Source organism: Pagrus pagrus, assembly GCF_965226575.1.
Source record: "Pagrus pagrus genome assembly, chromosome: 18".
NCBI lineage: Eukaryota > Metazoa > Chordata > Actinopteri > Spariformes > Sparidae > Pagrus > Pagrus pagrus.
The window spans coordinates 16599468-16743226 of NC_140202.1; the positions used below are offsets into that span (position 1 = coordinate 16599468).

A 143759-nucleotide genomic window follows, 5' to 3' on the forward strand; every position below is an offset into this window, starting at 1 on the left:
TTCTCTGGCATCAAGTCATTGAAACATACTGAATCTGAATTTTTTTAATTATTTCACCGCTTCCTCATTGTTCAGCAAGTAAAAAGACAGGACAATTTAAGGGGAAATCAACATATTTGAAAACCATGAGCTAACGTTAGCATTCATTCACATCCTAGCTGACGTTACTGTATGACAGTGTTACATGTTACTATAGGAAAGTTGAAATTGATCCTAAAATATCAATGCACATCTTGGACTCATTCATTTAAACCTGGAAACGAAATGCACCGCATGTAGTCAAAGAGTAACGTTAGCTGGAAAGTGACTGCACCGTAAATATGTAGCTGAAGCCAGCGGCCAGTTAGCTTAGCTAGCCTGGCTCTACCTTTCCAGCTTACTAATTAAAAATGCGATATCTCGTTTAGAAACAGAAGTCTAAAAATGGCGTATCATGGTTTTACGAGGGGTTACGTGCAATACTATTTTCGTTGGCTCATTTTGAGACCAGACACGAGTTATAGTTGTAGGTTGTCACGCCATAGCCCACCACCTGGAGGGTGCACAAGACAATCCCCCCGAGTGAGTCAGTGAGCCAGACAACCACAGCATGAGTCAATGTTGCATTTGTGCATGTATGTCCATCTGTGTGTGTGTGTGTGTGTGTGTGTGGTTACTGTGAATCACGTCAGCAGGAAAAGCCAAATGCATGACCAGAAGCCGGTAAAGAGAGCTAAGTGTGAAGAAAGCGGCAATGAGAGACCATTAGAGAGAGAGCAAGGGAGAACATTATAATTTCCTCTCTCAGCTGCTGCTGGACCATCGCAGTGGAAGGAGGGCGTGAAAAGATGAGAGAGGAAGACGATTGGACAGAAGACTGGAGGGATAGGGGTTAATTATTGCAAATGAAAGGTTTTGTGCGAAGAGCCAAGTTGTGCAATTTCATGGCTCAGAGTCCTCGGTTTCTTTCTTACATATATTCCTGTTTATAAGCAGTGTCAGAGCAGTCCTCTTTAATAAACTGTTATATGACTATTTAAGACAGTAGTGCGACCTCCTCCATTTTGTTCTAACCTTGAAGTCCTTCCCCTTGTTTACCTGCCACCGGATAAGACAGCCTGAGTTATATATTTGAATTGTTTAGCAGATTATATCAGTAAGTACATTCCATCCACGCAGACATTTCCTTTTGGGAGGCTCATGGTCAAACTTCCCAGAAACGATTTTCTGTTTTGTTTTTGTAACCTGTTCTGGTCATTTTCCCTGGTTCCTTTGAGATCTAGTCACTTCCACATGGAATATGATTCAACATGTAAATAACTGCAGATCTGTTTTAAAGTCTGATTGTCGCAGAAACCAAACAGACTTTATTACAACTGGATTTCTCCATCAGCGGCGCGCAGTGCAGACTGTGGGGAAGCTGTACAGTGTATCTATAGATTTTTTTTTTTAAAGCTGAAGTTGTGTTATCTATTTCCTGCAGGATCACACCTGTGTGATTTACGTCATTTACGCGTGTGTGGCAGAGCCGTTGATGAAGGTGTGTATTTTAGGATGTGCTGAAATGTGTTACAGTGGATCACTAGCTGTCTGCAGGTTTCTAACACAGAGTTGTAAATGGTTGTTATACTGTTTGGCCGCGTCACTGCATAAGTAATGAATTCACACGTTCATGTGACGTATTAACACACGTCACTGTAGATTATTGCTGTCGGTGGAAGATTAGCAAGATCTCCAGCTACCTGACCTCTTACTGGATGAATGCATATTATGCATCTATCATCCAAGCAAGGCTAACTTAATCATTACATTTTAAAGGGAACTATTTATATGCACACATACGCAGGACTAAAGCCAGTCTAAGAAATACATTCAGTTTTATGGATAATATACCAATAAATATGGTTATCGTCATAATATCATGAGAATTTTGTTTAATCATTCATGAAATTATAATAGTATTCACCAAAATAAAAAGGTTACACAATTCTTTACGTCACCTAAAATACAAAGGGCCTAACCAGGCTACTGCACTGACTATGAAGCTGTTTTAGTGGTAGTGGTAGTAAGTCAAATCATAATTGTTTCTGAGAATACGATCTGTCCTTTCAAGCCATAATTTCAACAGGTCGACCTATGATTTGTAGTTCATCACCCAAATCTCAACATTTGGGTTAGAAAAGATTACTTCTTCTTGTAAACACTACATAGCCTGAGCAATTTCCACTCATTGTGTCTCGTTTACCAAGAAGTTATGAAATCCCCTCTCGAGCTTTGTCACACTTACATGTGCCAAACTCCACATTTTGCCTCTTTCTGGGAGGTTCTCAGCTACTCTGGCAGACTCAACATGTCAGCCAGTTATTCTTGGAGTGTATTTCCCTGCTCACACACATGGTGTTGGCTTTCTGGTGCCAAGAAGAAGACGTGCTGAATCCTGTCATCGGCGTAATCACATTCAGAGCAGAAGCAAAGCGTTGATTGAGTAGCTAGCGTATGGTTGTAGGTTTGTAACCCCCGCCAAGGAGGTCGTCTGGCGATGTTTTCACCCGTGTCCATTTGTTGGTTGGTTGGGTTGTCAGCAGGATAACACAGAGAATACTGATTGGATTTCCTTGAAACGTGGGTGGAGGACGGTTCCCAGTCAAGAGTAGACCCGAATAACTTTTCCTATTAAAAAGGGTCAGGTAGGGATGGACTTGGCGAGGATATTGATCGTGTTTATAGTGGTCAATATCGTTTGTGCTGAATGTGAATTTAGCCCCCGGCCATGCAGCTACATGTCAAAGCAACTGACTGACGGACCAGCAGCGAACACAGCCAGACTGCTGCCAATATGATGGCAGGGAATATAGTACCAAGGTGGTTTTCATGCTTTTTTGGGAGGATCGGTTATTATTATTATCACTGCATCGATGGAGCTTCTGTGCCATGAATGCTTTCTAATTTAACACTGCAGCAGTTCTATAATTTATGGCTCATCTATCGCATTTCTGTCTGTAAATGAATAACTTCAGAGCAAACATGTGAAGCATTATAATAAAAACTTTGATTTGATCATATTCGCTGTGAATGAATAGAGAGAACAAAATGAAATATGAAATAGTTGAAATGGCCCTTTAGTGACTGTCATCTAATGTGTTAACTGTTCATTTATTCTCTTTGTCCTCAGCTGAAAGCAAAACTGAAAATGTTAGCAATTAGCAATGACCCGGCCTGACATTTTATGCACACACACACACACACACACACACACACACACACACAGACACACAGAGAGAGAGAGACAGACACACATATCCCAGCATGTGTTAGCCTACAGTAATTGGCAAATGGATTCCCTTAGAACCAAGGCTAATTAGCTCACCTTATTATGGGCCATCCTAGGAATAGTCTCTGCTGGGTACATGATAGAGATAGGAGTGTATATATATATGTGTGTGTGTGTGTGTGTTTGATAGAGAGAGAGCAAGGGAGGGAGAGATTTCAAAGTGAAATGTAACTTTCTGAATCAACAGCTGTGCTGATGATGAAAAAGATTTGGCAAAGACAAATTATGCATGAAAATTCAAAGTACTGGGCATCCGGTGGTCCGACAAACCTATTTTGATTCAAACCACGCAGGGCCCTGTGTTGCATGATAAATGTCCCTCTTTCTCCCCACGTTTTGTGTCCTCATTTTTTAAGTTAATAATAATTAATGACTTCGACTTTTCAGTTCAAAATGACAGCAAGTCCTTTAATTAAACCCTTTACAGTGTTGTTGATTTAGTCAGGTATCCACAGCTACATGTACATTGAACTGTTTTACATTTTTGAAGGAATTCCTATTAGATAAGAAGTGCAATACCGCTCTCAAGTTTGCCGAAAGGGCTACACCCAGCAGCCTGTTAGCTTAGCTTAGCTTAGCATACAGACTGCACATAGTGGGAAACACAAGTAAATCATTTTGCATTCGTCTGGTGTTTAAAAAAGGTTTTTCCGACTGGGAAATTCACGTGAACAAAGTCCTTCACGTTCAGGTCGGAAGGACTCCGAAAGTGGTAAAAAATAATGGCACACTGAGTGCCAAGTTGCCTTAGACGTGCTGGTAGGCACTGCCCGGCAATCCCACTATGACCACAAGACTCTCATCAAAGCCTTTGAAGGAATGGGATGTCAAACTATTCCTTTAATCACCATCAACGAAATCTGTTTGTTTTTTGGTGTCTGTGTGTAGACAAGCAGGCATTCATATTTGTTTTTGTGAATATGGCAGGTTGATATTAACGCTCTAAAATGCTGACTTTGTCACAGTGTGTCTATAATGAGTCATGGCGGTTCAGCAGCTCGCAGGATCTCACACGTTTAAGGTGTAAAACTGAGATGTTGAACATTCTGTCCGCTTTCCTCCCTGGACACCGATCGGAGCGAGTGCTGCTTTTCAAATTGAGGCATCATTCTTTCATCACTTTATTTGACCCAGTGATGCACTGCTGACTCCCTCTGACCATGTTACTGGTCTCCAGCTGGTCATTTCCAAGTCTTGGTGTGTGCCAGTTAGAGCAAATGAGCCGGCAGGGGCTAAAAACAGCACAGAGAAGCAGCTGATCCGCTGAGCAACAAGAGCGAGGAGGGGTGACCTACTGTCAGAGATGCATTTTTTTTTTTATGTTCAATTGTTTATGATCCAAACAGATTTTACAAAACAAGCTCAAATTCCTTGAATTCCTCCAGTGATTGTTGCAGGGATCAAGTTTACTGAGTAATCTGAGTTTATAACAGATGCACAGAGGAATATATGCATTATACATAAAGAATACGGGGCCAGAAGCCATCATCTGACTGTTGTGTTTGAACAAACTTTCTCTGACACGTATCAAACATACAACAAATGTAGAATCACCAGTCTTCTATTCGCACAGTTGGCCTGTAGCGAGATGTTTTATTTATACCATGGGCTGGTTCAGCCAAGCAATCTGATTTATTAACGAGCGGTTCCAACCGTGCTGCTAATCCCCATAAAATATGGCTAGCCAGGTTTCATCGGTTGCCATGCCAATTCCTAACAAGGGAGCTAGTTAGCGGTCGCTGTGTTTCTCTTCTGTCTTTGATTCGCATGTATTTCACACTATTCTGAAGATACTTATTATACTCTTGAGGACTTTCCTCACAGTATTTATGAGCACTTCAGCAATGTCAGTTGGATGCAATATGTCTCGCTCTCATTTAATCAGATATTTTTTTGTCTTAACCAAGATTTTACGCAAACCTCCTAATCACATATCAACTGTGGCAGTGAAAGATTTTTGGAAATCCAGTCTGAAGTCAACAACAAAGAAATATATACATATAATATCACCAATGTATGTACAGTAGAGCATATTGGCTTCTGTGTTATCATTTATGAATGACTCCCACATGATACTGGGGGACCATCTGGGACTCACAAACCGGCTCTTATCAATTTCTTATCAGAACGTGACTGAGCTGAGTGAAAAGAGAAGGAGGAGGAAAGAAAACGGGGTTAATTTCTATTACATTTCTGTGACTCTGAGGCTATTCAGGACCTTATTTTGATCTGACCAGTAGAAAAAAAACAAGGCTGACAGTTTCCTGAAGATGCTTCTGAGATATTTTCTTGCTCAGGTAGCTGATGGATGCCAGTTGTCACCCATGAGGAGCCGGCAGACTAAAACAAGGCCACGATGATGACTTGCTCCAATTACCAGTGTAAAATGATGGATCTGAACACACCATGCTGCCTGGTGCTAATACCCATCAGGCTCATCTGTAATCCCTCCTCATTACGCCTTCACCTCATTTTTCCATTCATCACTTCTTCTATCCTACTTGCACTTTTTGCAGGCCAAAGTTAAAGGAATATTTTGACATTTTTGTAAATATTCGTACTTGCTTTCTTGCCGAGAGTTGAATGAGACGATCAACGCCCCTCTGACGGTTAAATACGAAGCTGGAGACAGCAGGCTATTAGCTTAGATTAGCATAAGGACTGAGAACAGTGACAAGACATCCCGGTTTGTCCTCCACTGTCCTGGTTTCAAGCTGGGTGTCCTGAGTACCAACAAATATATGTAAAACATTCAAATGTCCTGGTTCGCACCATAATTAAAATAATAATTATAATATTTAACTTGTTTTCAGTGCTCACACTGACCTTTATCGTGTTCTGTCCCACTCATTATCCCAATATAAAAACATTAACAATGCATGATTTGTCCGTGTCAATCAATTAAGCAGTCCCTGTCAAGACTGTTGCCAGTCTATGAGTCAGAGTGTCATAGGCTATGACGTGTGCGGCTCTTACTGACAGAACCTGTCATTATGCTAACAGTTAGCTGTCATTCTGTAGATAAAGTCGGTCTTTTCGAAAGAGCTCCAGGAGGCAATCTCCTTCCTTTATAAAGATCTTTTGAAAGGTGAGCTCGGCAGGTGTAATCACCTGTGGTGTGTGAATAAGTGCCTGCATAAATGTGTGGTACACTTTTGAAAAAATGGTCGCCTGAGGAACAAGGCAGGAATCTTTGCTCAGGAAACAGTCACATACTAAAATTTAGCCACATTATGTATTTTTGACACTTTGGTTTCTAAACAAGATAAAGCATATTGATTAGTGAGCTTTAAAGGTGTTGGTAGATAGGTTCACACAATAATGAAATTTGCGTCAGTATCTGCTCACCCCAGTGCTGGTGGAAGGTCCAGGTGAAGTTTTGAAGTCCACAAAACATTTCTGGAGCTTCACAGCAAAACAGCTTTCTCCTTATCAACTAAAATAGATGGGGACTAGTTTTTTTGTTTGTTTTAAATGGAAATAAACATAAAATGGACATCATACAGCACTTACTTACAGTCTCAGGTAGCCACAAGAGGCTTTTTAAAGCCAGAATCGTTACTGTAGCTGCTGAGCTGCACGTCAAGGGTGTAAATAACTACTTTTGCTTTTCCTGTGAAGCTCCAGAAATGTTTTGTGGGCTACGAAACTTCACCTGACTTTCCATCAGCACAAGGGTGAGTAGATTATGACTGAATTGTCTTTTTTGGGGGTGAACTAATCCTTTAAGACAGAGACAGGCTAGAATTGTCCGTGTCTAGTCTTCATGCTAGCCTAAACTAACCACCTGCTGGCTGTACTTGTAAGCTTATCAGTGCATTTCCCAAAATGTTAAACTACTGTAATTCCTTAAAGCACTTTGTGGTTCAAGAGGGATTTAGCTCAAAATGAAAGGCAGATTAAGAGATATTTTAGAGTTAATTTCATATCTGATAGATGTTCAATATATTTTAATCTGGCTAACAGGGAACATTTTAGCTTTAACACAACACGGAAAAAGCAGCAACAGGTTCACAGTGAGAGGCAGCGCAACACTTAAGTGCTATCAACAGCTCCACTTATGGACGCAATTTACTTTGCATCACAAAGCAATCATGTTTAGAGGGCAAAGCCACTAATAAGGCAGAAACACTACAAAAGGCCCAAAAATAGAAACAACAGGGTGAATTCAATGGAGCTGCAGCCGCTCTTGTGGAGCTGTTCCTGTTGTGACTCATAAGTGTTAGTTTTGTGTCTTGGTGACGCGGGCGGATGCGTGGGCGACACCGGGGGAGGATGGGTGGGTGGGTGGGAGCAGCAGATGCATCGCTTGTGTTCCCCCAGACCCTTGTCATCCACTCAGTCTCGGCTTCATTCAGCTGGTTGTTGCTACGATACAACATGGGAGATGACACTCGCACTGAACACGCAGGCAAACACAGGAAAGCTGTTACGTTCTTACGCATTCTGGGAAATCTTTTCTATTTCTGAAACAGTTGAAGTGTCTTGCGCACAAGTTTGTATGTCGTTAAATCGGGATCATGGCAGTAGTGGTTAAATTAAACCACATTAACTATGTCTGACATGTTTATTACAGTGGCTTTTCTACGCTAAATGAAGAGGATGGTTAGAGTTTGACAATAACTGGGTGATCTGAGGAGCTCTTGGCACTCAGGTTTACTTCCTCTCATGTGGATATTGAGGAGCTTGGGAGCTGTTTTGTTCATCATAAAACTCAGAGCACTGTGCCTCTGGCATTTCCACAGTTGAGGGCCATTCAGCCCAGAAAACTATGCAGCAACTGCATAACCACACTAAGGACAGTCTTTTGTAAACTCACTTGTGTTAAATGTACTCGAACCCAGAGAGCAAAATGTGTTAATTCAACTTTGAGTGATGGTCAGACAGGCTGCTGTGAGGCTGGAGATGAAAAATCTACTTGGAATATTGGACTATACAGAGATGGATGACAATAAAGTCTCTCTTATCTCATGCCTTAGTTCACGTTTATTCAATTGTCTTTTGCTATCTGGGTAGCTACGAGTGTCATCTGTTCATGTTTGTTTATTTGAGAATCCCCATTAGAAGAACATGGATGTGTCGTCATAGTTTACCATCCATAAGAATACAACACAATTGTGTTTTGTGTAATGTCGTTGCGTTTCCTGCATGTAGTCTTCTGTTTTCTGTAATGTTGTGTTTTGTAAAATGTTGTTTTCTCTAATGTGGTTTGTGATATATTGTCCTGTTTTCTGACATTTTGTTGTGTTTTGTGAAATGTTGTTGTGTTTTTCATCAGCCATGTCAGATGTACATGTACATATAGTTCATTCGTAACGACCAAAAGGAGCTGCTTTATTTTATATCTTGTGTTGCCAACATGACACTTTGTGCAAATCTCTTCTCTTAGATGATAAAACCATTTCCCTGCACTTCCAGCACCAACATCACTTTGAACTTGGGATGCTAGCGCAGCATTTTAACACGTGAACCACAAATGAAGGCATTTCCGTCACTCCCAGGAGGATGCAAATATGGCAATAAATAATACCTACTGTGACATGTTTTCTGTAACACCTGCTGAATGAGAGCGATGGCTCTCTTGGAGTGATATATGGTCCCCTGGTTTCGCTTCAGCTCAGCTGTAGCTCAGAATGCAGCGGCGCTCGACACATTTGTCAAATCAATTTATCAAACCCAAAAACCCGAACAGTGTTTCTGCCCAAAGTAAAACTTCATCTGTTTAGATGACACAGGACAATTTTCCCTCCGTGAAGGGAAACCAAAAAGCAATTTCCTTTGATCATATTGTCCATGAAAGAGACAAATGTGCAGCATTAGAAAATGTGTTGTCCGTGTCCAATGACAGGTCTCCTACTGAAGAGCCTCCAGCAACGTAAGGAGACAATGATAAAAAGCTCTGTGGCTCAGAGATACAGAGGAACCACGCTGACCAGTCAGGATGACAGATACTCTACCTGTTGGCATGTTTCTGCTGCTTCATTGCCACTTATCACAGAGTGGGAACTTAGCTGGAGACACCGCCCCATGTGGTGGGACTGGAGTTGCACAAACTACAGAGACACTGCTGTAGAGACACATCTTCAGTTGGGATAAAGTAATTGACTTAAAATGTTCCAACACAGCAATACTTAAATTTATAAAAAATAATTGACATGTTTTAGCCATGCTCGCAGGATGGCTCTTGGCAAAGATGGTCTGTCAGTCAGTCCGCCGCTTTGGTCCAAACTAAATTTTCCCAACAGCTGTTGCATGAATTTGCCAGATTGTTGTCCCTGGAGGACGAATCCTACAGGCTTGGTGATCCCCTGGCCTTTTTTCAAGGCATCGTCATGAGGATCACATTTTTGGCTTTGAGAAAAATGTCCCAACAACTGTTGGATTGATTGCCATAAAACCTGGGACAAACATTCAACTCTCCCTCAGGATGCACTTAAAACAAGTAGGGGACAACATATCACTGGAGTTACTACTTCCGGCTGCTAACTACAGCTGCTGCTGGCTAGTCAGCTCAGATAGAAGTGCAGGTGTGCATTGGCCCGCCTCAGCTGTAACGTTAGGCTAGGCCTAATTGTGTGCAAACGTTAGCATGCTAATATGTGAAACTAATACGCTAATATCAGTATTTTTATTCTAACCCACTTCAATAGCAAACGCACACCTATTCACATCACACTGCCTCATTAGGACACTAAGTTTTCATTTCATTTTACTACTTTGTTGTGAGAGCCCTTTCAACAGCTCCAGGGAACCTCCAGAAACTGCTTATTCATATGTGCATTAAACAGCGTTGAAATTATTTTCATAAGTCTTGTTGTGATAAAAATGTGCCAATGTCACTTTGAACTGAAGGCCTGTATTTAAAGGCCTGTATAAAAAGCCTAATTTTGACACTGAGCCCTATTAATTGAGCTCTCCACAGACATCTCCCTGTATCTAAAATAGGTAGGAAGTCCATTGTGGAGGTGAAGAGGGACAAAGTAGGCCAAGGACTCTCACAGAAAATAGACTGTGACTCACTGAGGGGCTGGATCATCTTGGGAAAGGACAGGAAATGGGAAAGAATGTGGGTTAACAATAATCCTGAAATTATGCAGGCGTGAGAGTACAGGCCCCCCGTGGTGTAATGAAGTGATGAGGTAATACATGTTATCACTGTAAACTTTATCTAGCTACATATATGAAGGCTAAACGATCAAATGTTGATGGGTAAGTACATTTACTCAAGTACTTTTTCTTTACTAGACTATTTTCATTGTATGCTGCTTCGTCTTGCCCACTACATTTCAAACTATAATGATGTGTTTTTACTAATTAACCCTACTTCATAGGTAAGCCCTTCACATATGAAACATACCCCAGTTTGCCCCATTGGATCTTATTTTAGAAGAACGTACTTGTTTGACTTGTGCCATTAATTACAGATGTTTGTCAATTTAAAAGATAATTTTTCAACCTGAGAAAGTCGCAGCTTGTAAATATAAAACTGTGAAAATACGTAATTATAAACAGTCGCTTTAGTGACATCACCAAAGCCATCAAATATATTTATATAAGAATCTGAATGGTGCCAGTCTGGATAATGAGCAGTTTTTACTTAGGTACTTTAAGTCCATGTTGCTTATATTTGTATTCTTTTACATTAATAACATTTTGATTGCCAGACTTCATACTGTGGTGTTGATATTTTTGTTTAAGTAAAAGATCTTAGGCCTTCTTCCACCACTGGTTGATATTACACTGAAGGTAAAAGTAAGCCTACATCCTTCTTCCTCTAACAGTATAGCTACTTACAGCATACACGTGTTTTGTTTAAATTGTTGAAATAAAACCTGTATGTTTATAGTAATCTGAGAGTTTTTGAGGGGTATGTTGGAATTAAGACGCAGCAAAACTGAATTAAACATGCTTGATTTTGTTTATCTGCGGTGACCCTGTGTGGTGATCATTGGAACTGCATGGGGACGCCAAAAGCAAATTGTTCCCACAGACCAAACATAGTCAGTCTCAAAACATCAGCCAATCTTTATTTACAAGACCTTACATGACAAAAAAAACCCCAAACAATGGTGGTGATGGGCTCAATCCTACACAGAGGTACAAGGGTGAGAAACAACAAATTTAAAACAAACTGAAAATCTTTAACTAAATTCAGTTGGCAGAGTATCTCAAGCACAGACACACAGTTAATATACCTAAATTCACATATAGTAGTTTTGTCAGTTACTGTGTTTGTTCTTCATCTCTTTGTTCAATGAGGAAACTGAGAAGATCAGCAAAGACAAGGTAATGGCCATTTCTAGCAATACAAAACACTCTTTAACTCAACTGCATACAGCGACACACAGGTGGGCACGTTCTTGTTCAATCCAAACAGGTAACTTTTCACACCGCAAAAAACACGCTAAGGATTCCCAGTCGTGTAGCGTAAATACGACATGAAAAACAGAGCAGGAGTGACACGTGGAGGTCAAAGTGAAAAACATTTGAACAAACATTCAGCAACACCACACACAACTAAACATCGTTTTTCACTGTATATTGGTGAGGTGAAAACATGGTAGAGATGAGGATATGAGGGCACATTCAGGAGAGGGCAGGCAGGCAGGCAGGGGTGGGCTGATTAAAAGAAACCCATGGCACTTGAACTAATATTGAGGGGAAAAAATCAGGCATTGGAGCAGGCAAAATATCTGTGGTAAGGCATCAACAAGAATATTGTTATCATGACTCACACTCTCATACAGAAGGATGTAAAAGCACTGTTACACATAGCTTAGTTGTCTTTATCCAAACTGAAATCTCCCCTTTAAAAGGATATGATCACCCAAAAATAAAATGGGGACAATCTACATGCATTCCTGTCTAAACAGACCTGTACACGCTTGTATCCGTTAGTTTTACATGAAAAAACAAACAATGGGTGCATATTTCATTCATCAGTTAGTGCTCATTCCATTTAAACAGCTCAAACTTCAAACTATATCATCAGCATATACTCACTCCTTTCAGTTTCGGTGTCAAAACCAGTGCCCTGTGGTTCAGTGACTATAAATCTACATGTTAATCACAAACAAGAGGACAGGTATTGAGAAGTGGAGCAAGCAATGTATAGTATATGATGCTGTGTGCGCATTTGCAACCTCACTGTACTGTAATGCAAATATTAAAACAGCAAAGATCGGAAGTTATCCCCCCTCCACACACACACACACACACACACACACACACACACACCCTGTGATAAGCTACAGTACATCTCTGCATCTGTTTCATTTGTACATTAAAATATTTTCAAGTATGTTAGAAGACTTCTTTACATAATTGAAAAAGATAAATGTTTGCATCTCTTCTGTGTAAAATCCAAAAGGAAAAAAAGGATTATAGCAGGATGGATAAAAGGCGTTTTAAAGGGACATTCTTCAATTTAACTCCTACAACTCTGTTAGAACTGTTTGGATGGACAATGTGCTATAACACAAACAAAAAAAAACACATCTAAAATCAAAACAGTCTGGAGAAAGTTCCTGTACAGCAGTGGAAACAGTCTACAAGCCTTTTTTTCCAGAGAGAAATAAAGTGGATGAAATATGTGATGCAGTGCCGAAACTGATTATTGTTACCCAGACTTGGCTGTTCCCCCTCACACTGCACCAGCACTGTGAAGTTCCCATTTGGTTTTGAATGTCTGGGACAAAGTGTTTTTTTGTTCTAACTCTGGCAGACAGCTATTGCCTCGGGTCTGAAGAGCAAGGTTGTGGATCCATGGGTACATATTCCACAGGCAAAGGCCTAAAAATAATGAGAAAGAAAAAAACAACAACTATAACACCCTGCAACTATCACCAACGATAACCTGCCACACGCCCTCAAAGGTTCTTTATACAAAAAGTAAAAAAAAAAAAAATCGACTATCTGCTATCCTTGTCCTGACTTACATGGAGCAGCAGGATCGGATATTGACGATAAACATGTGATCGGGCTACTTCCGGTTCAGAGAGGCAGTATCTTCTTCCTTCAGGACAAACTTTTTCCTCAGAGCTTCTGATATCAGAGTGGCAGAGTCCTCCTCTCTGAGAGACGTACAGCCTCTGTTGTACCTGCAATGACACCCACCCAACAGTACAAAACAAATCATGTAACAGCCGTTCAGTGTCGACAGTACTATAATAATCAAAGTGTGTATGAGAGGGAAGAAACTGTCATTTAAAACATGTAGAAAGGTTTTAAGAACTTTTAAAGCATTTTCAAGCTTTTCCAGCACCTTAGGAGATAATACAATCCATTTTGCAATGTAAACCTGCATTATTTATTATAAAATAAAGTATTCTGTATCATAAATAGATATTTGGCATTTGTTGGGCAGGCCGCTAAAACACTAAATCACTAGTGATTTAACTCTAGTTCATTGATCAATTTAACTCCTACAACTCTGTTAGAACTGTTTGGATGGACAATGTGCTATAACACAAACAAAAAAAACACATCTAAAATCAAAACAGTCTGGAGAAAGTTCCTGTACAGCAGTGGAAACAGTCTACAAGCCTTTAAACACTAAATCACTAGTGGTTACAGAAATGAAGGGCAGCGCGAGGCTGTGCCGGTCTGTTGGTTGTTTTTATTTGCATTCTTATTTCTTTATCTAAAAATGTAATTATTCAGTTGGGTAGTGATTTTTCATGAAAGCAATGCAGTTACAACTTCAAGCAGTTTCAAGAACTTTATCAAAAATCTGAGCACCAGTCAGTCACAGCATGGTGGTCACTTTAACTATTAATTCACTGAATTTTACAGAAAATGTGTTGTGACATGTATCATTATATTGATACAAAATTACCTACTCTGGGATCTGAGATTTTGGTCGTATTGCACAGCCTTACATAACAGTATGCAGCAGATTAGCTTAGTTTAGCTCAAAGACTGAAAACAACGGGAAACGGCTAGCTTGGCTCTGTCCATAGGTTAAATGATCGACCCACTAGCACCTATAATTAACACTTAATTAGTAAGTATAACTCTTTCTGTAAGTCTAATACATAACAAACAATGAGCTGTGTGGTGTTTAACTCATTGACAACTCTCACCTGTCTTTACTCATCTTCATGCGGTTCATGTCCTTCAGGATGTCCATGACATCAGCAAAGCTGGTGGACTTTGACAGCGACACTGTGTCCTCCTCTGCCTCCCGGAAATCCATGCTGGGTCTGTCCAGGTCAAAGGTCGCCGACGCTGTCATGGAAACAGGCGGCAGAGGGTCGGGGACGAGCTCTGACACCACAGACACCACGTCCTTCTCATCATCCTCTTCCTCCTCCTCCTCTTCTTCCTCCTCTGTGACATCGCTGATGACAAAAGAAGCGGAAGCCGTCGCAGCTGGCTGGTAGGGCACCGTCTCGAAAGGCGCCATGGAGAAGCTCATACTTGTGTCGTCAGGAGAGAGCAGGTCAGGGGTCAGGGGGTTGGAGCCTGAAAGAAAGAACAGTAGCAGGTTGGAGTTTGAGTTGGTGTTGTGAGAAATGGACAGGGCAACTGAAACTATCAAAAGCAAGCAGAGTCGCAATGCAATTTCAATTTGAATCTATCATCTGAATCTGAAGCTTGCATATCAGTACTATGCTGTTGTTTTCAGTAACTATCCTTCCAGGCACAATTGTACCTTTAAGTGACTACTGGGAACCTTTAAGTGTTTATAAAACAGTCTCATGATTCCTCTGATGATTATAAATGACTGTAACAGCAAACGTGACCATCAACGAAAGACTGCCATTTTCTTTAATAGTTATTATTAATGCCTGTGCTCGGGTCCGATCAAATATATCACATATAAAATCACATATAAATACATTACCTCATCGCAACCCATCCTGTGTCTCTCTGTCACTCGCTTCCAAAACAAAACATGCCGGCATGCGCCAACAAAGATCTTTGCAACAGATCGGACGGCTTTTGTCCAAAGGGGCGCTAGAATCAACAAAAACTGAAAGTTCCTCATAGTCACTTTAAAAGGAGTGCTATGTGAGGGTCTACAAGCTAATCACCCACAGTTATTTTTTTCCCCCCTCAGCAATATGTGATTTCTTCATGATACAAGCGTTAATGTGTCCCTTGAACGCTCAAATGCTTCCAGGATCACATTGTGGACATGTGTCTTCTCAAAGTCCGGACCTCGGTCCACAGCTGGACATCCAGTTCTCTGACCATTCAAGTTGTTTTCTGCTTGTTACTTCAGTAGGAGTGCACTACATGAGAATACTTACTCATGACATCCCTGCTGAAATGTTCAACTAGTGACACCCAATTGCCACTGAACTGTAGAGATTATGTTTTGCCGCTGACCTAGAAACTGATGCCAAGACATCTTAGTACCAAAGAGCTTTACGAGAATCAGGTCAGCTGACTTGGCAACAAAAGGATCACAGTCACATGAGGACAGTAACACAGTAGTGAAACATGGGCTCAATAAAACAACTTTAAATCTACACTGCTTGAAGCATCTTTATGAGTCATAGTGTGACGTATCAGTGAGGAGAGGGTCATGTTAAATGTGTCACCAGGCAATGTTTACACTGCAATTCTTGCTTTTGTTACTTACCAGAGTCAGTTGCCACGATCTTGGCGATCTGTGCGCGGAGTCTGCTGAGCTCGTCCTGCAGGGCAGTGGTGCGGTTCAGCGCCGTCACCCCGGGCTTCCTGAGCCCCTCCATCCTTTTGCCCTCGCGGCGGAAGTTGGGCACAGATGAGTTCCTGTGGAGCACCAGGAGAGGCGTTGGCCGCCATTCATGTTTCAGAGGACGGGTGTCACTCCTGTGAACAAAAGAGTACATCATTAGTATTACTAAACAGCAACATTTATTATTATCAAACTCAAAGGGTTGAGTTCAGCTTTTGAAGTAATGTTACATGTCATCTGATGCCTCTCCTTCCCTCTGCTCTACTTTACCAGCAGTTTGTTACAGGTACAGCACAATCTAATAGCACTGCAATAAATCCTATCTTTGTTAAGCTTATAATGTGCAGTTTTCACCACCGACAGCTGCAAAAATCTGCATAGAACTGAATCAGCATCTCTCAGACGCAGTATCAACAAAAACAGGACATTAAAACCTTGCACTGCATTTCTTTAGGCCGCACATGTGCATCCCACAAGTTGGGATATCAGAGAGTCTGAGATAATGGAGAAGTGAATTGGCACCAGTCCATAACTTTAGTGGTTGTCTCTTCGGGCTTGACTCGACACTTACCGCACTCTGGCATACGTCTCCTCTTCATCTGCGACAATCCAAGCTATGTCTGCCAATGTAGGAACCATAGGTCCATCCATAGGCCGAAGAGGGGACAAGCCTGGTAGTTCCTAATGCACAAGGACAATAATTAATAAAGTATACACAATCTTTTCTATTATAATAATAAGGGAATATAATTAGCAGATAAAATGTACTGTGCTGGACTTTTGGGATCTGATATTTACCTGGAAACATGCCCTTTGTGGAGGCTTGAGTGGAAGAGTGGAACCTATTCTTCTCACAACACTGCGGGTGGATCCATGAGGCTTATTCTGCCAGATAGGAATAACTTCCTGTAAGCAAATGTTTAACAAAAACAGTCTCTACACAATGCGTAATACTTTAATATCGGCACTTACACTGCAATTTGCATTCCTGCACAATCGTGTGTGAGAAAGAGTTTGCGGCAAGTGTCAAGTTAAACAGTGTTAAGACATCATCAGCCAGGAAGCAAAACTTACTGTGTCTGTTTCCATTCTGATGACGGGATATCTCATTCACTGGGAAGTTGCACACCAATTCTTGGTGCTAGCAGCGGCTTAAGATGGGACAGTTCAGAAAACAGATGCCATGTCGGTACGACTGCCAACTCCTGGGGTATAAAGTAGTGAGTAGTTTGAGCATCTGTGAGAGAAACAGGCAGGAGGAAAACACTATCATTTCACTGACATAAAACAAATAATCAAGAAATGACTAGATCAAATAATCATATTTTGAGGCATGTAACTTTATTTCAAGCAAAACACATGTGGTGGAGGTACCTTCTGAATGTAAAAATGTGCTTGGTTTTAGCCATTTAGTCTGATTTTAAACAGATGTTTACATTGCTTTGAATTAATAGGTGGTTACTCATGTAGCATGAGAGCTTTCGGCAATGCTGGCAATTACAATATAACCTACATTTATTATTTGATGTCAATGAAATCACCACATGAAAGAACTGAGTACTGTTGGGAGAAAATGGTTAAGCTAACGTGACAATACAAATATGTCTCTAAACAAGGTCCTTACTGAAATCAATTATCAGCACTCAGCATTGTTGACTTTATAAGTTATACGACCGGAGAATTAAATGATGAATTAATGAATATTAAAACCTGTCGAGCTAGCTAATGTTGGTGCAACTTTATCATCTCACGGTGATTGGCACAAACAGGGTAAAATCATCCGTGCTAAGATAGCTCACCTAGCTAACTATGTCGTACATTTAAAACAGCTAACTGTACGGTACCGCCACAGGCTGCATTAACTAACTTTGTGGTTGATGAAAAACAACATGATGAACGCCAGAAAGATGGCTTTAGTGCAGTGGTTGTGAACAGCTGTGAACAGCTTTGCTCAGCTCATTAGCCGGTAGCCAACCGTCAGCTAGCCTAGCAACACCAACAACGATGCCCCTGATTGACCCTCAACTGTTCTTCAACACCGCTAATTTTCAGTGTGTGTTTCGTTTATCTTCATTGAATGTAATTAAGGCTGAAAAAAGCGCAACTTGCAGTGGATTAGGGGTGTATCTGGGAAAGCTTACCCGTTAAAGTGCTAGCAAGACGCAGCTTCTCCTCTACGTCTTTCAGACTACAGTTGTGTTGTCGTTCATTACGCCGGAAACCCGTTCGTCTTTTTCCTGTGTTCTGATTGGCTGGAGCTCCATGAGCGTCATCTGTCATATTAGAATTTATACAGGAGCGCCCCCTGCAGGTGGAGGCGAACAGTGCTGAATACAGGCTAACGCATGATACATGGAAAACAACTGTGGAGTAAACTGTAACTCTACTTTGGAAAAAATATAATAATAATAATAATAATAATAATAATAATAATAATAAATAAATAAATAATAAAATATGAATGCAAGTTGACTTTCTTTGATAATTTAGTTGAAAAACAAGAGTTGAAAAATAAAATGGAATCAAAATATAGACCTACAACATTTTTCTACTGTTACCAGTATTGCAAAAATATAAAATTTCCGGATCTGGTTAATGCAAACGTTTTGTTTGGCAAAATTGTATATGAAACATATCAAATAGAGTGATTTTGATGAAGTATGAGTATATTCAGCTTAGATTTGGTTATTTTTCCTTACAGAAATGTTGGTCACACATGAATAGCACAAGCTGTATTTGAAAATCCTACAATAATTTCTATTTTTACTGTTTTTGGCAATAATAAATGGTGTATCTTTTGCGGTTTTCTTTCCCTCACATTCTGTTTGGGCTCCGAGTTAATATTTTTTATGGGTATTGGAAAAAAAGTATTTGAAAAATAAAGACATGATTCCAAAATTGAAGGAAACATTTATTACAGCTGGTTCATTAATACAATTTACTACCTCTAGGGCAGTAAAGGGTGTTTTTATTTGCAAAAATGTTTATTTGCAAACATCAAGGCTGTGAAAAAGACAACACTGTTAGTGAACAATACACATTCAATGAGAAATAAATAATATAGGATAAAATAAATTACAATAAACATCTGAAGTAAACCACATAATAAATAGAAAGAAAGAAAGAAAGAAAGAAAGAAAGAAAGAAACTGAGATAAGATGTCTGAAAACACAAGATGCTTCCCTCCCACCTACTTCCGCTTTCGCTGTATCTGCCGGGCGGGGAGGAACTATCTTGACAGTCGTCGCGGCGGCGCGTTAAGCCCTGGGCGGAGCTTGATCACTGAACTTGCTACTGTTGTCTGCAGTGATATCATAACACTGCAATATGAAGACGCGCTCATATGACCGCCGCCCGTCTGCATCCCTGAGTAAGACACGCACAGGTCAGTAAAGCTACCATGCCCACCTTACCTGACGCTCCCTCTTCATCTCTGTTGAGGCGCTGATGTAATATATATTTTTCGCAGCAGTCTCGATCGTTCTCTTGATGTCGTCAAAACTGCTCTCATCCTCCACGGTGATCATTTCACCTCCAGCATTTACAGGAAGCGAAATGTGCTAATTATTTAAACAGCTGACTGAGTTAACGTGGAGGATGCGGAACAAAGCTTGCTGTTGCTGTTAATTCAGAGATGACAGACGAATCACCACCCAACGAGATGTGTCATGAGTTGCCAAATTTAGGCGTCCACAGGATGTAGCCGGATGGATTCCTGTCATGATGTGGACACAGTTTCACAGCATGTTTACATTCAGCTGAAAAACAGAGATCTGTTAATGTGTAATAATATTCTTATTCAGGTTTTTATGGAAATATGAGTGCAAACAATCTCATTTGTCCCCTCAGACCAATTGATTTCAAGCACACTCACACGCACACTAGTTATGCATTGATTGACTGTGTAATTGAATTGTAAACTGGCTCCATTACTCTGCTGAATGTCCCCCACTTCCTGATGGGGTCATGTGGCTGCAGGTAGAACTTTCACCTCGGTGTTTGTAAAATCAGCCCACAAAATGTTATGACTGCGCTGCCTTGTGTAGGTGCTGTAACTGGGGCAAAGGGAAGGCATGAGGAATAAAAGAAAGAGGAAGGATGCCAGCTGAGCCCCTCATCCGCCTGCGCCTGCCACCGCTGCCAGCGTCAAACTAAAGAAACACAGAAAATGGCTCAGTCTGTGAGGAGGCCTGAGACTCTAGGAGCCATGGACCACGAGCCCCAGAGGGACAAGACCAGGACCAGCTACTTTGGCAACGTCAAGACCAGGTCAGGCTCCTTCAACTGCCTGGATTACTGGGGAGAAAAGAAAGGGGGAAAGCTCTAAGCAGACATGTGACCAGTTTGGCTGGTGTTTGCTCCTCAGATTTAAGTATTAGCTCTTTCTTTATTGTATTCCTATTTTAGCACAAAACGCACATTTCCTTCAGCTGTTTTCATCCACTGTCACTGAAGGACTCCATCAAATAGCGTCATGTGGGGAAGATGCTACAGCGTGTTGCCAGGAACTCACTTTCCTGGCCATCGCAGACGACACCCACTCCCCTATAAATAACTCTGATCAGACACTCATTGCTGAGCTATACAGTTATTCACACTTCACATGAGCAATGAATCCTCTAATTCCTGCAACTGAAGGGAAAATCCACCCCAAAGTGTAATTTATTTTTGAGCGTGGATATTTTTTCTTAAATTATATGTGCAGAAATAATCTAAGGCCGTGAGATTTGGTGGAAATTTAGATTGTATGGTTATTACAATTTTGTTACATGTAATAATTCGATAGACAGTAAAGTAACTCAGACTATTTTGATAATAGAAGTCATTTTTCAAGCAGAAATGCCCCCAAAGTCACTGGTTCCAGCTTTTGTAATGTGCTTTTGCTGCTGATGTCTCTGTTTTATGTGATACTAAATTGGATATGTTTGAGATTTTTTACTGTTTGTTAGACAAAACAAGCAATTTGGAGATGTCACCTTGGGTGTCCATGAAATCCTGATGGCCATTTTTCACTATTGTTTGACCAGAGCCCAACCATTACTTGATTTTTCTGGCCGATGTTGATATATGATGGATATATATGAAGGATCTGTTTAACTGTCAGACTGTGAACACCATCAGATCGACACACCCCTGATCACCCCATTCACACGGACGCTGGCTCGCCTCTGCTGCGGGTCTGATACTACCTCCGGAGGCTCATCAGAGCCTCTCTGCATCTGAATCTTTCCATAAGACTATATAAATTAGTTGATCAACAGAAGCTGTCAGTTATGTTAGTATAAAACAAGAAAGATGTCACTGAGGGTTCAGAGGAATTGCAATCATTATTTGACTATTTGATTAATTTATTGATAAAAAAAAGTATTTATAACAGACAGAGTCATCAATGACAAACTTAATATTTTGTAGCAACTAAAATGTCAATTCTGTTTGAGGTTGAATTTTCACCTTTAAACACCTTTTTAACCTTTGCAGTTAATGTCTTTTTTTCAACTTGATGACTAATTGGTAGGTCATTGCAGCTCTAGTGCCGATGTGACTTAAATATAGTGTAAAGATATCGGCATCTTATCTGTTTTTCCCAGGCTGGGCTCCAAGCTCCCTCCAGGTGTCTCTCAGCCTCCACAGTTCGCTAAGGGGCCTTGGGAGACTCAACCTCAGTCCCGAGTGACGTCGGGGCCAAACGCCGGCAGCCAGAGTCAGAACCAGACCGCCGTGGGCCGGCCTCTCAACCACATCCCCCATATCAGAAACCCCAAACTGCGGCAGTACTACCTGCAAGGTACTGCAGCGCTGTTTGTTGTCGTCGGGCAGGGAGCAGGCTGAGCAGCTGGAATTTACATTTTATAATTCTCACACTGAGCCTGCTGTCATTTTCATGTCTTTGCATGAAGTTATTTTCATACTAAGAGAAACGGCAGCCGTATAATAATCCTGTTAGGAAGCGGCGATGCGGCTTGTGCTGCGTTCAGGATGTTGTGACAGAAACAGATATTTTCTATTGCTCACAGGGACTTCATGGGATCTAAACAATGCGGCCGTGAAGCAAGAGCGTATGAGTGGACCGTCAGATGACAGCTCAGGCAGCAGGGTGAGTCACATGTTTTTGTTTTTTTCTTGACTTTTCAGAGTTTATCCAACTTGTTGCGTGCATTGAGGGACTCAGCCGTGGGAACAGGTAAGATAAGAATTGGGAAGTTGGACAGAGAGATATCGCTGCATCTATATGTCATCTGGTTAGACATTCTAGCGCTGGAAATGTTGAGGCTGGTAATTGTTTACATAATTTATGGTCTTGAAAGGGTCTGATAAAGAGCGCCCAAGGTTCAGAGTGTCAGTCAGAGCCGTTCTTGAACAGCATGGGAAAACAGAGTCTGTTTCAGAGCCTCTACGACAAATACAACTGGAGGAATGTTTATTCTAAGGTATTTTCCAGCTGGGTTTTTATTCTTCTATTTGCCTGTGTTTTATGTCGACTCTGAAAAGGGTGTTAGTGCTTATTACTAAGAGCTCTAGTCTGACTTGTTGGACCTTTGCTTAGAAATTTACCACATCATCATCGTTCATCATCATCTTTTCTTCCCTTCTTCCTTTTTTCTGAAGTCATCGGCCTGTTGCAACTTCTATTAGAAATGTATTTAGTAACATGGACTTGAACTTTTTCTGAGCTGAAGAGGATGCACATTTATTCAGATGCCAGTATGTTGGTTACACCCAGCTAAAACAAAAGCACTCGAACACAACAGCCCTGCGATGAAGTGTCGATTTTTGTAGAAATTGTTGTCAAGGGGCACTGTGAAGTTTAGGAGAAGACATTCAAAGTTAGGATTTTAGTATTTACAATATTAATGAGGTAATAATGTAAACTCAGAAACGTTTCTATTTTGAGGGTAGATTTAAGAGTAGAAACACTTAATTCATAAGGCATCTTTCAGACAATTCAAATACAGTTCACAGTGTTATGATATATGATGAAATATGGTTAGCTGAAATGATGGTATATATGTAGTAAAAGATAATATAAGCAATGAAAATAATGATATAAATAAAACCATGATTATAATTGAAAATAAAATGTTAATAAAATAAAAATGTTGAGATCAAAATGAAGGATTTTAGCTGCTCATCCTCCATCGAAGGCTAACCACAGCGCCTATGCTGACTATGACACAGACAAAATGGCTTCACAGTTTTTTTTTGACTGTCCAGCTGAACGCCTTACAGGTAGAACAGCAGTCATGTCCTTATTGAATATGTATTCTTCAAGTGATTAACCAGCTATTTCACCTATGACCCTAAAAATGGAGATACTGCACTCTGATGTTGTAATCCCTTAAACGCATATCTGCGTCTGATTGTTTAAATGTTTGCATGTTTAAAAAGTTGAAATAGATGAGTAATAAAGGCAAAGCAAAGCAATCCTCAAGTGATATTTGGTGAGGTTGAACCTATTAAGATGGCTTGATATATTTAGTGTCAAACCTGTTTTTAGAATTCAATGCTCTCATTCAATATAGTTCCTGTCTGGATATACAGCGGTCACAGACCGCAGTACCTGCAGCCGAAGCTCAGAAAAACCAAGGCAGTAACCACGCTTGCGTGGGGCCTGCCTTGGTTTTTGGTTGGAATTTGTTACTTACTGCGGTTTTACATTGTAGTTACAGTGCTTTGGCTTTGTAGGGCAGCATAGATGTACTATACGTACCAACACACATAGATCGTGCCCAGATAAGTGCACATCCACACGTGTACACCCACACACCAGCACACAGTTTTTCTGTGGCCACATAATCTGTCAGGCGGTGGTAATCTAATTTGGGTCAATGGATCCATCTGTCAGCGGAAGATAGTTGTGGAACCGATGCTATAATATACCTGATTTACAGATGCACATCAGATTTTATCTGGTTCGCACATGGTTGAGCTGATTTGCAGCGGAAGCACGCAGTGAGATCTGCACAGCAGATTGCAGTGGGAACCTGAGCATGTAATTGTAATTGTGAAACCAGTGCTCTTTAATGTCGCATTTAATGAGCTTTAAAAAAAGAACAGCATACTGAAAGATTTCTCTCAATGGAACAAATCACAGTTTTGAAGGATGCAAAACAGACTCGATCATCCTACACAAGAATGAAGGTGATCAGATTTGAGCTTCTACTGAAAATGTTCTTGTGTGTTAGGGTCTCCCTGGGGACACGGTGTTCAGCGTGTCATCTCAGTTCAACAGTGTCGGTGTGTCCTCAGAAGAAGAGGGCAAAATGGGCCACCGTCCCTCCCGTTCCTCCTTGAACTTGCCCTCCACGTCTGCTGCCCTCATCTCCAGAGAGGTAAGAGTCAACTTCGAGCACATGACAGCAGCTGAAACTTGTTTCGTATACTGTGTGTGTTAAAGGATGGAAATGACAGGTTTCTGCACCTGCTGTTGCTTAATTTGAAATGCAAAACAAGGCCTCTCACAAGCCTGTCGGCCTTTAGCTATGGGCAGTAAGCGTGCTGCTGTATCTTAAACCCTTTCAGGCAAACAATACCTCACCCTGAAACCTATCTTCATGGGCAATCTCAGACTGATACTGTACAGTATTTACTCAATGTCATGTTAAAGTCAAATTGAAGCTGTAAAGATATTGTCCACCACCCTCGTGTGTCACATGGAGCAAAGATGTGACTACAAACAAAGAGAGGAGGGGGAATGCAGGCCTGTAGAAAGAGGAAGTAGTCACTCTTGTCACCAGCTTGTATCTATTTCAATGTCAGAGCTATTCTTATAATGGCTTCCACTCTGAAGCAGCTGCTTGTCCCGAAGGGGAAACACCCGTCCGCCGGTCAAGGATCGTCTCAACCAGAACTGGACTCGGACTCTGATCCTAACCTGAAGAGAGAGGTGGAGGCGGATCAGGACACATTGGATACACTTGCTGCTCAGCCTCAGTCTCCCTCACCAGAGGCAGAATATGACAAACTACTGGTGAGTAGAAAAACACATTACATAATAATTTGGGAAGCACTAATTCTGGATTATTTTTTAGAAATGTAGTGTGTTAGTGTAACTGAAGAGAACGGCAATTAATTGGCGTTAAGTATTATTTCCATTGTATGCTACTTTATACTTTGTTTGACAACTGTAGTTACTAGTTACTTTTCATATTAAGATTTCACAGTTAGGATTCTGTAAGATTTTACATAAAAGATGATAAGCTGTTTAGATACATTACACTGACAGCGATTAAATCACTGGTTTTTATCCACTTTCACTTGTGACAGTGTCGCCACAGAGAGTTTTCTGTTCCCCTTGAAACTTCTCAGACGATTTTGTTGAAGTAACTATTTAAACTGTTACACAAGATTAGAGAAAAGTCCACGAAAATGAAGGCAAAAAAATGAAAAAAATCATTTTTTTGAGCATTTTAATGTTAAATGTAAATTATTTGCCCTGTGATGTGTAATAAAAACATTGCCATTGCCAGGAAAATTAATTACAGGAGGTGCGGTACCAATCCACGGCCCGTTGGTCTGGAACTCCTGCTCTAATACACACTTGTTTTATGATTTCATTAAAGACCAGAGTGAAGTTGTGTGAGACATGTGAAGTGTTGTCATGTATGCACATGTGCATGCTTACTGACTAGTATATTAATCTTCATTTTAAAATTGCCCCTTTTTTACTAAATGTATCTGTAAGCTAATTACATCTTTTCCTGTAATTTTAATGGAATACAGTTACCTTTTTTTTGTATCCTTTTCCTATCCTTTTTTGAAAATGAATTAAGTAATGTGACATTCAGAGGTGGGTAGGAGTGATGCAGATGCTCCACAGCCAGTACAATATTTTAGTTTATAAAAAACAAAGAAATCAACAGCAAAGAAACCGAATCCTCTTTGTAGTTAACCCGATTGTATCACATCAGTGTCTGTTCATCTCAATGAGCTCATCGCGCATTTCTTCCAGTTATTAGACAGTGATTAGCTGTGGTGAAGACAAATGGGGTTTTATAATGGATCCAATAAACAGAGTGTGTTGCTGTGGAAACAAGCACCAAAACAAGACGCAGTCATCAAAATATTACAGCGCAGAGAGCAGGCTGAACTCAGGAGCAGACTATAACATGATTACATGGTTTAGGGGTGCAGAAATCTTTTGGTTTCCAACATTATGTCAGCGGGGAGGAATTAAACTGTGACAGTTCAAAACTGAATGTGAAGGACTCAGACAAGCCGTGTTTTAATCTTACAGAAAACATAGACACAAAAAATGTGGCCACAGTTGCACAACAGTTATTATTGGTGATTAATCTGCCAGTTATTATGATGCTGGGGATTTTATTACCTTGTATTTTTAATCGTCTGATTTTATTTGCCTCATTGCAGTCCTGAAATGTTTTAACCCTGGTTCAACACTGGGAGCACTTTGTAGCTTTATTTGAAAAAAGTTTGATTAATCAGTTTGGTCTATGTAGAGATTCACTGATTCAAAATTGTTTGGCCAATTCCAATTTCTCTTTTTTCTTAAAGTTGCAGCCCTCGGCTACAGTGTTTTACTTTCCCAAAAGGAAACAGGTGCAACAGATCACAACGCATCCTGTTGTCAACTCGATAACGCCCCTGTCTCTGCTCCGCTGCGGCTCTGTATAGAATGAAAACCAGCAGATTACGGCCCCTGGCCAATCGACTGGTGCATCTCTAGGTCTAAGAATTGTCGGAAAATAGTAAAAGAAAACAATAACCTTACAATTTCCCAAAGCCCAAGCAAACTTATTTGAATTACTTGTTTCGCTAGACTAACAGTCGAAACCCCAATATATACTTAGTTTACAAAAGTAGAAAAAAAAAAGAAAATCTGCAAACATTTACATTTGTAAAGCAAGAACCAGTAACTTGTTGGAATATTTTCTTCAAAGAATGACTGTAATGGTTATCATTATTTGTGGACTTCTCAGATCAGCTCTCATTCTATCACGAGGCACAAGTTGTTGTTAACTCTGATATAAATGTGATGCTGACAGGATGTGGAGGCGGTGCCAATGCCTGACGGACAGCTCTGCTTATTGGCTCTGCCACCAGAGTGCTGTCAGGGGGAGGGACCCGAGGCCATGCAGTACCTCAAGCTGTTCTGTCGCTACATCACAGACCGTAAGGTGGGTGTGAACGCCACTTACATCTGATCTGTTTTCTTTAGCTGTAGACATTAGTAGATTGTCATCAACATTCCCTGTCTCTCTCTGTCAGGGTGTGGTTTCAGGTATCCTGCTGGTGACTTCTAATAAGATCTTCTTTGACCCTTGTAAGACGCACCCTCTGGTGAAGGAACACGGCTGCGAGGAATACCTCCTGTCATGCTCTGTTGACAATCTGGCATCTGTCTCCTTCTTCTCCGACATCTCACATGTTCACTTCACCAAGTCGCAGCAGAGGTCCGCAATGATTCACGTTCTCCTCAGCAACACACAGACTACAGATTACATGAAAAGTACACAAGTGTTTATTCTTGCTCTTCTCTTTTTAGGAAAAAAGGAAAGAACATTTTCCAGAAGTTGAAAAGCGCCAAAAGGCGAACAGACGGCGTCCCGAACCCAAAGGGGGAGTCTGCGGCTCCATCAGAGCTATCCCTGGCTCTGAGCCTGACCAAAGAGGCTTCTGTGGAGGAAGAGGAGGCTGAGAGCAGAGACATGGCGGAGGCTGAGGAGGAGCTGAACAGCGGCCCGCTGGAGGTGCTGTCAGAGGCGTCTGTAGGCGTCCTGGGTGTGGCTGTCCTGAGCAGCGCTGCGACCTTCTGCTGTGGAGGTCAAGAGGCAGCGAGTAAGCTGCGGCACTCTGATGAAAAAGAGAAGTCCACTGTGAGGAGAAATACTGCAGGTACGAGTGTGAACTACGACCTGTCTGAGAGATTCTCTTGTGCTCGTTTTCTTTACCATTGCTCCACGTTTACTTTCAGGGCCTCGGAGGTCGTCAGCAGGCAGTCCAGGGAGTCTGATGTTTGTGCGGCTGCGGGTTCAGCCGTCTGCAGGGAAGAAGAAGGGTGTAGGAAGCCTTCAGCTGGGGTCGGCCAAAACATTACCCAGAAGGGATGCCTGGCTCGCCCTTTCACAAGACAGGTGCAGCAGCTACTAAAGCATTGACAACTGCAACAATGTTTGTATGATAATATCACTCACAGGGGCCATTTTTACTTCTGATACCTTATGTACATTTTGCTGGTAATACTTCTGTGTGATATTGAATGCAGGATTGTTGGCATTAGCGGTCAAATTTGATGCAAAGGTGTACATAATTGTTGTTGTGAGAGAATGTAAATGTGGAGTTGTTTAGTCTGTGACACTCCAGGCTGGTGGTAGCCTGTTGGCCATTGTCGTAGGCCATCGGTGAGCGTCAGTGGCCTTGCTTGATGCGGTGTTCTGCGCCATCGGCCCTGGTCTGCCCTTGTCAGCAGCTTTTTGACCGTTTGAGCGTGTAAAATCAATGGTGGTGAGAGAAATCATTCTGATTGGCCCTTTAATCACTGTAGTGTTTTCACCCAACTTTTAATCAGACATATTCTTGATTAGAAGCTGCAACATTAGCGAGACAGGTGTGAAAAACAGCTGTTTTATTATGGCAGCAGTTGGTATATCTGCACTCCAAAGTCTACCAGTTTCCTTTTTTAATCGTGAATACAAGATTACTGCCACCTGGTGGTATGGGGAGGTATTTTCTTTCACAGAGGATGAACTGATGTTCTCTCAGTCACTCGGCTTTTGAAAAACGCTGTGAACAAACCGGTTATCACTGTGTTGTTGTCAAAACAAAAGGGGAATGCTGGGCCTTGGCGGAGGTATATGCTCTGCTGAGTCCCATTCTAGTTTTAATTTGTAGCTGTTTCTTATCTTTACATAAAACAATTGTGAATAATTGGTTAATTTATATATTTGTACTTGTTTTTTAGGGATCCATCTACTTCTTATGCCGTTTCTTGGTTTCCACAACAACTGAGAAACGTGGGGATGCACCGTTTTCTCCCTACAATGCTTTAGTTGGCAGGTTTTATTTTATTTTATTTTATTTTATTTTATTTTATTATTTTGAAATGTTAAAATTGAGTTAAACAAAACAAGAATAACCAATGAAATAAAAAATAAATAATTTATGTCCAAAAGGAGTCGTGTAGTCCATGTATAATGAGCTAAGCCTCTTTCAATTTGCTATAAAATCTATTTATATAGTATAGAAATCCAATGTCCATGCAACTTGAGGCAGTTAGTGAGAAGTCATCTGCTCTCTTTAGTTTGAGAGAGATGTAGTGCACATTTTTACTCACAGACATGATTTATTATTCAAATCCAGCAGAATCTTCTGTGCCTTTTTTTTCTTTCTGTTTTTACCTGCCAGACTGTTAAATATTACACATTCAGTCTGAGTTTCAAGCTCCTCTCTTGGAATAATATAGTGACCGACCAAAATCATACTGACACTGACAGCCAGTGATGGAATGTAACCAAGTACTTTTGCTCAAGTGCTGTACTTGAGTTAAATTTTGAGGTATTTCCATTTATATTTGGCTCGACTGACATTAAAGTGCAGTAGCGTAGGCCCACTCTATTCAGCTTACTGTTTTGCGCTGTTTGCAGCTAGCGTTAGCAAAGTGCTGTGGTATGCTGTCGCGCCGCTTATTAAGTAGCCACTAGCATGTGTGCTCTGTTCGCTGTGGTCAACTTCAGTTCCAACAGTTCGAAATATTCTCCTCCTGCTCCTCACTTTTCATCCTGATGTTCCCATTTGGAACGACAATTGTGGTGTTTTTGCACCTTTAATTTACCTCTGCTTGCTATCTTGCCATCACAGTTTGAGTTTAGCTTTTCACTAATCATGGATGACGTATGACATGTATGATCGTGACTACGTAACAGGCTGAAACTACAATGTTACTAGTATTCTATTCAAAATTCTGCAGTATCCTAATAGTATTTTACTGAATGTTTTTAAAAAGCATTTCTGGGGTTCCTCCACATACCACTAGAGGGAGCTTGCATACCACCAGTGGTACCACAGTTTGAGAATCGTGGATTTAGAGATATTATTTTACATCTAAATCTGTAAAGTTGTGTATTTGGCATGTCTTACACTGAACAATTAATATTATCTTTAGTTTATTTCCTCGAGGCAGAGCTTTAAATTGCGTGTTGACTGAGTGTAACATCTTTTTACTCTTTTTCTTATTGTCATACTGGATCCTACAGTTCCCATAATGCAGCTCAGTTGTATCTTCCATTCAAGTGCCACACATCCAGTTTGTAAATCTGGTTTTATGTTAAAACCTCAAGCCCAAGCACACGTTTTGGAAAGACAGCATACATCAGTTTTGATAGGCTGTGTGGTCCTCAGCTGAGCTAACTGTCTCCACTTGAGCCTAATGTGAATATTTTCCATCCACTTGTGATGCTGAAACTGGTCGTTCCAGTTAAAGTTTTACTTCCTCTGTTTACTAATCTCTCGTTACTCAGTGCACATTATAAAAACATCAACATTACCTTCACCGAAGAGTACAGTACGAAGGTCACTTTTAGCAATAACAGTTTTCTCTGTGAAAGTTTCAAACAGTGCCATGTGTCGTATTTTATGCTACCGTATACTTATATTCTCCTACGTTTCACAGGAGATTTTGAACTCCACCACATTCAATTCACAGCTTTAGCTGCTCTTTAGATTTTAACCCCAAAACATGTGATGAGTTTAAAAAAAAAACACCTGCACTATTATGAAAGCTGCTAATTTAGCTCCTCAATAAACTGCAACAATAAAGGACAAGTTCACCCAAAAATGAAAATGGTGGACTACGAAACTTGAAAGTAAGAAGATAATGACTGACCACTTATCCCTTACATTACTGCTTACATGATCCAATAATATAATAATAATAATATAACACTGACAGGGTCCATCCTGCATAATGAGTACTTCTACTTTTGATACTTTGATAAGTAAGCTTTAGTTGCAAATACTTCTAATAGTCCTAGTAACTTCCTTTACAAAAGCTGCTGAGTGCAACACTTAATCAAAAACTCCACCTCAGTGAAAGGAGAGTTACTGATTTGAGAATGTGTACATAAAAGTACTTTAAAAGCATTGAAAAGTCTCCTCCTGGTAATGTTGACGTAGCTGCTGGGGTTGTTTGTCTGAGAGACTGCTTTTTCTTTTGCCCCCCCCCCGCAGCTCCGAGGAGTTGTATGCCTACCTTAGACACTGTCGACCAGACTTGTGTATCCTCGAGGGAGTGGAGGAAGAGGGGGAGGCCAACCGCAACGAAGAGGAGTTTGTGCTCATTGAGGACAAAGAGGAGGAGGACGAAGAGGACGAGGAGGACGAGGAGGACGAGGTGATCCAGATGCAGCGCAGCACAGGGGACGACTGGGAGGTGAGAAGACAAAAATGAGCTATCATGCACCAAGATCTTCTGGAACAAACTGGCTCATTGTGTTTGGTTTTGTTCCGAATGCATCAATGTTCCTGTGCAGATGGTGTTGATGGAGGAGAGCGGGGACAAGCTGACCCACGCCATCGACCGGGACCCTGAAGGACTGAATAATATCGTAGAGAGCAGCCACATTTTAGAAGCTTCAGATGTCAGAGAGGTGAGTGACACTCAGGCAGAGTAACTAGTCTAGATTTGATTGTGTTTTTATTTGAACAGTCATATTCAAAACATTTTTACGTAGACAAATCATTTATTTGTAATAATTTAAATAAAATAAACTCAGTATTAACAAGACTAAAACTGAACAAGCTCAATAATAAGACCAGGAAACAAAAAAAAATACATATAAAACAACAATAACAATAGAAACAAAGAGAGACAAAGTCAATAGCACACAGCTCCGGAAAAAGATGTGTACGTTCTCTCCATTACAGTATTTTGAGGGAATCTTTCCTTTCATGGAAATTTGTGATTTGTGACTTTATAAATACTCTTGACTCTCCACAGCTCATATATAAGCAAATCCAGTTTTGTCAGTCAGTCATTCAAGAGTTAGGAGGTGTAAATATTTAACAGCTAATCTCAATGCAAGAACTGCGTGCGGTGCAGCCTGTTTTAATTTAGAGATAACTAAATCTCTCAAGTGCAACCAGCTAATTCAGTATTGCTCAGAGCTTTAAAATACCCTTCTCTTAACGTACATACAGATGTGACCTGTGTGCCTACTGATGACAGCATCTGGCTCTGTTCATATTCATGCTTCTTCCTTAAATGTTTCTCCCCTGCTCTAATCTTTTCTCAGCTCTGTAAGGAGCTTCCCCCCAGGACAGTTGGCCACACCTGGCAGCTGGCTTACAGTACGTCCCGCCATGGCGCCAGCCTCAAGTCCCTCTACAGAAAACTCAGTACCACAGAGTCCCCTGTGCTTATTGTCATCAAGGATGCACTTGACGAGGTAAAACATACTGTAGTGAGTGAATGACAGGGATGATGTATCTTTGAAGGCTGACAAAGAAGTTGACAAAAAGTCTTTGGGATTTATTTTTTTCAATTGGATTTTGGATTATTGCAGAAAATAAGCTCTTTGGCAAACACAAGTTTATGATACGTTTTGTTCAGAAAGATAGATGAACACCACTTTCATGATTTTTGAAGCTTAAATGTGATCACCAGGAGTAAAAAGCTAACGTAAGGCTATGAAAAACGTAAAGCTTCCTACTACACTATCCTATACACACTTCACTATAAATTGGTCTACTAGTTGTAAAGTTAGAGTTGTTAGCAACCTCCCCTGTAAAGACACGTAGATGCTTTAAAATTCACAGAAAGGGGATTTACTGTTGTGTTTAATGCCGTAGAACACAACGTGAAAATCTCTTTAGCTTGTCTTAACCACAGACCTTTTTTCAGGCATCTCACCAAAAACACGTTGAATTTGAGACGAGGGAAGTGCAAAATCAGGGTCTTGGACTCTCCAATGTCTGATAATGCGTATCCACATTCCAAAATAATTTTGGGTTATGTGTTTCAGTGTGAAAATATGCATGATGTGAAGTGTGTTCAGGTATATCATATCCTAGTGGTACAACTGCTCTCAGAATTTTTATAAAGGACATTGTAGAAATAGTGATAAAACTCAAACTGTCCTAGGCTTGTAATGTGATTATTTCAATGAGCTTATTCAGCTGGAGGGGTTTACAAAGTATTTACCGGAGCAAGTAGGTTTGTATTTAAACGAACAAAAGATTGAAACTTTCACCAAAATGACTGTTCAGACTCCCTAAATGTATTGTCAGTGACAGGGTTTCACAGTACAGATTGTGTGTAAAGAGCACCTGACCTCACCATGCATAATAGCACACCAGCAGTGACCATCTTTTTTACTGCTATGAACCAGGCCACTTGATTGCGGTCTGTTGGGCTCTGAGAAGGAAATCTCATGTGAAAAACATTAATTTTCCATTAACCCGGTTGCAATTAACTTGTGTAAAATTTAAGAAGACATTGAACCTGAAATCCAAATCTTGGAATGGAAAATGTAATCTCAACAAAAAAAGTGTTGGTTTGTGAAGGTAATGTGGGGCTCACATAGCTGAAACACAAAGACATCAGGCAATCCCGTATAAAACTTCATCTTCACTGTTCTGAAAGGCCTCTTTGATAAATTGTGTGTCCAGGTTCTGTGCTTGCCAAGATTTAAAGTCTAACGTTTGGAAATATGACATTAAAAAGATATTTCCTAGTTTATATCTTTCACAGTGTACAGCTTTTGCACACCTCAAGACCGACAGGTGCGTAGGAGAAGGCCGAAGGCCGACAAAATCAGGAAAACGACTCCTGCACACTGTCCATTTCACTTGCAATTAATCAGAATCAGAATCAGAATCAGAATCAGAATTCCTTTATTTGTCCCGCAAATGGGGAAATTTCTTTGTCAAGTCTTTCTTTGTTAAGTTTATATTTATATCTTTAAATTGGTGGTATATTCTAAAAATTGATCAGGAAGTCTTAAAATGTAATAATTTACTCATACCATTCTCTTTCACTAAAAAGAACTTGTTTGAAGTAACTGCATGATCACACTCCACAGGTAATAAGTAAGCAACATTTATTTAGCATTAACATGTTTAATATTTATAGCTGAATCAACATCTGACAGCATAGGAAAACACAACCAAAATTAAATTTAGTTTTTGCCTTTTATTTTTAATTTTTTCATTTCTGTATTGTTGTTATTATGTTATTTTGAATAAGATGGCGTTGGTAATTTAGTTATCACTGCTGCTAGAGTTTTTTTTATATTCCAAATTAAGGTCGGGAAAACCGAAGCAACTCGGAGGAAACCCGTTCTAGCCAGGGGTTCAAGAAACTGCAACAGCTGTTGCAGTATCGGTGACCTAGAGAACTTCTTTCTGTCAAGATTCTTGACAGAAAGAAGTTCTCTAGGTCACCGCTATTCTCCACCTTTATTGTTATGTCATTTTGAAAAAGATGGAGTTGGTAATTTAGTTATCACTGCTGCCCATGATGCTAGTGGTTTTTTTTTTATATTACGAATGTAATATCGGGGAAACCGAAGCGACTCGGAGGAAACCCGATCTAGCCAGGGGTTTAAGAAACTGCAACAGCAAAGATGGAAGGGATCACCTTGACAGAGAGAAGTTCTCTAGGTCACCGCTACTCTCCACCTTTATTGTTATTATGTCATTTTGAAAAAGATGGAGTTGGTAATTTAGTTATCACTGCTGCCCATGATGCTAGCGTTTTTTTTTATATTACAAATGTAATTTCGGGGAAACCGAAGCAACTCGGAGGAAACCCGATCTAGCCAGGGGTTTAAGAAACTGCAACAGCAAAGATGGAAGGAATCATCTTGAAAGAAAGAAGTTCTCTAGGTCTTGACCACCGCTACTCTTCAACTCAAGTCAGTTGAGCTGCGGGAAGTGGGCCTGGTTTCTGAACTTGTTTCTGAAGATGAATTCTGCACGCTTTGAATTATTACAAAGGGGCTTGGGGGAGTGGAAATTGAGGTGTCAGTGTGAGTGTCAGTGTGAGTGTCAGTGCAGGTGTCGCTGTCGCTGTCGCTGTCACAACTCTTGCGGTCATTGGTGCAACAGCTGAAGGCTTTGGATATAGCTTTTCCTACCCTTGAAAAGAACCTGCCAATTGCACACTTCTTTGGAGTTGGATTGTTGAGGGCATCCAGATGGAACTTGAAAGACTTAAAAACAGCATCATCAAACGATGGATGGTTTGATGCCAGTGCAGCCTCCAGTAGCAGTTCAGAAGAGCCAAACTCCTTTTCAAGGTCTTTAATCACAGCTTTGATGACTTTCATCATGCTGACCCTGTCCTTTTTAGGTGCACTGTCCATGAATTTGAGCCCAACCTGTGCCTTGTCCGAAAGACGCTCAGTGAGGAGGTGGATGTCTGCCTCCTGAACGGAGCCTATGGTTTTCCGAGAGGCCCTTGACAAAATCCTCAGGACCAGAGGACCAATGATGTTGTCGGTTGACCTCTCTGAAGAAGAGGATGCTGAGGAACCAGTGTTTTGAATCACTGAAGTCGCATCGACAATGGTGCTTTGTTTTACATCATCACTATCAGCATCATCGTTGAAAGGTAGTACCGGAGTTAAACAGTAGGGTGTTGTAGCCTGCTTGTCGCTGGCTTTGGGGGACTCTGGTGCGATGACTATGTTTTCTTCTAGTGAGTCCACTGTTTTTATGATTAGGTCTTCGATGTTGCTTAGTGCACCATACACTTCCTCACTGTAACTTCTCTGCTTTGATTGCTCCTTCTCCATCCAGAGCACTATCTGCTGCAAGAACCTTCCCACTAAATCCTCTGTAATGGCATAAATAACGTCAGGAGAGAGGCTGCACTGATTGGCATTCACCTGCGTGCTGACATTAGATATGACACATTCAGAGACATGTCTTCCAAATGGTGGCAAGGGAATTTGGTATGTTTGGGTATCGTTTAAATGATCATATAATGTGTTAGTCAATTCTTTTGAAAAGTGCCTGATCATGTTTTCTAGTTTGTCTTCTATGTCTTTTTCATGTGTTGCAGGATTCTTTGGTAGCATTAATATTTTATACAAGAGCGTAACAACGTTCTTGATTGTCTCAAATTCTATTGAAGAATGCAGCTTCTTTTTCACACTGATTAATGTCGTCTTCCCGGTTGGACTGCTGGCCTCAGATTTGGGACTTGGAGTCTCTGGAACTCCTGGTAAATTCAAATGGTCTTCAGAGGCATCCTCTTTTTGGAGTTTAGTCTGAGAGGACCCTGGCTTGCAACTGAGAGGCACAATAAAGTCCTGTTCACATTTCTGAATTGATGTTTCCAGCTCTGACTTCATTTTCTCAAATTGCTTCTTGGCAAACTTGAAATATTTGCATGTGCGCTCTTTTTGGTTTTGTTCATTGACCCGTGAGGCCAAAAGGCCTTTCACAACTTTAACTACTGACCCCATACTGAAGTGAGGTTTGGATCTTCTACTGCTCTCACTGCATTCATCATGTCCGTGGTCAAAATAATGGATGTCATCACTTATAATGTTGACAATGTCAATCGCTGCATCATAAGCATGACCAGAGGGGCTGAAAGCCCTGTCATCATCTTCTTTGATTTCTGCTGTCTCACTGGACCATTTGTCAAGGATGCTAGCCACTTCCTGAGTCACTGAGAGGTCAGAGACCTTGGATTTCAAGCTCTCAGACAATTCACATCTCACTGAGGGTTCCAGGAACTGTGCTGTAGATTCAGAGCTTTTTGGCTGCGAACAACATCTTAGGTGCCTAAGTTTCAGTTTACTTGCGCATCTTTTCAGATATATGATAGCAAGTTTCAGCATTTGACAAAGAGATGTGCTGGACACGGAGCCAGAGACATAAACTGCAGGCTTTTCCGGCAAAGTAGGGCTGTTGATGGCCAGACTTACAACAGATTTGACCTTTAGTGAAACTTCCTTCTCGATCAGTTGTGTCAGCTTTTCTACAGACCTACTTTTGTCTTGTGTGACGTGAAGAGATTCAGCAACAGCACCGCTGATGGAGTCTCCCAGGTGCGTGTTTAGTTTTTCCAAAGCCGTAGCTGTATCAGTCTGTGAATCCTTCTTCGTTAACATTGGTAAGACAACGCTGATGACTGATTTAGAGAGCTGCTGTGTCATTTCACAAAGCATGTCAGTCAGTGTTGTGTCGACTCCTGGTTCACAGAATCCATCAGCTAACAGGTTCCACTGTGCTGTGGAGATTCTGTCGAAATGTTTTTTCACAATGAGCTTAACAGCATCTGGATTGATGATAACAGTGTTATCTGTTAACACCATAGGCTTTAAAAAACCGGATAAAGACATCTCTCTTCCTTTTTCTTTGAGTTGGTTTGAAACTTGCGGAAAATCGTCCACTGATGTGTAATTCCTCACTCTGGTTTCTGTGTGTGGTCTGCTATGGTCACTGATCACAAGTGAACAACTAACAACAACTCTAGAGCTCTTATAAAAATTTTAGATGTGATTGCTTTGATCCATTGCTTTGATCCAAAGCTTTGGATCAAAGCGTTCTAGAACGCTCGCTTTGGATCAAAGCGCGCGTTCGAGATATGGAACGCACATCCAAGGACGCGCCGAACACGCCCGCGCCTGCCGCACGCGCGCACGCACACAAATATTTTGGTAGAAAACAAATTAATTAATTTAATAAAATGGCCAAATACAAATGCTAATACTTCCCGCTCACAGAGATGAGGACAAAAGCTACAGGATTATTATTTTTTTTTAGCACATCACAATATATTTAATAGATTATCAATTTCAGTTAATATAATGAGGGAAAGATTTACAAAAAAACGGACTCATCGTCAAAATTCGGCTACGCTGCCTCTTTCTGTTCGTCATTATCGATCGCTGGGGCGTTTCCGCACCTTTTATCCAGGGTGGATAATTCAGTAATACGCCACCAGCACCAGGCTCTTGCTAAAGTGCAAAGACTTTCTCGGTTTTTACACACAACTGATCGGCTACAAGTTGAAGTTTTTTTTGTTTGTTTTCTGAACTCGATCTTCCGCTTTTCTCTCTGGAAATCTGAATAATTTCGCCTATAAATGACGAGTTTTCAGTTAAAACCGACATGTAGCTAAACGTCTGAAAATACTGATGCTTAATTGTTGCTGTTGTGATTGTAATTACAACAAATGAAACTGAAATTAAATAAAATTATTCTAAAGAAATGAATTGGCCTACAGGTAACTGTTGTGTTGGGCAAGTTACTTTCAAAATGCAATATATTACATATTAGTTACCTTCATTATATATTACATTACAATAGAATCATGTATAACTTATTACACTACTTTTTCAGTTATTTTCAGCAAAATGCCCAAATAACCTCTATAGAACAATGAAATAACCTAGATTTTTTCACAGGGATGAGCAGGCAGACAGAGGATCACAGTCTGATACATTATGAGATAGGTATAAATATTTTTAATTGGAGGCTCAGCCATATGAAACACAACAGACCTATAGATTCTCTAATGTAGCCTATAATGACATGACATTCAGGAATGTAAATTAAAGTGCACTCAGAGGATCAGGCTTCATCATTAGGCTAATTTTAGTCACACAGAGACTGGACAAAGAACTTATAGGCTCGGCTATATTAAACACAAGCATAGCCGTATTAATATGGTAATGTGTTTTAAGGTCAGTCAATAAACGCTTCACTTGGTCTGGAAGTTTGTTCTAACTTCACTGTTACTGTATGAGTGATTGTCCAGAAAAAGAAAAAAAAAACGTTAATTCAAACCAGAGAGGAACATTCCCTGTCCACATGTTATTAACATGGACAGATGGATAATAATACGGGTAATATAATGTTGTTGCTGGTATTTTGGTCCAGGTCTACACATTTCATTTGTATTTAAATAATGAGAAACGTGAGTTACCTGCTGAGGGACCTCCGGCTCCCCAAAATGTGCGTATTCGTCTTTTACAAATGCTGCTCTCTTGTGACTTTCCATCGTCAGATATTCGGGGCCTTCCTCTCCCACCCACTGAGGCTCAGTGAGACGTTCTACGGCACTGGAGAAACTTTCCTCTTCATGCTGCGTCCTCGCTTCAAGGTGCCGCACGCCACAGCCATCTCCAGGAGTGTGACTGTTGTACTGTTAGCTCAGCCAGTCTGTAAAATATCTGCTGAACATCACAAATCCATCGTGCATTTGATGTTTGTTGTTGTCAAAGCGTTGTGATTGTTTCTGCCTTTTCTCCACAGTGCTTCAGATGGACTGGAGAGAACTCATTTTTTATTAAAGGAGACTTAGACTCCTTTGCCATTGGTGGAGGCAGGTAATGTGTTTTTATGTCTTTTCTACTTTCTCTCTTGCATTCAATGTTATGTACTTTATTCTGGAATCTTGTCAGCCTTTATTACAAAGAAAAGGGACAAAAAACCCCAAAACATTTCTCTTTCTTTACCACTTGTGTCTTTTTCCTGCAGTGGTCACTTTGGGCTGTGGGTGGATGAGAATTTGTACCTAGGTCGCAGCAGCCCCTGCTACACCTTCAACAACTGTTGCCTCTCCGAAACCGATGACTTCCGGGTCATGGAGCTGGAAGTGTGGACGTTCAGCTGAAGAGTGGCCTCAGAGTTTCTCCTTGACTCACCTCGTCCCCGCTGACCGGCTTAATCAAGACAGCATTTATCACTGGCAGAAACAAATACAGCCGCTCATTCAATTCATGGAAACATCTGTGTAAAAAACAAACATAAAATCAACCACAAACGGCTGGATTAAGTGGTGTGGATTCTAGTGAACTGAACTGAACCGAGCAAGGCTGATCTTGAGTAGATCTGTGTCCCAGGCCGGACTGTTTCATTCCTGTGGGTTTGGCAAGCAGACTGAGTTCTGCTGAACCGAGTGGAGCTGAATTGTTAAGAAACTGGATTCTTGAGTCCTCATTTTTGAATGGAGTGGGTTACAACTCTCAGAGACTGCACTTTGCTCTTAATGTGAATCAGCAACTTCATGATATCTCGTCATTTATTTATCACGTGACCACAACGGTAAACCTGTATTCATAGGTAATGCATGCCCCTACTTTTATATCACGTTCAGTTAATCCTGGAAGTTTGAAACGCACATTAGTCTTCTTCTGAATGGATTTCTCTGCTTGTACACAGCCCACAAATACAAACTCCCGTTATCACCAATTGCTTTTATGGATTTCATTGAATAGTGGCGCAGACTGCAGAAGTTAACACTGGACACGATCATGCAAGAACACTTGAAACTGTCAAAGCCTAAACTGAAGAGCACTTGTACTTGCAACGGATCTTAAGAGTCTCATTCATGACTATTCTGAACTCCTTTCACTTCAAGTGCTGACTCATTCGTCCACTGTGGTTTCTGATCGTGAAAGGAAAAGCTCAAGAAGTTCTTCTAATTAATGCAGTTTTGTCATTCAGCTGTGTCAGCAACATACTCTCGCGCAGAGAGTCCGATCTACTGTGCTTACATCGTGCAGTAATGTAGATTAGTTAATAAAAATCAGTGCAAAGTGAAAATATAATTTTGTGTGGTTGATTGTTTATATGAACAGTGTGGGCTAATCACTCCAAAAAACGAGTCAAGTCAAAAGTAAATCTGTAAAAAAACAAAAACAAAACATTTTTATTTCACCTTTTTGAAAAAATGGCACTCATAGGCAACAGAATAACAGTGTTTTCCCCATAATGGCTCCCCACAACCCAATAACATGGGGTGAACCATGTATGACTCTGAAACAAAATGTTATTGTAATTTATTGGATTTCAACGTAATTTTTTTAATTTTCTTGGTCCCTGTGTTCTTCCATTTCACTATAAAAAAAACAAACAAGGACCTGAAGAGGAAACTTGTCTTTTTGTATGATTGGAAAAGGGTGAAAATGAGATGTTTGTAGGTCCAGTTTGTCATCTTTCTTCTTTCAAGGTCCCATATTGTAAAAAGGGAGATTTCAATTTTCTTTTTTGACGATAAAGCAGGTCTAGTTGCTACATAAATAAATATCAAAAGGCTCAATCCACAGAGAAATGCACATAGCCTGTATACAGAAACTGTGCATTCAAACGAGCCGTCAGGACTTGTGACGTTACAATTTTACACAATTTAAAGACATTTTCAAGGCATTCTTGAGATATCGCGTTCACGGGAATGGGATGGACAACACGAAAACATCAGCACCGGCAAAAAAAAAAAATCGGGATAATATGAGACCATTAAAATGTCAAGGAGTTCCTCTCATCTACCTAAAGACAAAAGCAAACGCATTTTTTAACTGCAGCCTAAAAGAGGAGAATAACAGTACATGGTATCATGTGCCTCTCAGTTCAACAATCAAACAATTTTGCAAACATATGACCATTTGCTTACATATTAATATGTTATATATAAATATTAAACAAGTCGCAAGGAACCTATTGGATTTATTTCTGCTCTACATATTAAAAACAGTTCTTTGGTGTGGTCACATCGTCCTCAAAACAGAGTATCTGGAAAATATTCAACATTTGGCTTTAAATCAAAATAGAAGAAAACAACTGATTAAATCCTTTTATGTTCCACGGTCCACTTTTTTCCTGCTGCTGTTGTCCCCAGAGTCGGAGGAGGGTGTTCCCTCCAGCAGCCTCAGCAATGACATCAGGCGTCACCCAGCCCAGAGGGGGCTTTCAGGCGAAGTCGTCACAAACTGCTGAAACACAGCTGAAAAGGCAACAACTGCACCAACTCCGTCTCTGGGTACACTCAGCGGCATGAAAACTCACTCAGTCGTTAAATATTGCACATGCAACATAGTATAAAAGATGAACTATAGCGAGCAACAGTGCTATGATTGATTTTAGGATTCGTTTTAGTAGTGGTCCGTGTCTACATGTGGTGTCAACAGCAGCTGCAAGCAGAGGGAGCAGGTCTGAATTTTACTGTTACTGCTCAGTGTGCAAAGCATTTGTAGCTCATTAAAATATACTATACTGACAGTAACAGTAGGTTTTAGAGGCAATACCTCCTTGTACTTCATCTGTATGGATGGTTTGTAACCATACAAATACTGTGTATAAAACTTTCTGACCAAGAGAGACGCCCAAAGAACCAGTTACAAAGAGGATAGAAGGCAAAGACGTTTTTTCAGCTGCCAACACTGACAAGAAAGCGCCTCTCTCTAATTGTCAGAGGATTTTCCTTATCTTGGATACCAGAGGAAATTCCTCTCGTTTCCTCCACACGCAAATTACTGTGCCAGGTACTCCTTGGCTTTCTCGAGCCCCTCCCTCAGGAAGCTGATGTAAGTGGATGTGGATGGGTCCTCAAAGCCACTAGAGAAGCTAAAAGTTGCTCCTTCCTCCTCTGGTTTCATGGCCGTCTGGTCCAAGAAGAAGTTGGCATTGATGTGGTGGACCTGAAGCCAAAAACAGAAGGTAAATAAAAGACTTTCCATGAAAAGGAAATACATGGAACATCAATAACCATGACATGTCATCACAGTGGGAGTACAATGACATGAAATACTGTAAGTCGACTGGGATGTAACATTTTCCGCTCAGACGTTGCACAAGCCGGGGATAGAAGGTGATTCTAACAAATCCAGTTTTAGTCTTGTACTTGCTCAAATTAATTGACTTAAAACATCGACAGGAGTGCTTCTACACATGATTTGTGAATGTTTGATAAAAGAGTAAAATACTTACAATAGTTCCATTGGGCAGTGCCACCATCATCTCCACAGGGAAGTTGTAGTTCTCCAGGTGTAATCGGGCCTTTTCACTCAACTCATGATTGTGCTCATCAGCCTGTTTTAGGGAAGAAACATTAAGTATGACATAGTTAAGATCTGAAAATAAGGAAGGTAAGTGTAGTACAAAGCATTTTTTTTCTGTCACTGCTCACCTGCATGTTCTCCAGCTCTCTAACCAGAGACCAGCTGCTTATGAAGCTCTGGTTGAGCAGCGCCAGGACGGGCGAACTTTCCAGGACTGTCTCCCGGAGAGTCCGCCCCGAACCTACAGAGATGTAACAGACAGAGATGTTGAATATTGACAATACACCTAAATGTACAATTCAAAAAGGTTTATTTCAAGGTAGGGTGACCAGGTGTCCCGCTTTATGTGGGACTACACAGCAATTTTATCCGTAGTTGTAATTACAATGCATCAGCTTAAATGGTGCAATGATACTTCAAAATCTATTAATAATTAATTTCATTGAAAAGTAATAGTTTCATATCAAACCATACATTGCGTTTGATTCCCACAGAATTATCCATTTGCGGCTGGAAGATCACTGAGTGTACTGAACTACACAAGGCTGCATTTTACTGCTTTTAAAGTATCTATGCTCCTGTATGAAGCCAGTGGCCTGAAACGTGACATCACTGATGGTGACATTGGAAGGAGTGCAGTCTTTCTTACACAATTTCCAGAATTCAGCACATCTTCACTCATAACAAATATATACAGTAGTGATTTAAGTTGTATTTAAGTAACAGTCAGATGTATCTACTGACTGAAGACTAAAGTAACACTATTTTTCCCCAGAGACTCTCAGACTGTGGAAAACCCTGCCTGCAGAATTTCTTATATAAACTTGTTTTTATCTGGATGAAGCCCATTTTATCCGTGTGATTTCAATATTTTCTCAGCTCTCAGTAACAGAGTGTAATGCTGTGGCGTGATCTCACCTCAGCAGGACTGGTCGTCTAATGCTCCCCAAAGCAGAATGGAATGCACCAGTTTGTTCTCTGCTTCAGCGCGCTTGAAGGCCTCTGAAAAAGGCAGGTAGGACACCTGGGAGGGAGCACAATGAGGACAATGAAACTGTTGACTTTAAGCCAACAGCGTGTTGACGAAACACTTGATGAATTGTTACCTTCTTGAAGGGGTAAAAGGTGACATCGAGGCGTCGAGCGGCTTCTTGCCGACTGAGTTCTGATGTCCAGTGGATGTCCTCAAAGACAAACTGGATCGGCTCGCTGCTGCCGTCTCGACTGTCGATGATGTTGCCCTCCTCATCCATAATGATGGAGGGAGTGGATGGGCCTGTGGACTGCAGCTCCAGCTGTGGACACATTAATAACTTTTACTAAAAGGCAACTTCTCATTAAAAAACATGACAGACTTTAAGCTGTAACCTTAACTTTTATGAGAAAAGAAACTTAAAGGGAAATATTTTATGATCTTTAACGTATTTCTGGGAAAAAAGGCTGAAATGAAATGAACACTAGTCACATTCCAACATTAGGACACACTGCGAGGAGGACAGTAAATCAAAACAGTGACAGGACAAAAATCCTTGAAACCACTTGGAGAGTAATTGCACTGAATGAGTTTAATTTGGCTTAATGAGCTGGAACAACATTAATGAAAAAAATTAATACCCTGGGCACTCCATCATGCTGCTACACTAAGATAAGAACAGGGAGTCACATGAATATAGTAATAGAGACACTCTGCAGCTGTACCTGTGGCAGATAGCCGATGTCGACCTCCATGTTGCTGCTCTCGCTGGCCCCGTACAGCCACTCCATGTCCACATTCAGAGACCTGGAACACAACGGGACATTTCACACTAGAACTACAGCAGCTGACACGCTGAGTGGGGAGTGATCTCGAGGCAGTCACCTGTCATTGGGGACGTAGAGGTGAAAGTGGCGGACGTGAGATGCATCTTTAGACAGAATAATGTTGCCGGTGAACTGTCCCGGGGTGAACCAGAAGGGAAAGTCTGGAACGTCGTTGAGCTGGAATTCAGCATGAATCCTGCAGAAGGTGAACACAATGAGTTTTTTTGTTCAGCAAGATGTGTTCACATTTTTTTCCCCCACTGTGACAGAATGAAAAGAAAGGACTGTTGTAGCCTATTAAAAGTGCGTTTCTAGCCGCTTTATCACATATAGTGTCTATTTAACATTTTGTGTTGAAAAAGGTATTCCCAGATGTCAGAGCAAGCTGCCTGAAAGTCAAAGCTGAGGGCGAAAAATATGAAATGTTTGGTGGTTTAAAACCGCTTCTGTTCAGAAGCTGACTCATACAGTACTTGCAGCTGCATTAGCACACAATGATAATGTATCTTTGACAAAAAGTGGACTCAGTAGGTTGGATCAATCTCTGCATGCTGATTTTAAATCCGAATCAATGGCTGCCTGCCAGGGAGGACATTACCATTAAAATTCATAGTTTGTTCTAGATAAAAGTCAGCAGTAATGTAAAGTACACAGAATTAATGGCCTAAAAGAAGAAAAAGCACCACTCTGGCTTTTCACGCCTCTTTCTGAGTCGCTCCTCACCTGAAGACGATGTCATAATAAAAGTCGTTGCTGGCACGAATGCAGGCGACTGCGCCCTGAGGAGCGAAACGTGATTTGATGAAGGGCCGAGGGTGAAACATACTCAGCAAGGAGTGGATGAGAACCTGTAACGGGTTAAGAACAACTATTAATATACAGTAAGATCCTCACAACCAACTCTGATGTCACACAGTGACAGGTCTTTTACCTCTTTGCCTTTCGGTGAGGGAGGGTGGTAACGATTGTTGGGCAGGTACCCAGTGAAGATGTTGAGCTCGCTGGGAATCACCCACCACGTGTCTCCCACCTCGACCTTGTTCTTGGGGGGCAAGAAGACTCTGAACTGACTGGCGGAGAAGGTAGAAGAAGGCACCGCTGGGCTCTTCCAGGAGCGCAGCCCGCCCAGAGAGCTGTGAGACACCTGACGAATTCAAGAAAATAAGAAGAAATGCTTTTGCAAAAAAAAAAAATCTGTTACAATTTAACCTACAAGGTAAATTGTAGGTTAATGTGATGACTTTAAGTTAATTCTCAGCTATTTTATAGTTGATTAAAGGCTTGGCTGGTTGCTTACACATCTTAATATAAGAAATATAGTTAGAAACTTCATAAGTAATCATTTTTTAAGCCCCCAGTTTCTCTGGACCTGAGGTATTCAGGACGCTTGAGTCACAGGTGGGGAGCATGAAAACTAAAATCTGCTCCGCCTCTCTTGGTGGCATCTGTCCCAGATGACTTTATGTGTCTGGGTGCTACATAACGTAAAAAGTAAATCAGAAAAGTATTTAAGCCCGATACCATTTAGTGCTTTATGGACGCGTAATACGAGTTTTATATCTATCCTTAGACACAGTGGGAGCCAGAACAGTGATTTAAGGACTGGTGTAATGTGCTCCACCTTCTTTGTGTTGGAAGAGCTGCAGCTGTCTGATTGATTTTTTTTTTACTAAGACCTGAGAGCACACCATTACACTGCTGAAAATGAAAAAATCCTTAAATTCTTGCTATGTTTTTAAGGTGGCAGTAGGTTGATTCTGTAATTGTTCTTATGTGGCTGTTGGAATTCAGGTCCGAGTGTATAACTACACCAAGATCTCTGGCTAGATTTGGAGATTTCTGCGTTATGGATTCCAGGTGGAAGAGCTGGCTCAGACTGAGAAAATGTATTGTATTATTTATAAAATCCTGTTAACAGTCAGCGATCCACCCACAGATGATTGATGCAGCCAATGAGATCTTAAATCCAGTTATAGTTTATTACAGTTTTAAAAGCCATAAACTTGGAAATTATGCAAGTTTAGGTGCTTTTATGCATTTTGCTCCTTGAACAGGCTGTTTTTCCACCTAAGCACTTGTGTTTGACTATTTCATATGCACAAAGTTAATGTAAATAAGGAAATAAAAAACTATAATAAGTTTTTGCCCCTGTTACTCTCAGGCAGGGTTATTTTGAGGTCATAAAATTGCATTTTTATGCCAGGCACCTGGATGTTTCCTCAGAAAAACAAGTGTTAAGCATCCAGTGTCAGTTATATTGCAATTAAATTCAAACTTGGACCATGTGAGACTATATGATGTGGAACCATTGTGTTTTCCAGCTAACGGGCAGTTACAGGTCATTTTTGCATTAAAAATGAAGTGAGAAAAATAAATAAATAATTCAGTGTGTTCAAACTCCTATAGGCTAAAGTCACAATGCAAGCTTCTGGCAGCTTGGGGAAGAAATTCAGCTTATAACCTTTCAAAAGAGCCTGAAAGCATGCCTGTATTCCACATGGTTCAACAACAGCTTTGCATTTACTTTGGGCTGGACTGGGAGAGGTGTTTCAGGATCATTTTACATACATTTTCAGGAATACGGACAGGTTAATACTAACAGAATTAAGTCATCTGCTGAGCCTAAACAACGATCAATAGAAAGAGAACAATAAACCTTCTCTTACCCCGAGGAAACCATCCTTGCTTTTTGTCATAGAGTCCAGCAGCAGAGGCTGCATTTTGGCCTCCAAGGTTAAAGTCTCTCCATTGGGGTCATGGGCCACTTCCTCCTCATAGTCTACTGGGGGTGTTATTCCTGCGAGGAAGTCACAGGGATCCCAGTCAGTAAGTGGGGTACAAATGACCAGTGAGGGTAGGAGAAGGCATTGATTTAATGGGACATTTGGCAAGAAAGATAGAGTGATGTACCTGTGAGTTTCTCAGCAATAGGTTTAAACTCCTCCGGACTGAGATAGAGATCGTGATCGGTGTCTAAGGAGGAGAAGAGAAAAAGCCCCTCGGCACCCAGAGTACGAACGCTCTCTTCCTATCGGAGGGGACACAGACCGATCCTGTCATTTACTCACGCTTCAAGGATTTTCAATGCAGCATCAAAAGTAGGACAGTGGGTCTCGTCACATGAAAACATTTTTGAAAATATACTAAATGACAAAAATACTATTGTAGATGCATGATCACATTGCTGCAATGCTTTGTCCCTGGTGTCAGAGCACTTATTCATCCTCAGCAGTCCAGTCTGGATAAAGATCAGCCCAGAGGCCACAGATTCTTAACATGTGTTTGTTTCAGTCAGACCACCCTCTCTCCCAGGCAGATGCGTGCCTACTAGCGCTTGTACAATGGAGGGAGAAGGGGGGAGGGAAGGTGGGAGGCAGCAAGAACAACTCAGGGACCCACTGGAGCCAAACAAGCATTAGATTAAAACAAGAGGTTGAGTTTAACCAGCTGTGGCACAGATCCAGCTCCCTAATAAAACACCCAGGCGTGGAAAAAATGCAGATGTGGTGTTTAGTGGCGACTGATGTCTGACAAATAAATGAGTCTAACACACATTTCATGTAATATGACAAGAAAATGTCCTTACAGCAATGTTAAAGTAATCAAAGGTTATAAAATGTACCAGAAGGTCAATGGAAACTTTCTTTTAAAACAGGCATGCATCTTACAGTAAACTGGCATTTTCTGACATCATCATTCTTCAAGTTTCTTTTCAGACACAAAGTTAAGATCAACGCACATGTATGAGACGTGTGTAACGTGTAACTACAGATGTGGCTCTCACATGACGTTTGATGAGCTTGGCATCTTGGTAATACTTGATCCCAAAGGCGAGAAGAGGGACAGCACCGACTAGGAGCAGAGTCCACAGCCCCTTGGAGATCCAGGATCCAGAGCCCGGACTCTGGTGTCCACGCTGCGGCGAAATTTTGCTCCCATCCTCGGGGGATGTTTTATCCACGTCTGCGGCCATCCTCGACCTCCACGACAGCTATTTAGACGAGGGCATTGTCGTCGGATAGCGGGCAAAAGGGCTACCAGCGGTGGTCGTTCAGTGTAAACTTTGTCCTTAAAGTGGCGAGAATCTTCCGACAGTTCTGTTATCTTGTAAGCCGGGGACCGCGCGTCTTTCCCGGCTGTTACACTCGCTGGCAGCAGCTGTGAAATGCTAGCTAGCAGCGCAGATTTCTTATTCCCCCCATCTAATCTACAACCATTTGGATGTGGTCAATGTGAGTCAAGATAGGAGAAACCCGGATATTGGTTGATGAGGGTGTCAAAATAAAGGTGCAGGTGTCTACTTTCTGTGCGGATTGATACAAACTTGCTTCCGGGGCAAAAATCGATGGTTAAAATTCAGAACCCCGGCACAGTGTGTCCCTCCGCTCGGCTCTTCTTCCTCGACAGGTTACATTAGACACCTTAAAATACCTTTAAAGATACAACACGCTTCTGTACATCAGGCTACAATAACATTTTTACATTTCTCTTCACTTTACGACCGAGTCATTGGAGCTAACCAGCCAGTTGGCCGTCGAGAGCATTATTTTGAAAGCGGTGACCGGAAGTGCGTGTACATCCTGTCTGACTTGCCTGAAGTCGGCTCCTGGCACAGTAGTCACATTTTAAAGGGGCCGGGTTGCCTCGTCCCCACCAGGAATGTCTGCTAACAAGCTTCAATTATATGTTTCTCTGCCAAGGGAAGGCCGTCATTACAGTTTTTGCAACTCATGTCTGCCAAAAGAAGTGAAGGCTTTGTCTTTTGTTGGGCCATTCTTCATAATTTCAACATATCTCTGTCACAATAACTTAATTTCATATACACTTTTTTTGTGTTTTCATTCTGCATACAGGAGAAATATGGACAGAAACTAATTGGATGATAACCCCCATCTAGAGTCATTATCTGGTATGTGTGTTAGTCCATTGTGTTGCCAGAGAAATCACTAAATCAATAATCACTGTATATTTGATATTGCCTACAGCAGCACATGGAGCTCCAGCTAAAGGTTAGTCTGGCAGATGCTGTAGTTCCCAATGTTCCCGGCTTGTGACCCCGAAAATGAATGATCTTGTGGCCAGTCCATCCAAAGAGGGTTACTGGATAGATGCAAAACATTGGCCTGGATATGAACCTCATTGTCAGCATGTCCATTTTCCTCAATTAAAAGAAAAATTGAGTGACGGGACTTTTTTCAGGAATGAAACAGCTAAAATTCAAGCACTTTCAAGTTACTCAAACAAAAAATATTCACTCTCAATGCCTTCGTCATCACAAATAAATACTATAAATGTAATACTTATAGAATTCCATTATATCCACAGCAATCATCACTTTGTTTCTTTTACCAGCTCTGATGCAACAGGGCTGTTTTTATTTCAAAGATTAAAAGATTTTTGCTTTTCATGACTGATTGTGTAGAAACACCAGATTATGTTGAAGGTCAGCGATTCTGAAGTATTCTATTCAAAAGCCAAGCATATTACTAACCTTGAAAACGAAACAGTTCAAATTTAGCATTTCTCGAACTTTCAAGACTTTGTACGAACTCTGCTTTAAACACGTGGTCCCCAGATTTGTTTTTGGACTCCTTGTACCAACAACCCTCAGATCAGGAAATGCTGCTACTGTTGCAACACAGTGTGGTCCTATATTGATGCAATCTGGCTGAATCCATGGTATGTTATAGTTTATTTGCATTCCACACAGTCCTACACATACTCAATATTTACATAGGTACATTTTGCATTACATTACCCAGTATAGATTAAGGCTTCCTGAATCTGGTGACAGCCAGACATCTAATGACCAGGCTTGAAGTGTGTCACATAAAAGCATTTCACAATGCATTCAACATTTGTGACTGCAAGGGATAATAAAAGCATTATCCATTTTTGTTAACGCTTCTGTTCTGTTATTGAAGGAATAGTCCAACGGATAAGGTGTGCAGCTCTCAGGCCATGTCCTCTTCCACAGGCTGCGTCTTTACTTCCACTATTTTCGGAGGGATGTAGGAGCCCATACCTGCTGCTCTCTCTGCCTCTGCCTGGGTGTACGGCTCCTCTCTAAGCTGTTTCAACCTGGACGGAGAGAAAGAGGGAGAGAAGATGTAAGCTCTGAAGCGAGCAGGGACTCTTGGCTGCAGTACATCTATAGGTGACAGATAGGTCATTTAAGGTTTAACTTCCAGACAAGAAACGTAGGAATATAATAGGGATGGGACGATAAAAGATTTTAATCGTGGACTGTGATGAAAAAACAATAAGCTGACTGTGGTGAATTTTCATTATCAGGCTAATCAAGAATAGAGATAATTGTGATTATCCTCACATGAGGGACTTGTAAAAGCTGTCTAGCTCTCTGATGATACAGTCCTTGATTGGTTTCCTGATTTATTCTGAATTGCGTAAACTTGTCACCATGGCTGAAGACATGGCTTGCACACTGTATTTCCTTACAAAAACAAGTTAAATCATTCCAAACTAAAAAGAAATGAGGGAAAAATGAGGATACTACCATTTATTAATGATGATTTATTTAAGATTCTTAGTTTTTCACAAAAAGAAATATATGTCCGTTATATGATGCAATAAAATTATTGGTCTCCTAACAAAATGTAAGGCTAAACTGACTCCAGTGTGTGTTAGTGCAACTGGAAGAGTTTTAAGAATAGTTTGATGATTATCTGGATAATATCGTGAATCGCAATCATGTTGGATGGGTAATCGTGACATGAGACACAGAATACGTGGGTGGGATGTGGTGACTTACCTTCTTTTGTGCACTTTAGTTTTGAAGTGCTCTTTCAAGGATCTCATATCCACAAAATATCTCCTGCAAGACATCAAAAGTCAAGGTGTAAACATTCAAATTCAAGATCAAGACACAACAAAACACAGCCAGTCACACACTATTTTATCTTTATTAGTGCAATTGTTGGATCTGCATATAACCAGTGGGTAGCCTAATTCTCAGCTAGGTCCATTAGACCAACAGGTAAACTCACGCGCAGTGTAAGCAGTAGTGTTGTGCACATCCTGTCACATCGTAGTCCACCTCCTGATGTAGGAGCTTGGCTGCGGTCCCAGGCTTCATGTCTGCGTGGATCTGGTCCAGGTCTTTGGTCCTGCGCTTTGTCTTCCATGTCTTTGCGATGTTCTTCTTCTTATCACTCTTGTGATTCCCTGTTTGTTTGGACTTTCCCATGGTGGATGCTACAGGACAGGATGAAAACAAACCCTGTCAGACAGCACGGAGCAACACAGATAAAGTTGTTTGTATGATAAATATCAGTTAAAAACTCAAGTCTTAATCGTCGGGTTAGTCATTACACCACAATTTGGGGATATGCCCCTTTAAAATCAGCTGGATACGGTCTTATTTAACTGTCGAGTGTGTAGAAAACAGACGATCCAGCCTGCGTAGACGTTTTTAAACCGAATTTGCAATTTTTTGGCACCAAATCACGACTTGTGGAGTAAAAAGTGTTCCTAATCGAAACTCTCAGCTCAAGACAATCAGTCATATAACAGATTTACTCCTAAAAATCACTTTGCGTGTCATTTTTAGCTCTGCTTACCTTTCACACGTGTGGCCGAGAGATATTTTTCTTTTACTTCCGGGTCAACAAAAGTTAACATTATACCTCCTCACCAGTAGAGGGCGCCAAACACCACTACTTAGCAAAAAGGGCTAAGAAAAAAAGAAAAGAGAATAATGTAATATTACGGTGATATTAATGTCAGTAGTATACAAAGTTAATAATGAAAAGAAACCACGAAATACAGAACATTTACATGAGTTTATAGTTTTTATGTTTATTTGCCGAAACAAAAATGTTTTAAAAAGCGAAAAAATATTAAAAGCTCAGTATGAATTCAAAACGGAACCGTGTTTTATTAAAAGGGAACCGCACTAGTTCAGTGTAATGTTATTTTTTTCCATATTCCTCCTCTCAGGTGAATTATGCTCAAACACCTTGACATGTTACCTTCCCTCGCGCTCCGTAACTTTCGATTGCTTTGGTTTTGATCCTAATAATTATAGGCTGTATAGAAATAACAGCAGTAACAGTAGTGTACTTGTGTATGTAGAAACAGTGGCACAGGAAGAAGGGGTAGTCAAGAAAAAAACAGACAATTTATTAAAGGCTATTATATTGACGTTAACGCTAATTTACGGACAAAGGACTACGTAAAATATAAAAAAAAAAACTAATTTATTAACATAGTGACAACAATAACTACAACACACAATGAATAATAACACCAACAAACGTAAAAAACAATTTCTACAAGACGCCCCTTTCGCATTCTCGGGTGAAGTTTAAGTGACATCTTTAAATATTCCGAAAGTACATGAAGGCGGCGTCAGACTGCACTGCATACGCGCCGTGGCGGAGAGCGAAGATGGCGGAGAATAATGTTGAACCAGAGCACGAATGGAGCGACCGGGCCCTGGACGCGGCCGAGGACACTCTGGTTGCAATGGAAACCCTGCTGGCCACACTTAGAGCCTTTGAAGACGTACTCAGGCAACAAGAAATATCCATTGCATCCTCCACGGAGTATTGCGACAACTTCTGTCAGGTAATGTGTACATGCAACATCGAAGCTATCGTCAGGCTAACCAGCGTTAGCTCATCCAGGGTTGTTTTTCTCGCAGCCCGCAAGCTAGTAGCTTAATCTGCGACGGCTGCTGGCCCGCTAGCTAGCTAGCTAGCTGCCTGGCTAAGTGTAGGATTGGTGTACAACCAGGGAGCAGTTGCACAGCTGTGTGTTTATGTTCGCATACTTTTATGTAACACATAAACAATAACATGCATACATTACGTACGCATGTGATTCCACGTCAAAACATTTTCGGCTAATTATAATGTACAGTGGCAGATGCAGTTTGCTGGTTCAAGTTGATACAGTAAGCCCTCTTCACTTCCATTGATATAACTCTATTTAAGACAGCTGTTTCTTATTTCAAACCATACTTGCACAACAGGAAGCCTTACAGATGCTTCAACGCACATGACATGGCCAGAATGTGCACATCATGCATTATTGCATGTGTGCGGGGCGGGGCGGTGTCGCGGTGTGTTTATCCAAATGTCCTCTCTAGTTGGGGCGTGAAACCACTCTGAAATGGCATTTTGGTCATTTTAAGGAGTTGGGCCAATGTTTACCTATCACATTTAGCATTCTTCAGCTTTTGTGAAGGAGCCAAATCCTGTGCAGCCAAGCACTTTTGTTGTTTGTGTGTTGAAATGGGCTGCCAGTGCTGTGGACCCACCATGTTGTAATTATTCTCTCATCAACAACGCAGGTGCACTCTTGTTTGAATTGCCCTCATTCCCTGTATCAGGATTTGTACTTTGGAAACCAAATTTGGGGAACTATCTCGTTTCCCCACCTGCATCCCTGATTGGAAAAACCCCTAACCAGTTGACACTTTCCTTTTTAATGCTCAAGCCAAAGTACATGTCGTTCAATTAGAGAGGAGCCTCCAGTGAAAGTTGGTTACCTGCCAAACTTGAATGTAGAGAAGAGTAATTCATTAGCCAGCTCACTCTGACAGCACTTCTGTGTTTGGATAGCAGCTGCTGTTGAAGGATACGCTTTTAAAAACTTTTGTGTAAAACGAATACTCTCACTGGGGGAAAAAATGAGTCCATCCTTTCATATCTGCTTTGGGTAAATGTTATGCTTTTTAGGCTCACAATAATCAACCTTAAAATGTTTTTCCTTATGAATTGGAAGTAGTCTGGATGTAATTAGCACACTGATATATGTCTCCAGGGCTGAGACCTTATTCTTGGCTTCCTTTGAGATGGGACCGTATATTTAGACTGAGGGGAATTAATCTGGTGTCTCTGTAGACCTGAGCACCAACCAGCAAGTTTCCTGCTGTCTGGTAAATGAAACTCCTGGGATGTTGATAGTGATGACGATTTAATGTGTGCAGCTACACACAGGTGACACGCTGGTTGAGTCATCATGAGTGTGTCACTCATGATGACTCCTCTGTGCCTGGAGACAGTTGATAGCAATGACAATATTTACCACAAAAAAAACACCTTGCTCTCTGTAAAAAGCAAAGAATGAAAAAGAGACAGGTTGTCTGCATCTGTAACACTTGTTTGAATTTCATAGTGTAATTTAGAGAAATTCATTTTTATATTAAAAATGTCTTTGTATGAAGGAAGGGAATTTAGTGTGCATTCATTACAAGAACATTTTTTGCCCAAACACCCTCTTAGCAGTAAAATATTAAAAGAGAAATTATAGAAAGGTTAAAAAAAAACAAAAGACATCACAGTGCATGTGTTCCTCCTTGAATCAGGTTTTTCACTAGTGAAGGTTCAGGGTTTGTCATATGCTGTACAGTCAAATCCCCTCTGACCCAATCAGGAGCATCTCACACCTGACAGTGTCAGCTGGGATCAGACTGCTGTCTTCCCAGGTGGAAACCCCCTGTTCATTCACAGCTGTCATCTGATCCCCTCTTCTGATCAAGTATCAACAGCGTTTTTCCATAACTTTTTACTTTATTGTTTACATTTTGCAATATCTGTGTGCGTGTGTGTTTATAGGCGCTGATGCACTATGCTGGGAGCAGGAACTCCATGGAGCATGGTCTGCCTCTTCTCGAGGTCTACTGTCTGTCCATAAACTGTTTCGCTGCAGCTCGATCTCACCTCACTGCAGAGTCTGACAGAGTGGCCCTTGTTTTGAAGAGACTAGCGTTGTAAGTACTGAGTTTGGTGTGCACATTTACCTTGTGATGGATTTGAGGTGAAAAGGTCAGCTTCTTCATTTTGTTTATGAAGTCCTTATTAACCTGGAAACACAAGCCTACAATTTCTAGTCTGCTCAATGTAGTTTTAATTTTCTTTGTACGAAAGATGACTGACAGTTCTGTTATTCATTTATACATAAGTATGTACCCTTCATATCCATAACCAGATGAATGCACAGCTAGCTGGGTTTTTGTACCTGATTATCAAATTTCCAGAACAGGGTGGCTGTTCTGAAAATGTCAGATATCTCCCATACTAATAACCAAATTGAGTTTCTCCATAAATTTAACGGACAAACATGCAATGCCCTTGCAAAATCACGCCTCATCATTTATATTTTTAGCTTTGTTTTTTTTTAGAAGGTTTAAGAGGCTCAACAGACAGCAAATGACATTCAGTTTGCTGGTAGTTTGTTCGACAGCTATCCAGTCTTGCTCAATTACTTCACTGTGGATTTTTTCCCAGGCTTGAATCTTCTCAAATTGTGCATAGTAGTCTGACTTAGTGAGAAAGTTCCCATAAAGGTATCCAATTGCATTTCATATTAAAAGATACTGTATATTTGTCTTTCTTTTAATTTCAGTTTTATTTCTTGGTTATAAAGTCCACACAAGGGCTGCAAGATATCAGCTGAAATCAGCATCTTGCTTAATTGCTTACTTAAGCTCTAACAATAACTGAGAGTGTCATTATAAATGGACTTGCATGCACACGGGACTCTCGGTTTTCTAAATGAGCTGCATATTAATTATTTGTAACATCCTGGGTTAACGTTTAGGTTATTGCTAAAATAGAAGTTAGTTAGTTTATAGCACAATCAGAGATAGCTCGAGAAAAGGAGATTTTCCCAAAACAATATCCAGCTGACCTGACAATCTTGGATGTACCCACAACACCTGACATGCATCTGGGGAGAACAGATTGCTACTGTGCACAAACAATTTCAAACAATCAGCAAGGTCACTGTATAAAAGTAAGTCAAACAGTTCATACTTAGGTCAGGTCATAATTCACAGTGCTAAAAAGTGTAGTAAACCATAAGGTTATAGGTCAATACGTGAAATAAAACCGTGCAAGGTAATGCAAAGTAACAATATGTGGTTAAATGTAAATGATACATTTTGCTATTACACTTAAAGGTTTCATGCTGCAAATGACAGCCTGTCTGAAGGAATTTACTGAACACTACTTAAATTAGGTCAATTAGGTATTCATAATGTCTTGCGATTAATTGTCAGGGCCACAAACCACGGCTCCACTGACACTCCTTCCATTTGCAGATGTTCTCATATGAGGGAAAGAGGTTGTTTCAATCTATTCGGCTGAATAAAACAGATCTTTTAATAGATTCCCTTATAATAGTTAAATTTAACTATCAGCAGATGAGAAAAACATGTCACCACTGCCCACTGTATTTTCAAACGAGTATTTTTGACATGTTTAATGTATGAATATGTAAAGCTCACTTCTCTTGAACATTAAAACTGAGCTAGAGCTTTGTGGTACTTTGTTATACCACCAGAAGTATAAGTTGTCACAGGCTGGGGAAAAAAATGTGTTTAGTTGAGATTAATGTCTCCAGACTTTATATTTACACTGCTTCTGTTTTGTAGTTTTGTTTTTTATTGTCAAGAATAGAACTGTCCAGAATTATCATGATTCACAGAGATCATTCTAATCTTATTTGTTTTTCTTTTTTGTAGGAGCTGTTTTGAATTGTTGCTGTCAGTGCCTGAGAATGAAATCCCATATGAAGCCTGGGTTCAATTTCACCACTCGGTTCAGGTAGAGAGCATCGAGTTTCTCAACATTCTTTGCTGATGAGTTGCAGATTTAAATCCTATCCTGATGACTTGAACAAAAAAAAGTATTTTTGTTGTGTTGGTGTGTGTGTTAGAAAGAATTTAGGAACTTGATTATATGTGCCTCAGTGGGCCCCAAGCTGGTGTAGATGGCAGTTTTGTCTTTTTCTGCCCTTGTTGAGTCTAAACCACCACTGTTTATAACTACTAACTCATCATTGGTTGTCAGTTGTGTGCCTCGATATGACACAAATGTATGCTTGAAATAGTCTTTTTTTAATTTTTCCCCAAAGGATTTAAGGTTCTAAAATTAGCAAAGTAGTCTTCAAATTACTTTAATCCATTTTGCAATTTGTTTCTAGGTAAAGAGCCTTTCAATCTCATGGGACAGCAGGTGTAGATATACAGCAGACTTCAAGTCTTGTCCTTCCAAATTTGCTCTGAAGGTTTGCAGTACACTCTGCTATGACCATTGATTGAATATGTCCAAGATGAACAAAACTGTGCTGCATGAAGAGTCAGGGGAACTCATTACCACACTGAAAAAGTCTAATATAGATTTTAAAAAGGTACCATAATTTTCTTTACTGTCAGATCGTGTTCTGCTGAATCACTGTAAGAAATAAAGCAGTGTGTGTTATATTTGACTGCATTCCTCAGTAGAATTACATAGTTTGATGTAATTTCAAATAAGAAAATGTTTTGATTAAATCACTGCACACCCCTGTGTGACAGGAGTGTTGGAGGAAGATGAGTCCTGGTTATTTGATGTGATTTCAAATAAAGTGCTGAACAAACGGTTTTTGTATTTAGATTTTAACATCCTTTGTGCGTCTATTGCAGCTTGCCCATGATACATTGTTACAGTATGGCAGCACAGACCTTCAAGCTTTACTCCAGATCACAGGAGAGGGAGGAGCATGGAGCAACCATGTCCTTACTTCTCTCCTCACAGGCCAGCCCACCAACTCAGAAGAAGGTTGGAATCTAGTTAACTAACATTATCCAAGTTATTTCATTTGAACATGATGGCACAGACTTAATATTTTTAGTGGTTATAGTTGCATAGGCCTCGTCATGTTTGCTAATCATATTGTCTTTGGATTCTATCGTTAGTTGACGCGTACATCAGCTTGGAGGGCGAGGGCTTCATGGAGATGCGGGTGAAGCACCTGGAGAAGATGGGCGAAGTGGCCAAGGCGGTGGTGCTGGCCAAAGCTTGCACTGAATGCAGCTTCATCTCCAACCAAGCTACCTTTCGTCAAACTTTTGTCTCCCTGCTTTGTCACCTGCTTCCCAATGAAGAAGCCATCATGGAGGTAATACCACACTTTGTTTGCAAGATGCTCTTTGACAAAAAAATACTCTTAGCCTAATTAATGGATAAACATTAAAAAATGCACAAAAATATACCCAAATGATTTAAATGGTTTGCTAAAAGTATAAGGTAAATGGTTAAAATTGCTAAATGAATGGATTATCATTTAGATGATAAACGGTCAGAATGGTTTGCTAAAAGTATTGGAATAAATAGTTGATGTGGATTAGTAAAAGTATGTCATCATGACTAAACATTTCAGTAGTTGGCAAAAAATTTGTAATAGCTAGCTAAAAGGATAAATGGTCGAAAAGTCCAGCTTCTGCTCAACATGCTGTTCAATATTAAGAGACATATGGTTGTGGCAGGAAGTGTAGAAGGGTCACAGCAGGCTGAACGACAGTAATTCTCTCCCTCTTTGCATAATAAGATGGATATTATTGAACTGATGAATAAAAATATGAACATATTTGCAAGTCAAACTTTTTTTTATAAATATGAAAAAGATGTCTATTTATAAGGTTTATCTGCACCGTCTCAAAAATAGAGCCTCAAATTCTCATGCAAATGAAGCTTCCTGGTGTTCAGTTTGAAGACTCAGAAAACCTTCAATCTTTAGGGATTCATTAAAACTTGCTGTGAATTCATTTTTTTCACCTTTTTCAAATGTATGAAAAGGCCCAACAAAGAGCTGAGGGTATGTGTAATGTTTAACTACCAATCTCTACTTACGATCAGAAAAAAACAGTGACTCAGGCAGTGATGTGTACGTTCTTAAATCCTCATTAGACATGCTTCCTCGTTGTTGCGCCCTGCCTCTGTCGTGACACCTGTCTCCATTCCCCAACCTTTTCTTGGTATGCTGTGAAAACCTTGTAAGTCCAGTTTGATATGATCATGCTTTCAGATCTCAAAGGTGAGAGTGTTTCATAACCAGTTAAACATTCATTGTAGTACGTTTAACAGATTAAGTAAAGCATATTCACATATGTGAATGCACTGATATGCTCCTATTATATGTACCAGTCCAAATTTATAGCCAGATTACTCACGCCTTTTGTGTGCTTATTGCACAGCTCACCCTGCCCCTGATGGAGGCCCCTGTTATCTTTATGGTTCATTACCTTTCTTGCTGTCCTCTGCCTTGGCAGGGGGGAGGGGATAGACAAAGTTCAGGAGGTCAGCGATGAATGGAGAAAAAGTGAGCTGAGGTGTCATAAGTGCTGCAAGTTCAAATTGAACATTTAAAGCCTTTTGCCTTCATATGCAGGCAGTTAAATACTTAATGTGATGCATGTTTTGCACCAATATGTTTAATTATAAAGAGTTAAATGATCTTAAATTTCTTATTTATATTATGTTTATGTATTGATTTTAAAACTTCACTATACTGTATTTGTATTTATCATTCTTTTTTGGTAATTTTGCTCTAATAAGAGAATTGTCTGTAGAGTGTGACATGTGTCGTGGCAACTGAAAACCAGTCGCTTGTCTATTGCAGATGAGAGTTGCTCAAACACCAAGTTTGACACAATATTTATTTTCTAGAAGTTCTTTTATTGCGTCACACATCAGCACCGCATAGATGTTGACTGGAGACAGGCAGTCTCTCTTAGTCGTTTATAATTGGTTACATCTACACAAGGTTACATCTGGACCACTTCGAAAAACACTCCCATTATCTCCACTTTCTCCACAGGTTAACATAAATTTAACATGCACGTACATCCCAAAGTTTATGTTTCATATATCAACCATTATCAGAACACATATTTCCATGAGGGGTTACACAGAAAGGTCACAAAAGTGCTCTTCAGGATGAACTCCTTGGACTCCTTGGACAAGAGTCTGTTGTCTTGTGTATGTTAGGTTTTTCAACCCTCTATCACAAACGCTCTGAAAGCATATACTCTGCAACCATAATACTGTCACATGACATAAACCATGGGAGGCCCATAGACACAATGTCACTCTTAACACATCTTCTATGCTCGTTAAGTTTCATATGCAAGAATAACATCAGAATAACAAAGGGACATTTGGGAATTTCCCTTACACATGTGATAAAGGTTTCTGGCTATTATCAAACTGGGGACATCACAGTTGCATGATATGTTTCATGAAATGCTGGATCACTGGTGTGTCATGGGGTCTTTGTTGATGAAATTATATTTAATCCCTAATATTCTTTTGTAGCAACTTGACACAGGGTAGAGTGACTGCATGGATGCACCGATCCAACTCTCTCTCTCAATACCGCTAAAAAATTGGTGCTCTCTTCCTCCCAAATTTAAAATCTCTATACCCCACTGTGCGGAACCAATTAGAGTCATGCTAATGTAAGGTTGATGAGGGATTTCTGTGGCACTAATAATTAGGTCGCCAGCCCCACATGAATGAATGTAACTGTATATAGTAAGGGTTGGTCACATTATGATCTATACCTGATCTAAATAATAAGGTCAGTATCAGTACTGATCAGCCATGTCATACTGGTGCACCCTAACTGAAATGTTTACATAATTGCTCATTGGGTGTGAGACTTTTTTTTTTCCAAATTTAAGAAGTGTTGTCCGTCATGCTGTTTTCTTAACTTTCAACGTTGTATTTACTCCCTCAACAGATCTCCAGACTTGACTGTAAGGATGTACTGGAGATCACATGTAATTTAGAGACTGAGGGGGAGGAGAACACGGCCTTCATCTTGTGCACAACTTTCCTGACACAGCAGCTTCAGCAGCAGAGCCTTTACTGCTCCTGGTGAGTGATTCCTTTTTGGGGTCAAGAGGTTAAGTGAACTGAATGTATTGTACATTATGTATTTATGACTACAGTCAAATGTAAATTGACAATCGACAAACATCTGGATGTTTAAAAAATCTCTAATCAAATAAGTTTTTTGTCATTGCTGTGGTCAAAATGATACAATTACTTAATTTTCTTGTCTTTTTTTATTCCAAAGGGAGTTGACTCTGTTGTGGAGTAAGCTTCAGAGGAGGATCGACCCCTCTTTGATGTCTCTTCTGGAAAGATGCCTTCAGCTAGGTGCCATTGCCAAAACAGTCTACCATTTGCTTTCCCTGGTCCGTGTCATTCAGACAGAGGTGAGCCCAACAGACATAGTCCGTTTTTTATACTGGATTTGTGTTGTTGCATCGATTATATGGGTATAAGGCTCCTTTTCAACCAGTTAGTTCCAGGTACGAAGGAGCCTTAGGAACTAAACTCAGGAACTAAAAGCTTTCTTAGCAGATGTTTCCTGTTAGCTTTTCCATCACATCTGAAGAGCTATGAAAATCAGTAAGTCTGCTAACAAGTAAAAAAATACACACAATTTACTACAATAAAAATCTAACATTTTTCCTAATGTTGTTATAGCAGAGAGAAAAGCAGTGCTCTGTGGTTCTACTATGAACACAAAGAAGAAGAAAAGAATGATGTGGAGCACCAGATGGTTGGAAAATGCAGACAATATGGTCCGTCTGTTCTCCAGTGAAGTTTAGCTTTAAATCACAGCAGTCTCAACACTACTTAAAAATAAACTTATTATATTTAAACAAGCTCACTACTGTTTATAGTCATGAAATTGCTCAAAATGCAAAATTTCTGACGAACCAGAAATGTCAGAGTCCAGTCCTTACTCTTTGGAGTGATTAATCAGATGACGTAACTGCATGTCAAACGAAAACTCCATTAGTGGGGTTGTTGGTTGTTTCCTGGGAGAGCTGCCCACTTGTACAATAGTACAATTTTCAGGTACTTTATACTACCCCTCCACTACATTTATTTGATGAATTTAGTTACTACTTACTTTCCAGATTCAGATTATTCAGTGTTAATAGGCTATTGATTGTGATGTGTTACCAATCAGATAGTGGTGAAATATCACTGATACTGATAGTCAGAAAAATGCTGAATAAAAGCACAAATTCAGCCGGGGCCGATAATTAGTCTACTGCTAATTTGTACAAGTGCTACAGTACAGCTACTTTTTCTCCTTCCAAATTTTAGTAGTTCAAGTTTACAGTTGCTCTTGAATGGGATGAATTCACTTCTCTGGGTCCCAAGATGAAAAAGTAAAGTTAGCCCTGTTTTAATATATTAATTAATTTTGCATATTGAAATGCAATGACATTGTACAAAGAGCGTTGCAGCATATGATGAATATAAAAAGTGTGTGTTCGGAAGAAAATATGTTTTTGTATAATTGATTTATGCTAATTACATGTCTCTTTCTTTTCAGGCGGAGGAAATTGGGGTGCCTGCCTCAGTAGAACTTTGTGTCAAAGCTCTTCAACTTCCAAAGCAGGATGACTCAGAAACGAGGATCTCTGTCTGTAAGACAGTGTCCTGCCTTCTTCCAGACGACCTAGAAGTGTTGCGTGCCTGTCAACTCACAGAGTTCCTGCTTGGCCCCAGCCAGGAAGTCTTTGGGTGCCTTGAAGAGCTATACTTACGGCCAGACCAAAAGTACGACCAGGAAAGCGAGGTTATTCCCAACTCACTTCGCTGCGAGTTGCTACTAGCACTGAAAGCCTATTGGCCTTTTGACCCCGAGTTCTGGGACTGGAAAACTCTCAAGTATCACTGCATCTCCCTTCTAGGGTTGATGCCGGAGTCAGAAGGAGAGGAGGAAGAGGCGGTGGTAGACAAACAAGAGAAGGGTAAACAACCTGAACCAAAGGGAATCCCAGTGAAAGTAGAATCTGAGCATCAACAGAGGATAAATGGAAGTCTTGATGGTCATGAGCAGCAGGATGAAAAGCAGTCTTCTAACTTACCAGAAAGCCAAGGAGAGTCCGAGACAAAGAAACACAAGCTGTGCTGTCAGATTTGTAAGAGGTCGGTCACTGACACCCAAATAGTTCACCACTCCAAAAGACACGCAGAAGACAAATGCCACCCCTGCCCTGTGTGCTTGGAAAAGTTTAAGAGCCGAAAGGATCTTGTCCCTCACATGAAACAACACATTCAGAGTGAAACACATCTTCAGAAAAACAATGTAAAGAAAGAGGACATGGAGAAACAGATGGACGAGGATGATGATATCGAACCAGGAGAGATCACCGTTGACCCTTCTTTAATGATGTATTACAAATCCACACATGATCCAGACGTGCTGCACCACATCGTGCAACAAGCCAAAACCGTGAAAGAGAAGCATGTGGACGATGACGAGCATGTAACGTTCGAGTACATTGAGCAACACTTCAAGCTGCAGAACCGGGATGAGTATCAGTGTCCAGGAACCGGGTGTACGCGGATATTTAAACATTCCAAGTACTTGTATGTCCATTTAAAGTCAGAGCACAAAGGTGATGATAATGTGAAATATTTTCATCAGATGAGAGACAAGCGAGAGAAGTGTGTTTTTTGTAGACGCCATTTTGTCTCCGCTTACCACCATCGCAAACATCGAAGAATTCATTATGGTGATCGGCCTTACGCATGTGTGGTGATAGGTTGTGGCGCTCAGTTTAGTTCCTCCAATGAACTTGTCTCGCACAAACAGACCCATGGCTATCAGCTCAACTACCAGTGTGAACTCAAAGGCTGTTACGTCACTTACTCCGACTTGGGACAAATCTATCACCATGAAGCACAGCATTTCAGAGATGCAGCATTTACTTGCTCTAGTGCTGAATGTAGAAAATACTACTTATCCAAAAAGGAATTCATAAAGCATTTATCTACACACAACATCACCTTCTCTGAAGAAGACTTTGAGGCTCAGAGGAAGGCAAAACGGAAACTTCTTAAGGCTGTTCCTGAAGTGACAACCCACCAGAATAAGTCAGTTGATAAAGAAGAGATTGTAAATGAAGATGTTGTAAACTCCTCCTCAGTAAGTTGTGCCTCCTCTTTGGAAACCTCCGACATCAAGGAGCCCAAAGCAACAATGACCTTGGTGGCTGTGTGTTTTGATGGAAGTAAGTTCACCTGTGGTTTTGAGAAGTGTGGTATGACTTTCTCCAGAGCCAGAGATGTCCAGCGACATCTGAAATGTGCGCACCCAGAACACCTTAAACTGGAGAACAAAGAACACAAGCATGACAAAGAGCGAGGCTCAAAGTCCAAAGGGATAAAGGCTGAACCTGAGCCAGACAATGAGGACAAGGGAAACAATGAGCTCTCAACTCCCATTCAACCCACGAAGTCTGGCAAAGAAAGAAAAGCATCCACTCAACCCAAAGACAGTGAAACAAACTCCTCAAGCCTTCAAACAAAAAATGATGCTCTGAAAGAAATTCTGATTGGGCTCAGTAAACTGGACCTGAATTCTTCATCGCCTCACAGTGTGCCAAGTGAGGCCGCTCAGCCCCCCTCAGAGCCCAATGCATCACAAGTATCTCTTCATCAGGCAATCATGGCCATGCCGCCTGTTGTAATGCTTCAGAAGAGACCACATACGCCTGAGGAAAGGGTTAAAACCGAAGAAGAAGAAGCATCAGCAGGTGATGACGAAAGCAGTGGTGAATCATTAGCCACTGCTAAGCCATACATCTGTGGGATGAAAGGGTGTGGTTTTCGGACTGCTCAGAGTTACAGCTTACTGCGACACTATAACACCAAACATGGGCGTACTGTTGAACAGGCCAAAAGGTTGACTTCTTTGAAAACTACATCTTTTAAGCCTTACGTCTGCCATCTTTGTTCCAAGAGTCACAGAGAAAAACATGTGTTGAGGGCCCACTATATCCAAGTACATAACATGAGTGAGACTTTGGTGGACAAAATAAGCTATGCATCTAAACGATACGAGGGAAACCAAGACCCTTCAGATCATACATCTCAGCACTCGATGAACCACGATCTAAAAGTGAGGAAGAAAGAAATCCCCAAGTTGCAAAGCCAACACGAGAAAACAAACTCAACAGTGGATGCTGAAAATGCACAAAACTTTGACAATCATTCGCCTTCTGAAGAGGAAGGAGAGGATGAACCAGAGAGTAGAGAGGACAGTGAGCAGAAGGGAGAAAGCGAGGATGCAACAACACAGCAGGTCAGAACTACAAGGCGCCTGGTAGCCAAAAGTAATCTGTGCTACATATTGGATAAATTCAGTAAACCCTTTCATTGTGTAGCAAAAAACTGTGATGCAGCTTTTTCCACCCAGGGAGGTCTTGTGCGTCACCTACAGTTGGTACATCATTACAATCGCTCTCAGCTCTTGTTGGAAAAAGACTTTGATGCACCTCACAGTCCAGAAGCCAGAAAAGAGCCAGCCAAAAAAAGGCCTCTCCCCAACTCTGATGAACCTCAGCCTCAATACAAATGTCACTTTGCCAACTGTAGCACTTCCTACCACCTTAAAAGCAGCCTAGTGCGTCACACTCGCGATTGCCACTCACAACCACCAGAGCTAATAAGGTGCAAGTTTGAAGGCTGTACCAGAGTTTTCGGCCATGATGAAGCACTTAAAAAACATACTCTTTATAGTCACTGTGAGTACTACGATTCACTGGTGGTTCGTCTACAGAGCACTCACAAAAAGTCAATTACTGGATGCCAAAAGAAGCTCATTGTTGCACCGCAGAGTCCTCAGAAAGAAGAACCTGCTTCAACCACCACACAGGCTGAGATATCGAGTCTGAGCCAAGTCGAGTCAGAGCCTGAAGAGACCACCCAGCCAGAGGAAATAATTAAGGAGGCTGTCGAGGAGAAGACATTGCCAAGAGAAAAAAAGTCCAAAAGGAATTGTTTCAGCCGCTTTGTCTTCAGATCACATGAAGAAGCGCTACAGATGTGCCAAGACCGCTGTTTGCGTTTGGCCTACCCATGCATGGTTCAGGACTGTGATTCTGTCGTCACGTACATGGGAAGCCTGCACCGGCACTACCTGAAGGTTCACCGCATGCGTCGAGAAGATCTTGTTAAGAATGACGCTATGCTTGTTTTTACCGCTGAGCAGCTTGAAGAACTGATTCAGAGGAAGTCGGCCACGCCAACAGTTACAGAAGTTACAGAAGCATGTGTGGTTCACAAAGAGGAGTATCAGGCAGAGCCGGAAAACACAGAGGGGCAGCCTGCACCTATGAGCTTACACTCAATCAAGACAGAGGCACAGGAGGAGGATAAACATGATTCACTGGGATTCCCAGAGGAGGAAGTGGAGGAGCCACCACCACCTGTTGAGAGAAATGGCGTCCTTGTTGGTGCAGACGAGGTGCTTTATGGTGAACCGAGCACTGGTGGGCACACTGAAGAGTCCGCTGCAGCACCAGCACCTAACACTCAGAAACAGGAAGAAAGATTGAGCTGGGATAAAATCAAACCTCTTCTTCGTCCTGTCACTGTTGACCTCTCGCCACCATGCTCACTGCGCTTTACCGCTGAGGAGGGCTTCCAAGACGTTTCAGGCACCAAGGATGGTGGTAAAATGGTGAACGGGTCAGCTCCCACTCCTCCAGTTCGCCAGCCACTAAAACGGAAAAACGAACTGTCTGAACAGCCGTCAAACTTGAAAGATACTAACTCTCGTAGCCCTTCTCCACGCACGTTTGACATTGCTGCCTATAAGCCTATCGGCTTTGAGTCCTCATTCCTGAGGTTCATACAAGAGACATCCCCAAAAGAAAAAAACACAGCGCCGGTGAAACGGCGAGACTCTTTCAGACGCAGTTGTTCCGTTAAGGAGAACAACCAGCTGGGAATCACTCACACCCGCAGCAGACGCACTCACTCCCCAATGCTGAAGCCACACGCAATGACTGGAGACTTCACATCAGTCCAAAACTTGAAGTCCATCTTGGACAAAGCCCTGGCTGGTTGTGGGGATCTGGCCATTAAGCAGCTTCAGTACCTCAGACCTGTGGTTGTTCTGGGTAGACCCGTGTCCACCACCGCCCCGCCGGACCTCTTCCCATCAGACACCAAGAACAGCAAACTGCTTCTTGGAAGTTAGTTTAACTGAACACCTTTTTAACATAGCTATGGCAAATTACTTTGTATTTTCATGAGCTGTGTACCAGTATTTTTCTTTCTCCCAAAATTATAGTATTATGTTTCTTTGTTTGCTTTTTAATTTGCCAAACTTAAGCGTTAAAGAAATTAGCGTTAAGATAAAAACAAGCTCAAACGGTGCACTTGAGATTCAAGTGGATTGTTTTTCTTAGACATCTATTACAAAAGCAATCATGTAACACCCGTTATGTTAACTCATGAAGTGTATATACTGTAGTTCTCAAAGATAAATGTACAGATTTTCAGATTGTTAGACATGGTCAGTAGCGTATTGCAAGGCCTTTTCAGTTGTGTGAAAATGTGACTGAAAAACATTTCCTTACTACAGAGTTCTTGAGGAATGTTTGGTTATTTTTCACCTCAGTTTATATTAAAAATCAGTGTTGGGATGCAGTGGGAAGGTGTTGGCTGACATGTATGTAACACTTTCTAATAAAAATAAATGTGAAAACAAATATAAAGCCCCCTGCTTTGCAAATAAGTGACTTCTTCTTGGTCGTTTGGATGAGTCAGAATGAAGTGGCATCTTATGAGCTTCTAAGTGACGTGCTGAAGGGCCAAACATTTACTTTGTTAATGTCTTTAATTTGTTGAAACAATGCACATTTAATGTTTCGCTGCTTTGTTTACTAGTTTTCAAGATTGAAAAAGAAACATTATATAGTCGATGGTACAGGAACAAAATGGCACCAAACTTGTCAGTTTAATTTCTTGTAAATGTTCTCCCCTTATAGTATTTTTTTTTTTTAATAAAATAAGATTATTTTATGCTAAGCAATGAAGGGGCTCCTTAGCCTACCAACAAAATGATCAAAGTGCTGGAATGATGTTTCCAAAGGGCTACTTTTGTCTTTAATTTTGTAAATGGGCTGGATTACCAACCAGGCAATGCTGCCAACTACTTCAGGGGCTAGACTCCATCAACTGTGTAGCAATTACATTGTGGAAATTTAATATCAGAAGACATGGGAACGTTCTTCAGGGATGTTCATGATTGTAATTACAAATACATGGTGAATATACTGTTAGATAAATAAATAAATACACGTTGAATTAATCAGGACCCAGTAGCTAATGTTTGCCCCAGGGGCACCAAACATCTTAATCTGGCCATGACTAATTACTGTGTTACTTCACATCATCTGCATTGTTTCTTATTATTGACTGCCAATTAGTAGACATGAGATCTATTACAAATGTTTTCATATCGGAATGGCTATGCTGTTTCTCATAAGGTCACTGAATTACTCTGACAGGTAGACTATAAATTATTTTGAGTTGAGTGTTTATCTTGTAATTTCGACTTTAATCTATAATAATGACATTTGATGTCATAATTATGGCTGTTTATCTCATAATAATGACTTTTTATCATGGTTTTTTGCCTTATATCTCATAATTATTACTCTTTTCTCTTCATTTCGACTTTATATTTCGCAATTATGACTTTCCGTGTTTTTAAAAAAAATATCAAGCCGAAGTTTTTTTTTCTTTGCATGGCGGAAATGAGCTTCCCTAAATTTATAGTAAGTAGCCATGTATCGAGTCTTCAAACGGTACGGTTAGGTCAAACAGAAATAATAGTCAGACATGTTTGAAACTAAAACAAAATATTTCCTCAGTTCGTATTAAGACGTGTGGTTCACTTATTAATGTGTTCATTTGATTTCAGTAACTTCCTCATAAATGGGCTGCGGAATCAATCTTATAGTGTTGTTTCTGTAGGGATAGGATTTGTTGCTACACCTCAGACTCGCTCGCATCTAGCATGAATGGAATGATATTAGCTGTAACAGCCTTGACTCAGGAATGGAAACTGGATGCAAAGATTTCCTAGTTAACATTTTTAGTCCGTATCTATCTATTTAACGTGTGGACGGTTCCTCTTTATTCAACTTCAAAGTGTTGCCTGTTTGTTTTTTTGTGTAGAGCTCAAGCTAAATAGCTGCTAGCCTAAAACTACCAGTCAGGCTAGGTAACGTTAACATCAGCTAGCATCAGCCTGCTAGCTCGTCATCAGGGCTCCATCAACATAGACCAAAAACAGAGCAAAGATGGTTGAATCGATATTTGACCTCCCAGTGGAAAAACAGATATTTTATGCTGTTTTGGGATTTTCGTGGACGGTGTATCTATGGGAGGCATACCTTTCTTACAGACAGGTAAGTCAGTCATTTGTCAGTGTCATAATACCAAAGTTTCTGTCTTATAGGTAAATGTGTTTTTCCATGGGAAAAAAACACCCGAAATGAAATTAACTCATTACATAAGCTAATGTAAGTTGACTTAAAAAGCGTGATGGTTTGCTAATATGATGCAAAGTTGTTGCAAATGTATGTTTTAAGCCACAAGGATGACAGTATTTTTACTGTGTTTACTGATTAACCTACACTATGTATAAACTGAGGATATGCAAGATACATGTACACATTTACTAGAAATGTTCAATAATGTATTGCAAAGCCCTTTCACTTTATGAAACCATGAAAGCAATAACAGTAACTCTTTCCAAAGTTCTTGAGGAATATGTTTGATTACTTCCCCCCACAGTTTATAGTAAATGTCAGTGTTTGGATACAGTGGACAGCCAGATGTTTCTAATACAATAAATGATAAATCATTTAATAATCGATAAAGCCTTATTTTCTCAGAATCCTATAATTTGCACCCTTTTATAGGAAGTTTGGTAAAGTCACAATGACATGGCCTCTTAGAGCGGTTTGATGTGTTCCCCCTTGAAACAGGATATTGAGACAAACAATGCAGGCTGAGTGAAAATAAGTGCAATATCAAGTTGTAGTTTATCATGTGAACGGCAAAGCAGAACTAGTACAGCTTTATGTAGTTGGACTACTTCTCTTATGGTTATTTTCTTAGTTGCATTTTGCTAAGTTGGGTGTATTTCCACTGATGCTCCTTGGTTAATACACCTAAATCAAATGAACTCATCAAAGAAACTAGGTAGCTCAAAATGTGATTGTATGTGATGGCCATCATGTATAAAAAATAACATTATGAGCTTTTTTGAGCATACCAAACTAAAATGCAACATGACTAAAATTTGTATCAAGGGCTACTGGTATAACTGAGATCTAGCTAACATTGGTGCTGAACTCTTTCCCCTGCACAGAGGAGGATATACAGATCGACTACACATGTGCCACAGGAACTAGGGAAGATCATGGATTCTGAAACATTTGAGAAGTCACGTCTTTATCAGCTGGATAAGAGCAACTTCAGCTTTTGGTCTGGGCTCTATTCTGAGACCGAAGGGACGGTAAGACAACTGGTAGATCTATTTATGTTTACGCTACATGTTTAACTTGTCTAAAGTAAAAGGCTTATGTTACGCTCCTTTTAGTTGATCCTGCTCCTGGGTGGAATCCCATTTCTGTGGGCCGTCGCTGGTTCTGTGACAACTCGCTTTGGATTTGGTGCAGAGTATGAGATCACCCAGTCGCTCATATTTCTGACCCTGGCCACCATGTTCAGTGCCTTAACTGGACTTCCCTGGAGTTTGTACAACACATTTGTGATTGAGGAGAAGCACGGCTTTAACCAGCAGGTACACTGACTGATGAGCGCTCAGCCTCTGTGGGCCTGAAATCTGGCTCTTTAGTTCATGTAGTTTCCTTCCTCAGGAAGAGGAGCAGCTGTGATCATCACGATGGTTACAATGAATTGCAACCAACACGGATGTAACAACGTGAATTGAGGGTTGTGTCATACCATCACCCTCTTAATGGGCTCCAAAGCCGCAGAAGAAGTAGTGTGATTAGCTGTATTTTGGCAAAACTATGACTATCTTAAACATAATGGACTGGGACAGCAAAGATTAACTAATGCTACGAATTAAAAATGTGGTATTTTTCTCAGTGAAAGTTTGTCACCACCTATTGTAACTGGGCACAGCAGCCTTAAAAGCTACCAACCTTTTGCAGCCACACCAGAAGTCTTGAGTTATTATTTGATACTTCACCAGATCACCAGTTTAATCACACACACAAATCCTGCAGATCCTTCACTTTTTCTATCATCCACTATTGTGTCCACTAATGTCTTGTCTTCCTGTCAGACGCTAGGGTTCTTCCTTAAAGATGCTGTTAAGAAGTTTTTGGTGACCCAGTGTATCCTGCTGCCCGTCACCTCACTGCTCCTGTACATCATCAAGATTGGTGGGGACTACTTTTTCATCTATGCCTGGCTTTTTACCCTGGCTGTTTCTCTGGTTAGTGCTGCTGCATTCATGTTGTTAAACAATAAGTGAACCTGTAGAAAAGACATCATTGTGTAATAAGCAAACATGTAGTTTGTTCAGTGACTCAAAAGTATTACACAGGTCACTCTTTAGTTACACTTTGGCTATTTTTGTCGCTGGCAATTCATCATGATGCCTCTCCTAATCTCCTGGTTCTCAGGTGCTGGTGACGATCTATGCTGACTACATCGCTCCGCTGTTTGACAAGTTCACTCCTCTGCCCGAAGGAGAGCTGAAGACAAATATTGAGACTATGGCCAAGAGTATAAGCTTCCCTCTCACTAAGGTTTATGTGGTTGAAGGTAAATCAGTGCTCACATATACTAATTTAACCATTTAAGTCTCATGTTCTTGTTTGACATCTTGACATGATTACATTATGAATATTATACATCTTTTAAGATACTGTGTAATTGTTTTCTATGTTTTCCATATTTCCAGGTTCCAAGCGTTCGTCACACAGCAATGCATACTTCTATGGGTTCTTCAAGAACAAACGCATTGTGCTGTTCGACACTCTGCTGGAAGACTACTCGCCTCTCAACAAGTCTGGAGAGCCACAGCCCGAGCAGCCAGACAACGATGATACGTCATCCAGTGAAACAAAAGCCAAGCCCAAGGTGAAATAGCCACAAACTTTATTAAAAAAAGTTCTCATTGCACTGAAACAAACAAAAGTTTTAACATTTGAGGAAGAAATAAACACTTTCAGTAATTATAGGTCTTACTTGACAGTACTTTATTTGAAAAACAGCCCCCAAAACTAACATGCAAGACTTCTCCATCCAAGAAGTGTCATATGATGTCTTGACGAGGGATAAGATGAGATGTTATTAATGCCATTGCCAAGTTTTCACTGTGGGGCCACTGTTTCTAAACCTGAACACAGTTTATTAAGTAGAGTAGAAAAATGGCATACATGTGACTGAGGTGTGCCAAAGCTCTACTGTTAAACCTCTGTTTGAATTGCAACCAGTTCTGGCTGGGAGCTGATGGGCGAGTCGAGCTGGCTGTAGCCTGAGACGGCACATATTTTCATTGAGGGTTAAAAAAAAAAAAAAATCTGCTAAGTCTTCCTACCTACCCACTTATTGTCTGTGTTGGGGCTATATGTCCTATTAAGTGCTGGGTTTTGTCATGTATGCCTTGGCGAATAATATCATTCAGCTTACATTGACTGGATGAGCTCCAGTCAGGTTTGGATGTAAAAAACAGAACGCCTGTCAAGTTCAGACACGGTCACTACTCTGTCGGACTTGGTCAGGTTCAGCCAGAAAAATGCAGCCAAAGCAGCACTCAAACTTGTAGAGACAATACAACACATTGTTGTAATTTTTCTTTGTAATATGAAGCCATGTATCTGTTGGAAGGATCCCTGTGACCTGACTGTTATATGTTCTTGTATTGTCTTTCTGTGTAATCCAACAGTGTTGTTCTCTTACAAATATACATTTACAGAACAAGAAACAAGGATGCAACAACCCAGAGATCCTTGCAGTCCTCGGTCATGAGCTTGGCCACTGGAAGCTCGGCCATACAGTCAAGAATATTGTCATCAGTCAGGTGATTAACTGTTCTCCTAATTTTATTTTTTTTTTAAATCAGATGTGAGTTGAAATGCACATAACAACAGCTGACTGTGGTTTTTTTTACAGATGAATTCCTTCTTGTGTTTCTCCCTGTTTGCTGTTCTGATTGGACGTAAGGAGCTGTTTGTGGCTTTTGGCTTCAATGACAGCCAACCCACATTAATAGGCTTGATGATTATCTTCCAGTTCATCTTCTCCCCGTACAATGAGGTGAGTGTGGTAGCAATAATATCATTGCAGTTGGTTTTTGAGCTCTTGATCTGACATTCTTTTCCTACATATATCTTATCTCTGCAGCTCCTGTCCTTCTGTCTGACAGTCCTGAGTCGCAGGTTTGAGTTCCAGGCAGATGCCTTTGCACGCAGCATGGGCAAAGCCTCCGAGCTCTACTCTGCTCTCATTAAGCTCAACAAGGACAACCTGGGCTTCCCTGTGGCCGACTGGTTGTTCTCCATGTGGCACTATTCCCACCCTCCCCTCCTGGAGCGCCTCAGAGCGCTGGGCAGCGTCAAGCAGGACTGACGGGGCTGGAAGGAGGGGCGGCGACCGCTGCCTCCTCCAAAGGGCCTCCGCAGACCGCTCCTGGCCCTGTGATGCACCCTGGTCTTTTTCTACCTATTCACCCCCCTTCTTGTTTTATCTTGTTTTAGTCTTTTCTCTTCTTGCCAAACTTTCTATTTTGTTCCCTTTGAAACTTTGTTTTCAACAAAACCAAAACACATCAGCACAAGCCAGCCTAAAAATGCCTGAATTGAAATCGCCGCTCTTTCTCGAGAGACACCTGATATACACTTGCTGAGAGCAACATGTCTGGGCAATGTGTGTTGGGCAAAAGCTATTGTCAGAGCACTGGTCATATTCTGCAGATTGACCTTAAGGTTTAGTTTCTGAAATTATTTTATTTGTGTACACTTTGAGTACAACTTTGTCCTCATTACTTTCCTTTTATAAAACGATGCGTCCTTTCAAAAACTTCAATTTTACTGCAGAGCTTTTTCTCATGCACCCCAAAATCTGTCAAATGCAACTAAACATTTTCATTGGTTGCACTGGTATGCCTGATATTCAGCAGGTCAGATTGTATAAAGATATTTTTGTTACTGAAATTTGTTTTCACATGTGCTGTGATTTAAATGAAGTAAATCATGTATCTGCAGCTTCCCATTAACAATCATTTACATCATTTGTTGAGAAATTAAATTAAAATCTGTTATTGGGTGAACCTAAATTATGTGCTGGTACACCTAACCAGCTGAAAAAGTTATTGTGGAGCCCTGTTTATAATATAATGCACACATGACATCCAGCTGTTTAAGACAAGAGTATTTTTTTAAACTCAGAGATTAATCCTACAGTATACAGATTTTTATTTATTGAGGATTTCAAAAACAACCACAAGGTGATATGTGGGCAAACAGACTTCTTCAGACAACTTCATATGTGCTCATGACAATGCTTTTGCAGATACACAGGCCAGAATTTGATTTGTCCTTCAAGTGCAACTGTTGCTTCTTTAGAAAAATCTCCAGGCAAGCTCAAGAGTAAAAACATTGATCAAGTCATCAACTCAAATTGTCAGTTTTGCAAGAGGAACTATGTAAATGCTTTGTCACAGTGAAAAAAAAATGTGCGGGCCTCTAATTATCTCTGTTTGTGTTCCGATAATGGACTCATTATGAACAGAGCAGTGCAGAAAATTTCATTTGAATTTATGTGATTTTCATTTTTTACTTGCTTTTGGGGGGAACTTGTTTTACTTTTTCTAAAGCACTTGCTTGCCGACAAGGTTCCAACCATACCTGTACATATGTAACTTTGATGAGTAGAGTAATTTGCGTATGATGTGAATAGTGAAAAAAATGTTGAATGTGGTTTGAAATTTAAAGTTGATACTGTGTTTCTTAGTTTCTTCTCTTGGTTTCGGGCTGGAGTGAGCCCAGAGTGGCCTGGCAAGCAAAGTATTTATAGGAGACTTGGGGGAGGAAGTCTGCAAGGTTCCTTTCACCACATAAGCCAGTGCTTGGTTTGTTCAACGAGGGGACCGTATAATTTCTTTGCAGTATTGAATAAAATCCTTCAAAGCATTCCTTATGGTTGTTGGTTGTTTTATTATTAAGTAAAACGTTGTGTTTTTGTTTCTAAGCATAACAGAGTGACAACATATTGTTTTTAGTGATGGATGAGTCTTAGTTTAATTCTGCAAAATGGAATAGTACTTTTTGTTGATGAGTACATTTTGTATATGTGCACGTTGTAACTATGAACTAATATCTAATTAAGCCATGGTAGCTTTTTAACATTTAACAGCTAACTAGTTAAGAGCAGCTACAGCAGTAACTCTAGTGATATGCTGCCCCCTATTTGTTTTGAATATTAATTTGATAGATGGCCGATTCTTACATACTATACCTTTTTTTTTTTTAAGAAAAAAATTCTAAATTTGTATTTTTTGTTTCTTGTTAGTGAAAGTTTCTTTCTTGAACATTATTTGAACATTGGAAATTAACAACAACAATAAAAAAAACAACCCAAAACACAGGAAAACAATAGAAACAAATGATGAAAAATAAAAGTAAACTATCCATGACAAAAACGGTGACATAATAAGCCGGTGTATAGCTAACATACACAAATTAAAGGAACCAGTGTAATATACTTTTTAATTAACAGAATTATTAAGTTTTAATATAGACTATGAATTCCCCTAAGGAAAGAAAAAAAGGATCAGTGTCTATGGTATTACACGGTAAAATCCCTTGGTATTAATAAATACATTAAAAAAATGACCTGTCTGAAATCAACCACAGATCAACATGCGGTCACAGGTGCGTAAATTACGTGCGGAGTCACGCTGTCCTTTTTTTGAGACCATACCATCATGAAAAACGGACTCGGTTTTCTCTCCTTACACTATATTTAATCAGCTGTTAGGTATTTAAAACCATTTTTTGTAGCGCACTATATTAATAAATCAATATGTGAATTGCCATTCACCTCGGTTTCTCATTAGACCAACATGATGCTCGTGCCGTCACCCCCTGTCTAGCCAATAATGGCGCCGTCCTGTGGCGTACTTTTGAGGACAAGGGCAAGTCCGCCTGTCACTGTCAGTGTTGTTTTCACGCGTGGGAAACAAACATGGCGAGGTTTTTGAGGCCCAACATCAGGAGTTTTGTCACCTCACAGCTGAGAATGTCATCCGACCAGGTAACATGTGTCCTGTGAACACAGCACTTGATTAAATAACCGCGTTGTGTTGGCGTTATACTGTTGTGTGTGTGTGTACGTGTATGTGTGAATCATTCAAAATGAATTGGCCTAATGAATAACAAGTAGCCTCTATTAAGAACTGTTGGTGACATGATTATAGGTGAGAAGGGTTTGTGCAGTAATGCAGATTTATGACATCAATCAGTGGGACATAATTATAATGATAATAATAATAAATTAGCAGAGATTTAACAAAACAAATCAAGTTTGTCTTGGTTGAATACCATTATTTGCCTGTTAAACCACTTTTTCAGAAAGCAACAAAGGTGTGTGAATTGTTTGACTGTCTAACCTTTCAGTTGTTTGTATTGTCGTCACACAAACAGTTTCTGGTCTGTTCCAATAACCTCTATTATCACCTGGCAAACAAAACAGCCCTTTGCTCTCTTTGGTCAAATAAACTAAATCTTGACCTTCAGAGTAGGGTCCCGACTGAATACCTTAATATAACAAAGCTATATCTCTTAAAGAAATGTCTACTGATAAAACCTCTGACAAGGCTCCTATTTGTCTCTGAATGTCTATACTAAATATTTTCCTTCTGATTGTCTCAGCTGGGTGAGCTGGGTAAAGGTGCAGGTAAAGGTGGTGGCGGTGGAGGGTCCATCAGAGAGGCAGGTGGAGCCATGGGAAAGAAGCAGGCTGCCGAGGAGGAGATGTATTTCAAGTATGTGTTTCTTTATTTTAGCTCTAATATCTCTATATTAATCATGGGCTCCAAACGTATAAGTCACCATTTTGTCTTTTTATTATGATCACTGTCCTAATTTCTCTGCTTCTGTTCGTGTCTCTTACAATTCTTTGTTCCCTCCCTCTCTGTTCTCACTGTTTATCCTTTCACTCCTGTGTTGTCACCCATCTGCATATAAGGCGTAAGGAGCAGGAGCAGCTGGCTGCACTGAAGCAGCACCACCAGGAGGAAATTGATCACCACAAGAAAGAGATTGAACGTCTGCAGCGTGAGATCGACCGCCACAAGGGAAAGATCAGGAAGCTGAAGCACGATGACTGAGTGAAACCCTCCTGAAACAAAGTTCCAGTTTTCTCACCGATCCAGCCAGACACTTCTACTTAGATTTCTGCATGCACTGTGTCAATGGGCCAGTCATGAATGTGTGGGTGAATGTTCTGTAAATGCTTGAAAGTTATTAAAAACCGGTCATGAAATGATTATTGTTTCCATGGCATGCTGTGACACAAGTTGTATGTTTTCAGGCCTTTCTCTTTTTTTTGTCAGTGTGCTGTGTGCCAAAGTAGAAAATCAAAAATATCTTATAAAGCTTCATATGAGTATATCAACGTACCTTTTTGTGTGATGTATAAATAAAATTATAATATAAGTAGAACTGGTAGTTCTATCTTTTAGTGCTGAATAACTGATATATTTAACATGAAAATGTAAAAAATATGACCTCCAGAAGGGCATTTTCTTTAATATAAAAGTCACATGAGGTATTGTACAGAAATATAATCACTGACATTGGAAATATCTAGTCATATGAGGCAGACCTGTCAAGACATGGACCTAAGACCTCTGAGGGCGTCCTGTGGTGTCTGGCACCAGGGCGTTTTATAGTGGGTCCTCTGGGTCCTGTATGTTGGGAGGTGGGGCCTCTATGGATCAGACCTGCTCCAGCATGTGTTACAGATGCTCGATCAGATTGGGATCTGGGGAATTTGGAGGCCCGGTCAACACCTTGGGCCCTTTATTGTGTTCCTCGAGCTGTTCCTGAGCGCATATATATCATTTAGTGGTGCATATGTCTAAACAAATTCTACAAGCCAGCAATGAATATGGGGTCATTTACTCACTTTCCCCAGTTGGTAATCCAGTCTTGAAGCGGTCCAAGCACTGGTTATACAAGCAAAATAAAATGGAGAAAATCCTAATTCCAACGTGCATCATCTCTGAATACATGAACCAACATAAATACAGAATTACATTTATGGATGTTATGCAGTGACATAACTTAGATTTTAGTTGAATTACCTAAAAAAATCAGTATTGATATTAATAAGACCAATACATATTTGCCATAAGGAGACTGTGTTTTCTCAAGTCCAGGTTTAAATGTGACAATATTATTTACGGAGAAGAAAAGTAGAAAACAAACATGTTCAAATATAAATCAAGGTAGCTTCAGCTTATTTGAATATAAAAATGGTATAACATTAAACACAAGTAAACGAAACTTCTCCCTCCATACAAACTGCGGCGATGGAGCATTTGCACACACTTCCCACGAGTAAGAAATATAAGTGTCGTCACTTCCGCCTGCCCCTGCCTTTTACCACGAGCAGCCCCGTGCGTCTTTCTTTTCGCACATCATGGCGGACCGGTTCAATAAGGTGGGGAACTGCTGCGGCGTTATAATGTCTTTTTTATGCCGATAAGTGGAGGTTGAATCTTGTTTTGTGCAGTAAAACTTCGGACAAGAACTGTTTGACACTTTGGTGTAGTCGTTGTTAGGTTGGTGTCTTTTTTAAGACTTGATTTTAAAGCATGTTTGAAGCCGCTAGCTGTAGCTGACATGCCTTCATCATGGCAGCTTCCCTTACGAGTCAACGCTGTTAGCATGCTAGCTAACTTCTGTCATAATTATGTGCAAGTCTGGGCAACGCACGGGGAAATGTACTACAACTAAGTAGATGCCACTAATTTATTTGACATAATGTAATACATGGTCCTTATCCACTTTATAAAAATCTTAATTACCGGTAGCGTGTCAGCGTGCTTTGACGTCGATGCTAAGCTAACAAGTCTTATGTGGCATCTTACTAGCGTCCATGTGCCAGTTATCACAAAGTTCATGGAGGAAACTGCTTATTGTTGTTGCCAATATACGTTTCCGATTGGAGTTAATTGTTTTAAATATGCAATTCTTGCTATAATCGCCGAGAAGTAATTGTAGTTTCAATGAAATGTGACCAGTAGTAATGTATTGACTTATGTGAAGGCTAATGTTAACGTGCAGGTTGTTTGCAAAGCTATCACTAGTCCGTCTTTCCCTAGTTAGTAAAACTTTAATTTTCTTTTACTCCTGCAGGTTCTGCTGCTTGATGGCAGGGGCCATCTACTCGGCCGGCTCGCTGCCCTTGTGGCTAAACAGGTTCTGCTGGGTGAGTTTTAGACAGATTTGAGGTTTAAAATATCAATGTTGGTTTAACCTTCTGCAAAAGCAGTGTCCAGTGGCTTTATGAATGCTACATTCTTGGCAAATTAATGAGAAGTAGCTGTATAGCCGGTCTGTCAGTGATGAGCAATTTCGATTTTCTTTTGAGTTTAACGACCATGAGAAAGCTTACATGCACTACCATCTGAGACGAGACTGAGATGATCATTGACATGACAGGATTTTTGTGATGCCTAAATGTTAAAAGCTGCCTTTTTCCTTTTTAGGACACAAAGTGGTGGTGGTAAGATGCGAAGGCATCAACATCTCCGGCAACTTCTACCGCAACAAGCGTAAGTAGGGTTATATGTCCAATTAAGCTGTTATGATAAATTTATTGACATGCTTGTCAGTGATGTTAAAACACTATGTAATTCGAGTTTCATTGACCATGAGAAAAGCTTACATGCACTACCATCTGAGACAACAGCATTACATATAAAATTGTTACCACTGTATAGTGGCTTGAAGTATTTGTAATTTGGCTCAATTATGTCTGTTTTCAGTGAAGTACCTGGCTTTCCTGCGTAAGAGGATGAACACCAACCCCTCCCGTGGACCCTACCACTTCAGAGCTCCCAGCAGGATCTTCTGGAGGACTGTTAGGGGTGAGAATATGGCACATGGAAACTTCCTTCAACATGACATTTCTTTCACCGCTAAGGAAAGATTCTTACAGAGAATGTAGCAAGAAAATCACAAAGAATGATAGAAATTGATATAGGGTGTATATGACAAATTGACCATCACTCAAACTGTACGATACCTTTTTTAACAGAATTTGTGAGGATCGGTTGAAGAGTAAATGTGTTCTTTTAATTTGGGCATCTTGTTGAACATGCCAGTGCCATGAAAAGTGGCATTTACATGTTGCGATGCCTCATTTGTGTACTTGATGGTCCTAATCATATGATCCTAATAAAGATCCAGTGTTGGATTGAAATATTACACTCAATAGTGTGATACATCTGCAAGTTTTATTTCAGAGGTGACAAATTAGTGTGATTGTGTTCATTTGACCTGGCACACGTATTCCCTTGCTTGACAGTGATGAACTCTTTATCCCGAAACTGATCATTTATTGATGAGACAAACTTTTCGGATCTGATTGCTGAGTTTAGTGGGGATGAACGTTTGTGCTTGGTCAAATAATCATTTGATATAGCTACAATAGTTGCCATTTGAAATGTATTTAACTTACACGTTTTCTTGCTGCTGAACAGGCATGCTTCCCCACAAAACCAAGAGGGGCCAGGCTGCTCTGGAGAGGCTGAAGGTGTTCGACGGTATCCCCCCACCCTATGACAAGGTGATGAACGTCACTTAATGACCAAGGATAATGTATTCATTGTTTGGCCCATACATGTGGCTTCAACTCTGCTGTCTGTGATGTCACCAATTACCCTTACTACCTTGTTTGAGTAAAAACCTTGAAAAAGAAATAATGTCTGAGACATGCTGTCCTATCAATGTTGAGATGTGCTGTTTGCGTCTGTATCTGACTTTGGTTTTTATATTCCACAGAGGAAGCGCATGGTTGTTCCAGCTGCTCTTAAGATTGTGCGTCTGAAGCCCTCTCGCAAGGTGAGCCCCAGATATTTGATTGAGAGCTGACCAAAATTAGCTTACCTGGTTATAAAATTAGCAGACATTGATTAACTCTAATCAAAATATGACTTTACCTGCCACAACTGTTCTTACTTGACGGTGATGAACTCTTTATCCCGAAACTGATCATCTATTGATGAGACAAACTTTTCGGATCTGATTGCTGAGTTGAGTCAGACAAGTTGTGCCTGAAGTTGAAGGTTTAAACATGAAAAGTTGTAAGTGTTTAATACAATAGCACAGAATGCATTTAAAGGGTGTTTTTAGTCTGTGAAAACATTCTCTAAATTTAAGACATACCTGGTGTAGTAAATTACAGTTCTATTGTTGCCAGTGGTATGAAAAAATATTGGGCACATGATTCAGTTAATCATTGATTCCCCATGAAACGTACTGACCTTGGTTTTCTCTCCCCTTAAGTTCGCTCTTCTTGGGCGTCTGGCACATGAGGTCGGCTGGAAGTACCAGGCCATCACAGCCACCCTGGAGGAGAAGAGAAAGGAGAAGGCCAAGCTCCGCTACGGCAAGAAAAAGACAGTGAACAAGCTGACCAAGGTGGCAGAAAAGAACGTTGAGGCCAAGATTGCAAAGTACACAGACGTTCTGAAACAATATGGAGTCCTTGTCTGAGCTGGTTAACTCTGGCTAATAAAGATGAATAAATGTTTATATAAAGTGTTTGACTTTTCATTCTCATGTCTGAAAATAGCACTTGGGTTGAAATGAAGTTCAGTGGTATGAATGCTGGTAGTTGAGATGAATATGTGAATATCTGAGTCAGACTAAGGCATAGGGACACTTCAGCTGCAATTCAAATGTAACCTCAGATAGTAAAGTTTATATTAAGTTGTAACACTTTGATTCAACTGAGTTATGAGAATAAGTGCATACTACAGCCATCAAGGGACAAATGTGAATTTGCAAAAACTGCTGAAAAGTATCTTGTATTTCTGCTGTCCTTGGACACATAATTTCTATTGTGTATATAAGCCTCACTGAAAGTGTGGAAAGAAAGCATGCATAATATAAATGTTTCAGGAATGAAACAATTTAATACATGAAGTATTATCCACAGAATGGTGGTCCTGTATTATATGGCAATATTCAAAAGTGCCAACTGAGAAATTTGGCTGACAAGTATATATGCTCTTAATATTTCCTAGTTCAGTTTTACATTGTTTCTCATCAGTGACATCTGAAGATTAACATGAGAACAGCATTATGTTCAGTGTAGTTTTGCCTCCCATGATGGCAATCAAAAGGCAAATGCAGTATTTTGTCAGAGTATACAAGACACAAAAAGGAATATGTAAGATAAAAATGACAACACAGTCAAACTAATTACCTTTTGTCACAAGTTAATTAATTACAGTAGAACTTAACAGTTTTAACAGTCAGGTGCAGAGTTGATCTACTGCAGTTCAACCTTTCTATCAGCAGAGAGCAGCGTTGTCCTTCAGCATACTAGTGATAAAATGGATAATTAAATCAAGTGTTCGAGTGTTTAAAGACCAAAGAGTTGTATTAAAGATAATACAGGTATAGCTGATGTTCTCCTGGACTGAGGAGTTGAAGAAAAAATTAAGATGTCTTCCTTTCTTTCTACTGACTTTTAAGTGTGATCTTTTAAAATACTTTAAATATGACAGTCCATTAAGGACTTGAACCCCAATCCTTAGAACTGGTCTGGACAGTCCAACAGGAATAATGTCTTAATCTTTTTTAGTCTTTGAAGATTCAGATTGAATTGAATGGAATATGAGTAAAAACAGTGTAAGCTTCTCACCAAAGTGTTTAGCTAAAAATACCATAAAATGCATATTTTAAAATACATTTGAATCCAACTAATTCTTTTTAGGATTTAATCATAATCTATTTGTTGCAATTAGATTTGTAATAGGCAGCTTGAAATAATCAGTAATTTAGCAGAACTTTTGTAGCGAGGCATCCGAGTCCCCCAGGAGGGAACGCCTTCAGTGCCCTTTTGCTCAGTTTTCTGTTACCTCCTTCACTTAAAATAGGACGGACTCTGAGGTTATTACAAACCGAGTCATTCCCTCTTTTTTACTGGTGCTATTGTTTCATTTTTTAAACCCCAACCTAGAAAAGAGTGACTTGCCATTTAGTGGGTCAAAGAGAGGTGGCAGGAGATGATTGACAGAGTAAGTTGCTCTGTAAAAGCCTCTGAGGAACGTGTAATCATACCTCAATTGTTCTGCTGTGTGCTTTCATATTTTAGGCATACTACAGGATCTGCCTACTCTGCAGTAGGAAAAGATGTTATTTACATCCTTCGGTCGTTGATAAAATGTGTGGTGAGGATTTTTTTTGATATCCTAGAACATGACAGCTTCAGACCCACCACCATGTAGCTCCTCTTTATTTGCTGAACATGGAGTCTGCGATGAACGCTGAAGGACAACCTTCAAAAACATCTCCACGCATCTGCCTAGGCACTTCCTCCCAGCATCTTGCGATATCTTAAGGTGATTAGTTGCGCATGTGTGGGGGCATTGTGTTCGTGTCGTATGGCATTTCAAATTTTGAGTGAATCCAATCAAGGCGAAACGTTGGTTATCTTTCTGATTAAAGCATATGGTGTATGGAGAATCTCTTGTGTTCCCAAAAGCTGGCAAGACATCCCATGCTTTCTATGTTTGTCTCTTTCCTCTCTGTCCTGGAAAGATATTTTATAAACACGCATGCCTTCCTTACAAGCAAGCCCACCAAGAATCAGGCCTTAGGCCAATCTGACGCCTGTCTACCTGGTTAAAGAGGGATGTCCTGTCTCTAGTAAACAGATGGAGAAATCACTGCGACGGCTCTAAAAGTGAGATTTTTGGATGATGCTGCCTGCAGTACATCACTCTCTCATCACACCATCTGAGACGGATTGAAAAGACCATGATTGTATGAAATAGCTCCTGCAGGCCCAGCCTATTATGGGCTCCAACAATTATAGTGATCCTCCTCCTCCTCTTTCTCCTCCTGATTGACCAGTGTTTGGTGTTCACTTTCAGAAAGGGAGTGCTCGTCTCTGTGTGAGCCATGACATAGAGTCCTGTACATGGATAAGATTAAAGGTCACTTTTTAGGATATAAAGGATATAAATATGTCCTGTTCAGCATTTGTAAATGTGAAACCACTGAATATTTTTAAGACCTCGGGACATGATTTTTTCCTCACCCTAACCAAATGGGTTTTGTGCCTAAACCTAACCAGAGCATAAGCACAGCTTTGTGGCAAGAGGAAAATTGGAAACTGAACCTAAACGCAAATAAAGTTGCGACACAAAGAAACGTTAAAGGATAAGTACCGTTTTTTACAACCTGGACCTTATTTCCAGCAATAGATATGGTCATTTACTCACCCAGATAACTTTGGTGTCATTCGGCGTCGTTCGGACGAAATTAGATCCAGTGTAGCGCCAATATATCCATATAATGCGAGTAACGGGGCACCGACACACAGCCTCTATATAACACATTATCTGCCACGAAACTAGTTCATTTCACTAATATTTTGTTACGATATGCTAGCGCTATTAGCCTCTGAGTCCGGGCTCGTCCGTTATCAACATCCGGGGTCAAACTAGCAGTAGCAGCTACAGGTAAACAAGCCGCGCTGCCGCGGGTGCGCGCGCAGCTCAGAGACGACATCTTCCAGGTCAGAGGTAGTAGCTCAACCTACAGACCCCGGATGTTGACAATAGACGAGCCCGGACTCAGAGGCTAATAGCGCTAGCATTTCATAACAAAATATTGATGAAATGAACTAGTTTCGTGGCAGATAATGTGTTATATAGAGGCTGTGTGTCGATGCCCCGTTACTCCCATTATATGGATATATCGCCGCTACACCGGATCTAATTTCGTCCGAACGACGCCGAATGACACCAAAGTTATCTGGGTGAGTAAATGACCATATCTTTTGCTGGAAATAAGGTCCAGGTTGTAAAAAACGGTACTTATCCTTTAAGCTGTGACTCATCTGTTGTTTTGCAGATGTGCACTTTGCCAACATTTATTCTGGCAGTTGTGTTGGCAAGAGAGGAGTGACACCAGGCAGGCCACGCAATAGAAAGACAATGGTTAGTTAGCCTATTTGCTAACATTAGCACCAATTCCATCAGATGTTACTCATTGTTATTGAGTAACATCATTTATGGCCCCCAAAGTTAAAGGTAGGGCCAACGCCAGTCCCAAAAGTTCACACAAAGTGGAGAACACCATCCTGACAGAGAAGTAAATTAAATCCAATTTTTTTCTGTTTGGTGTCACAAGTTGCACCAAGAAAATACATTACAGAGCAAGACATGCTGACTTCCTCACAAAACTTCAGTTTCTTTTCAAAGCAGCCGCACTAACATCTATTAGGCTGGTGCTGGGGGGAGTGACACACCTGGAGGATTATCCCACAGTCATTTGAAGCAGTGGATGTTTTACCACAGTGTGCATTCAAAACACACAGCGTGTGAGTAATGAGGACAAAAAGGCTTTCCTACATGCCAGCGTGAGCTGATTAGTTTTTTTTTAAGCTTTCATTTGATGTTTCAGCAATGTCTAATTTCTACTGACTCTGTCTTAAGCTTATGCTGTTGAGTCACTATTGAACCAAAGATAGCTTTAAAATCAGATTAGCAAAGAGGAGCATGTCAGGGCGCACAGTTTGGATAACATATCTAATTCATTCCTGAAGAAAACTTGCTAAATTTTGGTCTATACGCAGGCATCACAGAAGAGCTGATCTCTCTTTGAGCAGTTAAAGTTTTCCAGTCTCTGCTGATATCACCCTTCAGTGGGACCGCATTTATTTTAAAGGTTGGCTTTGAGAAATGTATTAAAAGATAAAGAGCGAGAGAAAAAGATGGAATTGGAGTTCGGTCAAATGTATAATAACTAAATTAAATATCTAAAAGACAAGAATTTAATATAAGTCATGACTGCCTGCTATACTTGTTTTCCATTCTTCTTGTAAGGATTGTCACCATCAGGTCAAATTTGGCCCATTACTTGGATTTATGACCTGCTAAACTAATGACGTTCTCATTAGTTTGTGTTCAGTGCCAGGTAGCAAATGTTAGCATGATAGCATGCGAATCATCAGCTATATCATATATCAGCCTCGTGGGGCGTGGGCAGCTTTAACCTTCTGTATTTAGAAAGAAGGGACTGCAAAGCAGTATAACATCAATATGTGTGCCAAAGAAACCTGGAAGGAAAAAGACACAAATGGCTGACGAGTGACCCAAAAGGTTCAGCCAAAACGACAAAACTCTTAGCAACACATCTCGTTTTTTTTGACTGAAAACTTGGAGAGGAAGAGAGGGGAGACACGACGAGATCATTAATGAGAGGTAAATTAATGAGATCAGGTCCAAGCAATGCCCTTGTCAGTTCAGAAACAGTCTAAATTGTTTCTGCATTCTTTCCTCATCATTTGGCATCATTGATTTTTTTCTTCTTCTGCACTTACAAGTTGCTCTATAGCTCCATTTATTATGCAGCCTGACTTTGCACAGGAGGGTAAAGAGCAGTTGCTGTGCACGATTATCAAAGCTGACAGACAGGAGATATTTTCAATATGGGTCTCTGTGGAACAATAAACAGTTGCTGCGTATCGATTCTTGCTCGGGCATTTACAGGGTGAGGTATATAGCTGTGATCACAGAGGCGAATTATTTGATATAATATGTAATAGAACTTTGGTTTCCGCAAATAAATATCCTGCTATATGCAGTAAAACAACACCTTAAATGGCCGGTTTTCAGATGAGAAGGCATTGACTTCAGAGCTATGTGAGACAAATGGAGTTAATGCTTCTGCCGGAGGCATCTGGAAGGCTTTCCTGCCGCCTTTTTCAGTCTCTATCAGCATGAACGGGGCTTTAAAACTGGCATTTAAACGAGTACTTCAGCATGCGTCTATCCTGGTGCACAGCAGACCTCTCAGCAGCACAGCACGTACGCCATTAATGCTTCAGATGCATCTACCGCTGAGCACACACACACACACACACACACACACACACACACACACACACACACACACACACACACACACACGAACCACCCCAACTGGTGGAGCTCGTCCAGAGCAAATTTCATCTCTAATGAATCAATCTGAACCCTGCAATGTGAACTGTAAAATTAGAAATTAGTTTTCTGTTGTCGCAGCTTTGAAGCGGCTGTTTTGCCTGTGTGAAATTACCTGTAATGAGACAGACACAGAGCATTATGTCCTCACAGAGACACCACCGCTGCTCAGACAAGTCGAGGAAAGTCAGAAACACAAATGAAAATTCCTGCACATGCGTTTTTCAGGTGATTCACATTTGTGTGTGGGCCACGTAAACACTCCCGAGAGCTTTATGAGACAAACAACAAGCACATATATGCATTCATATGCTCCTACTTCCAGATACTCAACATACATATACACACACGTGGGAATAAAATGCTGCGAGCAAGAAATGGGATTGCTCTAAAGAAATCTGTCAACGCAAGAATCCCCCTGAGCGTGCATGCTGGAGAGCAGACAATCCCTCTGCCGCCTCTTTTTATGCACTTCCTCTTCACTGAGGTCATCATAAGCCACAGAAAATATAATGATCTTCCTCGTAACTTCCTGCCATCTGTTTTCTGCTCAAGCAGCTCATATCTGTGTCCAGTGGTTTGGATGAGGGCTTCAGTTTGGTTTCTGTGTTGGCATACCGTGCTTAGACTGACTATTATTTAGAGTTAGCTACTTTTGAAAGCTGGGGTTGAACGAAGCTCAGTTGCTAGAAAGCTGAACACCATTCGAAGCGTATAATCTGCATCACATCCCAAGTATGGGACTAGGCCAGTGTGACAAGCACAGTCTACAGCTTTCCCTAACCTCCTCCAGCCCCTTCTACTCCTCATCCAATCACAGCCTGTCAGGCAACTTTAAAAGCACTCTCTTCTTCTCTCTCCCCGATGGCAACGACCCACCTCTTCCCCTTCGTCACCTCAGCCACGGATGCCTGGTCATCTGCGGTCAACCCTTTCATCAGAAGTCGTTCAAGTTGCCCCACATCAAGCTCCATTCCTCAGGGTCAGGGTAGGGTTTGGGTTACAGGAGGTAGCTACAGAAGCTAGCACGAACATGACGTCATGACTTCACTTCTCTGTTTCCTGCAGAAATATGTGAAATTACTGAAGAGCTGCTGTCTCACTGTGAGGTATTAAAAATAACCCCCATCCAAACATGGATCTGCATTCAGGACCTGTATGGGGTTTTAATTAGAGTAGATGCTGAGGCACCAGAGGAAAAGACACATATTTCATTAACAAACCAAATAAAGCAGCAAGAGCTTTTCTCAGGGCTTTTCACAGTTTAATGAGGAGAATTTAACTGATTTAAAGCTGCGGACAAACTGAGTTTTATTTCTGTTCACCGGGCAGAGCTTGTCAGGGAATCTTAGATGACACATACAGAGGCAGAGAGAGAGAGAGAGAGAGAGACGTTTGCATACAGAAAACCCACACAGTGATGAACATCTCTAATGAGGCTTTCAAACCGGCGTGTTTGAGAGCGGCAGTGTATCCTTGTACTTGGAGCGAGATGCTGCACTCCCACATATGCAACCTCGAAGAACTAGTTTTAAGTGTGTTTTTCCAGCGTGTTTTTCCTCGTTTATAACAAGTAGGAACGTGATATCCATAAGAACAGATAAGGCAGAACGATGGAGCGCTCCCGGGAATCGTAAATGGATCATGATAAGCAGTGATGAAACTCAGCGAGTTGTGCATTTGGTATTGATTTTCTCTCCTGTAACACGGTGTGTGGAGTCGTCCCCAGTCATATTTAAGCCTCTCTTTGACAATCACTGATGGTTGTATGAGCAAATAAGAAGTGTCTCTATCGCCAGGGCATTCACAGGGGACCTGCTTCTCCCATGTTCTCGCTACAGCTCCATTAATCAATTCTCCAATAAGCACAGGGCTTGTCTCGCAACCGCCTTCAAGACCTACAACCACCCCCCTTAGTTCAGTTCTCTTTAGTAGCCTGTGCCCCTTTTTTCCACTGGTTTTCTTTTACTTGTATTGTGTTTTTTTTTTCACTTTTGCTTCTTTTTAATGATTCAACTTTGAGGGAAAAGTTTTGTAGCCTTGTATCATCTCACATAGGGTGTAATCTCCCTTTGAAAAAGACCCCCATGGTAAAACGACTCTTTTGATCATTTCCTGTTAAAGCCAGGACAGCGTGGGCATTTACATCGACCAGAGGTAGGTCCACTCTGGACTGAAACCTTGTCCTTTTGTTTTTAACACAAAAAACACCGCAGGCTGTCCTTTAATGAACGATTCTCTCCGCTCACACCTAGAATGCATGTTTACACATCATACTGCTACTGTCCAGCTATGAAATAGGAATAGAAAGTAGGTTTTGATGCATTTTTAAACTATAATGGCACAGTAGAGTGCATACCTTTGCCAAGGCCAAACAGTTTCCTGCTGAAAAACCAACCCAACAACAAACGGACAAGGAGCCATTCATTACAGGTTTAAAGGTTGGAACAGATGGCTTTATTTATGGATATATGATTTTCTGGCAACACTTCATTATAACCATTAATAAATGGTACATTTAAAGTTAATTAAACTTTAGCTAATAGTTATTTGACTGTTAACAAACGATAAAATGCTTTATAAACCGCACAATGGCCTTTGTGCATCCAGTGAACATGCTCCTTCTGAAAACTGTTTTTAATGATCATTTCTTACTTTTTTTTCCAACACTATTTTCCAAAAATACTGAAAACCGACAAATTCTGTCGCTGGCAGTAAGGTCTACTCTGTGGGTGGTGTTTCATCTGCAGTGAACACCATCACAGCTTAAATGCTCTGAAGCAAGACACCGAACCCTAAACAGCCTCAGGGATGCTGCACTGCAGACCATCCCTCTTTAAACCAGCGAGTACTGTATTCACGGAGGGCAGTGAGCGCCGCTACGACGGATATTTGGGGAAACAAATCATTGATTTTAGATCTTATATAATTTGCCAAGTAAGTTATTTATTCAGGAAGCCAATTACCTCCCCACATCAATGAAACAGTTTGCCTTCTCTCTGGTGGAAATACCGATTTTCACTTTTATCATCAACAAAAAATGTTCAGTGGATTTTTTGAGAACAAAGATGTTCTCTGGACCCTTTATCTGTGCAGATCAAGGTTTACCAGACGATACGATGAAACTTTCATACATCACAAAATGTTTTGCCAACCGGCGCAGCTGTATTGTAGTTTTTCATTTTCACTTTTTGCTCTAATTAATCAGAGCATATCCTCAATACAACCTGAGGGCTCAAAGCACTGCAAGTAAAACTGAAAAACATGCTAAAAGATAAAAAAATACTTAATGCGCACATAATGACGTGTGCTGAAAATGAAAAAAACAGAAGGCTTAGTAGGAAATGCGAGTTTATCACAAATATCTGCAATAGTATCAGAATAACGCAATCAGAATATTAAAACTACAATAAAGTGAACATCATTGTGTTTTGAGCTCTCAGGGCCACCGTACAATGAGCCTTAGAAGGGTTAAAGAAGGGTCAGGGCAACTGTGCTGCCAGTGACTCTCAAAGCTGAGAATAACGCTACATTATCTTCACAGAAGAGAAGAAGAGATCATTTCTTATAAATATTTAGCTCACGCTGACAGCTGCAGCAGAAAGACTTTTCCTCATGAACAATAGAGCTCCTCTTTTGAAACAACCACACTATTCAAGCTTGTGTGCTCTCAAAAGTTGCAGAGAAAACTGTTTTCTGTTATTGCCATGACCCCAGGTAACCCATTTCACTGTTTGGCAAAAAAAAATGGATGAATACAGCTTTAATTTATTTTGAGTTGAAGTTAGTGAAGTTAAGTTCTGTTCAGTCTGACAAAACAAAGCGTGAATGCATTATCTGTCCACCTACTGCCGACATCTGTTGACCATGTTTTTGCTTGGAACATCTCTCTCTGAAATACAATTTGAATGAACATGTGGTCCATTATTACGACGCTAAACGCCTGACCATTTGTCTTTTCATCAACTGAACCTTTCAGTGAACAGATGGAAGCTGTCGGTCTTTTAAAGGTGAAATGATGCAAAACGTTTTAAACTGCGATTAATGAAACAGGACAATTTTTTTAATTAATTTGACACGCTGGGATACATTTCATGCATATGAAGCTCAGTGTAAGCTCAATGAGGAAGACCGTCTTAATGCTCATTAATTCACTGTACAATCTCTTACTCTCACTCTGGGCATTTACTCATAAACCAACCAGATTGACCACGTTGGGACATTTAGCAGAGGTTTTTCTGGTGAAAAGAAGCAGGTATCTCAACCCCAAATCTTGTGATGATCTTTTCCTAACCCTATCCAAGTTGTTTTTGTGCCTATACCTAACCAGAGCTTAACCACAACACTGTCACAACAGAAAACTGAAACACAAAGAACCATTGATTCTGGTTATTCTGATTGGGTTGCAACATGATTCCCCGGAAATTGTAATATCCTTTGTTTTTTCTGGATAAGTTTATCTTTTCCATTCTTTCCCTATTACCCCTCTATCTGGTAATGGAGCTACTTGCTATTTCTCTGTGACAGAGCTGAGCATTTGAAGCCATAACTCGGGGGGATTCATTGTACTCTGTAAGTTTGCACTCTTCCATTACATCACAGCTAAAATCTTGAATTCCTTCCATCCTGACTATCAATTGATCCTTTGACCTCGTCATTAAATTTAATCTCTGCCCCTCTGATCATAAGGTTGGACAGATCAGGAACAACGGTGCATAATGCTGCAAACTTCCCTGCATTAAGCTTATGAAAATAATCAAAAATAAAACCTTAATGATCAATATACAACAATAATGTTGTGTCATATATACTGTAAAGTACAAACTGAATATCTCAGAAGCTCCAGGAATAAAATATGCACACACTGTGAACAGTGACACCCCTCCTCTCTTTCTCCGCGGGGACAAGATGAAATAATCAGAGATCCATGTGTGAATGCTTACCTAACTCTGAATTTATTCATGATGTTCCCCTGGAAATGCCTGGGAATAAATCACTTCTTTTACAGAAACCTCTGCCCCCCCTCATTTCTCAGGAGTTTTCTCTCAGCCTACTGAGAGAGAAAGAGAGAGAGAGAGAGAGAGAGAGAGAGAGAGAGAGGCAAAGGGCAGGAGAGAGAAAACCAGGGAACTCATTGCCCTCGTAGGTGGAATTAGTTATCACACTCAAAGGTTCACTGTTGCATTAGCAGGTAGATGCTGGGTAACTTCTCTCTCATGTAAAACATTCTGGTAAGAGGATAACAACAGGAGGACCCCCACCCCCCCCAAATTTATGTATCCCCCTCCACTTTTTAAAAGTCGAGGCTCCACTCTCCACTTAAAGTAATACTTTTGGGAAATAAGCTTTGGATTGACAGCAGATTGATAACTGTTTCATATCTGTGCAGTTAGCTTATCTTAGCACAAAAACTGGAAATGGGGTGGGAGTAGCTGGCCTGACTATGTCCGAAGGTAACAAAATCCACCTATGACCTCCTTTAAAGCTCATCATGTAACACATTATATTTGGTTTGTGTAAGCTGGACGAAATCCAAGTGTAAACATGACAATTCACAGGAGTTTTTTCATAGTTTTTACACAAAAATGCACAAATTAAGACCTGATCCAGCTGTTTCCCTCTGTTTTTAGTCTTTACAACAAGCTACCCGTATAAAATACATACATTCTGCAGACATCGGTGGAGACAGCTGGAGACAGTAACTGGCTTAGCTTATCCCAATAGCATGCATAAGTCTCGCAGACGTTGTAGCGACGAATAGAAGTTACAGCTACACATTTCCGTATAGATATGAAAGTATTTCTTCATTCTGCTAGTAATGTTAGTTGATTTTTAATGTTTTAAACCAAAATCCTTACATATTGCACTTTGTAAGGAGTAGCATTTTGTTGCTTAGACAACAAATATCTAGATCTAGTTGTTTTTGGACATTCTGATTCAGAGAGGTTACATATTATATCTTTAACTATTTGAAACAACATCAGTTTCATTCCAGCAAGTCCTGATCAGTGTGTCCCACTGCTATTAAGTCTCTCTGATTGGGGCACAAAGCCCAAAGGAACAAGGGGACCTTTATAAGCTAAAAAAACCTTTTAGTGACTCCATCTGGGGAGGTGCAGGGTTCAGGGGTGTATGGCTGACTCGGGTTAAGCCCCCTCTCCTCGAGCGGTATATCTCCAAAAGCCAATTATGAGGAATCAGAAAAGCATCATTACGTCGAGGAGAAGTCATCTGTGTGGCTTCCTAAGCTGTCCTGGCCCACGCTGGATCCAGTTACAATAAGGAGACGTGGAGTTTGGTGGTTATTTAAACACAGATTGTAGGTGACAGACAGACAGAAATAAAGAGATAGTGCAGGTTTCCAGGTTAGTGAGAGCAGCAGATAATCAGATGTGTGTCAATGTGTGACTCAATGTGTCAGACTCAGACACAGCAGGCTATTTATGCACCGAAAAGAACAATTAAATTCTGTCTTTTCCACATCTCACTATTCAGATTCACCTGTTTTGTGTATCTCCAGTTTCCTCATGCATTATGTCATATATCAACGGTTTCTTCCATCTGTGCTGCCAGCCTTTACTGTATGGATTTCCTCTGAGACTATGATACCCGACTCTAACAAGCACAAAGGCAGGAACAGCATGCCAGCCTGAAGCTCCCTGTAGGCCAACAGCGCCTGAGGTCAGAAAAAAAAGAAAGCATGACGGTTAGTGCAGCCTTGAAAAAGACGAGCAGGAGCACAATACAAGCACGTCAGCCGACTGAGTCACCACGTACGTCGGGTGCAGGATGTAAGTAACGGTACAGCCGTTGTACAATCATCGATTAGCAGCCGTTACGAGGCACAGCAGGCCTGTCGAGCTTTGGATTTCTTGATATGCTGAAGTGGTGTATATGTAAGATATCTTTACACAAAGAGGTTGAAAGATGTCTTTCTTATTGCCTTCCTAATACAATGACGATGTAAGGAATGGACTGAACAGTGTGTTTTAGCACTAATGCAAGCTGCAAACATCTGGCTTTCAGTTTACATTAGCAGAGTAGCAATGACGTAGTGTTATTTTCAAGGTCAAGGAGCACATCATGAACTACAGTTACACTATTTTGTGGGAATAGGTCACGTTATAGAAAGCCTCTTTCAGGACTGGACTATGTGGGAGCCAGTGGTGGATGCTAGCCTAGAGTTTATGCTGATGCTGTTATGCTGTTAGCAGCTTTGTCCTACTCGGATTTAGGGAAATTGACACTTCGACAGCACATTACCTCAATAAAAAAACTGAGTTCAAAGCCTGGCGCTCTTCCTGGGGGCTTGGGAAAATGCCTTTTGGGCCGGGAGTGGCCACTGGGCAACATTAGAAGCAAGGCTGCTGTATCCAGGTCTAAACAGTAGTCGATTCATGAGAGAAGCCTGCTGTTGTCTACCGCTGTCTGATATCAAGGACCTGTTGTTTCAAAAGTTAATGAGCCTTTCTGCTTTTAAATCCACCAGTTATCACTGTGACAGCATGTGTACTGTACGAGAATAGAAAACCTGGCAGATCTCAACAATAACTGAGGGTATACTGTCCTCAGAGGGATAGGAGGGCTGGGAGGGAATGTGGATTGAAACCTCACAGGTGTTTGGCTGTATGGATACTATATTTAATATTTTCTCTATTTACAGTCACATCTCAAGCGCTATGCAAGGAGGAAAATGCTGACTAGCAGCATCTACATACACTGAGAGCCCGACCCAACCCGCGGGAGTTCAGCGATGCAAGTCAACAACTCAACTTTGAAAAAACTTCCCACGAATAACCAGCAGCAGCAGCAGCAGCAGCAGAAGTCTTGTCGCGAATGAATCACATCCGCAAACTTCCCTTTCAGCAGGAGAATGTGAGTCAGGGTGAATTCTGGAGGCACAGTATTGAATCACCTCCTTTGCTTTAACTTCAAACTGAACCTCAGGTCGTTTCCTTTTCTCACTTCCACCACAGGAGCGTCTGATGTTCATCTATTCCTTTTTTCTCCGGGTCGGTTTCAAAAGCCCCCAAAGACGTGAAGAACTCAGTTGAAAGATGAAGAAGAAGAAGAAGTGGGAGATAAATCTTAGGTGATAGTGTGTTGTGAAAGAGGGAGAGGTAAACGGAGTAAGTAGGGTGCTCCGGGCATCAGAGGAGACTTTAATCATCGGCTGCGAGGTGAAGAATGCTGGGAGGGCCTTGAATAGAGCTATTGTTCGTCTCTGGCGGGTCTGAGCATAAACAAACAAGAAGATGACGACAGGTGCAGGTAATCACGCTGTCTTTTATGGTCTTTCTTTCACCCTCCGTCTCTCTCTCTCTCTCTCTCTCTCTCTGCCCACTGAAAATCACTTACTGTACATGGAGAGCAGCAGCGATGACGGATGGCTGCAAACCTTACACACCGCTCGCAAAGCGAAGCAGAATAAGATGTCATATTTTGTTTGCTCCCACACAGCGCTGGAGAGTTCAACCTTCCACTGACTTGCGCATGCAAATTCCCCCTGACGTCTTTATCAGTCACTTTTGAATAAATCCTGAAAAATAATAAACATCCAGTTCGGCACTTGAGTTCAGCTGCTCTCCCTCGGCTCTGTTCCTTGGCAGTGCTTCGAGGAGACGGCCTCCATTTTAACATGTAATCCATTGTCAGTTTAAAAGAGGAAAAGTCCCTCATGGTGCAAAACAACAACAACAATGGTCTTTTATTCTGTCTGACAAAGAGAACAGAGTGATTTAGCGTTTCCACGTTTGGCGTTGTCGAATTTACTCTCACCCCTGGCCTGGAGAGGCAGGAGTGAACTTTTTTGCCCCTGCCCCTGTACTGTACATGCCACTGCCATATGCTTGTCAGCCTCTTGATGGTGATTGATGTCGGTGCACCCCTATGATCAACAGGAAAATTCCTGACCAACATGGCGCCCCAGACACACCTGGCGAGATATCTGTGCTCTCTTGAGTGCACTCCTTTATTTCGGCAATGTTATCAATTTTTTAAGATTCTGCATCCGCTCCTAGAAGTAAGATGGAAAGTGTTTTTTTATTATCTGGAGGAACTGCCCCCCTCAACTTTGAGTTGTTATGCTATATTTGAGCAGTTACTGTAACCGTTGACTTTGGTACACACACTGCAGGCATTTTGTGTACGTTTGTGTTATTTGAATGCCAAGGGATGAGCAGGGTCGGTGAAGGAGAGCATGCAGGTGTGGCAGAGTGTGAAAAAAAGCACAAAAACTGTATAGAAAATGTTTTATTCAGTATCATACAGAGAATCTGAGTAACAGTCTCTCCCTCAGCGTTTTGCGAAGTTGTTGACTTTCTCCTCTTTGCCTCGGTCGACCGGCTGGACGAGCTAATATGCTGCGGTGCTCTTATTTATTTGAGTTGTGGACGTGATGAGAAAAGCAGTTAAGAGAGAAGCGCGATGAGGTGAGAAAAAAAACAAATTCAGACCATTAATCATGACAGCTGATTGTGGTCTGCAATGCGAACATCTCAAATTGCTTTGCTGCCTCTGACATTCTCATTAGCGCCGCTCTCTCTCGTCTGTCCGTCTTTCTTTCTTCTGTATGTGACTCGGTTTGAAAAGCAGCGGTGACGGCGAGCAGGATTACGTGTTTCTTCCAGGGGAAAAAAAGCGCTCGCCCCAAAATACAATAAATCACCATCAATAACGCAGCAGTTAAAAAGTAATTGCACCCGCTTGGCAGGGCTTTGAATGTCATCCACATCGACGTTTAATGATAGAGACTCGACTACTGAAACTGCTCTCGCTGTTAACAAGAAAAAGCCGTTGATAGTTTTGAACCACACACAGCATACCCTGGAGCAAGACAAGGCTAGGCGTGAGATTAAACACAGCGATTTACAAGGCAGGGTAAAAATCAAACAAAGAAAACAATGTGTGAACTGCTTTTATTGAAACTAAGACAACAGTAACTCATCAGGTGAGAGGAGAAAAGATTTGCTCTGAAGGCAGAAACAAGGCGCAAGCACAGGATTTTTCTTTTTGCAGCTGGTGAGCCTGGAGTGCAAAGAGTGAGGAGTAGTGTATGTACACTGTAATCAGGAGGAATCAACTATCAACATGTGGGTGACCTTGAATAACGTCAATCGCATTAGCTTCTCTGGTCACAAGCCTCAGACAGTTTAATGGCCGGCAATCAAACTCTAGGGACCTGTTTGACAGAAGCTGTTTGCGAGATCTGCTTACACACTGATCACAAACGGTGGCAGCACAATGACTGGGAAAAGATTGTCCCTCACAAGTCGATAACGAGCAAGAGCCCCGTGTCTTGGGCTGCAGAGAACGAGACAAACTTGTCAAAATAAGAGAATAAATGAGCTCGTGTTGCAAATCACAGTTTGGATGTTGCAAATTTGGATTTGGATTTTCCAAATCCAGATTGACAACAATGCAGAGAGGTTGGTGAAATAAAAATTTGACCTGATCAATAGCGCAGACTTTCTGTCTTATCTTATTTGATTCACAAATCTGATTGGCCTGCTGTCTGAACGTAGCTTTCAAAGAGTTGCGATGGAAATTCATTGGACGCGAACAGATTATGACACACACTGGTTTGCAAGTTTTGTGAAAATCAACACTACATTTCCACTTAACTCTCTCCAACCATCTCCATGCTTCTGTGGCAGCCTGCCGTCAGCAGTCAGCCCCCTGAAGTGATGCCATTACTCTTTGGGCCCGAGTTGCATCAGGAGTTCGGACTCTGCTACACCTGCTTGCAGGTTTAGTCTCTTGTGTATCTGAACCTCGGAGCCAAGAGACATAAAAAAGAGAGATCCTGAAATATACAACATTATAATTCTTCTCCACAGACATTTATCCACACATGGTGGAGACATAACTTCGTGACCCACCACTGCTTTGGTTATCGAGAGGAAATGTGTTTTGAATCACTACTAAAGCAGATAATGAAAAGGTCAAGAATTGTTCAACTCAAAACGTGCCTGTAACAGAGAAACTGTGACATCAACACCACATTTAACAGATTACCTTCTACCCATTGTTGACAAATGAGATACAGGAGTGTACGCTCTGTATGATGCATGCCTGAGATACATGGACACCCACTGTGAATCACTTGACCCCCCTGTGTAGCAGCTTGTCTTACAAGGAACATTGCAGGAAAAATGTAGTCATATCGTATCTGACAATTCAAATAATGGTCGCAGCGGCAGAGGGAGGGGTGGAAACGGTAGAGGAAAAGTAAATCAGCTTTCTGTACCACCACTGCCTCAGGAAAAAGTGTCCCGGAGGTTGAATTTTACCCACATCCATACATTTCATCTCTCCACCCTCTGTTCTTAACATGTGACAAGTCAGAACTTGGATATCTAAAAATACAAAGTAGCAAACATCTTTTTAAAAAATTGTAGTGACATGCTGCTCTAGTGACAAAGACAAGCAAATAGCAGAAAAGTCACTATCTATCATGTATCTATCTATCTAGTAGGCATGGCAAGCAACTCCAACTTGTCTAAACTCCACCAGGAGAAAGTCTATGACTGCCTGTCCACCCAATTAGCTTCCACGGCTGAGATTCTTCCTCTGTGCTAAGCTTCTGACAGTCTGCAGCCTCATGAAATATCATGAAATGAGCATGTCTTAAAATGCAAATCATGTTCTCGGCGTACGAAAGGGAGAGAAATCTGTTTCCGCACCATGAAAGAGGAGACACGACTGGAAACAGGCGGCAGGAGTGACATTGGAATACAGCAGGAGCTTGAGATTAAAGATGTGTTTTACATTCGCCAGTGACCACAAGTTTTCCTCAGCTTTCAGCTCTGAGTGAAAGACTTTATTTTCACTGTGTATGGAGAATGAATAGAGGTGTCACGATTTGTTTTGACTTGACTTGATGATTCAATTTACAGTATTCATTATTAGAAGGTAGGTCAGCTCAATTTATGTGAATTTGTGACGTTAAAACTCTGCTCCTGACGGTCTATCGAGTGGAGAGGCTATTAAACCAAACTCCACTCTAAAAGCAGGCGTCCAGTCTTCCCTCAGTCCGACAGGATGAAGAAGCAGAGTTGCTCCAAGGGCGTATTCTAACCACCCGTTCACAGCAAGAGACTGAATTCAGCGTCAAAGAAAAGGTGTGATAAAAAAAAAAAGGCAGAAAAAGAAATATTTGCTTTGCTTTCCTCTGCTGGAGACAGTTCGATGCTGAATGTGCAACGTTTCTTTTAGTTAACAGCTGTTAATGCTGATGTTGGCTACTTAGCTAAAGCTTATAAAGGTAGCTTATTGTGTAACATTACAGACAGTGTTAAAATGTTTGATAAGTGAGCTGTTTGTTGAAAGAAAAAAAGAAAGAGGTACGGGAGGGGCTATGCTTTTCTTCCTTCTTTGAGAGGGGCTAGACATACCAATTATTGTTTGCAGTGTGAATTTAACAGGTGGCTGATTCTTTCATGTAGCACCTTTAATGACACTTGGTTACATGCGTGTCATGCTATAGGTTCAATCAGTCATCCCGTCTGAGCCCTCAGGTATTTTCACACCAGCGGCGCCAGTCTCGCTTGAGATGTGTCACTTTGAGAGAAATTAAGAGCGAAGGTGGCAATCACACCTGCAGTGTGAGGCGGCTGGGTGTGTTTTATAACCTCGTAAGTGAAGAAGACAACATAACGTTAACATGATCGGCATAACGCAACGTATGGGTACAGAAACCTTTTCTCCACGTTTCCAGTTTTGCAGATATTCACTCCTTATTATCGGTACGTCCTGATTTTCATCGAAATTTGGTGCGTCAGTGGCAACAGGTGGGTGGAAAAGATCAGACAGAGCAAAGAAAATGCAAAATGCATGAGAGTTTTTAACTGAGCTTTCCAACACCCTCGGGACATTTTCCGATGCTTGCAAGTTAAAGCAATAAGACGGCTGATTCCAACTTCATTGAGGCTCCGGCAGTCTATCCTGCAGTGCTTTTATTGTGTTGTTTTTGGAACATTATTTCTTTAATTATGACAGCAGATCTACTCATTCTCCATGGTGTATTTTCTTCGTTTGTAATTGCCATATTTGTCTTTGCGAGACAAATCAATCTGTGATTTTGTTTCTTTTAATGTGAGCGTGCCTAACCTTTTATAGACGATGCCTCTGCCAGCTCTTTGAAACGCAAAGTACGTCTTTATTTGGTTGTAAAATAAACGTACTGTGGCATCCGTGCTCCGCAGGCATCTCAATATGTCACTGCAATTTTTTGTGTTTTCATGCATGATCACCAGATGTATCTGATTCTTTTCCCTTCCTTTCTTTTTGTGGTAACAATCCTAAAGGTTTATCAGCCCTTCGAATGATGCTAAATGGTTGTTGTCAGTGTAAATAATGGTTTCTCCAAAAACTGGAACTTCACAAATGAACACATCCATTCAGACATCTTCAACTGTGGTTCAGACTCTCCACGGTTCGGCCCTTCTACAAACAAACCAAGAGCTTTGATTATACAGTCACATGGACGGACAGATAAATGAATCATTCATTTGGTGAGCGGTCATTCTGCGCTGCACCGGCCCACAGGGATAATCAAAACAACATTTGACTGACAACAACCTAATGAGATGCAAATGAACTGCAAATAGACAGAATCCATCATAAATAACGAAGAGGGAGAGTAATGAACTGAGGACGGTTATAACTATCATAAATATACAGGGTTTAAAGCCTGTAGATGGCCGCCGTTTGAAGATACCCAGTGGACAACGTGGCATAGAGGAGGTGAGGACACCGAGGTCATGTCCACAACGTTGTTTCCAGAAATTTGGAGATTGCAACAACCCGAGGAAGAGTTCACGTTCTGTAATTACTGACAAATTTCCATCTATCTTCCATCTTTCAGGTTAATAGTAAAAATACGTATTAATTCTGCATTAAAATGTCTAAGAACTAATTGACCTTTGTTATGTAACTTGTTGAGGTGTGTACTTACATTTTCCTGTCTCCAGTAATGTTCAAACCCAGAGAATCCACAAGTTTACTCAAAGTAACGGTGCTACCTCCGGGACAGGAAGGTTGCCGAAAGAGACTAAATTTAAGGTAAATAAAACTTTAAAACATTACCTCATCTGTGCACATTGTGCCTGAGTCACACCAGATTCCTGCTCTGCCAATGAGCAGTGGTCATTTTTTCATCAAGCTTAGTTTTCATCTTATTTTTCTTCTTTAACTGGCGGAAATGGGCTTCCATATATTACCTCAAGACGTCATCAAACAAGATGCCTCCTGATCTCCAATGACGTAGACAAGAAAAGGCCATTTCTAGGGTTGATCTCCCGGTGATCCTTTGCCTGATTAATCTGACTGATCGATGTGAGAGGGTTAAGGTGCCATTTCTTCCTAAAGCCCTGAGTCTGAAGGGATAAGTCTGCCATCATGTTATTTTTGGAAGCAAACCAGCCTGTTGGTGGTGGAGCCCACTTTCTAAAACATCTCATTAAGGTGAATGTAATAAGACATCTTGATTGTACGTGTGAAGGGAGCAGAGTAGAGAACGCCCGAGTTTCACAGATTGCATCAGCCTCATCTTGGCCTTCAAAGCGCTGAGGTCTGGCTTCAAAATGCTAATCACTGTTGTAGGCGATCTGACTCAAATAAGGTTGACTTCTTTTTTTTCTGAATTCCCTCAGAGGTTTACAGTTCGATAATAGAGGACAAAGCCTTCATCTGACAGCAGCGTGGGCGTGACAGCGTGCCAAGTCGCCATACAACAAGCTTTGAGTCATCCCGATGGCCGAATAATCAGGTGGATGAGAAGTGTGGGAAGCAGAAGCAGCCCACGTTCACCTTTGTGGGGACCATAACCAGCTGTTACATAACTGTCTTCCTCACCCACTGAAACGTCTTGCAGCTTCCAGAGTAGCAACTGATTGGCAGGGCTTTGAGGTGACCAATAAGTGGATGAAGTGGACATTAAATATTATTAAACAGCTTGTTGGTGTTTGATTTAAGTTGATCAAGTAGGAAATGGCTCTGCGTTTTGTAGATATGTAATTTAGAGTCGACACGCTAAATCGCCTCTGGGCATTTATTTATTGATTCAGATTCCACTCCTCTGGCCTGATTATTAATTAATTAGAGCACTACAGAAACTGGTGAGGTTATCATTGTTGTTTTTGTTTGAGGCATCACAACAAAACAAATAATGTCCTGCAGAGAATCGTCTGCTGTGAAAACAGAAAAGCATAACTTTGTGCAGAGTCATTAGTCACATTTAGTAACTCTTAACTAACATTTTTAAAAATAATTAGAATCAGCAAATTACATTTTTTCAGGGAAAACAATGAGAGTTATATTTCTATTCCCCAACTTTTCTGTGTCTCCTCTCTGTCTACAGTGTACAAGGTTAACTGCAATGAGTATTATCCAACTATCAGAAGCACTCGATCAAAGGTTCAGGCCAAGGGCAGCTCTGAGGTTTGGGACGGGGAAAGAGGAAAAGTACAGACGCACAGCATGAATATTCTAGTGATTTAATCACTGTGCACTTAAATCTTTTAGAGGTATTTCCCAGGCCTTTCTCTGCGATGAAAAAATAAAGCGTTATCTTTAAAAACTTTGCAGAAAAAACAAAAACTGTGAAGTTGAGAAAAGCAAGTCGTATGCCCAACAATGACAGAAGGTTGCTCCGTAGGTGTTTTTATGGTATTTCAGAGTCTGCAACTTCCGGGAAAGTAATAAAATGTTGAGAGAGTAGGAGTAAAAATGTCTTCTGTATTAATAAACAAATAAAAAAGATCATGTTCATCAATGGTGCATTTGAACATGCAATCAACATACAACTCATCAACGTGCTTCTGTCACCGCTGCATCAATCTTTTCTCTGCCACTTATCCAGGTCGCAATCTCTGCATGCTTAGCAGGTTAGTCCTAACGTCCTTCACTCCAGTCACGTCCTCCAGCTCCTCCTGAGAGGATCCTGAGGCGTTCTCAGCCAAGATGGGATACTTAATCCCTCCATCATGTGTTGGGTCTGCCCTTGGGTCTTCTTCCCATTGAACATGCCTGGAATGCTTCAGCAGGGAAGCATCAGGCTCCCAAACCACCTCGACTGACGTCTTTGTGACGTGAAGGAGGAGCGGTGTTCCAGCATCTCGTTCCTGAGGCTGAGCCAAGGCTCCGCGAGAAGAAAACTAATTTCTGCCTCTAGATGATCTCATTATCTCAGTCACTACCTGGAACTAATGGCTGTAGGTGAAGGTTGCTGAAGGAGAAAGTCTTCTTCAGCCAGCTTCGAGACATCTTGTGTCCAGTAGTTAAACTTTTGCCTTTTTGAAATTCTGAATTTCTTTCTGCCAAAACCGTGTCCAACACCTTCATACATGTCTGGTGGGGAACTTCGAAGGATGACAACTAACTGGTCACTTCTGCAAAATGTACATCTGGTTGACTTCCCCCTCCTCCATTAAAGAGCAGCACAGAGACGCTTCCCTGAGCTTTTCCTTGGGAGCCATTCGGGACTGTCTCACGGGGCTAATTTACAACATGCACTGTAGAAGGAATCAACTCTCTGTAATAGAGTTGGATAAAAAAAGAAGTACTGCAGGAGAAGTATTTGTGTCGAGTAAGATAGTTATTATAGATTCGGTGGAGCTGTAGTTGCTTTCATTCAACACAGAAAATAATAGAGGTTGCATCTGCTTGTGCCATGGTGCTGTGGGCAACAAAAAATACAAAGCAAGTGTAAAGAAGTGTGAAGAATTTCAGAAGCTGCTGATGAAAACTTTAAGCGAAAGTAATCTTTCCATTTGACAACAGAATCCAACTTTCCTTTTTGACTGAGTGACTGAGAGGAGCAGTGAAGTGAAGCTGCAGAGCTCTGTTCCTCTCCCTCAGTAGCTGACATCGTTTCTGCCCTGCTACATAATTTACATCGGTTTTACACACAGACACCTCTACATACAGAAAAAGGAAAACAATGTGTCTAATGAGACCAAAAAGGTGATGATGGCAAAGACGTAAACCTTGCTGTCGGTGCGGTTCACTCTGACTTGTTTCTGAATCCACCACCTGCAGCATCTGACACATTTTTAATAAGACAGTCATCTCTTCCTTTCCTGGATGTCCACTGATCAGCAGTCAGTTAATTTCCTGTCAGGGGTGTGAGGTAAACACAGCACACCGACATACGTGTACACACACACACACACACACACACACACACACACACACACACACACAGGAACAGACACACACACTGGAAACGACTCCAGCGAGAGGCACAACATTACAGTGTTGACAAGAGGAGATTATTTTAGTCAAGCCATATTTATGTGCGGTGCTGAATTCTGTTGCGTCTACTAAAACACAGACTGTTGAGTTAAGATGAACCGTGTGGTGTATACCTTTTAAGGATTACTGTAGACTCCTGCTGATACAATATGCATGCCAACATCAATTTTTCACTGCGTCTTTCCACTCCCAGACAGGCTCACAGACATGGACTTCAGTTCATCATGCAAATGTTTTCCACCTTACTGTATTTCCAAGCTGTGGTAGAAGGGTGAGAAGGTCAGACTCATCCGTAAACAGACCACACTGCATGTTTATTGACCCAGTACAGTTACAGTAGCACATACAGTACATTTGCTGTTGCTGAAGGCCAAAAATGACATTAAGATATCAGATTTACATGGGGATCCAAAAGTGTGAGACCACATTGACAATCTTTAATGCCGTCAGTTAAACCTGGAAATAATCAGAACAATTTTGAGGATTCAGAAAGTACATGAAAGTGTTGGGGATCTTCACATCAAATCTTGGCTGGATTGAAGGCTTCTAAGAGGCCAGTGCATGTAACTCTACAACGCTTTACAGTTACCGGATCAGTTGTATCCAGATCACGATCTGGCAGACCCAAAATGAGCACACCATCAGAAGAGCGATATCAAGCTTTAGAAAAAAAAGAACGCATGCCTCCAATCCGCAAAAGTCAGTCCAGAAAGACAGGCTTTTTCTGATGAAAAATGAAAGTGGTTTTAAAACGTATAAAAAATTGCTTTTCGAATGGACCCTGGTTCAAGCGGTGGTTGTCTGTCGCCTGAGGGCCCACATGTTTTCATCTTCACATCAGGAGGCTTCACTTTAAGCTTTAGGTTGTTAAATTGAATACAGCTCAGACAGGAAATGGACCAGTGAGGTTTGATTTTTGGCTTAAAAGTAATAGAGATGTTGTTATTGACAGTTATTGGCGCAGTGAGTTGGTTACAGCGAGCACCGACCTGACCTACATCTACGGATATGAGTTTTCACATTAATACAGCTGTGATGCATTTTGGGTTTACAGTGGACTTTGTGGCCTTTGCTTTGTGATACGGTGTAAAATGTTGTCACAGTGCAGCTCCACTTATAACTTCAGCCGCTGTGATGACTTTTCAATTTCCACAAGGCTTGTTAAACTGCGCTAAATGCATGCAGACATCCGGTACAGTACATACAGTACTCTTATTCTAGCTCCCTAACTCGGCCATTTTCAATGTGCTTATCTCAAGTATAACGTTTGCTTGTTGTTTCAAACTTAATACATATTTCATGAAGCGAAGTGGGAAAAAAGCAGGAAGTGCAGAAAAACTGAAAAAGACAAAGAATACCTTTGGAGCAGAGCTTCTACTGCAGCTGCAGCCTATCCATTACACCTTTTGTTTCACTGTAGAGGCACTTTTAGAAAACAGGTAATCTGAATATACTCAAGCTTTGAGTCCAATTTAATGTGTTTTCAGCCGACCACTGGTGGAAGAAGTATTCACACCCTTTACCTACAGCTTTGTTCGGTTTTTGTTTATTAACAATGGATCACAGGACTTAAACTTTTGTGTGAAAGAGATTGATGAATCCACAGTGAACTACTATCAAGTATGAAGTACGAGTTTTATTAAGCAAAAAATATCCGTTGTGGACATTTTTTCACGACATTAGTGGATGGATTAGTTTTACTGATATACAATGTACATGTGTAGTAAAGGTTCAGTATTTCCCACTGAAATCAAGTGGAGTAGATGTATAAAGTAATATGTACAAATACTAAAGTACAAATACTGAAGTACCACTCTATAGTCAACATATCACTGGTCAGTCATTTAGTAGCACATTACGTTTGCATTCTTCAGTGGATGATACTAGAAAATATTTGAAGGCAACGTGTTATTTTTTGTTAAAAATGGAAAATGTAAGATAGTTCATTTTTGCACAGTCGGTGAGGAATGGTGAAGACTTTCCTCTCGACTTCACTCAAGTCTCATAAATTTTGAGCCGCTGTTGATTGCTCTCCTCGTGGCCCGCAAAACTGGCTGATATATTGAGATGTAGACAGTCAGTGAATCAGTCACACTGTCTTACAAGCAGTTAAGATCTTCTGTCTTGCATGACAAAGCTGCCACAGGAAATAACTGATGCCCGCCGCTCACTGGAGGCGTCCACGCCGTCTTCATCCCTCAGACTCAACATCAGACGACTCCATTTTCTCATAATCACTTGAAGCGCGTGTAATATCTTTTGAAGCGGAAAGATGTAAGGATTTATAGATTCTCATACTGCTCCATCCAAAGTCATATGTCTACACATTTCACCTGAAAGGCATATTAAGATGCAGCAGAGTGAAATTCTGCTATGTGATGCCTATTGACACTTTAAAGAAGATGGTCAATCTTTCAGAGAAGCATTTATTCTCTGTTTTCTGACAGCTTAATCAATAATATAAAATAATCATGAGATGCAGCCCTAACTACAATACTCCATCAGGACGGAGCTGGAACTCACATAAAGAATAATGTACAAACAAACAGTGCTATACAAATTGTGTGTGCAAAATGATAAAGCTAGTCTTTCTCGGACCGTGGTAACGTTTGTCTATCAAGCATTGTTTGTCCTCCTTGTGTCCGTCCCCGTGTTCATTTTTCAGCCGCCTGTCCTGTTGGTGTGTGAGCAGAGCTCATTTGTCAGCGAGCGGCTCACTCCGTTAAAGATGCGTGTCGTTAGCCGGGGACGACAGGGCCTTGTTTCACAGCTGAATAAGCTTCTCAGCATGGGATCCAACCCTTGATTAAAAAGTATAAAGAAAACACACCCTGTGGAAATCTTACGAATGATGAATAGCTGAGCTCACAGGGAGTTAATAGCATTTGAGGTGAAGCGGTGCCAAGACGCCTGCGAGGGACGCCATGAATGTGTTGAATGGCCGACGACAAACAAACGCCTAAACACATGCACTCACAAAACACACACTTACATGCATGAAAGCACGTCCGCACGCACTTCCTATCACAACAACATGCTCTGCTATGTGACAAATCTAAAGCTTAAAGCCGTTGTTTCTCCTCCAGTCGTTTGTCCCGGCAGTAATCGAGCTGTAATCTATTTCAGGACTCTCGTTAATGCAAATATTTTCCACCTACAGTTTGATTCGGGCTCCTCTGCTCTTGGAAAACATTTCATACATTTCTGCTGGAACTGAGGGACGCGAAAGGCTTTTTCTTAAAGGGATCGGCTTAAATCTCCTCCACGTTTCCAACTTGGCTTCGCTGCATTGAAAGTGGTGAGCGTTCGCCTTCACAACAGGCTCCGTCTCTTCCTACATCTTTCATGAGGAGGTCTGGTGTTGTGTAAGTTGTCCTTTGTCTGAGGGGAACATCCAGCATTAAATTAGACTGAGGGTTTGAGTTTAGTTACCTGAAATGCAAATATGAGTTAGTCTCCAGCTCCAACGCCACAGCTCATACATACAAAATAGAAATAAAATGTCGGTTTCTAACTTTTGCCTTGTTTCAAAACTTCGATGTGTTTAAAATGTATCCGTATTTATTTCAATATAACTGATACCACGCTGCATGTAAATGTGGATGTGGGTGATTGTTGTGTATGGAGGTAGGTGTCAAGCAATAAAATACAAGGTGAGACTATCCATCCATTAATGAGTTTTCTGAAGCGTTAAAATGTATTCAAGGTCACAGAGGACTGGAGCTTTTTCCATCAAGGGACATAATTTAAAGATTAAATTATATCTGTAATAAAGGAATTCAATCTTTAACTAAGTTTAAACACCTGAAATAACAAAAGGTAATCGCTCCACTCATCACTTCGCGTTGTTTGAGTAATATGCAGAGAGTGCAGCACATACGAGGATGGTTTCTAATCCAATTAAAATACGCTATAATCTACAAGACTGATGGATGACGTTGGGCCGTAATGGCATTTTGATTTAAATGTTTCACCTTCCTCACAAAGAAAAGCCTTCCTCTTCACACATTTGCATGGCGTATCTCTCCACGCGCCACCTCTATTTCTGTTGTTAGCAGCGGGTCCATACCTCTGAGCGTTTTTTATCGTGCTGACACAGCCCTGCGACTTGCTCCACTTGTCTGTATAATAGGGGTGTCACCCCACCGGCAGCGTACAGCTAAAGTCTATTATGGAGTACTGTTCCAATACCATTTTCTTAATCTGCGAGCGCCTGTTAGCGTTTAGCCGGAATAAGATGGCACACATGGACGGGCTCACGAGCGCATGGGAGGTGAGACGGACAAGCAGGGAAGGAGGGTGACACATAGATGGATAGGCAGACGTGCTGTGAGTTGAATGCAAATGATTGTATGTAGAAGAACATGCTGCTTTAAGATGAGAAGTCACATCCAACATGACGTGCTGCTGTCAGAGAAAGACAGTGCACCATATGCTTACTGTACTTGTCATACAGTCTAAAGAGAATGTGTGTGTGTTTGCGTGTAAGAAAGCCTCCTCTCAGTACATTCATCATCCGGGAGTAGATCTGCTTCGGCATTCCTTTTCATTATTTTGCGAATGCTGCTTTGTTCCCGACAATGATTTGCTTCTCTTCACTGCTCCCCTCTTCTCTCTGTCAATAACAGCAGCTTTAGTTTTTACCCAATACACCTGTCACGGGAGGCGTTGTCTATTTCAGCAGCAAGTCATTCATGAACACAAACTCACCGCCACCTCCTCCTCCCGCTCTCTCCTCAGGTGTTTCGAGGAGAGGAGTTACGGGAAGGATCGCGGTACAGAACAAAAGCATGGGTCCCAGGGCTGTCCCAGAAGCAGAACTCCATTAGTGGGACAAGCTCGGCAACAAAAGGGGGTCAACCCTGCCGAGACTTTAAAATTCTGACTCCCTGCAAAATAGAGGACGTGGTAAACTCGCCTGGGAATATGGAAATCAATTAATTGTTGGTTACCAGTCCATGTCTCATCACAGACCAAAGTTGGGGGGAAAAGGTTGTGCAACGGTTGAAACACTTTAAAAAGTAGTTTGAGTGTTCCCTTCAGCCGTTTGGATTCTCTTTCTGCATGGACTGATAATCAGACAATAGGCTCTTAGGCACAGACATATAAAAGCTCCCCCCAGCCATCCTACATATGAGTACGAACCACAGGCAAAACAACAGCAAATGGACTGTTTTCTGTCTCTGTGGCCAATTTGTGTCTCTTTGTTGTCATTTTGTGTCTCTTTGTGTTCATATTGCATCTCTATATGGTATTTTTGTGTCTCTTGATGGTGGTTTTATCTCTCTATGGTCATTTTGCAAGTCTCTTTGTGGCCATTGTGTGTCTCTGTGTGCATTCGTGGCTGTTTTAAATGTCTTTGTGGTCTTTCTGTGTGTCTTTATGGTGGTTCTGTGTCTCAGTGGTCATTTTGCATCTCTTTTTGGCCATGTAACATCGCTCTGTGGTTATTTTGATGCTTTCTGAGGTCACTGTGCATCTCCCTGTTGTCATTTTGTGTCTCTTTTTCATCTTTCTGTGTCTCTTCGGTCACTTTGTGTCTCTTTGTGACCGTTTTGCATCTATCTGAGGTCTTTTTGCATCTCTTTGTGGTCTTTTTTTGTGGTATTTTTGCGACTCTGTTGTCATTTTGCGTCTCTTTGTGGTTGTTCTGCATCTCTTTTTTGTCATTTTGTATTTTTTGGTAGTCATTAAATTGACTTTCTTAAATGTTGAAATTTACTCCAAACGGAGGCTGTGGATCAGCGTCCCTCTAACCCCTCGGGCCCTGTGCCTGTTCCTAGCAGGGCTATTCAATAATCCATCCATGCATTACTGCTCTGCACAGGAGACGTTTACATTTTTTTCATTTCTTGTCATAAAAATACAAAGCAAGAGATAAAACTCACCTACCAGCCAGACTTAATTGTCTGTCATTAGTCGTTATAGTCAGCCGGAGAAACATGAGCCCCACATTGCTCCATCCTGCTGTGAGGGACGGGCCAACACAGGCGGAGGGACAGCTTCGTAATAACACATCATATTTTCCTTCAGGCTTCTTTTCCCATTTTACTGCTTTCCAATTTTTTTTGATGGGTTGTAAGAATTTTAATACAGCTGTTACACATACCTCCACATCAGGCCAGCCAACACATTTACACATGCCTCCGTGTCCTGTATTGTTTTTGATCATGTTTATTAACCAAGGTCACCAATTTTCTCTCACCAGTAGCTGAAATCATTAACCTTAATTGATCAGTTTAGCTGCCATGACCGAGGTCTTTGTCATTAACCAAATGGATTTATTTGTCGAAAATTTGATGTTGGTTTACCTGACAGTTTCTCTTAATACAAAGATGTAACATAACATTAACTGATAAAAATCTCTTCCTCTTCTTACAGTGTATGATGTAAAAAATCCCTGCCAGTCTCTGTCATTTCCATACAAAATTTTCTCAACAGTTGAGGATGAAAACGCTTCATGATTTATTGCTGCCTGGAAGCTGCTGCATCTTAATTCACTCCGCTGGATCCGACTCCTCCACCTTATATCGCCAGTAATCGAAGATGAGAGCGACAAGTGATAATGAGTTCATCCTTCTCGTTGTCGGTGTCAGTCGTTGATTTCACATCAATATGGAGATGATTGTTCATTGTCGATCGTCTGTCATCAAATGTTGAAAAGTTGGATAAGTACCTTTGCAGACAGACAGTAATCAGAAACTTGGATGAGATGTTTACAAGCCGCATTCTCCTGATTTTCTTTCACAGTAACGAAGACGCTCAATCTCAAACCAATATGAGCTCATATTTATATGTACAAAATACGGACAGGGCACCCGACAAGTCTGATCCTGATGAGCCAATTCTTATGAGCCAGAATGACCGTTGCAACCTATCAACAACAGTTAAACTGGACCTTTATTGTACCATCGCAGTTTGGATAGGTTCAGGCAAGAAAATGACTTGTTAGGTTTGGGAAAACATCATAGTTTAGGTTGAAATAACTATGTGACCTATGTAACTTCAGTTAGGTTATGTACGTGATGTCACTTTACTTCGTTAGTGAGTTAAAACAACTCAATGTCAAAAAAATGTCTTTATATAAGGGACATATAAGTTAACACATTTTTGTATGGGAAGGGATCATAGTTGCACAGTATGTATGGACAGTGAAGAAGTGGATTATGTTGCATGAGTGGTTTAAGAAGCTCTCCACAGTGAGAACTTGTCATTCTGGACCAGAGTGCGTCCGGCATGAATTCAAGCTGACCACAGCTTCTGTTCCCGGTGAAGGAATCGACCAAGTTTTAGATGATAAATCATTAATCACTCTGCTCAGAGGTGTCAGCCCAGTCGAAGAACTGTGTTAAATCAGCTGTTTTAGTCAGAACCTCTCCCGGGAAAAATCGCTTTGTGCCTCTTTGGGGTCTTTAATGCAAAACAGCACGAGAAGAAGGTCAGGCTGACTTTCCTCATTGTAATGCTGGTAAAGGACGACGCTGACCCAGTGTCGACCTCGATGAAGTGAGTCCTCGGCCCACTTCATTCACTGCTATTACTCTGTCATTTATCCAGCGTGATGATACTGACACGGTGATTAGTCAGGCAACGGTTCTCGAGAGTTACCCATAACCTAGATGGAGGCATTTCAGTATGAACCAACATGGTGGACCGACTGACTGACTTTGCCATCCCAGGAGCCACATTGGCTCAAAATCATAATCTGGGCAATTCGTAGCAGACGGAGTTGCAGAGGAAAACCAGAAGTTCGCTAAACAACAACAACAACAAGACCACTAATTCACTGGCTCTCGCTTGTATCATCCTCTTCCTCGCTCTCTCTTGCTCTCCTTCCCTCTCTCAGACTCTGTAAGCAGATTTACAACCCTCCATATTTCTGTGTATCAGGACCTCCTTGATTGCCAGGGACTTGAGTGAGGTCTCCCAGAGGAGCATCTCCTCCTGATCAGCTGCTCCATATATAACCTCTTGCCATCCTGCTGCTGGTTGTAGATTGCCAGCCCCCCTCTGGCCTGCTCTGATCTTTAATTACTCCACTGTTTGTTATCTCTACTCAACTCAAAACTACTAGAACACAGCGTATATAACACCTCTGATCTGCGCCTGCTGCTCGCATTAAAACAGTGTTTTTATATGCTAAACCTCCCTGTATTTACTAATCTGAACAGTGCTTTATCTGACAGAGGGGTTATGTTTATCTCATTAAGCCCACTTCACTGCATCTGCTTCCACCTACATAGATTATAGAGTACAGAGTTATTAGCTTTGGGTCGCTCATAGACACTCAGCTGTAAAGCTATGCACAGCAAGTGAACTCTGTGTCCATCAAACTTAGAGAAACAGGCAGAGGGTTGAAATATTACCTCCGCAGGCTCCGATTGAGGCAAGCTTAATGACAGCATGCAATATGGATGTGTAATCCACGTCAATGAATAGAAAAGCAGTTTAGCACTCTGTGTTATGAAATGATTGTGCGGCTGGCTACAGGTCAGTAAATGTTCCACTTTGTGAAAGCAATCAGACGGAGCAATGTTGAGATGAGAATTAGCAAAACTTACGTTTTCATTCTCGCCGCCTAATTTGTTCATTTCTCACATTGATGTCAGAGCGAAGACATGCTGAGCAGGTGGCCGACATGTACAACCTCAATTTCCGACTGCATTAAAATTGATGAGTATGTGAATTAGTTTTACCTCTGCGCACGAGTCTCGACTTCAGGGAGGTATCCATGAACTCCTCATTGATGACTCTCTGCTGTAATTATTGTGCTCGGGCAGAAACCCACTGAAACACTTGAACCTCCACGAGACGACATCCAACACTCTTGCAGTTTGGCTGCTGTTGCTGATATTTTAGAGACGAAATGTTAATGAGAAGCTGGACAGTTTTTTAAGTTGGTAAGCCGCGGAGAATCACAGTAAAGTGTTTTTCCATTGGCCGATTCATTTGTTTTCACTTAGCCACGCTAGTTTAATCAATCAGACAGAAGCATTTGGTCGCTTGGAGAGCCAACACGCTGACAAAAAAGACTAATGGCTCACACCCGGTGATGATAATGATGTCTGTTTACTCTGTATTCAACACCACAGCGCTAGTTGACTGTGACATATCTGTTCAGTTATGCATGAAATTACCCCGATGATACGACACACAGAAGTAAAATGAAAATATTCCTGCTGATAACAGGCATAATTCATTACTGTTGCTTTTTTGAATTTATAAAGAGAGGCCAAAACTTTGTGAGGTGAGGATGATTATATTCCTTCTCAGAAGTAGTTAAAGTAGTTTTTCTTTTTGAAATTTCATTCATCTGCAGCAACCAGTTCTTGAGAAGAAAGGTTGAACTTTGTAAAGAGATTTCGAATCATGACACAAGGGACGATGCCGTTTTCGCTCAGCCTTGCAGGAAACTTAAAATCAGAGAGGCAGATTAATTTATATTTAAATCAATAACAGCTTTGTTCTCTTTGAGCACAGCAAGTTTTTTGTATAACAGCTAACAGGGTGCTCTACAGTATAATCTTAACCAGGTTTTGTAACTATTTCACTATAAATGTACCACGACTTTCTGCTCGTTGATGCCCTTTTCATTTTTTTCACCCCTGCTCCTCAAACATCCCGTGTCCGCCATTGAATATGAGCAGCAAATATCCTCTAAGTATGCTTGTTAAACACACACAAAAAAGTTGGCATAAAAACTTTAAACAATTTGGGGTATGTTGCTGCTGAAGAACAGCTATGTGAAACTATTCCAGTGGACAAGTGGGATATCACACACACGCACACACACACACACATCTGAGCTAAATCATGTGAGCTCAGACCCAGTACAAGCTGCTTGAACTTCAGCCTCCTGTGAGATAAATCCAGCAGAGTTTAAGGAGCAGAGAGGCAGGAACGCTCAGACCGAGCTGAAAGGCCTGCAGCTCGTTCACTTGTGGCATTGTTAATAGGTCAAGGTAGACAAGATGCTGCCGGAGCCACGAACCCAGAGGAATATCAGGCGTGCAGCATTACTTTATTTGTAACAGAGGGCGTGAAATGAGAAGTCAGGGACGATTAACCTCTTTCTTTTTTAGTCCGTTTCCATGAAATCTGTAGCTGTCTGGCCTCAAAAATAAAAATAAAAAAAGACGAAAAAGAGAGCAGAGGAATGCATGCTGTTGTGCGCCCGAGCAAATTACGGTACATCTCAAGTTATGTGCTCTCCTTGCACAAATGTAAGAACTCTCTGTGCCCTAAATCGCACCCCGCTGGCTACTTCTGATCTCAGCTGGCTGTGCGTGGAGGTCAAACTGTATCTCTCATTAGTATTCTTGTTTCTTGGCTATCTAGCATGCAGATAATTCAGAACCAAACAAGTAAAACTTTTTTCTTATTTGCTGTTTTCACAAAAGATATCTGAATGCAATTACTTTTCATGAAGAGCCATTGCTTTTGGAGGGGACAAACAACAAGCACTGATAAGAAAAACTATTTTGTTTACAATCGCTGGTGATAAGCAGTAGTAAGTGTTATTTCGAAAAAGTGTTGGTCCAGAAAATAACTTCAGTAAAAACACAGTTTCAGGCAAAGTTCACACGCTGTAACCTCAAGTCGGTGGGATGGGAAAGTGAGTTGGCCGCAGAGTGTTTGGGGTCATGATGAGAGGTCACAGCCTTTTGGCAGATCCTCCACTTAATCTCTTGACATGTGCATGAGGTCTGACCCCGGTAACCCCTCAGATACAGTATATGCACACACACAAGCACACACACACATGATTCGCTCGTGCCTTACGAAAAAGGAGCTGTATTTTTGCTGTCAGGTCAGGTCCATATGTTCATGTGGCTGAATACTGCATTTAATGCACTGAGAATTTCAAAGTAATCTACAATTTGTAGATGTCATGACCTCAGATATATACGCTATGTTCATGTAATGGATGAGTGTATCAGGATTAGAGTTGTCCTCCCTCACTAATCCATAATGTCAAGTGCTGGAAATTATGTGTGTGTGTTCAGACTACTCATTTTCTTTCAGGTGTAAGCACAAGATCTCATGAATAATATGAAATGTGTGTTATTCATATAAAAAATATGAATCAGAAACAAGTTGAAGATAGGAATGCTGACGATTAGTGGATATCATTGGAGAACTTACGTTTTTGACTGTCACAGGGATAGTTATACAATATTTGTGCCCTCTGTACGATCATTAATGCCAAAATTATGATAATGTAGGATCCTTTCACCATTTTGTGACCCCTACATTAGTAGTTTGTAATCATGCTTGGTGTACGCTCTGATGAATGTGATTCGCGAGCACAGCTGCCGTTCTCTCTCTGCTTTGCCGGTCTTCAAACATGTCACACATTTACGCATTGTTCTCTCGGTTTTGACTTGCACATGGTACTTTTTTATAAAGCGGATGATTTTAAGCCTCTGGTACGATAGTTTAGCATTTCCCATCTGGCAACCCTACTGTGTCAGGAAGCACATCTTTTCACCAGCTGAGCCTGAGGCACAGCTACCCTGCGGTGAATTAAAAAAGGGCTGTAACCTGGGAAGTGAAACGGGAAATATATTTGTGTTTATTTACAGTGACAACAGCGTCACAAAGTGACTAGAGGCAACGCTGATTCTTGAGCGGACCATTGTTTGCATTGATTTTGTTGTAATCTGGCTTGTCATTATGCAGGCATAGAGCACAGCGTTGAGTTGTCATTCGTATTCACACGACAAGAATAACCGCTTTCTCTGGAGTCTTTTACAAGCCTCACAAAGATCAAAATCCTTATACAGCTGTGCTCTCAAACACACAGGGTAGTAATTCCTGAAGAGATTCCTATAACTCTAAATCAAGCCAGGCAGAGGTTTGCATCTTCAAGCTGCTCTACAATAAAAATATACTGTATTTGTGTGACATTTAACAGAGATGAAAGGTGAACAGGAGGCGGACAGTGACAACCTTCATGTGACTGATTGATGTGAACGGATGCAGAACAATTCAATCGCATTTATGAGTGCTGATTCAATCTGGAGTTTATTTACCACGGTGAGGGATTATGGGAGAAAGACTGCGCTGCTTAAAAATGTAATTTATATGGATTGACGGGCCTCGTGGTGAATACTAAAAGAGGAGTCTGTATATGATATATATGCATCATTTTAGATCCTCAGGGGGGTAAAAATATGTAATAAATCACACAAATTCACACACACTGCTCAATAATGAGGCGTCACCGCGTGAATAAATAGAACAGAATCACATTGGCAGGACGCCTGGCAGCACATTCACAGGAGATAATGGCTGCTGATTTGATGAGCACGCTGTCATCAAATGTCACCGGAGCATAAAAATATACTAATAACACGGAGATGATTATTGTGGGAATTACAGACATTTGCATTTCCCACCTGATTGACTCAAACTCGGGTTAATACATCCTCCGATGTCTTATGTAAATCAGTATTTATGTGTCTGTTTTGAAGCATTTCTATATGTTTAATTAATCCTCAGCTCAGAGGAAATACCAAACTTCTCTCTCTGAGGTGTGAAGCCAAGTCTTCTCCTGGTGACCCTCAGGGACTACAACCAACAAAAATATTTTAATTATTGATTATCTGATGTTTTAGTCTCTAAAATGTCAGAAAAAAGTGCAAAGCCTCACAGTTATGAAGTCCTCAGTGTCTTCAAATTGCTTGTTTTGTTTGATACAACCCAACACTGCACAAAGTATTCCAATAATTATCAGTTAGGCACTTTGGCAACTTCTTTCACCTGATTGCAACTTCTTTCATTCGACTGACTTTGTGTTAATGTTGCCCAATTTCTTGTTGAGAGAGGGATTTGTTTGTGTTACCCTAATTAATCCACAGTAAGTTAAGTGTCTATCATTCACCGTCTATTATTTACAGTCGAAAAGGATCTAGTGATGGCTAGGAGCAGTAGCTTAAACCTGCAATGACTGATTTGTTTTGCCCACTTGGTGGCAGCAGAAACAAGTTGTGAACACACTGTTGACATATTATCAGCTTTGAAGTTTTTCTTTTCTGTTCACCTGAAGGAGTCCAATATTCTCTCTGTTTTAGCTCTGTTTTTGGTCTCAACCTTCCTTCCTTGGGGAAATATCTGGCTCTGAAGCTGCTAAACGCTCATCTATGTTCACCAGCTAGCTGCTATCTCTGTCTGTCTGCCATTTGGTGCTGAGTAGGTAGAGTGTAGTAGGCTTTTTAAAACACAGGATGTTTTCCTAAACCTTAACAGGCAGTTTTAGATTCCAAACCATCATTAAACAGTCCAAACGTCATAATATATAAAATATTAATGATGTTTGTTATTTTAAAAGTCTAATTGGACATTGCAAGTAGTTTTTGTGCCTAACTTGACAGCAGAGCCCCTTCTGTTGCAAAACTGACACCAGAGGGGTAGGTGTACAGCTTAAGGCAACGTAGTTTAGGGCTTAAATACACTATCCAAGCTGCTGTATTTAACAAGCTGTAAATGAGAACGTGGTGTAAATTCCTTCACTACTTGTTCTACAAACCATACTCGACAGTTCAATACATATGGCCTGGTTTGTTTACTTATCCGAGGAAGTGCCACATCGTTATACAGCCGGCATCCCTGCCTCAAGTTGAAACATTTGCTGAATCACCAAAATCACATTTAATAAATGTTTTACACTCATGTTCATGGTTCAGTGGTTGAGGAGACGATGGGTCCTGACGTCTTGACAAGTCCATCTACAACTTCAGATTATTTTTATTAAACCTCTGAGATTTTTAACTTATCTGGGATTTCATTAATGCCATGTTTCCACGGCATCCCTCTCTCTGTTGAGATATGCGTGCTCAGTGCCCCCCTCCAGTCTGTCATACACAGTTAATAGTAGCTGTAACCTCATGTTGTAAGTCTTATCAGCAGAACCCACTGATGTCACAGGGAGAAAAGCAGCCTCACAGTGCGAGAAACCCACAGAGCCATGAAAAGAGATGAAGACCACCACGGGTGGCCTCACACACATGAATGGTGACAGGCGTAGTGAGTAGGAGCACACACATGAACGAATGTGTGTACACATGCACAGACACACACACACAGGTTGGTCAGGATTGAGTTGACAGATTGCCTCCAGAGTCTTAGACCGTAAGTAAGAAAATACATTTTCCAGTTCTTCCTTCGCATTGCTGAGAGATTAAAGAAGGACCGGGGAAACACAATCAATTGCTTTTTGACAGGATAAGAGGTGGAAAAGAAGAGGGGGTAGACAAAAAAGCGCTGATCCTTTTTATATAAAAAAATCCAAAACATGTGACGATCAATCAGAAAAAAGTTTGCTGTGAGCTTTTTTCAGAGAAAGAAATAGTGCAACGGGAACACGGGAGGTGCTGACAACAGCAGGGTCGTGACAGATAAAGTGATGAAGGTAGCGGACTGGGTCTGACTCCATGTGACCTTGAACAGGTTGGCCGCTTTAAGTTTTACCTTGTAGAGATGTCACAATGTGATAAAATGTATGATGTTATCAACTCCTTTTCAGACCCACCTGATGAATGCAACAGTGCAAGTGGGTTGTGTCATTGCTGGTGTGAATTGTAGGTCAAAGAATATTTGGTAACACGAGAGCAGTCTGAGGCAGCCATGTATAGTTTTAGGTACTGGAAAGACCTCTGTGTTGAAATGCATAAACCAAATCTGGGCTTTTGCACCAGTCTGATTAGTATTTATTAGCCAGTTTTCTCAAAGATGGATCAATAACCATCCTCTCATCTCATAGTTCTGATGTGTTAAAGCAAACTGTCCTGCTGGAACAGATAATCCCTGCGGCAGAGCATCTGAGAGAGGCCTTTGAGAAGAAGCTCACACTGTATGAGCTCTTGGTGTCGTGACTTCTGCCACAGCAGCTGAAGACTTGCACGCGATTTAAGGTTAGGTGCAGGGGGCTTTGCAGTCGAGTCCATCTCGGCACCCTTGAGCAGTTGTAGCCGATAGAAAAAGAAAAGCCAACTAAGCCAGAAGAGCAGTTACCTCCTGGACACAAGCTGACCCCTGATAACACCTGAGGGAGCGAACAGAGTTGAGGGCAGACCAGATATTTCTTCCTCTCCTCTCATTCCATGGGTATATAAGAATACATTAGTTTTACCCATTAATGTATTGAAATGCTGCACTGGCATTAGATAGAAGAAGAACAGGAACAGCACATTTCGTCCCCTCTGTGAATATGCGCCGTGCCGCATGTGGAGGAGTGGACATACAGTGGGTGAACATACACACCGCATATCTGCAGTCTGATTCATTATACTGCATGCATAAGAAAATTAGAAATGTGTGGAGGAGTTTGCTCTTTGCTCACCACTCGTCTCCTCATCACGCTCGCTGTCAAATATAGGTACATAACTGGAATGAGGCTACATTATGTGAAGTCTGGAGCTGTACGGGGCCATTTGTTCCCTTTTTCCCAATTCTCCAGACAGACTGATATAAAGTGAGAATGGAAATGAGGCAGCTCCCTTTTCTACACCTTACATCTCCAGGCCGCAGGTCTGTCAGGAGAATGAGACGGGGACAGCCACCAAGTTCACCACTACTCCTCTTTCACGGCAGCTCCCATTACTGTACATTCAATTAAACACAGTAACAAGACAGTTATAAGTGGTACACTGAATGCATGCTGACGGCTTTTCTGGCATAATTATAGTATAGCTTTACTGATAAATGAGCATGGTTATATTTATATATTATATTAGATTATCCACAGATTTCAGCTTATATATATATCCAAACAATACAAACAAGTCTAGGCAAATAGGCAAACCCCTCAATTTAGGTGTGTAGTCATGCCATACATCGTTAGAAAGCTTAGATTCTCGTGATTCTGTTCATGCAAACCATTTCAAGATAAAACCACATCAGCAATGTACAACCAACAAACAAACAAACAAACAAACAAACGGACAAGCTAACAAACTATGCCCACACTAAAGCCTACAACAGCCAATTAGTGATCGTGTAAACAAGTGACCCACTCTCTCTTCTTTCTCCTCTCTCCTGAGCCACTACCACACCAGCCTCCAGATGATTGATGCATCATGTTGCCAATGACATTTCAAATCCAGTAATATATAGTTCATATCAATTCTTAAAGCCCTAAACATGGAAAAATGCAAGTATATGTAGTTTTATGCGTTTTGCTCTTTGTATAGCCTGTTTTCCCATGCAAGTACTTGTTTTTGACTATTTTATATGCATAACGTTTGTGTAAATAAGGAAATAATGAACTTTAATGAGTTTTTAGCAACAGTTAGTGGGTATGTTTGGAGTCTGAAGTCTGGTGGTCAATTCTTCCATTAACCAGTGAAATACATTTGGAAATGCCAGAAAAAGACAAATTAATCAGGAATAAAAGGGCAAATATTCCATTCAAGTTGATTTTGATGCTTTGTGTGCATGCATGCATGAGCATTTCATGAGTAAAGATGGTCACAACTTCCAAACATAATTACAGAGCTTGAGAAAGAGGTTGATAGGACGTTTTCATATTGAAATGATTACTGTCAAGGTGCCGCATTTGCTCTTTCACAGAGATGATACGCATCTCAAGTACCTTTAACCGAGAGTGGGCTTCAAAAGAACCACTTTTATACTGTTGGCTGGGTTTCAGCACAATTTCTACCCTACTATTTTATCTACATCTGAGTGCAGGTAATCTTGGAGGGATTGAAAAACTGCCTGATGCAGATTGCTGAGAAAAACCAGATAGTCAGAGAAGTGTTTACTGCTTTCACATTTGCATTTTACCATTTCAAACTATAAAAGCTGAAGAGCGGAGAAGTTTGTACCGAACTTACTTCATCCAGTTTGTTGTTAACAAAATGGGAAAAGACTTTGTGTTACTTACAATGACAAAAAATATATATCTGGGTGAACAGGAAAAAAGTGACAGGAATCTGACCGACGATCAAGAGTATTTCTAAAACAAATAAGATCGGCAGGTCCTTGTATCCTTCAGTTCACACTGTTGTGTTCATGTCAAACCAGAGTGACGTCTGCAGAAGGCAGCAACATGTTGAGCCTTTAGGCAGCGGCATTCACGAGCGGGGGAAGACTGCAGCTCAAATAACATATTGTATAATTCATGTAGTGTCTGTACCCTCTCACCCTGTACGTCTTAATTATACATACGCTGTCCCACCCTGACTGACCGACCATAAAAAAAAAAGTACAGTACAAGAACCACGGAGCTGTCAAGTCAAAGGAGATAAAAATATATGCTGAGAATGGAAATGTGGGGCAGCTTTCTATTACTTCGTGGTCACATCTTCTATGCAACAGAAGAAATAACACAATTTAACGCAATCACAGGAAATAGCCTGGAATATGGTGTGTCTATAATATGGTAAACACACATGACCAAAGAGATTAGCATTATCATTATTATTGGGTCCAACACTTTGGTCCAAACTTAAAAATAACTACATTCTCAATCGTTTCCCAAATGTCCCATGCCAATACTTGCAAAAGCCAATATTAGCATGCCGAGACCCTAAACTAAGAAGTTAAACTTGTTCTAGCATTGTCATTGTGATCATATTACCATGCTGACATTAGCGTTTAGCTTAAATTGCAGTCTTACAGAGCTGTTTTCATGGCTGGTGACAAGGAAGAGCAAAGGAAACGGATGGAAAATCTAGATACTGCCCCACTCATTCCTATAAGAGCTGCTCAGTGGTGCATGAAGCAAAAAAAGCTCGACATCCCAGGTGTAAAAATAACTAGACCTCTCATCTTTATACCTATCTCGACTGGAGTAGTATCTGAGGTGACAAGAGCTATTCATTACATCAAGATAAAACACGACACTATGGTGTTATCTCTGAGGAAGGACAGATTATGTAATAGAGAAACTACAGAATGACCTTGGTTTCCTACACATACTGCCGTCATGTACGAGGTCATCCCACCAGATAATGCATGCGTGAAGCTGCATGATCTATTTTCTCACATCTGACTCCTCTTTAATTAGGAGGCTGAGACAAGCATCTCTGTGATGTACTGCAGATCAGACTAATTGAGGGTGTTGTTTCTCCAAACAGTGAACAGTTGAAGGTTGGATTTTCAGTCTGTTGGTGGTGGCGATGGTGCAGTTTGAAAGGGGAGATTAGTAAGTGTAAGAATTCATTTCAGCTGTGATGTTTTTTTTGGCATAAATTATGCAAATGTGTGACTTGTTGCAGTGTGATGCCACAAAGTCACTGAATTAAAGGCGGGACTACAGATGAGGTGTTTCAGGAGCAGTGCTTTCTGTGGGAGAGACGAACTTCTGTTGGTGCGGACTCCCTTTTTAACTTTCAAGATCTTTTCCATGTGCAAGAACCTACAGTATATAAAAAAAACTGAAGGAAAGGCATTAAACGTCTCCTTTAAGACTCTTAACTTCTAAGATTGATCACTATCAGGAGACAGCGATGTAGCTTTGATACAGTCACCTGTCTTGTTGTTCTTATTCTAACGAGACTACGAGATGTCTTCTTCTCTCCGACCACCACAACCCAAACAACGAATTAAGAATAAAATATTTCTGCTAAAAGGTGCTGTTTACTAGTAAATTCCCAAAATGTGTTTTGATCATTCCTCATGCTGATTGATTCCTTTAATGATGCTGAAACAGAGGGAGAACTGATGAAGTGTGATGGTCCACCATGACAGCTGTGACAGGTTTTTGAGATGTCACATTGCATGTTTTCCTCTCTCGGGATGCAGGTATGTTCCTCTATCATAATAAGCTATTGAAATACTTCTTTTTTTTAAAAGATGACGACAGGCTTAGAAGAAAAATACATGTAATATCATTTGGCATAGGAGCACTGAGGAGTTTGGTTATTGAGCTCTGGAGGCTTAATCTCCATACCCTCCTTTACTGATGGATGTATGACCACTGTGTACAATCAGCAGTCTGAGGTACCTGTAGAAGACAAACCTCAAAGAAAACCTTAAGATGTGAACGCCTCTGGATTGCCCTACCTGTGAACATGATGACGGCTGACATTTTCTGCTAGAAGAGAAAAAAAGGACATTATTTCTTGCAGATTCCTTGTGATTTATGAGAGGCAGCGAGAAAAAGGGAGACCTTTGGTTCTCTGAAGTAGTGAGGACTTTAAAGCTGCCCTGATCAACATTTTAATATGACAAATGAAACTGTATGATATGTAAGGAGTTGCTCGTAGTGAGAGAATTGTCGTCTCTACTGCTCCGCTGCACCCCTGTGCTCCATGGAGTGTTTCAGCATCTTTCAGCTCATTGTGTTGTTTTTTTTGGCCCACAACGCCATGGATTTATTCACCCTCACCAATATTACAATGATTTGCTTGGCAAAAAAGCTCAGCAATACAGCGAGAGGATGTGGATAACACATCCTCAGGTGGTGCGAGAGCCGTCCTTTCCAGCATATTATAAAACTGCAGAAGTGGGGGAGGGGTATGGAGGAGTGAATGATCTCAGGCTCTCAGGGTCTCTGCAGGAAAAACAAGGACTCTGCTGGAGCTTTTATAGTCACGAGAAGCACATTGTGTTAAGAGCAACACACGATCACATCTACACTCAATAGTTCCATATACAACATATATCAACATAACCATTGCAGCGTACCAGCCACAGGCATATTGGACCTTTGTCATACGCTTGGAGGTTTTTTAGGTTTATGCAGGAAAACTACTTGGTTAGGTTTGGGAAAAGATTGTGGTTTGACTTAAAATCACTATATTAGTTATGTAACTTTAAGCAGCATCAGCAGCAGATCTTAAGTTGAGACTTTAACTGCTGTTTCAAAAGTCAAGGTCATGATTTATTTCAAGATATTTCAGAGCAGCATCAGAAGAAGTGAGTATAACTGGCTCATTTTTTTCACAAACTCCACACCGCTGTATATAACTAACAAGACCAAAGAGTGTCTATTAATAAAGCCCTCTAGGCACTTGTAAAGGCCATATGAGTCTTATATTTTTTCTCAGAAGACATTAATGCAAAGACAAAGACAAGTGACTGCACCTAAATCAAAAACACTCGCAGCAATTCAGCCAAATGGCTGCCGTATATTCTGAAAGGTGCCACTAAGGCGGCTGTCAGCGCTGTAATGGAGGCATTGTTACCTGCAAGTCAGGCGAGCGAGCGAGCAGAGGAGATGGTTTTCGACCCTGGAATCTTAAATCAGATTAGAGGACACTGAAATTAAAAAGGGACGCTTCGGGGCGCGAGGTTTCCAGCCTTGGTGGATTAGCTTCACAGATAAGGCACCTACAGTTATTTACACTTGAATATGTGGATGAAAGAGGCAATTTCCATGTAGAAAGCTATTCTCAAGGGTTTGTGCATTATAATTTTGATTAGCATAAATGCTACAATGAAGTGGATAACAGCACTCTCAGTTTGAACAAGTGAACAACAAACATGTGCAAAGTGTCCCTGCAGCACAACTGTACACAGTTTCAATGCTAAGTAATACAATATCGTTAAATAAATGTTTCTGGTGGTCCAAAACGGCACACAGGGCAATTTTAATGGCAACATAATTTGTAAGGCGGTCCCCAAATAAACCTGCCTGTGATTACAGTGAAATTTATTCAGAGGTTATGTAACAGCTTCTTGTGAATTTACTGTTTACACCAATATCTTTCCAGACCTGTTTGAGCATAATTAGAAGCGTACTGTAATTGCTGCTCAGTCACCTGCTAACACTCAATTACTGATAATGATTTTTTGCAGTTTCTCTACCATCATCACTGAGGGAGCCCCACGGACCGATCAATTATTTGTAAAAGAAAAATGCATGAGCCAGCCAACACTTCCAATCAAATAAACCCAAGTGAAGAATGGAGCCTAAATCAAGAAATACACAATGAAAGCCAGAATGATCTGTATTCATTGAGTCACGCAGCTCGATGAGTGGACAGCCTCTTTTATGGTTCAGGGTTAATCTTTTGATCTTGAAGTGACTCTCCAATATGGCTTACTATTGACATTTCTCAGGGGCTCCCAGCAGGGACTTAAACAGCAGAGACCATATCGACCTCAAGAAGCAAAGAAAAGACCAAGGACACAGGGTTACTGTACATGTGTGTGAATTCTGCTGAAAGCTAGGAGATTTTTCAGAAAGATGACTTAAAAGGAGAGAGAGTCGGGTTTTGACAGGCACAGCAGAGACGTCTGCCATGTGTCTGCTGTGTTCGCTGGTTCTGAGGCTTCTGAGGCTGGTTAAGAATAAACATGAAGCTCTGTGTGACTCCTGGAATGAATCAAATATATATCGTCAGAGGAATAATCAGCCTTTATAAAAACTCTTCCAATAGTGGGCTGATTTATTTAGTGTTAATTTGAAAATCATCTTGGTTGGGTGACAAAGGACTTGCACACAGGGGACTGCACGTCCTGTCTCGCACCTGTCACAGGTACACAGACAGGACCCGAATGCAAGACACACAGGCTGGCAGGTATTAAAACAAAAAGCAATCTTTAATAAGCTGAAGGCCAAAATCCAAGAAACCAAATGTGTAGACAATAAAATGGCAGGCGACAAAAACTGGCAACAAAAAGGCAGGCAAATGAAAATACAGAAGTAATCTAAAAAACTAAGGACAAACCAAAAAACCACGAGGAATCGACTATCGGGGAACATTCACAGGAGCACTGGAGATGTGTGGAGGAAAACAGGACCGATGCGAGGACGAGAACAGACGAACTGAAGGAAATGAACACAGGCTGAAATGAAAACAAAAGTAATGCGGAGATGAGGTGCAGGTGGAGAGACGCTGGGAACAGTGTCAATACTGTATCGACTGTACTGAAGTTTTAAACAATTCTAAACAATGGAAATGGGGTTGAGGTGGTCGTCTCATCACTTTTCAAAGTAATTGGCCGGTGAAGGTATGAAAGAAACTTGTCTCTTAAGAGACTTTCACACTTAGCCTATTTGGAGAAGTTCATCCACACTCTGATTAATCTGCCTGTTTGGTTCGGTTTGTTAAGGCTGGTGTGAAAGCTGTCAATAAAGCTGGCGCAGACCAAACAATTGGACTAGAGAGAGCACAAAAGAACACTTCAGGTTCAGTTAAATGCAGTGTTACGTGCTGTCAGTCACCAGAAATGTTTCCCCCCATGTGGGTTCACGTGGAGCCGATGAAGCAGAACGACAGTTGCCAGAACTGTCCAATCAATGAGTTACCTGTCAGTCCATGACTTCATGTCTACTCCTCTTGGTTTTTTGCAAAAGGTCAGCGTGTACAGGAAAAAAAATATTCCCCAATAAACCCAACTACATGTGTGGAAGCAACCTTAAACTCTCTTTTTATTCTATCCTCACACAAATCCTTCAGTTCTTTTGAGAAGGCTGTTCACAGTTATCCCTATATGTACTTTTTATTGCCTCTAGACATGCAAATGAGGAGAATTCTTGAAGAAAACATGTGAAAGGGTGAAGCCAGGGGAGAAAGTGCTGCTGGGTGGAGGAGGGGACTTTGAACCCTGCAGAGGAGGTGCCACACATTAGCAATCAGGGCTGGTAGGCCACAGCATCATCCCTGGATCACCTGCAACCCAACAGACAGAAAACAATGTCCAGGGACATAACACAGCTCATATATTAAATTTCAGAGGTGCAGCGAAGCATTCTGTGTATTCCACTACAACTTCACACAGTAACAGTACATTCAGATTTTGTTCTGTTCACACACGAGCCGTCACCAAGGCAGCGTGTCAAAACGAACAGCTGTCAGAGCAACACACAACACAACAAGTGTGTTTTCTACTGTGTGATGGATGCAGGAGAGTAACACACTGTTCGTTTGCTGGGGAGAGAAAAGGGACAAACCATTACAGCAAAAGTTGATTTATCACCACATCCTCTTTTTCCTCCAAACCTGCACGCTCTTAGTATTTAAATGGGTTGAGGTTTCCCACACAAAGCTTTCAGTAACAGTTCCAAGCTGCTGCTGGTTTTATATTTGCCACTCGTCTCTTTTATCTGCGCTCACAATGAGTGAAAAATTCACAGCTGTTTAATATTTGATTCTCGCTGCAAGATTAACAGCGTGTTTAACAATGTGCTGAAAGCTACTGTTCAGGTACCTTGGCCGTTGGGATGAAGTAGCATCTTGGAGTGGGAGATGAAAGTGATGCTCTAAATTTCAAAAGGACCAATCGAAAAGGATTCATCGCAGTGGGGGCAAGTAGGTCGACAATAAGTGGGCTTTTGCACACTTTCAATTTGTGCTTAAAAAAAGAAAACCTTCGTGGAAATTTTAAAAGTAACATTTTAAAAGTGTTCACGCTTGGCGGAGGTGGGAGGTCAGTTTATTGATAAAGGAAAATGCCAAAAGGCCGTTGGATTTATCATTATGACGTGAAGCATGTGACTTAAACGCTCACTGAAGTGATGAAAAATGACAGCAGGAGACATCATCAGATCTGTGAGGAGCAGTGAGTCTCTAACCTTCTTAAAATGAATACATGAAACAAGCATTAAAGGCATCTTTCCACCATGTTTTCTACATTTATGTCCCATTGTTTAACTGGCGCTCATTTAATGACATCATTTTGTTGCACAGTCTTCTTCTTAAATGGTTTAATGGCACCCACCTGGAAAATTAACGTCACAAACTCAAATTTCTGTTGTAATTGCTGCTACATTTGGAGGGAAACATGGCTGGTGGAATCTTCCATTTGCTTCCATTCATTAAAAGGGTGACAGACAACTTTTCCCCCCCGAGAGCATTTCCACGTGGTATTATTGGTTGCTCCAAAGACAACTGGATTGTTTCCGTTTCCCTCAGAGTCGCAAAAAACAACAACAGGACAAAACGTGAGTTTATTCAATCATTTCGTCGATGACAGAAATAGATCACCAGCCGCCCTTTCTTTTCCCCACCGACTGCATGCCTGGAGGCAGACAACACTGTACAGTGATAGAGAGGTTTATAGGGAACCTGTGCAAACATGTATTTATTATTCGATATCCTTTACATTGTACATGAACATTGACTCCTATTGGCAGTTTAGGTTGATCTTTTGCCTGCATTTCCTCGAGTATCTGAGCCAGGAGACACTTGACATGATTTATGGTGTGATGTGTACTTTGCATTGTATGTTCCTTTTCTCTGTAAAACAATGAAGGTCACCTGACTGTTGGTACTGTGATGATGTAAGCCACCCAAGTAAGGTCTCTTGTCCTTTCCTCCACATCCAAAACTCATAAAAAGGGAGGGAGGCTGTAAACTGCACATGCCAAACATTGTTGAAAGTATTGGAATAGATGATTTAAAATTTTTTTTTAAAAATGAGCTAATGGGAAAGATTTTCACATCAAAAGGTTGAGAAATTTCTGAGGTAATTCCATGTTAGTTCTCCTACAGTTTGCATCTCATCCACATGCTCAGCTGCAGGAGCTGTAATGAGTATACTGTATCAGTTGCCTTCAAACAATGAGCTGCAGAGTCAGCTGCTTTGGATCGCTCTGAGAATTGAGGTTCAGCGACTGCCTTGAAGTCACATTTGTTTTAGAATATACAGGAGAAACCAAACCAGCTGGGATTAATGTGCTGCATCAAGGTTTTACATGTCCGTCTTTCTATGGTTTAAAACAAATTACAGGGGCGTGATTATCAATCTTTGTGATGAACTGATTGAAAAGTCATGTCAAACCTATCACCCTTTCATGATCTTGTGTCTGGTTTCATTATCATAATGGGCTTTGTTGATGTCAGCTTCACCTCTGGGGCTCAGTCACACTCTGGTGATGACACATGGACATGAATTGCGAGCCGTCATGCCTCCTCCTGCAGTAACACCAAGCTCCGTCACATCTGCTGTCACCTAAGGAGGCAGCCGTCTTCTCAGTCAACATCTAGTGATGATGTAGAGCACGCGGACTGGGAGCATTATCCCTGCTGCCGCAAACTGCCAGCAGTAACACCAGCCCTTCCCATATTTATTGTCTCTGGAGGGAGCCTCCAAACAGACAGCAGCGCTCTCAGCCACTACTGGGGAGCTCTGTCATGCTCCTGCTGCAGCTCTGTCCTGAGGGGACAGAGGCGCTCAAGAGAGAGGAAAATGGAGGCTAAAGGGGAGGGAAGCAGAGAGGTATGAGGACTTGATCAGCAAAGAGCTGGAGGGAAATTTGCACAAAGAATTAATTACGAGTAGATTTTATTATAAGTTCCTCTAAACTCAACGGCAAATACACCCCTTGTCATTGCAAATCACACTGCTACAGTCATGGTATGGTTATCTTTTGGCACGAAAAAAACTAGGCTATGGTTTGGAAAAGAATGCAGTCACTATTTAACAAAACAAACATTGAAGGCTGCTAAAAAATAACTCATCGAATCAAAGTCATACGGCCCATCCGTCCCTCACAAACTCCATGTGAGAGTCTCACTTCTTTCACCTTTGAAGAGGTTGAAATGAAAATAAATACGTTATATGCCAGTCAGACTGATTTTAGTCTAGAAATAAGATTTCAAGATTAATTTCTGAAAATGAAAACATAAATTCAACAGACATCTAATAAGAGCTTCTGAAGCTGTCGGACTGACTTGGTTGTCTGTCTTTTAAAATGTCCCCTCTGGGGTTCTCCTGTTGCATTGATGCTCCTTTGGTTCGCTCAAGCTTTAATGTGGTTATGTTTAAAATCACATCTCTTTATTTTCAATCATTGCAAGATTCTGCAAAAATGTACAGTCAGTGTCACTTGTTTTCAACAAATTTTATTTTATTATGAGCTTCTTAAAGGTTTACCAGGACTGCTGTACTGCCTTTATCAGCTGTTTAACTTGCAACGGTACATTTTGGTGGCATACTATAGTTTAGCTTTACTTTGTTAGAGTTAGATAAAGATATTTTTGTGCTTACTTTGTGTTCTGCAAATCTTCTACCACCATGATTCACAAGTTGCTCCATTTGGAAAAGCACCTGCAGTCACAGTGAGTATTTCCTGTATTTAACTTGCACAGCGTGATTTAAATCGCTAGAGTATGAATACACGTGGGTAACAGGAGGAGGGGATGTGTTAAACAAACTAATCTGTCTGAAAACAACAATTAGTAGTAGTTGCAGGAATGGGTGAAAGGTTAAAACTCCTCGACAGTGTCAGACATCAAACCTTCTCCAGCTCTGCCTGACAGCCTGACATACTGCTGCTGACAAGCAGAGGGTGTCATTGTTATAAATGGGTCCTGAGTAGACAACCTTTGATCTCACTGAATTAGTGATCAGGCTCGCAGAGCGAGCACACACCTCCCTGTGGCAGTGGACTCTGCCTCCCACAACCACTCTCACTGATAACGGGATGCATCGAGGAATGGAGAAAGAGGGTGAGAACAGAAGGTGATAAATGTGTTGGGGGGGAAATGAAGGAGGGGAGGAGGTGTAGAGGTTGACATATACTGAGGTAGGAATATAAGTCGGCGTAACTGCAGAAAAATCAGGTCTATTTTCTCTGTTTGTAGTTAAAATGTCATCCTTCGATGCTTTTAAGCTACGGCTCTATGGCAATGTCAGTCTGTTCATCGGTCTGCCATCCACATCTACTGGTACAGACATTCATGGTTATCAGAAGATATCCCACTGATCCCGTAGATTATGGATCTCCAGGGTTTGAAATGTGAGGCCAATGCAGAAATGTCTCAAACCTGCATTCTTTGTCCAGCAGGGGGCACCTGCACTGGTTTCAAATAGAAGTCTGATTGTATGTAAGCTTATGAGAAAATGACCATACTTCTCACTTGATTTATTACCTTCTCAATAAGTTTATGATCTCAATCTCTAATTCCATATCTTCTCCAATACAGCATGATGTTCATGTAGTAAACTGTGCTCCCATTTTCCAGTAAAATGTGTTATAAAATGAGGGATGCTTTAGGGCGTGGCTACCTTGTTACTGACAAGTCATGACCACGATGGTTCATCAGAACAACATGAGGCTGACATTCTTGGTTTTGATGTTGTTTGCAGCAACTATTGCATGAAAGTAACCTGGGCTGAAACCAGAAGCCAACATGCGAGTGCCGAAATCTGCAGTTCCCCGAATGGCCACTTGATGCTGGCTCCAAAAACGATGCAATTCCTGAACAACCCCATATTAAAAACCCAATTTTACAGCAGAAATGTTTACAGGTATAAAACAACGTGGGTCTCCCTGTTCATGACTTAGATTATTAGATTAAGGCTTGAAGTTTTGCATAATTATGAGCGTGGCTGCTTTGAGTGACACCTAGCCACAAGCGCTCAACTGGGCGTCACTTCAGCTAATTTGGGTTGCTGAACTTGACCTCTTGGCCGTTGGTTAATGCATTTGATTGTACTAACAGACTGGAGCAGAGGCACAGATGCCGGTGTTTTGAATCAACAAGGGACCCTTTAAACAGGCGGACAGCTGCTGTGAGCTGGGAGCTCTGGTGGAGAAAGCCGTTCATGGAGGAATAAATGCCTGGAAATTATCACTGTATTCTTCTCTGATCCAGAGCAGTGTATCGGTGGAAGGGGAGCTCAGAGTTTACTTATTAAACTTTTGGGATTAAGAAGTGGATTTATCTTTACTCTCATTTATCAACTTCTGCAGCATCCAGCCATGGACATGCCAAAATCCACTGTAATGTACTGTAAGTCTCTCTTTTAAGACTACTGAAAGGAGGGGGAATGTACTCTACTTCATTAACATACAGAGAGGAGATAAGAAAAAGAAAAGACAGGAGGATAAGAGAAAGACCTCTCTGGTCTCTGGTGAGTGCTGACTTTAGTCAGTGGCAGTTAACGACACAGAGCCCCACACCAAATAACTAGTGACGTGTGCCCTGCTCTCTGAGATTTAAAAATCCATTACAGCATGCAAAGCTGCATTAAAGTCAGATCTGCTGAGGTACAACTGGCTGAAATTACCTGCTGTGTGCTAAAACCAGTAATCTGTGTTGTGTCACACCAAATTACAAGTTTTATTACCTTCTCAGGTCATTTGAAGGGGACAATTTGATGGTGAAATTAAACTAATTTAGCTGTCGCTGTGCCATGATTCTTGTGACACTAAGTCTAACCTTCAAGACAGCCCGGCTAATGGCAGGAAGATGAAGATCCCTGACGTGAGGCACATGACTGAGCTGACTCACTGATGTGGTGAGACGCTTCACACCACTCCAGTGAGTCTCAATGTAGTGCAGGTCTGGCGAATACAAATCTCGATGAAAAGAAACAATAAGAGTGTAGGAGGGTGTAGCAAAGCAGATAAAGGGATGGAAAAGACTGAATGCAGTGTGTGACAGATGCAAGAAATAAGCTTCCTGATGAAATAGAGCCGTGACCTTTTCACTCTTCGTCAGTCTGTTAGTCAAATGTCAACTGTGACACGGGGGAATGAGAATTCACAGTAATGACACTTTGAGAAACAGGATTTTGAACCTTGAATGTAATCTGATCCCGCTTATTCAAAGGTTTCGAATTAGAAACATGTCAAGAAACTCATAACTTTTTACATGCAATCAGTCTTTGAGAAGACTATTAGAGCACGGGTACAGAAACATATCACCTTCAGTAGAGGATGAAACCATCTTCCTTTCTGACCTTTTCCCCTGAGTTTACTCGTCTTTTTGTTATTATCGGACCAGCCAAGGATTGGGAGAGGTTAGAGAAGAGTTGATCCTGCCTCTCACCCATGAGCTCTTAAATCTACCATATGCCAGAATCAACAACGGTCCACTAAGACTGTGGAGAAACTGCAAAATCCCTTGGTACATTTTCTCATTTAGAGTAAAATACTCTTCCAAATGTAGACTCGGACCAGGACTTAATTTGTGCCGGATCATGCCAGAACATAAATTGGACTCTGCCCGACTGGGACCAGCACCGCAGTCATTTTGTAGATTCTGGCACTTCCTCTGTTACTAATAAAATCTGTGAATAAATTTTCTAAAAATATAAAATTCTGCCTTCTAATTTACATGTTAAGCACCAGAGATTTCATTTACCTACTGTAAATCAACAATAATTACCACTTATGTTTTCAGCCGTATGGATCATCTGAATGGAAAATGTGGTAAGCGTAAATATAAATGTTAATGTATGTAAATGTGACCTCTGCAGTCACAAGCAATTTTTAGAAACGCTGAGGACAGACTGCGCAGTGAAACAGATGCTCGGTGGCCGAGGTTGAACACCTTTTCCCGGTTCTCAATTTGCATGAAGTCAATAAGTAAAATCTCGCAGCAGGTGGTGGAATAAAATTAAACGCAAATTGTTTGTAATCACTACTGTTGCAGCAGTCGCACGGCTTCACATAAGCAGGACTCTGCCCCGAATGTAGTGCCACTGTTTGTTTGTTCTGTTTTACATGCACATGAAAAGATTACATACAAACAGATTACTTTCTTTTGCTTGACCTAAATATTAAAAAGATGGCAAAGTTGCTCGTTAATTTCTTAAACCTTTATTACTCTGGGGACTTTCATTGAGACCAATGCCCTGATCACATTCACAGTTATGAATAAGACGAAACTATCTAAGAAGTTGCAGCCGGTCACTGGCAGTAGTTTCATGTTTTTTTGTACAGTTGAGAGATTGGTGCCGATTTTCTCATCCAAAGCTCAGCAAGAAAGTGATTAGGCATTTCTCCAAAATGTTGAACTCTCCCTTATAATAGAAAAAGGAAGCAAAATTGATAGAAACAGTCCACCAGTCTGGAAATAAATCTCAATTAATCCTTTACAAACAGGAGCCTCAAAGTATAAAATTCCAGGTTTGATGGCTCACTCTGGAAAAGTTGGAGCAAAACAATGGTGTGTGAAGATTAATATTGTGATAATAAGTAGGTAAATTGTGCCGCTCTGTGTTTTCAATTCAAATTTTCTCTGTTTTCTTTTTATTTAAATTTTAATCTCCGGCTTTTTAGCTGCTTTCATGCTCACTCTGAAGTACAGAACTCCCTGATGAAAAAGGCAGTTTGCTATTTCCTCGTGCCATCCATCAATCTATCACTTACTGATGCATCTTATCTCTCTCTCTCTCTCTCTGTGTCTCTCTCATGATTGTAAGATCAGATAGAATAAACTGGGGAAGCATATGCTGATTTATTCTCCCACCCCTGCTGTTAGCGGCATGCTGTGCCAACAGCACATTACCGGGGAATTACAGCATACGGTAATTACTCATTCACATTCATAAAATTCAAAAACCATTCTCCCTCTGTGTGAGTTTACATCTATGGCACTGTTAGTGTGGATTCCTTACTGAGAAGTCTGAGTATCCAAATTATTTGAACATAAATAAAATTGTGTGCTGGTGGTCCCGTCATTGTCTTTACCTGAACAGAGAACGTGTCATTAACAAGCTCAGCTGACCAGAGGATTAGTCCACATTAGGGCAACATTTGCAGCTGGTATGATGCAACAGTCTGGCAATTTAATCAGACTGAAAGACAAGAATTTTAACGAGTCAGACCTTTTCAATAGGTGATCTTTGACATAGCAGTGATCTTTAGGATGTAGTGTATCTGAACAGCACCAACTGGGTTTTCAATGTTGATTTCTCGTTGAAAACAGGGTGATATTTGGTCTGAACATCTAAGACGTCTACCACCTGCTTTTCGACCAGCTAAAATTTAGTTACAACATCGACGTGTCACGAAACACAAATTTGTGTGCTCACTTTGATAATTTTTTTAAGCTGTAGGTTGAAAGAGAAATGATATCGATTAGTTTGAGGTATTTCTCCACAGTCATAATGCACTGGTGTCTACATTAAGACATCATTTTAACACATTTAGTGTTTCATCCCCATAAATATGGAACAACATAAAGACGGTGTTCTGCCAATAATCATCATTTTGGGTCCTGACTAAGAAACAATATCAACATTTCATTTTGTATATCAGGGTGAAATGTGTTCTTCATGTGAACATTTTATCAGCGTCTTAAAAAAAACTTTCACAGTTGAACCAGGTCACCAAACCGTTTATTAAACATCTCTTCAATGGTAATGCTCACTGGGTTCTCACATGACCATGTATAAAAATAGCATGATTAACTGCATTTGTAAAGCCTTGAGCACAGACAGATAACTTATTTTTCAACCCTGAACCAAAGCAAAGCAGGAAGACCAGGACACCAAGACAGTGTCTGGGCGAGGGTCAATGCTCTGCTGTGACAGTCTGTCAAACTCCAGCTGACACCTTTTTAAAGTGCATATTACACCTGTCTTCATTCATCTCTCGAGCCGCGGCGTCATCCCTTGAACTTAGAGTCCAAGTCACATACAGTCAAGTATCAAACTGCCATGTATTTGCACACAGGGTGAACAACATGGCAGCTGAGGTCCCCAAGGGTCTGACTTCGAGGAGAGACCAAGAATCCCTAAACTATTCCAACTTCATCCCTCTTTTCTAACTTTACTTTAATTTGAATATTGAATATGAAGGTGCCTTCAGTGTAAATGAAGTTTGGCTGAGATAATATAACATATTGTGTGTGTGTGTGTTCAACAAAGGAGTGCTGAGCTTAATTACAGTATACAGAGCTTGTGATGGGGAGGGTTTGGTCTCCTTGGAGGCAGAGAAAGATAAAAAAAAAAATAAAAAAAAATTTTCTTTGTAACTTAACTAAAGTTAGAAAAAAATGTCAAAAGTAAATCAGTAAAGAAAGTAGCAGAAAATGTAAGTTAAGTACAAGTACTTCAAAAAAGTGGGAAAAAAATAGGCAAGATTTGTTGATGTCTGAAGTTTCAGAAAACCAAGAAGTGCGGGCTGGCTCCTGGTTATTCAGGAGACTACCAAAGGATGATCGTGAGTCATTTCATGTTGATAGTGGACAGTGTTTATTCAAACACAGACAAGGAGCTGAATTAAGAGGAAATACGATGGTCATAGCTGACCGAGGAGGAAAACAGAGACTGTGACTTGTTGATGCCGGCGATGGAAAATCTTGACACATACGCACAGAGATATATAAAATATATCAGCTGTGTTGCTACAACAAATTCATTCCCGGCTCTGATCCATATTGCTGTGCTGAGGACAGTTTCACAGCACAATAGAAGCCTTTCAGGACATTTTTGCAATAGATGTCTACCTTTGTTGACATACAACAATGCTCTATTCTTTATATGAAACTAAGAAAACCTTATGTTTGATTACTGCAGATGAATGAGAGACAATCGAAACCAAAGCCTCTAGGTTCTTCTCTAGGAGGTTCATGTTTAGATAAGGGTGTTGGTTTATTGAATAGTGATATATTTTAGTTGTTTATTTAACAATTCTGTTTTTTCATTTCTGAACATCATGGCCTGACAGATGAGGCGTTGAGGTGCCGCATTAATAACAGCAGGACAAAATGGATCGAGTGCAGAGGATCGAGTGTGTTGTAGAAAAATGACTTTACAAAATCACAGTTTAAAAGCAGAAGTAGCCATGCACAGTGCTTCCATAATTGGGAGCTGCATTTGATTTTGATGGCTTTGGATGAAAAGCGGCAGTGTGTTAACTCACATCATCATAACTTGGTTTCGTCCATATCCAGCTTTACTGCGACCCCTTAATGGTAGTTTGCTGATTGGCTGTTAGCTATAGTAGCTTCATTAGCCGACTGGTTCACCTACACAGTTAGAACAGCGCTATGCAATTAGCTCGATAACTAATTCAGGTGGTTAGTTTCTGTGTTTATATTCGTTTGGACTCATGGGGCAAAATGATTGCTTTCTTCAAGTTAATTCGGAAAACATTAGGCAGCTTGCACTGCCTCCCGTTATATATATGTTTACAAAAATATTTTTGCTACAGCTGCATTTCCTGTATCACTCCATAATTATCCTTTTAATTTAAAATTGAATTGTGAGCTACCAGTGGGAAGCACAATAAATTGCTGTTTGCAGCATCCGTTCTGTTATAAATATACAGAAAAAACACTTTCATTAGCGCTGCGACATCCCCTTTATTACATCAAGTGAAAATATTGTCCTCTTATTAAAGCAGCTGACTCACAGTTTATCTAATGATACTTGTGACTCATTTTATTTGCCCTCTGTGTACATTTCAGCTCTTACTGCAGTTCCCTCCAAGTATAACAGCGTTGAGTCAGAGCGCCACAGAGGAGCAGAATAACAGCGAAGGGAAGGTGTTCCAGACCAGTAGCATCGAGACGGATCTGTAATTTCACTTTCATGAGATTTAATGGAAAAACTAGAAAACTACTGATCATCGCGAAAGTGCTTGTGTATCACATTTAACGGTGAAAGTCATGTGACACTTTGCTCAAATTGGATCCACAGTTCTGTCAAACTGACCATGACGGGAGGTTACATACCTCCAAGCAGGGGTAGTGAAGCATGTGTGTGTGTACAGTATGTGTGTGAGTGAGAGAGTGAGGGGGAGTTTGAGACATTGGGAATGTGGATGTTTTCGCTTCATTTCACATTTCCAAAGGCTGTTTGACAGTTAATATTTGGTTTTATTATTACAGGATAAGCCTTGTGATATTTTCCATACTCCACTTTTTCCATCAAATCCCATGAAAGGCCAAAAACAACACTGTATTGATCCTACTAACAGATATTGTCTGTGCAGCCATAGCCTGATATATCTTATTTCTCTGCGCCTTAGAGCCCCATTGTTGTCCAAAAAACTAATAAAAGCACATCAACGAGCTACATAGTCGCACTGGGGGTAATGTTTTTTTTCCACTATGATGAACATGGGTAGCGTGAATGCTATAAAGTAATATTTGGTGAAAGTTAGAACAATATAGAAAAACACCAATACCTTATTCCTTGAAGGGAGCCCAAAATCAAAACAAAACAACACATTTTGGCACTCGGCTGGGGTGCTCAAAGTGCAAAAAAATATATTTGAAAAACTCAACAGCAAATCATTCTGTTACATAGTCCACAGACCTTGTGTTGTTGCAAGCAGTTTCATGTAGGAACTATATTCTTTCAGCAAAACTACGTTGTATCACAGCCCAGGGGGAAGTGTGGTGTCCTCCTTGCCTGAGCTGTAATGCTAGCTAGCATGTCTTTGTAAGAGCTAAAACTCTATCTGAGCTGTGTTTGATAGCAGATGAGAGACATTTGACTTCAGGGCTGTCTGCTAAAAAGCCAGATGATGTGGTGTAAAGAGTGATGTAATCCCCATATCAAAGAGGTTGTGATGGGTGAATGGGTCAAGCACAGGGCTCTCACTGTTGACAATGTGGTTTATGTCCCAAGTGAGTTAATGTTGATTTATTATTTTTCAGACGAAAGCCTAATCCCAATACACCCCTTGTCACTGGTACATCCCCCTACCCCTCTGGTTTGCATGTCATGCCACTGGTTAGCTTGTCCCGATTCTTGTTAGGATAGTGAAGTGTTCGGGCTACATGGCCCTCCAAATTTTCAAACTGGGGGTTATGAGAACTCTTTGTTGTTTCAATGTATTATGGTACATTTTTGACCGGTGATTAGTTTTTTTGATGTCTCAGTAGCTAAATAGCTAGCTAACATTCCTTTACATTATTGCTGATTGGTGGCATTTCTGCATTTTGACATATTTCAGTGTTGCATGGTATATGACAGCTGACAACGAAGTTGCTGCACTTAATATCAGTGCAGACTGGCGGAGTAGGAGCATGGGATGCGAACGATAGCCCATAAAGCTCTGCTAGTGGTATTTAATGACTTGATTGTTGGTGTGAAGTTGTGTACGATTTGCAGGTGTCCATGCTTTTCTATCTCCATCAGATAAGTGGCATTGTGATCATACCAGGATTACCACAGTTCACAAGAGAAATCACCACAGCTGAAGACGGCATATTGGAAATGTCCAGTCGTGTCTGTTTATGCAAATGACATTGACACCGACTGATGATGTGTGAGGGCCTTGAAGGGTTGTCCCATTTCATAGGGGATGATTTCAACTAGTGCCCCTTGTAATTTTGTTCAGGGAGGCAGGAGGGCACTCGGAAACCAGGGGTAGAGGTGAAAATTGGAAATGGGATTGAGTAATGTCATATTTCAGTGTTGCTGGGGGGTCCAGGAAGCATGTCCAGCTGACAGTGAGCAATTTTGTAGCTAATTTTGAACCATAATGGGAAGTCAAATAACAGTCATTTAACGTCTCAGTGCGGCTGGGTTTAGAGTTACTGAACCAATCACAAGTATAGAAGTACAAAGGAGTGTATGCTCGAATGACAGCCTAAAGTGTTTGAATTAGTCCGCGTGAGCATAACCACTGATTTACCTATGCACTGAGATCCAGTCAACAAACACACACACGCACACACACACACACCTCTACTGCTCTTTAACAGCCTGCAGTGAATATTTAAGCAACTGCTGAATAATTACAACCCTGCAGCATAATTACAACCCTTTTTCATGGATTTTTGACAAATACACCAAACTCATTAAAGCATTTTTATCTCACGGGGGAGAGGTGAAGTGAAAATTAAGAAACACTGTTAATTGTATTAATTTAACTCGCACTCAGTCAGAGGTGGTGAGGGGGGTCCTGCTAATGAAAGCAAGAGGGCATATCGGTTTAATTTGACTGATCTCATTTTGCTGACATGGACATTTGTAACACAACCTGCATTAAAGTTATATAGTGAAAAACATCAGATTACTGTACATCTCAACAGCATTAAAATCAACTGTATCTTGAAAACCAAGAGATTTTCTCTGCTGATTGTGAATTTTTATGGATCTTATCTTGCATATAGAGGATAAAAAAAGGAGTTTTCATGAGTTAGTCAGGCGGCGTTGAACGTCCCAGGGGAGATTATAGGCTTTTCTAACTGCTGCGAGTGGTGGGACACTGTAAGCGCACTGAACTCTGAGCAGTCGATGATTTATAGCGAGACTGTCATGTACAAGCTGACTCAATATGTGGCCCGTCTTCGTCTGCTCGTCAGGAAAACAAACAATGTGATAATGAGGAAAACTTCAATCGGAAGGCGTATTTTGGTGGAATAAGCCTTTCAAGGAAGAGCACGTTGGGAGATAATGAGGTTAAATGCAAGCTGGATTTTGGCAGTCATGAAACCTCATATGTTAATATATACTGAAACAATAATGTGCAGTCTGTGGAGCGGAAACACTTTATTTCTTACTTTCTTACATGTATAAAAAGTCACAGATGTTCACAGCTGCAGAGATGTAAACCATTTCTGATGCTTAGTGAAACTATTCTGTATTCTTCCAAAGCCCATCCCAACCTTGCATAATCATTATCGTTGTTAATATTACATATTAACATAATGGCATGCAATGATTGCCGCTGACTAATAGGAGGGCAAGTGAGAAGGATTCACAAGTTAGGACACAGAATGACTCAGTGGGAAGCTCATAAATAAGCCATCATGTGGCATTTAACACTTTCAATACAGTGATTTTAATGTTTCCTGACAATTCCTTCTGTTTTTTTTTTTAATACAATATAAAACGTATGTAAGTATGTAAGTATGTAGGAGGTAAAGGTAATAAAAATGTATAAAATGGAAATAAATCTTGTGCCCGTCCTTGAGGCGCCAGTGGTCACGACCCCAGCAGATTATTAACAGGCTTTCTGTTGCCTGCTTCTCCCCGTCGTTACAGATCCTGCCACTCCTGCAGTAACCCCCTTTCCGGTTGTTCCCCTAGCATGACCTTCCTCACCCACTCACTCTCCATACCAGCTCATCTCCATTCAGTCCTTGTCTGATCGTCTGGTTGCATTACTCTAGCTCTGCAGCATTCGCTCTTGCCTTCTTGACACCGCCTGCCTACTCTCGCCTCGCCCTCGTACTGACGACTGTCTGTCTGACCTCCATCTGGATGAGTTTGCCTGTGTTTGACTTTTTCGCTGGTTTTGACCCATGTCTGTTTTCTGACCTTAATAAACATGGACTGACCTTAATTCTGTCTGTCTAAGGTTGTGGTTTTGGGTTCGAGTTTGTCCTCATTTCAGCAGGATGCCACACATCCACTTTGGGAACCACCACGAACATTCAGTTTTTTCCCTTTAAGATCTTAAAAGTAGGGCACATTTCTGAACAGGGGTCTAAAGAATAAACATAACAAAATAGAATAAAAAAATATCTACACTGCTACAGCATTTATGGGAAATACTTTTAATGTTACTTTTAATTCTCAGGAAACAATGCATACCGATTGCCTTGAATTTGCATGAATCTCTGGTCTTAAGTAATATTTATGAGTTTTCATTTATTTATTCCTGCCCCTTAAAGATCCGCACACCACTGCCTTATGTTTGTCAGTCTCTTGACAAAACGCATGCCCCTTTCCAATAAAAGAAACAGGTAGTCTTTCCATGATGTCGAGTATTTCTTTCTCTTCTCTGTTTCTCTGTCTTTCTCTTACTCTCTGAGGAGGACGAGGTGCAGCAGTACAGTAGAGTACATGCTGTACAGAACCAGAAGGAGGGAAAAAAGTGTGAACATTTGTCATAAATCTAGAGATTTACAGGAGATTTGTGAGCGCAGGAAGAAACTGAAAGAGGGCAACGATAAACTGGAGTCTTCTTCTTGCGGTGAAGAACGGTGATTTGGCAATCAATAAGACTTTAAGAGTCTTTTTTTCATAGATTTTGCCATCAATACTCTTGATCATTAATATTGATCATCATCAATAAAAGAAACACAAGCCAACACTTAATTTGAAGGTAAAATCAAATCAGTGTGGTAGGTCAAAGCTGGACTTAACCCACCGTGATGTCAGCCATTAGTTGTGGACTACTGTTTTGAATCCTGCCGCAGCCGTCTTGGATTTTTTTGCAGCCAGAAGTGAGGATGGAGCCGGGGAGGATCTGATTGGATCAGACTGAGAACCCGAGGACATGCTGTCTTAATTGAGATTAATATCTCATTAGAGGTTGGGAAATTTTTATTATCATTTTCAAATTCCAGCATTTTACAAGTATAAAATGGTTAAAGGTCAGCTGTGACCACATTTAAATGTAATAAATAAAGTCAGTGATGGACTAAAATAAGCAATGTGATGTCAAAAGGTCAAACAAAATGTTCCTAATATTTATGTTTCTAGAAAGCCGCACAGTTCCTTGACATTTAGATTACAGTAGATTGCACACACTGTACATAGCTAACATGTCACTGTGGATATCAACAAACACATCATCCCCGAGTTCTCAAAAATCCACCTAACGCAGCCGTCTGAATACACTGACTGAACAGATGGAAATGCAGTCTAAACAGCTACTAATTCTGGCTCATTTGTATCTCTTTCAGAGGCTCTGAACACCAACAGCAGAGTGTTTACTGAGAGCAGATTGTTTCTGTAAATGTCCTGCACCCACAGTTCAGCCCAGCGCTGTTCACTGACATAATGAACAGCTGCTGACAAAGGCCTCAGCTGACACACACACACACACACACACACACACACACACACACACACACATAAACACACAACAGCAGCCAAAATCCCCATTACAGCCAAGCCATCCGCCAGACTGCAAATGAAAAACTCATGTGCTTAAACTATCATTAACAAAGCAACTTCAGCATAAATACATTCATCAAACTGGCTCCTGTCACTTTCCTTCTATTTCTTGTTCTGTTGTTTGGTTCTAGTTCTTAATCCAGCGAAGGAAAACTTTTGCTCATTTCATTTTTTGAGAAGAAACTCATGCTGCACTTCTGATTATGCTGCTGATTATGAGTCGTGTTGAGGTGGAACATACTGAAACTGCCAATGCAAATTCTATTTATGTAGTGGATTTGAGATCCTCACTGTATCTCTGTTGCTTTTACGTTAAATGCAGTATAAGATTCACTCACCTCAGGTGAATCATTATTCTAGTTGTAGGCTGACACAATTTACTGTCCTGCTTTCCTTACTATTGCTAATTTCTCTCATGCTCCATCTGCCATTGGTGATAACGATGGCAGATTTAACCTACCGCTTGAAATTCATGGTTATTTTTTAAACAATAGGTCATCGATTTCCTTGTTTGGCGAATGTAATGCTTCCTTAGATGAGGATTGAGCTGCTTATTACTCTAAAAGCATCCAAGTCCTGTTCCCTTACAGTGGAAATATAACACAGTGGAGGCTTTAGTTGTGAAAACGCTTTTTGTTAAAGGTATTTTTTTGGGACA

At 40.9% G+C, this 143759-nt stretch overlaps 8 protein-coding genes across 11 annotated transcripts; 5 read left to right on the forward strand and 3 right to left on the reverse strand.

Annotated features, from left to right (window-relative positions):
• Positions 1-11317: 11317 nt before the first annotated feature.
• Positions 11318-18226, reverse strand: mtfr1l (mitochondrial fission regulator 1-like). Of its 3 annotated transcripts, XM_084381336.1 has the most exons (8): positions 18122-18226; positions 17055-17217; positions 16779-16886; positions 16552-16661; positions 15903-16114; positions 14395-14776; positions 13249-13410; positions 11318-13102 (listed from the first exon to the last, which is right to left on the reverse strand). In XM_084381336.1, the coding sequence occupies exons 2-7, from the start codon at positions 17088-17090 to the stop codon at positions 13293-13295; spliced, it is 966 nt and encodes a 321-aa protein (XP_084237462.1). In that variant the 5' UTR covers positions 17091-17217; positions 18122-18226; the 3' UTR covers positions 11318-13102; positions 13249-13292. The 3 variants fall into 3 exon arrangements, with proteins under 3 accessions (XP_084237462.1, XP_084237463.1, XP_084237461.1); XM_084381337.1 differs by having other exon boundaries at positions 11318-13410; positions 16779-16865; XM_084381335.1 differs by having other exon boundaries at positions 11318-13410.
• Positions 18227-19236: 1010 nt separating this feature from the next.
• On the forward strand, positions 19237-41602 carry LOC311274228 (oxidation resistance protein 1). Of its 2 annotated transcripts, none has more exons than XM_084381729.1 (16): positions 19237-19365; positions 20027-20249; positions 21569-21765; positions 21995-22074; positions 24164-24310; positions 24772-24948; positions 26984-27115; positions 27207-27391; positions 27484-27833; positions 27913-28072; positions 31164-31365; positions 31466-31582; positions 32228-32380; positions 38962-39057; positions 39210-39283; positions 39435-41602. In XM_084381729.1, exons 2-16 carry the CDS (start codon positions 20149-20151, stop codon positions 39568-39570), a joined length of 2307 nt encoding a protein of 768 aa, XP_084237855.1. In that variant the 5' UTR covers positions 19237-19365; positions 20027-20148; the 3' UTR covers positions 39571-41602. The 2 variants fall into 2 exon arrangements, with proteins under 2 accessions (XP_084237855.1, XP_084237854.1); XM_084381728.1 differs by having other exon boundaries at positions 19238-19365; positions 24769-24948.
• selenon (selenoprotein N) lies at positions 40577-48750 on the reverse strand. Its single transcript, XM_084381730.1, has 12 exons — positions 48318-48750; positions 47444-47561; positions 47200-47330; positions 45465-45677; positions 45257-45381; positions 44592-44729; positions 44432-44513; positions 43840-44028; positions 43652-43757; positions 42862-42974; positions 42663-42764; positions 40577-42373 (listed from the first exon to the last, which is right to left on the reverse strand). Exons 1-12 carry the CDS (start codon positions 48504-48506, stop codon positions 42206-42208), a joined length of 1674 nt encoding a protein of 557 aa, XP_084237856.1. The 5' UTR covers positions 48507-48750; the 3' UTR covers positions 40577-42205.
• A 1456-nt stretch (positions 48751-50206) lies between these two features.
• znf593 (zinc finger protein 593) lies at positions 50207-52216 on the reverse strand. The gene is made up of 4 exons (XM_084380474.1): positions 52114-52216; positions 51541-51748; positions 51306-51368; positions 50207-50614 (listed from the first exon to the last, which is right to left on the reverse strand). The coding sequence occupies exons 1-4, from the start codon at positions 52172-52174 to the stop codon at positions 50488-50490; spliced, it is 459 nt and encodes a 152-aa protein (XP_084236600.1). The 5' UTR covers positions 52175-52216; the 3' UTR covers positions 50207-50487.
• A 720-nt stretch (positions 52217-52936) lies between these two features.
• On the forward strand, positions 52937-67871 carry rlf (RLF zinc finger). Its single transcript, XM_084380473.1, has 8 exons — positions 52937-53122; positions 55117-55271; positions 57027-57108; positions 57969-58104; positions 58242-58444; positions 61067-61203; positions 61406-61547; positions 62687-67871. The coding sequence occupies exons 1-8, from the start codon at positions 52943-52945 to the stop codon at positions 67346-67348; spliced, it is 5697 nt and encodes a 1898-aa protein (XP_084236599.1). The 5' UTR covers positions 52937-52942; the 3' UTR covers positions 67349-67871.
• Positions 67872-69133: 1262 nt separating this feature from the next.
• zmpste24 (zinc metallopeptidase, STE24 homolog) lies at positions 69134-75338 on the forward strand. The gene is made up of 9 exons (XM_084380590.1): positions 69134-69569; positions 70538-70684; positions 70769-70972; positions 71483-71635; positions 71826-71967; positions 72107-72285; positions 73124-73228; positions 73321-73464; positions 73552-75338. The coding sequence occupies exons 1-9, from the start codon at positions 69462-69464 to the stop codon at positions 73774-73776; spliced, it is 1407 nt and encodes a 468-aa protein (XP_084236716.1). The 5' UTR covers positions 69134-69461; the 3' UTR covers positions 73777-75338.
• A 980-nt stretch (positions 75339-76318) lies between these two features.
• On the forward strand, positions 76319-77694 carry atp5if1b (ATP synthase inhibitory factor subunit 1b). Its single transcript, XM_084380734.1, has 3 exons — positions 76319-76461; positions 77079-77191; positions 77395-77694. Exons 1-3 carry the CDS (start codon positions 76393-76395, stop codon positions 77534-77536), a joined length of 324 nt encoding a protein of 107 aa, XP_084236860.1. The 5' UTR covers positions 76319-76392; the 3' UTR covers positions 77537-77694.
• A 1094-nt stretch (positions 77695-78788) lies between these two features.
• On the forward strand, positions 78789-81981 carry rpl13a (ribosomal protein L13a). Its single transcript, XM_084380729.1, has 7 exons — positions 78789-78873; positions 79572-79644; positions 79925-79990; positions 80204-80305; positions 80921-81006; positions 81222-81281; positions 81726-81981. The coding sequence occupies exons 1-7, from the start codon at positions 78853-78855 to the stop codon at positions 81933-81935; spliced, it is 618 nt and encodes a 205-aa protein (XP_084236855.1). The 5' UTR covers positions 78789-78852; the 3' UTR covers positions 81936-81981.
• The last annotated feature ends 61778 nt before the right edge of the window (positions 81982-143759 follow it).

What these genes read in the sequence shown, in the direction of transcription:
- mtfr1l (XM_084381336.1), bottom strand. Translation starts at nt 17,090, where the DNA reads ATGAGATATCCCGTCATCAGAATGGAAACAGACACA. An exon ending in CACAAAGGGCATGTTTCCAG is followed by an intron (nt 16,662 to 16,778) that starts GTAAATATCAGA and finishes CTTGTGCATTAG; the next exon opens with GAACTACCAGGCTTGTCCCC. An exon ending in GAGACGTATGCCAGAGTGCG is followed by an intron (nt 16,115 to 16,551) that starts GTAAGTGTCGAG and finishes TTTTGTTCACAG; the next exon opens with GAGTGACACCCGTCCTCTGA.
- LOC311274228 (XM_084381728.1), top strand. Translation starts at nt 20,149, where the DNA reads ATGGCTCAGTCTGTGAGGAGGCCTGAGACTCTAGGAGCCATGGACCAC. An exon ending in ATGACAGCTCAGGCAGCAGG is followed by an intron (nt 22,075 to 24,163) that starts GTGAGTCACATG and finishes CTTGTGTGTTAG; the next exon opens with GGTCTCCCTGGGGACACGGT. An exon ending in TGCTGCGTCCTCGCTTCAAG is followed by an intron (nt 39,058 to 39,209) that starts GTGCCGCACGCC and finishes TTTTCTCCACAG; the next exon opens with TGCTTCAGATGGACTGGAGA.
- znf593 (XM_084380474.1), bottom strand. Translation starts at nt 52,174, where the DNA reads ATGTTAACTTTTGTTGACCCGGAAGTAAAAGAAAAATATCTCTCGGCC. An exon ending in CTCGGCCACACGTGTGAAAG is followed by an intron (nt 51,749 to 52,113) that starts GTAAGCAGAGCT and finishes CCTGTCCTGTAG; the next exon opens with CATCCACCATGGGAAAGTCC. An exon ending in ACTAAAGTGCACAAAAGAAG is followed by an intron (nt 50,615 to 51,305) that starts GTAAGTCACCAC and finishes CTCTCCGTCCAG; the next exon opens with GTTGAAACAGCTTAGAGAGG.
- rlf (XM_084380473.1), top strand. Translation starts at nt 52,943, where the DNA reads ATGGCGGAGAATAATGTTGAACCAGAGCACGAATGGAGCGACCGGGCC. An exon ending in AATTTCACCACTCGGTTCAG is followed by an intron (nt 57,109 to 57,968) that starts GTAGAGAGCATC and finishes CGTCTATTGCAG; the next exon opens with CTTGCCCATGATACATTGTT. An exon ending in ATGAAGAAGCCATCATGGAG is followed by an intron (nt 58,445 to 61,066) that starts GTAATACCACAC and finishes CTCCCTCAACAG; the next exon opens with ATCTCCAGACTTGACTGTAA.
- zmpste24 (XM_084380590.1), top strand. Translation starts at nt 69,462, where the DNA reads ATGGTTGAATCGATATTTGACCTCCCAGTGGAAAAACAGATATTTTAT. An exon ending in AGCACGGCTTTAACCAGCAG is followed by an intron (nt 70,973 to 71,482) that starts GTACACTGACTG and finishes TCTTCCTGTCAG; the next exon opens with ACGCTAGGGTTCTTCCTTAA. An exon ending in AAACAAAAGCCAAGCCCAAG is followed by an intron (nt 72,286 to 73,123) that starts GTGAAATAGCCA and finishes ATACATTTACAG; the next exon opens with AACAAGAAACAAGGATGCAA.
- atp5if1b (XM_084380734.1), top strand. Translation starts at nt 76,393, where the DNA reads ATGGCGAGGTTTTTGAGGCCCAACATCAGGAGTTTTGTCACCTCACAG. An exon ending in TGAGAATGTCATCCGACCAG is followed by an intron (nt 76,462 to 77,078) that starts GTAACATGTGTC and finishes TGATTGTCTCAG; the next exon opens with CTGGGTGAGCTGGGTAAAGG. An exon ending in GAGGAGGAGATGTATTTCAA is followed by an intron (nt 77,192 to 77,394) that starts GTATGTGTTTCT and finishes TCTGCATATAAG; the next exon opens with GCGTAAGGAGCAGGAGCAGC.
- rpl13a (XM_084380729.1), top strand. Translation starts at nt 78,853, where the DNA reads ATGGCGGACCGGTTCAATAAG. An exon ending in TGGCGGACCGGTTCAATAAG is followed by an intron (nt 78,874 to 79,571) that starts GTGGGGAACTGC and finishes TTACTCCTGCAG; the next exon opens with GTTCTGCTGCTTGATGGCAG. An exon ending in CTTCTGGAGGACTGTTAGGG is followed by an intron (nt 80,306 to 80,920) that starts GTGAGAATATGG and finishes GCTGCTGAACAG; the next exon opens with GCATGCTTCCCCACAAAACC.